This window comes from Rhineura floridana, chromosome 4 (assembly GCF_030035675.1).
Source record: "Rhineura floridana isolate rRhiFlo1 chromosome 4, rRhiFlo1.hap2, whole genome shotgun sequence".
Lineage (NCBI taxonomy): Eukaryota > Metazoa > Chordata > Lepidosauria > Squamata > Rhineuridae > Rhineura > Rhineura floridana.
In genome coordinates, this window is record NC_084483.1 from 26273779 (window position 1) to 26417957 (window position 144179).

General features: G+C 41.7%; 1 long non-coding RNA gene and 1 pseudogene across 1 annotated transcript; both read left to right on the forward strand.

The window, feature by feature from the left end:
- Positions 1-3478: 3478 nt before the first annotated feature.
- LOC133384292 (uncharacterized) lies at positions 3479-70898 on the forward strand. The gene is made up of 3 exons (XR_009762486.1): positions 3479-3593; positions 33341-33757; positions 70829-70898. It is a non-coding gene; the product is annotated as an uncharacterized LOC133384292 (long non-coding RNA).
- Positions 70899-81724: 10826 nt separating this feature from the next.
- Positions 81725-82481, forward strand: LOC133384291 (ER membrane protein complex subunit 8-like; annotated as a pseudogene).
- The last annotated feature ends 61698 nt before the right edge of the window (positions 82482-144179 follow it).

Below are 144179 nucleotides of genomic sequence, written 5' to 3' on the forward strand. Positions count from 1 at the left end.
CCATCTATGGACCAACAAATTACGGTACAAATCCCTTACGCTCAATGGATGGTACCAAACTTCTTAAGGATAAAGAGTATATTGCACTGCACTGGAAAGAGCATTACCATGATGTCCTTAATTGTAGCTCTATTGTGGCTGGTGAGGTCTTCTTGCAAATTCCACAACAACAAACTAGAGACAAGCTTGCAGTATCCCCTAATTTGGATGAAGTCAGTAAAGCCATAAATCAAATGAAGAACAACAAAGATAGTGGACCTGATGGGATTCCTGCTGAAGTCTTTAAAGAAGGTGGGCCTGAACTTAGACAACAACTTTATAAGGTCATCAGAAAAATCTGGATGAGGGAGGAGATCCCGGAAGTCTTTAGGGATGCCATAATTATCACCCTTTTAAAGAAGGGTGATAGAACAGATTCTGGGAACTATTGAGGTATCTCTCTTCTTTCTACCCCAGGTAAAATCCTTGCAAGGATCTTCGCAAATCTCCTTTTACCCATCTCAGAGGATGTCCTCCCTTAATCTCAGAATGGTTTCCGCCCTTCCAGGGGGACAGTGGACATGATCTTCACTGCACGACAGCTTCAAGAAAAATGCTGGGAGCAGAATCAACCTTCTGGATTGGAAAGCTTGGACTCTCAATATTAAAAAAACCAAAGTGCTACATCAACAGGTGCAAACTAGTCCCTCTGTAGCACTATCAATCCAGCTTAATGGTGTGACGCTGGAGAATGTTAATCACTTTCCCTATCTTGGCAGCCATCTCTCTGTAAAATCTGACATCGATGCTGAAATTCAGCATCTTCTGAGCTCTGTGAGTGCTGCATTCTCCCAAATGAAGCATAGAGTGTTCAAGGATTGGGATATTTGCAGGGAGACCAAAATGCTTATTTACAAAGCCATTGTACTACCAACCTACTGTACGCCTGTGAAACATGGACCATTTATAAGCGCCACTCCCAGCTTCTTGAAAGATTGCACCAACGTTGCTTCCAGAAAATTCTGCAAATTATTTTGGAAGACAGATGGACTAATGTTAGCGTTTTGGAAGAAGCAAAGACTACCAGTGTTGGAACAATGATCCTTCAACATCAACTTTGTTGGACTGGCCATGTTGTTCGAATGCCTGATCACCATCTTCCAATGCAGCTACTTTACTCCCAACTTAAGGATAGAAAATGGAATATCAGTAGGCAGCAAAAGAGGTTTAAAGATGTTCTTAAAGCGAATCTAAAAAAATGTAACATGAGTATCAAGAACTGGGAAGTCTTGGCCCATGAACGACCCAAATGGAGGTTGGCTATTATTAAAGGTGCTATGGATTTCAAAGAAGCATGAATACAGGGCAAATGGGACAAATGAGCTAAGTGGAAGGTACGTCAAATAATTCCTCATCGCGACCATCTTCCATCTGGAAACCTATGTCCTCACTGCGTGAGGCTGTGTGGATCCAGAATTGGCCTCCACAGTCACTTACAGACCCACTGTTAAAGACTTATCTTGGAAGACAATCTCACTCGGTCACGAGTGATCACCAATGAATGAATGAATGACGTAAGCAATGACTCTAGCTGTTGGAAAAAACTTGGCTTGCCCAAGATGCATGTTTTCAGCCTGCTGTGCTTAAACCACTCCACTTAAGGAAAGGTGGGCATGGTCAATTAAAAACAGAGCACACCTAGAATTTTGCTAGAATATATTTCACCTCCCACTGTTTTATCTTGTGCAAAATGAGACACTCCTCATGCCCATTGGAAACTATTCTGCAGAATAGTTAGTGCTATTATTCCACAATTATGTTTGGAGTTGTTTTTAGGGTTTTAAAAGTGTTGCTGTACTTCACATATTCACAGAAACAGAAGCAAAAGAAAATGATTTATTATAGGAAACTTCACTAAAATTGCAAAGTAAATCGACACATATCAACTGCCTTATTGTTGCTTCCTCCTTGCTAAAACAAGATCAGCACAGCAAATGTCTTGTTTCTGTTATTTGTGCTGATTGCAAATATTGCCACCACTCACCATATGGTCAGAGGCACGTTACCAAATTCTTTCAAGCTGCACAGGAAGTGCATTAGACTGTGAAAGACCAACCCAAATTGTGTTTGCATTGTTTCCAAATTCATAGGGCAGTACAATATCTCAGAGAGGAGGTCAGGTGTCCTCCCCTGGTGCATTCATTACAGCTTCACAATTTCCCTGTTTTTTAAAGTTTGATAGAAATATCTGTTGGCTATAGGTACGTTCTTAAAACGCAAGGTTTTTTTTACTTGTTAGTGATTTTCTCTGCTTTTTAATTCAGGAGGTAAGAAATTGGATCCTGTGCAAGTTTGCTGAGAATGTATTGATCATTTGCATCGTTATTGAGTTCAGTGGGATTTACTCCCCTGCAGTCATGCTTAGGATAGATGAAACTGACCACAGGGGATGGGGAGGAGAGGAGGAGGAAGGGCAGAGGGGATGAAGGCGAGCAGGCAGGAGGAGAGGGAAAGAGGAAGGCAGGTTTGATCAGTTGCATGTTGAGTAAAAATCGGCCAGGCATTTTTTAAACATTTAAACTGCAAAAGATGAAGATCAGAGTATGGGGCAAGGTCAGTGATAGGGTTACAAGTACTCTGTGAACATAGCTGATTTTTAATTTCAGCAAATTATGAGAACATTTGACAGAAAAAAGTCCAATGGGTTTGGGTTTTTTCCTCTCTTTTTACACTTTGAACTCTCTCTCCGACTGTTTTGTGTATCACCATGAAAATTTAGATGGTCATTAAGCAAGCGTTTCTGAGTTCAGGACTATAAGTTTTGTGAGGTTTTGTTTTGAAATGAGTTTATGGGAAGCATCAGAATGGCATGGGGGTATTTTCAATTTAACATTGCAGGATGTGAAAAATCCATGCTGGCTATTGTATACAGTCACTCTTGTGTCAAAATAATAAATGTAAATGTACTGCCTTCAAGTTGATTCAGACTTAGGGCGACCCTATGAATAGGGTTTTCATGAGGCTGAGAGGCAGTGACTGGCCTAAGGTCCCCCAGTGAGCTTTATGTCTATGTGGGGATTCGAACCCTGTTATCCCAGGTCATAGTCCAACACCGTAACCACTACAAGGGGTCAAAATATCAAGAAGCCCATGTTCGTAGGGGTTTTAATATACTATTTATTGTTTAGGTGTGAGATCAGTCATCTACTTCAATCATATGTAAATTGCAAGTATGTATTTGGATTTTGTTAGCCTCCAAAAGTTAGTCTTTTAAGTACAGATGCAGATCTTGCTATATACTTTCACTGCGCTAAGGTTAAGGTCATCATATATAGTGGACAGGTATCTTAAGATTGGGCTTTCAAACGATCAGAAAGAAAACATGAATTTAAAACTAAGTGTAGATATGGTATATAAATATTTCCAATGGGACAGAATAACTTTGACATACAAGAACATATATGTAAAATCTGCCTTTCATGTGATACCACAGGGAAGCAGTCCCCTTGCCCCCTGGTGATGAACATATAACGGGTGTTCCAACATCAAGAAGGGTGAAAGTGCAGAGATCCAACATGGAGAGGTGAGGCAGGGAAGAAACAACTAAAGTGAAGGTAGGATCCATTGACAGGAACCCTTTTATATTTTGTGTATTCATTTAAGTACATAATATCCTGCTTTTCTTTCACAGTGGAACTCAAGGCTGTGTACATCTTGACAAACCAGAAGGCAGTGAAGTAACATAATGAATTTTGAGTGGGGCCATCGTAATAATCACATGCCAAAGTAGTCACTATAAACTTTGACTTAAGATTATCATATTGTCCTTGCCTTAACTTGTCTCCTACAAAGGTTTGCCAACAGCTTTTCCAAGTTTTTCTGTAAGATCTTTAAGGAGGTGGTGAAAGTTCATGGAATGTCAAATGTGTCAGGCATGGGGAAATTCTTAACAGTCCACCTCCTAGTGCATGTAGTAGTCAAGGGATAGCCATCATGATGTCTTACAGGCTTTTTGGGCTCTCTTCAGCCCCAGCCAGCACAGCCAAAGGGGCAATAGTAGTTGCAATCCAACAAGATCTGGAGGGCCACAGGTTCCTACCCCTTATTAAGCCTGTATTTTACAAGTAATAAAGTCTGATTTCAGTGCTTTACGTATGTATATCTAAGTATGGATGTAGGATTTGAAAATGCTGCTTCTCTCACCCTCCCAAATTCTCATTAACCTCAGCAGGTCACTTGATTTCATGGCATTGTACTCTCAAAGCAGGCAAGCACCTTTATGCAGCTTGTCAGTGGATCTCTATAAAATGGCAGAGCTTTGTGTCAGAACTGTCTTGTTCTTGAACAGCAGATACCCAGAGACAATTACATTTCCACTCTGACAGCTTGATCTCTCCAATTTTCTCTTCCTCTCTCTCATGGTCCCTGGAAGGAAATGAGAAGATTTCACAAAGTTGCTAAAGATGCCAGTTGCCAGGGAAGCTGTGTTGTGTGAGCTTCATATTAAATCGGCCCCTCGTGTCGCAACGTGCAGGCTGGTGGCTCCTTAGTTGATAGTCAAGGGGAATATCTGCAGGACTGACTGCACAGTGACCTTAGGCTAAGAGCAGCAGAACAATGCCTCAGGGAAGCTCCAGAGATTTATTATAATATTCTTTGTTTACAGGAACTTTCAGGTATAACGGAGACTGACAGATACCCTGTTGCAAAGGTTATAGAGTAAAAACAACAACCCCTGAGGATGGTGATCTAGAGAGACAGGAAGTCCAATATGTACACTCATACTGTATACAAAATCCCTTTTAACTTGATAATGTTTAGTGTTCCCTAGAGCTATCCCTCTTGATAGACTGGCATAACGATTATCATGCTGTGCTGACTCTTCAGAGTCTCATGTCTTTGTTATCCCATTAGTCTAGTCAGATAATGTAGAGATGTCATCTTGCTTGGTTCATGTTTGCTCATCTTGTTCCTGGTGCCACCAAAGTTTAATCTATTTTATAAAACGATAAAGGTGCCAGTGAATATATGGTGCATGATGTAGAGACATTGCTTTCCTATAGGAAGCTGTTGTCAGCTGAGTATCCCGTTGAGTATCCTAGGAAGCAGCTCTGAAGCTGCTCCATAAATTCCAGACCTTCTTTCAGTGCTCCAGATTTTGCTTTGGAGGTCATTAACATACTGCAGTGAACCCAGGAGAGCTAATAGCCATCAAGCCTCAGAGAACCTTGTTCTTGGACATCTATCCAAACTTCTCTTTTCAACCCATCTGTTCTGCTCCAAACTTCCTTCTAACTAAAGAAGTTTGACTCTCTTAAGTTAGACTGCTGCTAAGCATTATGATGTCAGAATCTGTGATTTAGAAAGTTTGTTTTGCTTTACCAACTGAGCAAAAAACTCTGATTTCATCTTTAAAATATGGTGTATTGCTGTAGGACAATATAATTTGGATTCCATCAAAACTAATTTTGCATTGGTCCTGTCCCCCCACCCTGAAATAGTAAAATGCCAATCAAATATTCATGGAGTAGCAATGCTGAGAGTTGCTTAGCTTTGTATGCCCACATTTATCCCAGACCCGCTGTTTCCGGCATTTTAAGAATGGCAGTCTTTGCCTTTTTCCATAGCATGAGGTATGTTATTTGTTTAGTGTGAAAATAGGTTTGATGCAAGAGTAGGAATGGATGTGATGGCTACTGATGACCTAAAGGAACGGATATCTCTTTTGAGCAAGGCAAGCAGTGTGATTTATTTATGTAGATTCTAGAGGAACATTGCTGTGGTAGAGAAGGGCTGTCTCCCAGGTGTAAAGCTGCCTGTGTTCCCCACCTTCCAACCAAAGCATTTCAGAAGGATAAGTTAGAGAACAGGCACTTGCAAAAATATGGATGTTATTATGCAAACTTTATTATAGATATTTGTATAACACTCTTCAATAAAAACAAATCCTAGAGCAGTTTACATGTGAAGAAAATACAGATTTTCCTGTTATTCTGATGATCTGTGAAGCTATTAATTTGCACATTTTAATCCCATGTTGTTCAATAGATTTCTGTACCAGATAGAAGCCTTGTTGGAATAGAGATTTCAATAGATGGTCCATTTACACAATATTGTAGCTGTCTGTTTAGGTAGTGATGCTCTTCAAAGAAGGGACCCTCCAAATTTCTGTCCCACCTTCATGCTTCTCCATGATTAGTAGACCTATTAGTGAGATAGGAAAAGAACAGAAGATAGGACTTGGTGTTTATGCTGTATAAGTTAAGATTTTCTACATGTAGCAGTTAAGTGAGGTCAGGAATAGTCTGCTATCTCAAAAGTGCGGCTATTCCATTAAAGATTCTGATGGGAACTTCTCCAAGTTCCATGAATATGACCATAAATGGAGCTATTCATGATTAATTCCAGATTACCGGTATTAAATTTTGTAGATGCAATTTGAAAAAAAGAAATGGATGCTCATGTTATCTGTGGGTGGGTGTACCCTGTAGGGCTATTTACAGTTTGCTAAACAATGACTTTCCCTAGAAACTATTATTCTCCATTTTAGTTTCCCCCCATTATTGAATTATCAGATTTCCTTCTTTTAGGCTGGAATTTGAAATTACTTTTCCAATTTCAGTTTTATTTAAAATGTGTAGAGATGAAAAGTAATGTAAAAGAATAGGATTCAAGTCAATCTAGAGTAGAATGAAAAGGCTAGTGTTTGCTTCCCCCATGAGCAGAAGAGTTTGAGCTGTTGTAAAGTAGGACTATAGAGTAAGATCAGAGCCACCCCTAGGCATCGGGAAGCAGGGCAGTTGCTCTGGGCCCCACACTTGGTGATCTGCTCACCAGCCAGCTCCTCCCTCCCTGCCTGCTCGCCTTCGCCAGGCAGGGCGCAGCACTCGCTCGCTCTCTTTCCGCCCGGGACGGGGGCTCGCTTGCCTGCCTGCCTGCCCGCCCGCCATGCTGAAGCCACCACCGCTGCCGCCGCTCCTGCTGCAGTCAGCGAGCGGTAGCGGTAACCGCCTCAGGGACAGCGAGCTGGGCCTGCAGTTCCAGGACTGGTGCCTGCACACCTACAGCAGCGACTCGGCCAAGACTGTGACCCAGAGCAAATGTGGGGGGGCAACTTTGCTTTTGCCCCGGGCCCCGCACATGCTAAGGGAGGGCCTGAGTAAGATACATACTTATGAGAGAAACATGGCTTATAAAGGTTTAGAAAGAGAAGAAAAAACAATAGCCAATCTAATGATTAGCCATCCTGAAAATAACTGTGAAAAAAAGGGGGGGGACAGGAGAATGACATTGATAATAATATTCTCCCAAGGCAAAGAATAACTATCAGCTTTACACAAATTGGTGGTTACTAGAAGTCTAGACAGAAAACAGTGGTGGGTGGTGAAGATCTCAAATGTTGCAAGGAGATGAGCTCACATAGCTACTATGACAGATGTTGACAGAGATAAAAAACACACAAAGGATAAACAGAGCCAACAAGTAGGGGGGAGTTGCTGGTGAAGAGTCGGCACACTGTTATGTAGGTTCTTGTAAATGGCTGTTGCCCTGGCTGCCTGGATGGTCTACAAAAGAGAAAAGAATGTTACACAATAAAATGTAGGAGTCTGAAGAGCATGTGCATTGTAAACAAACAAAAAACTTGTATTTGACAGATTCTGCCCTTTGGGGGGAAAACTCTGAAGAAAATGTAATATAGTAGAAAGATTGCCGAGCATCTTCTGAAAAACGAATGAGGGGTTTAGGCATTGCGGTGAAAGGTGGGTGGGTGAAAACACAGGTACCCTTTCTGTGTGGAGCAGCAAACAAAAGAACTGCTGGTGAGAGGAAGGTGATGTCATTCTGCAATTGCCCAGAGAGAACGTTTTCTACATTAAAACCTGCTAAGTACTTGGAAACTTGTAAAACATATTAGCTTAGTAAGGGTGCTTTTGGCCTCTGATATATTCTGCATCTTTTTGGTTGAAAATGTGTCTCAAGAGCTAATTGACTCGGTCTTTAAGCACATTATAAGTAAAATAAAAAATCCAAATCTTTATTGCTTAGCCATAGGCCATCAGACATACAATACTACAATAAAAAGTGACTCACCACTCAAAGCATGACTGAAGCAAACTAATAGTATAATCCATGTTGTTGTTATGTGCCTTCAAGTCAATTACGACTTATGGCGACCCTATGAATCAGCACCCTCCAAGAGCATCTGTCATGGACCACCCTGTTCAGATCTTGTAAGTTCAAGTCTATGGATTCCTTTATGGAATCAATCCATCTGTTCTTTTCTTTTTTTCTACTCCCTTCTGTTTTCCCCAGCATTATGTCTTTTCTAGTGAATCATGTCTTCTCATGATGTGTTGTCCAAAGTATGATAACCTCAGTTTCATAATTTTAGCTGCTAGTGACAGTTCTGGTTTAATTTGTTCTAACACCCAATTATTTGTCTTTTTTGTGGTCCATGGTATGCACAGAGCTCTACTCTAACACCACATTTCAAATGAGTTGATTTTTCTCTTATCCACTTTTGTCACTGTCCAACTTTCACATCCATACATAGAGATCGGGAACACCATGGTCTGAATGATCCTGACTTTAGTGTTCAGTGATACATCTTTGCATTTGAGGACCTTTTCTAGTTCTCTCATAGCGGCCCTCCCCAGTCCTAGCCTTCTTCTGATTTCTTGACTATTGTCTCCATTTTGGTTAATGACTGTGCCGAGGTATTGATAATCCTTGACAAGTTCAATGTCCTCATTGTTAACTTTAAAGTTACATAAATCTTCTGTTGTCATTACTTTAGTTTTTTTGACGTTCAGCTGTAGTCCTGCTTTTGTGCTTTCCTCTTTAACTTTCATCAGCATTCGTTTCAAATCATTACTGGTTTCCGCTAGTATCCATAGCAATCAATAGCAATAATTTTTAAAAAAATGGGAAGAGGATTAATTTACAATTTTATGAAGCAATGTTTCAGTACACCAATAAAGTAGCATAAGGAGAATGACCGATAGGAAACTTTTTTACACTGTAAGATTTACTGCAATGAATTTATAAACATAATGTAAAGAAATTGATAAATATTCAAATAAGAAAATGATTATGATAACCCAAAATTAAGACAGAAGTTAATAGATATACATTTGCAAGTAACATTTCAATAACTGGAACTTAGTGCCTAACTTAAAATAAAATATTAAAGTACCGTATATTCCGGCGTATAAGACGACTGGGCATATAAGATGACCCCCAACTTTTCCAGTTAAAATATAGAGTTTGGGATATACTCGCCCTGTCGTTTTATACATAAATGTGTGCAACTCAGCTAAGGGAAAAATGCAGAAACAGAAAGTATTTCCCCCCTAAGCATAGAAGATAGGGTTTTATTTTTCCAAACATACAGTTCAAGCAACTATTATATGTAAACGGACAAAGAAAGGGGGGAGAGATCAACAAAGAAACATAGCTATGCCGATGCCTTGCTTGCAAGGTAAATCCTGAGGTCAAGAGAGATGTGCAAGGCAATCCTAAACAAATTTATTAGAGAGTATCCCCACACACTGAACTTAATGGGACTTACTTCTGAGTAAACATGCATAAGATTGCACTGTCAAGGGCCTGCCTAATTCTCCCATTACAATCAAAAGGACATAAAAGTGGATTGTGCCCATATTTTAAGATTATGGGTGCAATCTGAGAATAATTTACCCCCATTTCTTAGTAGGAAAGGACGGGCGGGGGGAGGCTGCTGTCCTTCAGGCGTGCATAAAGGAGTAGTCCGGTACTATGCATCCAAGGTAGGTCCAATAAATTCAGGGAGGTTTTCTCCTAGGTAAATGTCCTTAGGATAGCCGCGCGGGGGGAGGAGCAGCCTTGAGGATGAGCAAAGGGCGCCCTTGGGCGAGAGGACTACTCTGCGGCGGCAGGAGGAGGAGGGAGGCGGGCTGCCGCTGCCGCCGCTCCCTCCTCCAGTCTGGCGTCTTTCGGCAGCAGGATATGGACTGGGGGGGGCACAAAGAAAAGCGGAGCCTGGAAGCTGGCATCACTCTACACTTTCAGTGCCTCTGCGGCAAAAGACCCCGGAAGGAACGGAAGCTGGAAGCTGTTCTACCTTTCCCTCTGGGGAAGGAAGGTGCCGCTCGCCCCGCCCCTCCTGGCTTGAAGCTCCTATTGGGTAGCCCGCTGCCCCGGAAGTGCTGGCCTGCGCTCGCCCTCGCTTCCGGAGAAGAGGGATGTCTGCAGAGTACGAGGCCGTCCAGCGGGGTCCTCTGCGCCTGAAGGGCGACGCCGGAGTGGCGCCCGCGGGGAAGCGGTAAGGGGCGCGCGGTGGAGCCCCGATGTTCTATCGGTGACGCTGAGACGCCGTCTAGATAGTCCTAGAAGGGAAACTTCCTGTATGCGGAGGCAGGAGTTCCTGATACTCTTGATGCATTTGTCTTCCTTTGAGTGGCAGGCGGGTGTTCAGCGTTTATAAACGCTCATTCGGCCTCTCTGGACCGCGACGCTCTCTCTGGACGGTGGCTGCGACTGCTTCCACTCCCGCTGCAGCTTTTTTTTTTACTTAATTTTCCCGCTCTTTTTCAGCACCCGGCGTATAAGACGACCCCCGACTTTGGAGAAGATTTTCCGGGGTTAAAAAGTCGTCTTATACGCCGGAATATACGGTACATTTTGTCTTAGGTTGACCAGAACTAAAACAGGATATTAGAAATACTCAACTGTATTCAATTCCAAGGAGTTCCTCGTAGGAAAGAACAAACTAGGTGTTTCCCCCTTCATATTATTGGAAAATAAATAATTTGATTTGCAATGCAATCCTATACATGTCTACTCAGAAGTAAGCTCCATTGAATTCAGTTGAACTTTACTCCCAGTTAAGGCTGCAGTCCAGTGCACACTTACCTGGGAGTAAGTCCCATTGAACCCAATGGAATTTACTTCTGAGTAGACATGTATTGGATTGCAGCATTAATAACCGAAAAGTGCACATTTCAACTAAATAGGTAAGAATGCATCCAATCCTCCCAGTTGTTTTTTTTAAAACCTCTTATTTGTGTTCCTCAAAATTTTGTAGATGTTTTGCCCAGGCAAGAGCCTCCAAATCATTTCAGTTTAGCGTTAGGTAGAATTCAGTGGTAACTTTACCTCTTCCAGCTATCTCTATGGAAAAGCTCACAGAGACACCCAAGAGGTTTTAATACTATATGTCTGTTCAACTCAGGATCTCTTGAGCTGATTGGCAGCTAGCAACAAAGTTCCTCAGTCAGCTTGCAGAGAGATCTGGCAGAGGTATGCTGGTGGGAAGAGGGGACAAAGGGAGAGCAGAAGATTCTTTTCTCCGTCTCCCTTATAAAAGTCAACATCCTGTTCATTCTTTGGCATCTCTGAGAAGCCTTGGTGGGATGAGTCTTTTAAAATTTTGGTATCCAGTGGCTCTCTATAGTTTCACTGATGCAAGCTGAAATCCATGACTGACTGAGTTCCTCTCCAAAAAGGTAATGGACATTCTTAACCTCAGAATGTCTACTCCAATAGCTGGACTAAACCAGCTGAACATCTTCCAATTCAAATTATGTTTAGCTGAGTTTCAGGCCAAACTACATGTTATATTAATGACATGGTTTGGCCTTGACTTTATTTCACAAACAGCCACTGTGTGAGGGGTGTAGGGATGGGGGAGAAATTTGATTCAGCTTGGATTGAAAGCCGAATCAATCAAATTTGCACTTTCTGCAACAACATGAGAACCAGAACACAGCCATCTTTTGAAATACACACTTGTCTGAATTTTGCAATGCAGATCTCCAATTAAAGGATGTTTGCAAAAGTGTATATATTAGGGGAAAATGTGCACTAAAATGAATATATTGGTGAAAATAACATACAAAATTTATTATATTAGGAAAAATTGCTTGCAAGAATGTGTACATTAGTCAAAACTACATGCAAAAGTTTGTTTCTTAGAAAAAGAATTTTCATGAGGATTTTCTTAAAAAAAATTGCAAATTGCTGCAGAAATGCAGGGAACTGCATTTAAGATTGTACAAATGAGAAACTGAGAGAAATGAAATTGACAGATCCCTAGTAGGATGTGTGTATCCAGGTCATGATGCTGGTTTAGGGACAGTGGGACTTTAACGTTTTGCCCCTCATTATGGTCCTGATCTGGATCAAGTTGCCCATGACTAATATTTGCATGCTCCAAATGCTTTATTCCCCATGCAAATAGCAGGTGTAGGTGGCCCAATCAATCCAGACATATATCCAAACATATCATTTTGCCCTTAGTTTCAGCATGTAAAAGTAGAACCTTGTGCAGAGTTTCAGGATGGGAAATTGTATACTTACAGAATTTTTTTATTTGAGAAGTTCAACTGTTGGGAAGAATGATCACTGCACTTGAAGCCTACTGGAGTTGACCTTTTGTATGATGATAAGACAATGAGGAAACAATTTTGGGTGCTTCCTTACAGAGATGTACTGCAGTGTGTAGCTGGTATATTTGTATCCAAAAATAAACTGTCCGAATTGCTACAGCTCTCTGTTTATTGCTCATTTCCTTCCTAAATTGCTTCATTCCAAGCCTAGACTTCTGCAATCTAAATAAATATATTAAAACATGAGGTTCCAAATGAAGCCTTTCAGTTGCTCCAGAGAGCTGTTACAGGGGAAGGGAGTGGATGGAGAAGGTCTCTGCCATTTTAAAAGCAAGTGTCTCAGAGGTAATCATCATCATCAGCTCCCTTGGATTATTCCAGAACTCATCAGGATGATCGTGTGCTTCCATTAGCCCCCACAGCTGGTCTTACTGATGCCAAGATGACATACAAAAATGTTGTTAGATTGGATGCATTTGATGTGGCTGACAAAAAATGCCTCCCATTGACACATGTATTTTGATCCAGTTGTCTTAAATGGCTCCATGTAGGATGAGGTGATCACATATTATTAAACTAGAAAAGCAAAATCAATATCTGACCCATTACATTTTGATTTGCATCTGATAGATGTTGTTTTGTATCCTGGGGAGTGCCGTTGCAAAATTGGATCTATTGGATTTTACAGATTTTTTAAAACCATATTTCCCCATTTGTAGGCAGACTAAAGTGGTTAGCATAATTTTTACACACACACACACACACACACACACACACACACACACCTTTTAATATATGAATTAACCAGTAATACACTGCTCCACTTAAACGTTTGGGACATACACGGTTTACCAGTGAAAGAACTATGAAAAAATAGCTGCTATGAATATTTGATGATACGATCCACTTATATTTCCTTATTCTGGTTAACTGACCCACCTCTTAAATATTCTTCTGCCAGTATTTGGTTCCAGTTCTATTAGTAAAGTTGAGTGAGGTTGGATCTTTCTGACATTCAGTGTTTTCACTTTCCATTTATCCCTCTCTCATGCTGAGAGAAATAAAAAAATGGTTCCTAATCCTTGTAATTGTTTAATAGACCATAGGTTGTATTGAAAGTACTGCTGTGCCAAAATCCATCCTCCAATTTTTTGTATGTTTCCTTTTCGTGAACCAGACTTCTGTTTTTCTGTTTTATTCACAAGGGTCTTTAGAATTTAATGTTGCATTTAATGTTGGTAGCTATGCTTAGCTCTGTATGAGAAAGGATGGGTTAGAAGAAATAAAATAATAATGTCTGTTAAAGGTTTCTCCACCACTCTACAGACCTCCGCCTCCCTGTGCTTTCTCATCTGAAAAATCGTCTTGGGAAGAATTACCTCATGTTGACTTCCCAGGGCTTTAACTGAAGCATGGAACACTGTGGAGGTTGGCTGCCAAGCACCTGAGATTGGTGCACTTCCTGATTTTGTTTGTGAGGCAGGTGCAAGAGATGCCCCTGCCCCCTTCAGCAATAGGAATAAAACAGCTGACAATGGTTTATGGGTGAAAACAGGCCACACCCTTATTGATCAGATCAAGTAAGTGGAGTTGCCGTGGCAGTAGGGCAAGGATCTGCTTTCGCTCTGGCAGCCCTTGCTGAAGCAATGTTGAATCAGCCCAACAAGCAGTTGAGGAATCTCTCTTGGGAGTAGTCCAAAAGATCCGTTAAACGTCTTTGTCAACTAATTTTCATTAAAAGTAAAAATATTTTAAAAGTAACAACAAACAGAAGCCTCCTTGGTTTCTTCTGCTTACAGGAAAGTCCAGCTGAAGACATAATCGGCATTTCAGGAAGCATAGTCACCTGGGAAGGCTACACAATGCAGACTACCAGAGAGATTGTGTGTAGATTAAAAGAGAGGACCCTCAAAAAACCCCTGCCACTTTATACATTTATTATTACTACTACAATTACTACTACTATTTATTGCCTGCCCTTCACCAGCAGGATCAGTGGGTTACAGCAGTATAAAATTCAGTATTAAAAGCAATTAATATAAATTACATTCACAAGAATAGGGTGGGTCCTGAAAACATACATCTCAAGTGCCAAAGGGCAAGTTAAAGAGGTGCATGTTTAGCATTTGCCACAAAGTGTACAGCAAAGATGCCAAGCACTCCTCTATGGAGAGGGAATTCCACAACCTAGGGGCTGCCACAGTGAATGCCGTCTCCCACCCACCCCCAAACTTCTGAGGGTGGTGGAACTACCAAGAGGGCCCCTTCTGCTGATTTTAATACCTGACAAAGTCTGTAGGGAAGGAGGCAGTCTGCCTGATATTTGGGGCCTTAGTCATTTTATTGGTTCATGACAGATGTTATTGGAGGTCACTGATTCATAGGATCACCATAAGTCGTAATCGACTTGAAGGCACATAACAAGAAGTCATTTTATGCCCTTTATGCATAAGCGTAAGCACCTCGAATTGAGCCCGGAAATGAACTGACAACCAATGCAACTGTTTTAGAACAGGGGGTTATATGAATTCTAAAAGAAACCCCAGTCAATAATCTGGCTGCTGCATTTTGGACCAGTTGAAGTTTCAGAGTCGTTTTCAAGGGCAGTACTACATGGAGCAGATTGCAATAATCCAATCTGGAAGTTACCAGAGCAGGGTGTGCTGTGCTAAGTCACCTCAAAGAGGCCAAAGCTGGTGAACCAGTCAGAGCAGGGAAAAGGCACTCCTAGTCACCTGGGCCTCAAGTGACAATGTTGGATCCAGGAGTACCCCCAAGCTATGAATCTGGTCCTTCCAGGGGAGTGCAACCCCATCCAGAACAGGCCGTCTTCCCATGTCCTGGACTCAAGAACCTGGAATACGTAACACCTCTGTCTTTTCAGGAATCAGTTTCAGTTTATTGGCCCACATCCAGCCTATCACTGCCCCCAAACACCTGTCTAGCACCTCAATCACCTCTCCTTGTTCAGATGGAAGAGAGAGATTGAGCTGGGTGTTGTCCACATACGGATGACACTCCAAAAATCCTGATGACAGCTTCCAGTGGCTTCATGTTAAATAGCATGGGGGACAGACTGGAACCTTGTGGAACACAACAAGAAAGCTCCCATGGTGTTGAACAGTAGCCTCCTATAACTACTTTTTGGAAACGTCCCTGGAGGTAGGAGCAGAACCACTGAAGCACAGTGGCCCCAACCCCCAGTTCTCTGAGCCACTCCAGAAAGATATCATGGTCAGTAATATCAAAAGCTGCTGAGAGATACAGAAGAATGAGTAGGGTTGCACCCCCCTATATCTCTCCCAACAATTGTCATCAACCAGGGTAATCAAGGCAGTTTCAATGCCATGACTGAAATGGCTCCAGATATTCACTCTCCTGCAAGCATGCCTGAAGCTAGACTGCCAACCACCTTCTCAAACACCTTGTCTCAAAAGGGGATAGTTGCCACTGGGCAATAGTTGTTTAACACTTCTGGGTTCAAGGAGGTCTTAAGGATAATTAATTAATTAAATCAATGGAAGAAATTTTAGGACCAGTATTAGTTGAAAGTAGTTCCGGAGGCATTTACCTTTGTCATTAAATAAATTCCCAATCCAGTTAAAATAAAAGCAAATGTCAATTTTTAAATATTTTTAACCAGTGATGTCATAAGTGTGCCAGTACTGGTGTCGATGTCAAAACTTGTGTCATGGATAACCTGTGATGCCTGGGTCTGAGGGCAAAATATCTCAGTCTGGAAAATTAATCCCAATTGGTAGTCTTGGTTGGTTCCCTGAAAGGGTTCTTCTTCAGCAGGTAACCATCTTAGTTGTTATAGGGATTCTTCCTGAAATAGAAATGGACTGCCTTCGTTGATCCTGACCTATGGTGACCCTATGAATAGGGTTTTCATGGTAAGTGGTATTCAGAGGTGGTTTTACCATTGCCTTCCTCTGAGTCTGAGAGGCAATGACTGGTCCAAGGTCATCCAGTAAGCTTCATGGCTGTGTGGGGATTTGAACCCTGGTCTCCCAGGTTGTAGTCCAACATTAACCACTACACCACTACCCTTTAACTATTCTAGACAGCAATGGGGGCTTGAGGATAGGGATGGGCAAGGTTTCCACTAAATGCGAAGGTGATACTGGTTTCCCAATAGTTCACATGTGCTCTATCTCTGATGGACCAATCCTGAATGCTGCAAGCATCTGCGGATGAATCCTGGAACTAGATTTTTTTTACAAAAATAAATGCATAGAATATAACTTAGAATATAAAGGGAAACTGACGGGCCTGTCTTTCGGCCTCTCTTTGCTTCCCTGTTTGCTAACAGCCTGTGAAACTGACTAGTTTCCTCTTTGCTTTCTACCTGGGGTAGTGATGGGGAGGATCAATGGCAGAGGCAAAGGGGGATATTGGATCGGTGGGAGAAAGGAGGGGAGAGAGAGAATGGCAAACAAAAGAGAGGCTAGCAAAACATCGGGACTTAATCGTATTGCTCTTGTAAAGGCTGAATCCTCATATGTTTCTCTGTTTCCCACTTCTCTCTCTCTCCCCTCCCTCTGTGTGTGTGTGTGTGTGTGTGTGTGTGTGTGTGTGTGTGTGTGAATCAAAGGAGGAGAAGTGGATGGAAGAAATGAGAGAGAGGGAGAGAGAGAGAGAGAGAATGAATCCCCAGAGTATTTTACAGCCTGATCTTATACATGCCGTGCCTATTCAGAAGTAAACCCCACTGAGTTTACGGGCCCAATTCAAGGTGTTGGTGTTGACCTATAAAACCCTATATGGTTTCGGCCCAGTTTATCTGAAGGAACGCCTCCATAATCACCAATTATGCCGCCTGACGAGATCAGCCTCGCAAGACCTTCTCTCGGTCCCACCGGTGAAAATAGCTAGACTGGTGCGGACTAGAGAGAGGGCATTTTCGATTGTGGCCCCCTCCCTCTGGAACTCCCTCCCTCTTGACCTGCGACACACACCCTCCCTGATAGGTTTCCACCGAGCCTTAAAGACCTGGCTATTCAGGCAGGCCTACGGGATTGGGGTGGATTAGTTTTATGATGCAGTAACTGATGTTGGTTTTAGATTGATTATAAATGTTTTTGATATGTATATTGTATTTTATATTATTATTATTGTACGTCGCCTAGAGTGTCCGTTGACCCAGACAGATAGGCGACTAACAAATAAAAGTTTATTATTATTATTATGAGTTCAGTGGGATTAACTTCCAGTTGCTACAGTTGTGGCTGCTGCCATCTGGTTCAAGTGTTTGGACACCACATTATGATAAATGCCGTTGACGCTGGTGGCAGGCCTCCTTCCCAGGTTTTTATAGACAGCACCTGAAAACGTTTTTTAGCAAGTCTACCCAGATATATAAAGGGAGTCATCTATATTTGTTTTAAAACATTTTGCTGATTTTATCTGTTTTATTGATAATTATTTTAGGTATATTTGGCTTTATAAATTATTTTGTAAATTTTAGCTAAGTTTTATTGAAAATTTTATTATGTACACTACTTAGAACGTTTGTGATTAAGCTATCTATGCATTTTTCTAAATAAATAAAATATTTACAACTCTCACATTTGCTTCCTTGTAAGAGGCAATAATACTTGGGGCTGTTGCACTTTTTCTTCGTATGGGTATATATTGAAATAAAATGGTCAATGGGTGAAGCAGTTTCAAAATAATTTGCTAAACCAGTGCCCAGCTATCCTGATTTCTGGGTCTCACATCTGTGTACCAATGTTTATTTAGTGTCTGATTTGGAGTCTGACAATTGCCAGCTATATGTAGTTCCTTAGAATGAATGTGACAAATTTCTACAGACTAAATGGGAGGCCATTTCCCCATAGCAACCATCTCTGTGGATCAGCTGCTACAAAGGCATGTTTTTCTAGCTCTCTGCGTTAAGGAGCACACTGGCTCCGACCAATCACTGGTATTGAAAGTTAGCTTTGGGGCTGTATATAATTATTTGTACTTATGTAGGCCTTGAGATGCATTTTCGGCTCTGCTCGTTTGACAGGCCTGTAGTGAATGGAAACAACTACTATTGGTTCCACAGCCAAGCCTGCTATCCATTTTAGAATTGTTGCAAAATTGTATATAATTTTAGATAGGAATGTTAGTCACCAGAAAAGTTGGACAATCTCCATTTACACAAGTGCTAACCATTATTTGTGATATGCAGAAATGTGTCTTTTGTGTTCCTGGGAATCTTTCATGCACCATTATGCCAATTGCACCTGGAGGTGGAGATGAGATGAATCTTTAATTCCCTGTCTTGCATGAAGTTCTGGGGCTTTCCGCTAGAGAATGGATTTATATCTGCTCAAAAGCTATTTGGCATGGTGCCTGGGAAAGCCAAAGACCTCTGATGCTCCCTGTGATGTTGTTAGGGGGTGGCTTCCCAAGCTTGACTTGAATTAGTTTGGAAATTAACTTTGTTCTGAAAAGAAAAAAAATGGAAAAGCTGAGAGTATTTTTCAAAGTAATACAAGTGTTGACAAATGATAATACCCTATCCCTGCCAGCCCTCCCCATCCCTAGAAACTTCACTGCTAGCTGCTGCCCCCAAACAACCTCTCCATTATCTGACAAGCAATGGTGGGAGCAGCAGAGGCAGAATGGGGGGAAGGAGAAGTAGGAGGAAAGTCCCACTCTTTCTTACTGTTCCTCCTGGTGCCATTTGCCAGGATATGGAGGAGTGTTGGATGACTGTGAGAGTTGGCAGTGAAGGTTTTTGAGGATGGAAGCAGCATCTTCTGAAATTGCCTTTACTGCATTATACAGCCACGAGGGTGGCTGTATACTATAGCCAGCATGGATTCTTCACATTCCACAATGTTAAATTGAAAATACTCCCCCATGCCATTCTGATGCTTCCCATAAGCTCATTGCAAAATAAAACCTTACAAAACTTTTAGTCCTGATCTCAGAAACGCTGGTTTAACAACCCACTACATTTCGTGGCAATAAACAAAACAGTCAGAAAGAATCGAGAGTTCAAAGTCTAAAGAGACAGCATAAAAACCGGGACCCCTGCTGGATTTTTCTGTCAGAATTCTCATAGTCTGTTGAAATTCATTAAAAATCAGCCAAGTTCAAAGAGTACCTATAATCCTGTTACTGACCTTGCACCATACGCTGACCTTCATCTTCTGCTGTTTAAAAGTTAAAAAAATGCCTGGCTGATTTTTAATTAATTTAAGAAATTTTGCATTGAACTCAATGATAGTGTTGGGCATGCTCAGTAAGAACCAACTGTCAGTGTTCTAAAAGCCAGACTCACAGCTGCTTGGCTTGGCTAATCAGGGGGCCACACCCACACCAGACTTTGATTTCATGTGATACAGTCATGGCTTCCCCCAAAGAATCCTGGAAAGTGTAGTTTGTGAAGGGTGCTGAGAGAAGAATCCTATTCCCCTGACAGACCTCCAGTGATCAGAGTGGTTTAACAGTCAGCTGTTCTGATTGAAGGTCTGTGAGGGGAACAGGGCATCTCCTAGCCACTCTTAGCACCCTTCACTAACTACACTTACCAGGATTCTTTGAGAGAAGTCATGACTGTCCAAAGTGAAATAAGGGTCTGGTGTGGAAGTGGCCAGGGACAGCTTTGGTTTAAATTTGGGTGGGAGGCTACATGTGCCTGCTGTAGAATAAAAAGGTGAGGGAAACCCTGAAAAGCAATGATACTGTTCACAATGTTTTCCTTTTGGGAAGGAAAGGGGCTTCCCCTCTGTCCAGTGCCCACCCATCCAATCTCCTCCCCTCCCCAACTTTTACCTCCCTGCTCCTCCGCTGGGTCAGTGTTGGACTACGACTGGGAGACCAGGGTTCGAATCCCCACACAGCCATGAAGCTCACTGGGTGACCTTGGGCCAGTCAATGCCTCTTAACATCAGAGGAAGGCAATGGTAAAACCGCCTCTGAATACCTTTTACCATGAAAACCCTATTCATAGGGCACGATAAGTCGGTATCGACTTATAAGCACTCCATTTCCAGTTTCAAACATGATTACACAGAAATAAATTCCATTCAACTCAAAAGTATGCAAATGATCAAACCTACCGTCCCTTCTCCTCCCTCCTATCCCCTCCCTCTTGCTCTTCCCCTTCCTATCCTCACTCCCTCCTCCATCCTATGGTCAGTTTTACCTATCTTAAGCATGATTGCATGGGAGTAAATACCATTAAACTCAAGCATGCAAATGATCAAACCTGCCATCCCCAGCCCCTTCCTTTGCCCTCCCCCTCCAATCCCTTCCTTCCCCCTCCCCCAACTCCCCTCTCCCCTCCCTTTCTCCTTCCCTCTCTTCTCCCCTCCCCCTGCTTCTCCCCCATGCTCAGTTTTACCTATCCTAACCATGGTTACATTGGACTCATTGAACTCAATAAGCATGAAAATGATCAGACTTGGCTTTCCCCTCCTTCCCCTCTCCTCTCCCTTCCTCCTCCCCTCCCCTCTTCCTTCTTCCTCGTTCCCTGGCCACTCCAGCCATCCCTCCCTCCCTCTGTCAGTTTTACCTATCCTAAGCATGATTGTATGTGAATAAATCCCACTGAACTCAATAAGCATGCAAATGATCAAACTTGACCTTCTCCCCTCCCCCTCCTTCCTGCTCCCCTCCCCATCCTCCCCTCTGCCCTTCCCTCCTCCTCCCCTTCCCATCCCCTGTGGTCAGTTTCACCTATCCTAAGCATGATAGCAGGAGAGTAAATCTCACTGAACTCAATAAGCATGCAAATGATCAATCCATTCTCAGCAAGCTTGCACAGAATCCCATTTCTTACCTCCCAGATTAAATAGCAGAGAAATTTACTAACAGGCAAAAAACTCAAAAAACCTTGTGGTTTAAGAATGCACCAGGGGAGCAGGAGACCTAACCACCTCTCTGAGATATTGCACTGCCCTACAAATTTGTCAAAATGCCAACCCAATGCTCAGAGGCACATGTTACCAAATTCTTCCAAGCTACACAGGAAGTGGATTGGACTGTGAAAGACCAACCCAAATTGTGTTTGCATTTTGACCAATTTGTAGGGCAGTACAATATCTCAGAGAGGAGGTTAGGTCTTCTGCTCCCCTAGTGCATTCACTATAGCTGACCAATTTCCCTGCTTTTTAAAATTTGATAGAAATATTTGTTGGCTATAGGTACATTCTTAAACTGCAAGGTTTTTTGCTTATTAGTGAATAACTGTTAAAGGTACAGGAGCCCTGTCCCCTTTTGCATCTGTCCACCCTCATTGGATGCCTCTGTCCTTACTGCCTTCCTCAGTGTGGACCAAGGCTTCATGTTCAGTGCTAGAGCTTATCTCTGGAAGATATGAAATAATGGTAATAATAGAAAGCAGTGTATCCTTGCCCATTAACAGTAGCATTTCTGTACAGGGGTTAGCCAGCCAGCCTGCCACACCTTTCTCTATAAGCTGTAATACAATAACGTGTAAGGAGTTTCAGCAGGTCAGTTCAGCAGCATCACATTCCAATTTTCCATTTTTTTGTTTTCCAGCTGAAACACAACATTTGGTGGCTCCAAGAGGCAGCTGAACATGCTTGGGGTTTTTTTTTTAGTAACAGGAGGTTGCCCTCTTTGGGAGGGGGATATTTTCTATTTTTGTATATTATTATGCATGCCCCAATCTCCCAAGTGCTGAAAGATTTCAGGGGTACCAGCACATTCCTCAGGTTTGGTTTATTTACAATGATCACTGCAGATGGTGGCGTCTTTGTGATATATGGTTTTATTTACACATATATACAGGCTGAACATAAGATGGAAGGACTCGTAGCATCTCAACTGTCCGATAAATCTTAATTCCCCTTTAGGTTTCTGGAGTGCCCCTCAAAGCCATAGCTTTGGATTCAGCACAAGTTGCACCCCTGTGTCTCTTACCAACTCAGTTTAAGAGATTGGCCCCAGATCTACTGTATTTGTACATTCACTGATGACATCGTCCCCTCCAGGGAAGGGGAAAAGGCCTGCCCTCTGTAGCCCTCCTTCTGGAAGCATCTCCAGCTATATCATTTCTGTGACAACCAGTCACCTGTATGCTTTAGGCATTTAAAGAGATACTTAACAACTCAGGTAGAGCCGTTACCTTATAAAGAGAGTGGTCTGACCACTTTAATAGTATCTTTTACAGACTCCCATCTTACAGATACAAAACCACAGTCTTGGAGGAGATCCCAAAGATGACATCCAGAATAACTGCCCAAGCCTATAACAAGACCTTGAGATTCACTGAAGGAAGCTGATATCTCTCGTTTCTCGGTGGTCTCATTTTGGCCCCAATCCTGTCAGCACTCAACTACCAAAGTTCCCTGTTAGAAGAAATGGAGTGGCTCTGAGCACAGGGAGGAAACATTCCCGGAAGAATTAAATCCCTGCTCTCACGGGCACCAACAGTTTTATACTCCTGAATATGAATCTTCTGCTTTCCTTAGTCTGAATTTTGATTCATAGTTTACTAGTAGACTGAAGTTGCACATCTTTTAACATGATGACTAAACATGTTTTCCTGTCATTTTTAATTATATGATATAAAATGTGGTACAACAGCATGGACGTGAATTAGTTGAGGTCAGTAATGCTTAAATCCTGTTGATTGCAATTGAAGAGAGTAAAGCATATGATGTGTCTAACTCTTCTCATTGAAATCAATGGGGCTTACAAATGCATAAATTTGGCTGGATGGTGCCCTGTGCTTGGCAAGCTGTATAACAAAATTTAATAATTATTGTGCTCCTTTGCTCACTATCCTCAAAGCAATGATGCAAATGAGGTACCAGTTATTTAGTAAAACGTGACACTAATTGTGCATGTTGATTTCTCCCAGCCATTTCCAAACGAATTCTCATTATCTTCAAATAATTATTTTGCTGCTTAGTAAATGATGGAATGACAACCTGGCTATATAATGTGTTTACTAAAAGGATTCTGTTAACATTACCAAATATTAAAGGCTTTGCTCATTAATGGCTTTCATGCTGGTTAATATATTAGTACATACATTATATTTCAGAGATGTTTCTGCTGTCTTGGACTATGTATACAATATTGAACTACACAAAAGAGGTGTTTGCAGTTTAATTTTCCTGGGGTATTCCAGAATCTGCAACATCCCCCAAGTTATGTTCAAGTGACTCATTTCTTGGCTTGTCAAAGGAATAAATTTCAGTGCAAAAGTTGTGTCAAGAGTAGTACTTTAGTGTGTTTTAGCTAGAGATGGAAAAAGAAATATTAAAACTTATGGTTGATTTAAGACGATCCACAGCAAAAAATTAAATCAAAATCAAAATCCCAGATTGCAGATAAGGAAGGGGTGGGGAACATTTGGCTCTTCAGATGCTATTGAACTACAACTCCCATCGTCACTGGCCATTAGCCATGCTTATTGGGGCTGATGGGCCAAAGGTTCCCCACACGTGAGATAAGGTATCATATGTTTGTGTGCAACCCCGATTTAAAACAAAAAACAAAAATATCTGCCCTGTACATAAGTAGCATTTTTTATTTCCTTATTAGTGAAAGGTCTATGAAATTCCAGGAAAGAGTAACTTGGGCAAAAGGAGGACTTCAGGACTTTTCCCCACCATTCACCTGTCCTCCATCCCTTTGAAATTCCTAGAAAACCTACATAGCATCATAGTGGTATAGAGTGGGCACTTTGCATGCAAAGGTATAGTCCTCAGCACCTCCAGGTAAGGCTGGGAAAGAGACCTGTCTGAAACCCAGGAGAGCCACTGCCAGTTACTGTAGACCAGTGTGGCTAACCTGTGGTTGAATTCTTATTTCCACCAGTGACAGCCAGCATAACCAATGATCAGAGATTATGGGAGTTGTAGTCCAGCAATATATGAAGGGCCACAGGTTCCTCACCCCTGATGTAGCCATACTGAGCTAGATGCCCCCGTGATCTGACTTGGAATAAGGTGACTTCCTATGGTTCCCCTGTTCCATATTTTCCTCACTATTTTCTCCTCCCAACCCTCCTTGTTCTCATCTCTTTACTCCAGCTCATACCTCCCTGGCTGTTCTCCCCATTGCCCTGCCTTAAAGGCTTTCTCCCACAGTTCCACCACTTAGCTCAGCTGAATATCTCTGTGCTGAGCAAGGAAAAAGAGCATTAGAGGTAGGGCCATATCCCTAGAGAGCTTTGTTTGCTCTGTGATGGTGCCACTTTTTTCAAGAATTGCAAACATTTATTTTGAACAATTTCTAGAGGGTATCTGTGTTAGCCTGTTGCAACAACAACAACAAAAAGCCAGTCTTGTGGCAGCTTAATGACTAGTACATTTATTGTGGCAAAAGCTTTACTAGACTGTAGTTCGCTTCATCACATACATGAACTGTTATCTTGAGTTGCAAGGATAAAATTGAGGTTGGGGAATTCTAAACCTGAAGGTCCTTATTTATTTTGAAGCACCTTTTGATCAACATCTTCCTCATCAGCTCAAATATTATAGATTTTGATGTGAGGTATGGAAAGAATTTTCTGTGACCTGAAAATTCTGTGACCTGAAAATTGGCAACTGCCAATATCTTGGATTAAAAGCAGAAATCACCAATATGGAGCACATCAGGGATGGAGAACCTGTTGCACTGAAGTTCCCACCATCCCTGACCATTGACCCTGCTGGTGAGGCTGATTGGAGATGGTGTCTAACAACATATAGAAGAGCATAATTCCCCATCCTTTCAATATGGACTGCATGAATTTAATCTGGATGGGAGTTCTGGGAAGTTTAATAAGAAAGAGAGTAATCTAAGGGAGCACCCTTAGGGAGTCACATGTCTGGAGTTATGGGGTCCTAGGAGTGGGGAAGGCTCCTCTACTCATCTGAAAGGGCATAGGAGGAAGGGCACGATTACCTGCTGCCCTTCCTGCTATGCAGTGGCTTGCTTGCCCAACACAGGTGTAGATTAAGTCCACACACATCCCCATCCCCTGCATAACCCAATTGCAAATAATAAATGTGGCCCTAGCTCTACCCAATGTAACATCTCCTGCCTCTTTTCCCCCCATCTCTGTCTGCAATCACCAGAATGGATGTCTGAAGATTAGTCAGATAGTAGCATTTTTATTGAATTGAAACTATTGTTTTTTCATGTTAATGTTGTTATTATGCTGCTTTTCATGTATGAATTTCTTCCCATAAGGCATCTCAAAGCAATTTACAATATAATTCACTAATAGGGAAAAATGTTTAAGAATGTACCTATAGCCAACAAATATTTCTATCAAACTTTAAAAAGCAGGGAAATTGGGCAGCTATAGTGAATGCACCAGGGGAGCAGGAGACCCGATCTCTCTGAGATATTGTACTGTCCTGCAAATTTGTAAAAATGCCAACACAATTTGGGTTGGTCTTTCACAGTCCAATCTACTTCCTGTGTAGCTTGGAAGGATTTGATAACGTGCCTCTGAGCATATGGTGATTGGTGGCGACACCTACCATCTCCAAAGATGGAGAATTACATTTTTGTATGTTTGTTGGTGTTCTTCTTACTTTGTTTCTTTTCTGTTACTACTGTTTCTATGAGAATCTAACCTATATTTCTCTCATAATTCATCCTAGAAATCTGTGTCAAATTTATTTTTATTAATTTCAAAGTCTTTTTATTGGTCAATGTCATATGATGGTGAAGACAACCTTTTGCATTTCAAACTGGAGATTATGCTCTATTTCTATTTTGGGCAAAGTAACAGTTGAATCTGAAACTGCACTTTGAGGAAAAATCAAACTGATTACAATTTGTTGCTACTTAAGCAATGACTCTAGCTGTTGGAAAAAACAAACTTGGCCTGCCCAAGGTGCATGTTTTCAGCTTGCTATGCTTAAACTACTCCACTTTAGGAAAAGTGGACATGGTCAATTAAAAACATAGAGCACACCTAGAATTTTGCTAGAATATATTTCATCTCCCACTGTTTTTATTGTGCAAACTGAGACACTCCTCATGTCCATTGGAAACTATACTGCAGAACAGTCAGTACCATTATTCCACAATTGTTTTTGGAGCTTTTTTTTAATGTTGCAAAGTGTTGCTGTGCTTCACATATTCATAGTAACAGAAGCACAAGAAAATGATTTACCATAGGAAACTTCACTAAAATTGCAAAGTAAATCAAACATATTTAAAGGGACTATCTGAACTATGTTTGATTTACTTTGCAATTTTAGTGATGCTTCCTATGGTAAATCATTTTCTTGTGTTTCAGTTACTGTGAATATGTGAAGTACAGCAACACTATATATATTTTTTTCTATCCTCCAGGTTCAGGCCATGTGGTGCCAATGTGTCCAGAGAGTATATCCAAAAGTTCTCCCTTTTAGTCAATATAATATTTAAAGTGACTATCTGAACTGTCCCCCCCAGGATGCACACCTTAATGTTGTGAGGGGGTTTGAGAGTGTTGAAGAAGCTGAGAGCCATGCCATCAGGAGTCTAGACCAAGAAGCTAGACTCCTAGCAGGGGCACCCAAGGCAGAATGGTCAAAGCTGAGACATCAGACTAAGATGCATCCAAACTCAGAGAAAGGCAATGGTAAACCACCTCTGAATGCCTCTTACAATGAAAACCCTATGAACAGAGTATTCAAAATGCAACACGATATAGTGCTGGAAGATGAGACCCCCAGGTCAGAAGGCACTCACTGAGCTACTGGGGAAGAACAAATGACAAGTATGAGTAGCGCTGTGACTAATGACACAGCTGGGTCAAAGCTGAAAGGAGGCCCAGAGGCTGATGCACACAGATGCGAAAGGAGAGTCTGGAGTTGTACAACGCACACTATAGGAACATGGAATGTGAGAAGCATGAACCAGGGAAAGTTAGAAATTGTCAAGCAAGAAATGGAACGTATCAACATTACAATACTTGGCGTGAGTGAATTAAAATGGATGGGAATGGGACATTTTCAATCAGGCAACTACAAAATATTTTATGCAGGAAATGAGACATTTTGACAAAAATTTGTCAACAAATATGGAAAACTAAACAGTGGCCCACAGACTGAAAGAGTTCCATATACATACCAATTTCAGAAGAAAATCACCCTGTGCTTTATAGATTACAGCAAAGCCTTTGACTGTGTAGATCATGGAAAACTATGGAATGCTTTAAAAGAAATGGGGGTGCCACAGCATCTGATTGTCCTGATGCACAACCTATACTCTGGACAAAAGGCTACTGTAAGGACAGAATAGGGAGAAAACAATTGGTTTTAAGAAAGGGTGTGAGGGTGTGTATTTTATCACCCTATTTATTTAATCTATACGCAGAACATATCATATGGAAAGCAGCATTGGACCAAGATGAAGGAGGTGTGAAAATTGGAGGGAGAAATATCAATAATTTAAGATATGCAGACGATACCATACTCTTAGCAGAAACCAGTAATGATCTGAAACGAATGCTGATGAAAGTTAAAGAGGAAAGCACAAAAGTAGGACTACAGCTGAACGTCAAGAAGACTAAAGTAATGACAACAGAAGATTTATGTAACTTTAAAGTTGACAACGAGGACATTGAACTTGTCAAGTATTATCAATGCCTTGGCACAGTTACTAACCAAAATGGAGACAATAGTCAAGAAATCAGTAGAAGGCTAGGACTGGGGAGGGCAGCTGTAAGAGAACTAGAAAAGGTCCTCAAATGCAAAGATGTATCACTGAACATTAAAGTCAGGATCATTCAGATCATGGTATTCCCAATCTGTATGTATGGATGTGAAAGTTGGACAGTGAAAAAAATGGAAAAGAGAAAAATAAACTCATTTGAAATGTGGTGTTGGAGGAGAGCTTTGTGCATACCATGGACTGCGAAAAAGACAAATAATTGAGTGTTGGAACAAATTAAATCAGAACTATCACTAGAAGCTAAAATGATGAAACTGAGGTTATCATACTTTGGACACATAATGAGAAGACATGATTCACTAGAAAAGACAATAATGCTGGGAAAAACAGGGCTTAGAAAAAGAGGAAGGCCAAACAAGAGATGGATTGATTCCATAAAGGAAGCCACAGACTTGAACTTACAAGATATAACAGGATCGTTCACGGCAGATGGTATTGGAGGTCGCTGATTCATAGGGTCGCCATAAGTTGTAATCAACTTGAAGGCACATAACAACAAATCTGAACTGTATCAACTGTTTTAATATTGTTGCTTCCTGTATGCTAAAATAAGACCAGCACAGCACCTGTCTTGTTTCTGTTATTTGGGCTGATTGCAGGTGTTGCTGCCTGACTGATATGTAATGGGAGGGAGTTTATATTGTTTGGATATTAATTGTGTTTGCTTTTGTATGGTGTTGGCTTCTTTGGAAGGGACAGCAGGGTACAATGAATTGACTGAAGTAATGGGGAATAAAATTATAGTCAAATAAATGATCAGTACATAAGGGTTCTGATAGGAAATTTACTCATTTATGCAAAGAAATGGCCATGGGTTTCCTACTGGAATTGGGACTGGAATGACAATTTGGGACAATCCTGTTAAGCAGCATGTTACAAGTTAATAGTACAGGATTAGCTGATATTATACTTCTATATGTGTGTGTGTGTGTGTGTGTTACACATGCACATGCATACATACACTATGTGTATATGTACATATCACAGAGCTTGGTAAAGTTTATGTTGGGCTTCCCAAGAGACCAGGAGATTCACACCTGCTTAGCTTCAGCGGAACAACATGTCTTCATAGACCATTCACTGGGAACAACAAATGCTACCAAAACGGTCTTCATAGCAATTACATTTAAAAGGTGTCCTTGATTTTAACCTTGGAAGGACCCAGCTTTGTTCAATATTGATTTCATTTACCACAGACTGTTACCCCCCCAACTTTTAATAGCAGAGCTAAAGCTTTAGCAACCACAAATTACACTTCCCAAAGTCAAGCCAATTTCTTGTTTCTTTGAGATGCGAGATTAATAAGCTCTAACGTGTAGCTTATTATAGTGTACAAACATAGTGCCATCAGCCTTTTTACCTTCCTGTATTGTAGCCGATGGTCATCATTCACAGTGCAGCAGTTTAAGCTGTGAGGAAAGTTTCCTTTTTTGGATGTCTGAAAACTATGAAGGTCAGACTTAAATTTATTTATCTGTTTCATTGATGAATCACTTCCCACGAAACGTCCTAAAGTGAGTAACAATAAAATCGTATATGAAAATTTCAAGTCCAATACAAATATGGACTGAGATGAAATTTTCTACTTAAATGGCTTGTTGAAAAGGGAAGGTTTTCTTTTATCTGAAAAGATAACAGAAACAGCCCCTTTCTGATACATGCCCAGAGGGATTTGCAAAGGGTTGGTCTCATATTTTGTCTCCATTGAACTAAGTATGTGTGTATGTGAATATGTCAATGGTTTCCAAGAGAGGAAAAAAAGAAGTTAGGCCACCATGTTGCATAAATCCTTCACTCCATGCTCCTAAAAGAAGAATCCACAGAGCATTGATATTAGGGTTGCCAGGTGTCTGGTTTTTTCCCAGAGACTCTGGTTTTTGGAGGTCCTCTCCAGGTCTCTGGGTGACTCTCAGACCACTGGTGGTCCATGAACCACAGTTTGGGAACCCCTGATCTAGTGTTTGTTGGTTGCTGGGATCCTTGCAAAGAATGCTGATTAGATGGACCATAAACTGTTTGAGCAAAGCATTTCGTATATTTTTAAGCAAGATCACAGGTATTTAAATGTGCACTTTGCTTTGTTAACTTTAAAATATAATGATGGTTCTCAGGAATTTTGGTAAAAAATAAATAATTGAAATACAGCAGACCAGCTAGGATTGAATTCAGGCTGCCATGGGACTATACAAACAGGTGGGTAGAATGCCAGACCTATTTTGCTGTTGTAAGGAGAATCCCTGCCTGCATGTCCATTTTTCTGGAAGTTGACTGAGAAAAATGTGTCTGTGAGTGTAAGAATGAAGTGGGCCTCTAGTTTTAATCCAGGAAAACCAAAACCAAAACATTGCCTCAGATGTCAAAACTTTTGGACACATCTGTTTTCATAGATGAGAAAACCAGGAATATCTTTCTAATATATTTACAGTGATTCAGAGACACCTGCATGAACATAACATTATATGCTGGACACTGACAGCTGGATGCTGCCACTGGCAGAGCATGGGCTTAAGAGGAATGGTCATGTTATAGATGTTGCTTATAGTTTCTAAGTAAACCCGTTGTTCTTTTCAAGCAGTGCTCTTCACTTCTTTTTCTCCTGCCAATCTTTAGGGATGGAGGAGAATTGGGGGGGGGACAGGTTTAATTGGCAGCTAATTTGGGGGGCACATGTTAAATTGGCAGCTAATTTGCACCTCCTGGACTAGTACATGGAATGGAATGTAGCCATCCTCTGGATTTTGCACTTCCATGAATTCTCTTATACAGTTCTCAGCTCACAAAACATACCAAAATGCATAAGATTATTGCATATTTAATTATGGATGCTTATGTTTTAATGTTTTAATAGGATTTTAATTATGGATGTTTATATTTTAATGTTTGTGTGACTGTTTTTATACTTTGTAAATAGCCTAGAAGCCTATTTAGGCATTAAGCAGTGTATAAATTAATAAACAATAGTAATCATGCATATTTTAAGAAAAATATTAGAAATGTATACATTGAGATAAAACACGTAAAACTGACAGACAAGATCAGATTCTACAAGGAAATAGTAAAGTTATTCTTGTTAAAAACATTAATGTGCAGAGGTGTTGGTGCCAGAGGATGCAATCTACACTTTTTGCTTCTTGCCAGTCTTCCTGAAGGTTTGGCGTATTATGGCATATTAGGGAATATTGTTCCTCCCCCCCCCCCAGTCCATCACAAATCAATACATGCTATGAACACAGACCAGGATTGCTTTTGGGTCATAGTAATGTGAGACCAATCAGAGATAAATTCAGTTCCCAATGTTCTCTGTCTTGCCCATATTTGCCCAGGTAATACAATGTTGAGCTGGCCTCTTGTTGGGACAATCTATAGCCCCTCCTCTTGTTTGGCCACACATGGTAAAAAAAAAACCTGTTGCACTATAATGACTGCTTATTGGTAACAACTTTCTTCACCTGAAAAAAACACTAAAGAAAAATATATTTTCCAGGAATCTTACGAGTGGCGTTAAAACAATTATTACATATAAGCACAGAGCCATCCAACCTTAACAAAGAATACCCTAATGGTTTCATTACTTTTCTCATCTGAGTGCTTATTGTAATTCTGATAGGGAGACTGAGGATGAACATGGTTACAACTAATACATGCAAAGTCTGTTCTTATGCTATGAACATCAAACTCTTACGGTGAAATTTCATCTCTAAGCTTTTTTTTAAAAGGAAATGTAACATCTGAATGATTAAAATGACCTGTTTCCCACTTAGTGTGCACAGTGCCTTTTGTTCTGTTACACATCGTTATAAATGTCCAGTTTTTATTAAAGGAGTAAATGGAAGTGGGTGTTCTGTAAAATAGCATGGCAGATCAATGGCAGGTTTAAAAAATAAAACAGTAAGTATTATTATTATTATTATTTTATTTATATCCCACCTTTCCTCCAGCAGCAACCCAAGGCGGCAAACAAAAGCACTAAAAACACTATAAAACATCATAAAAACAGACTTTAAAACACATTAAAACAAAACATATTTAAAAACATTTTTTTAAAAAAGCTATCAAGACATCTTTTTTAAAAAAGGTTAAAAACATTGTTTTAAAAAAGGTTTAAAAACATATTAAAGAGATTCTAACACAGACGTAGACTAGGATAAGGTCTCAGCTTAAAAGGCTTGTTGAAAGAGGAAGGTCTTCAATAGGTGCCGAAAAGATAATAGAGATGGTGCATGTCTAATATTTAAAGGGAGGGAATTCCACAGGGTAGGTGCTGCCACGCTAAAGGTCCGTTTCCTATATTGTACAGAACGGACCTCCTGATAAGATGGTATCTGCAGGAGACCCTCACCTGCAGAGTGCAGTGATCAACTAGGTATGTAAGGGATAAGACGGTCTTTCAGGTATCCTGGTCTCAAGATGCATAGGGCTTTGTAGACCAAACCTAGAACCTTGAACTTGGCCCTGTAGCAAATGGGCAACCAGTGCAATTCTTTCAGCAGCGGGGTGACATGTTGGTGATGCCCTGCCCCAGTGAGCAGTCTCCCCGCCACATTTTGCACCAGCTGCAGCTTCCAGACCAACCTCAAGGGTAGCCCCACATAGAACACATTACAGTAATCCAGCCTGGAGGTTACCAATGCATGGACAACAGTGGTCAGGCTATCCCAGTCCAGAAATGGCCACAGCTGTCTTATCAGCTGAAGCTGGTGAAAGGCACTTGCAGCCACTGAGGTCACCTGGAGTTCAGGCAGTGGTCCAGGGCTTGCACAGCCTTTCCCAATTCAGATGTTACAGAGAAATAGAGCTGGGTATTATCAGTGTACTGCTGACACATTGCCCCGAATCTCCTGATGACCGCTCCCAACTTCATATAGATATTAAACAGCATGAGGGACAAGATGGCACCCCACAGCACAACTGCCAGGGGGTCAAAAGATAATCACCCAATGCTATTCTCTGAAAATGACCTTGGAGATAGGATCGGAACCACTGTAAAACAGTGCCTCCGATGCTCAGTTCACCAAGTCGGCCCAGAAGAATATCATGGTCCATGGTATCAAAAGCCGCTGAGAGATCAAGTAAGAGTAACAGGGTCGCCCTCCCCTGTCCTTATCCCAATAAAGGTCATCCATCAGGGCGACCAAGGCCGATTCAGTCCCATAACCAGGCCTGAACCCAGACTGGGATGGGTCAAGATAATCTGTTTCATCCAAGAATACTTACAATTGCTGCGCCATAACCGTCTCCATCACCAATGGGGTATTTGCAACTGGGCCATAGTTGTCACAAACAAATGGGTCCAGGGTTGGCTTTTTCAGGAGCAGTTGGATCACCACCTCTTTCACCTTTTCTTTCCATAGGGTGGCTGGAACCCCTCCCGCAACAATGCATTGACCACATCCTGAATCCACTTGGTCAAACCCCCTCAGCAAGCTTTAATAAGCCAAGAAGGGCAAGGGTTGAGAGGACACATTGCTGGCCACATCGTCACAAGCACCTTGTCTACATCATCAGGCGGCATCAACTGAAGCCGTTCCCAAGAAGTTGCAGCAGACATTGCACTGGACACCTCACTGGGGACTACAGTAGATGTGGCATCAAGGCTGCTGCGGAGGCAAGCAACTTTACCCTCAAAGTGCCTAGCAAACAATTCACAGTGGGCCTCCTGGAGTTGATGTCAACAGACCCCTGATATGGAAAAGCTTCACTGGACAGCTACTTGAGGATGCGATGGTGGCAAAGAAGTGGGCCTTCTCCGCTGCCCTCACCCCCATACAGTAAGCATGGTTATGATGTTTTACTCATGCCTGATCAGCCTCACAGCATATTTTTCACTACTTGCGCTCTAGCCATCATCCAGCCTGTTTCATTGCCCTTAGTTCAATGGTGCAAACCGGGCTCCACAGTGTTCCCCCTTTCAGCTCATCTGAATCACTTTAATTTAAAATCTAAAATGCAGTGCTGAGGTGCAGACCAGGCTCCACTATGCAGGAGAGAGCGCTCAAGGGCAACCGTGTCAAGAGCCCAAAGCGCCTTGCTGTTGCACAGCGTGACAAGGGCTTCAACAGGGTCACCTACTCTATCTACTAGGAACTCCCCCAGGGCATTCAGGAATCCTATGGATTCCATTAGTTTCCGGGGGCAGATTATCTTAATCTGTCCACTTCCTGCAGGGAAGGGTCGGAGCTATAAGTCTAAACTTCACCAGGAAGTGGTCTGACCATGACAATGGGGTGACATCCACTCCCCTATCTCCAGACCATCTCTTTCTCCATCTGGAACAAAAACCAAGTCGAGGGTGTGCCCTGCTCTATGTGTCGGGCCGGTGACAACTTGAGACAGCCCCATGGTCGTCATGGAGGCCATGAAGTTACGAGCCAGAACACTAGAGGCATCCTCAGCATGGACATTAAAATCACCCAGGATTATTGTTCTGGGCTCCTCCACTACCACAATTGAGACGGCCTCCACCAGGTCGGCCAGAAAGGCCCCTGGGCAGCAGGGTAGATGTTACAGCAACCCTAATTTACTGTCTCCTTGGCCCAACACCAGGTACAGGCCCTCACAGCCATTTCCAAGGCAGAGTGGTTTCCTGGTGACAAATGTGGAAGTTCTGTAGACCACAGCAACTCCTGTCCCCTGTCCCTGCAGCCTGTGGTGGTGATGCACTGAGTATCCAGGTGGGTAAAGCTGGGTCAGATCAACTCCTCCCAGCTCACCCACCCAGGACTCGGTAATGCACACCAAATCGGCACCTTCATCCACAATCAAATCATGGATGAGTGTACTGATCTGGAGTTAAACAACAACACACACAGGCAAGTGGGCACAGCAGATGAACAATGAGGAACCCATCCATGAGAGAAGTGGCAGCAAGGAACAAGGTGTAGATAGTCCTGCCCTCATCTTCTATGGTAATTCACCACTTCCCCATGGCTATACTTTCCTCTACCCATGATCGCTGAAATTGGGGTGGCATCACCCATGTCTCTTCTTACTAAGACTCCTCCTAAACACTTGATATGGACCCAACAAGAGCCCACCAACAAAACCTACCTGAGCCAGTAGGCCTCTACGAGAATTAGGAACAGTCAGACCAACTCAATATTTTTCACACAGAGCACATCTACTCCCCCTCCTGTCTCGCACCCAGGGAGGGCCAGCCTTCTGACAGTTACAGACTCTCACTCTGAAGGCATCTGGCAACTTTCTCCTATCATTCAGTTCACTGCACAGGCTCTCACCGTGCACAGGAACTACACATGAGCCATATGCCCTCCCCACTACCAACCTCCTCCACTGGTTAGAAGAAAGAAAGAAAGAAAGAAAGAAAGAAAGAAAGAAAAAGGGTAGCGCCCTCGCCCTCAGGACTCCCTAAGGGGCTTCCCAAGGGGCAACCTCTTTGGTGTTACTCCTTCGGTGGCGACCCCGCCGGCGGCAGACCCGCAGCCCAAGGCCAGCTGAGCTTTTATGCCTCCTGACCCAGCTAGGAGCTGATGCAAGAGGCTGCAAGATTAACTGCAGCTTCTCTAAGGAGCAAGGGTCAGGCAGGATGTCCCAGTCCTTGTAGCACTTACCAGGGACTTCAGCTGTCTCAAGAGACAGCAACCCAGAGGAGTGAGCAAGCAAGCACCCAGATGCTCAGATACTCACTCCCAGGGCAGGTCTTCTTCAGTCTCCCTAGTGCTGCAGCTGTTCCCCTGTAGTAATGCAATATGTTAAAAATTCTCCCGGTGCATTTTTTTATACAGCTATATTCATCTATCTTTTTAACAGACATAGTACAAAATTATAAATCTCTGTGATTGTTTGTTTAAAAGCAGCTCAAGAGAGAGTGAAGATCTTGGTTATTCTATAAAACCCTTTTCAGATATGCTGTAGCCCTAAACTAGATTGTAATTGTGTTGCTTAAACTTTTGTTGTTGCTGCTAGGATCTGGTGTGGCTGAGACCTAGTCTCAGAAGCAGAATGAGGTAGAAGAGTTCTGAGGTAATCATATTTTTGAATGCTCCCCTACATTAAAAATGCTCTGCAATAAAAAAAACTAGCACAGCAGTCAGTGAGCTTGAATAGGACTTCTCTGCCTGATGTGTGAGGGTTTTGTTTTCATGGAACCATAGAATCATAGAATTGGAATGGGCCTATAAGGCCATCAAGTCCAGCCCCTTGCTGAATGCAGGAATCCAAATTAAAGCATACCTGACAAGTGGCTGTCCAGCTGCCTCTTGAAGGACTCCAGTGTTGGAGAGCCCACCCTTTCCCCAGGTAATTGGTTCTATTGTTGTAAGGCTCTAACAGGAATTTTTTCCTGATGTTCAGTTGAAATCTGTCTTCTTGTAACTTGAGCCCATTATTCCATGTCCTGCATTCTGGGATGATCGAGAAGAGATCCTTGCCCTCTTCTGTGTGACAAGTGAACAGTGCTGTCGTATCTCCCCTCAGTCTTCTCAAGGCTAAACATGCCTAGTTCTTTCAATCTCTCCTCATAGGGCTTTGTTTCCAGTCCCCTGATCATCCTTGTTGCCCTCCTCTGAAGCCGTTCCAGTTGTCTGTATCCTTCTTAAAGTGTGGTGTCCAAACCTGGACTCAGTACTCAAGATGAGGCCTAACCAGTGCTGAACAGAAGGAAACTAATACTTCACGCAATTTGAATCTATACTTCTGTTAATGCAGCCTAAAATAGCACTGGCCTTTTGTTGTGTTTGTTTACTTGAGGCATGCATGACACATCGGGGAAATAAAAAAATCCCCTCACAATTAGATGTGGCATAGTCCACTCTAACATATCAAGACTGTATCAACTCGTTTTACTGCAAGCATAGACCAGGCCAGACTTGAGATCAATCAGTTTGAGGCAAGAGTAGGAGACACAACTCTTGTGATTTCTAAGCTAGTGTAGGTCATATTGGTGCTGAGCCTAGTACCACAGTCTGGGTAGTCAAGTGGTCTAGAATAAATTAAGTTGCCTTATACTGAGTCAGACCATTAGTCCATTTAGCTCAATAGTGTTGACAATGATGGGAAACAGCTTTCCAGGGTTTCAGACGGGGTCCCTCTCAACCTTACCTAGAGATGCTCAAGGTTGAACCTGAGATATTCTGTATGCAGAACAGATGCTCTGCCACTGAGCTATGGCCCTTCCCAATGTAAGCTCATCACTTTGCTGTCGTTCACAAATTTTAGTCCCTGGATTTCACAATGTGCTCTGGTGTTTTCAGGTGTTAGTCAGTTTTATGTTTGTAAAGGTGTTATCTCTGTGAAGGTTACGCAATAAATAAATGATTCCTGGGATTCAACAAGGGCATGATAGTTCAACAGCACAGAGGACTCTTCTATAAATTAGGGCTTCTTTTTCTGGAGCTGAAATGTATTTCACATGACCCTAGGCACCTTATAGTATTTCTCTCTCTTCCTCTCTCTCTCTCTCTCTCTGTTCCCCTCCCCCCAACATAAAAATGATTTGTGGCCTTTTCCATTTCAAGGATGTAATTAAGAATGCTAATTTAAATTGATATCATTCTGGATGATAAAGAGCAGAGGTAGGAATACTCAATTAGTTTTGCATAATTTTTTTGTCTCATCTATAAATAAAAGTAATTTACAATTTTGGCAAATACTTGAAGGATGAAGTCTTTCTCTTAGCAGGATGTATAATTATATGTGGCTGTATACTATAGCCAGTGTGGATTTTTCACATTCCTCAATGTTAAATTGAAAATACCCCCATCCCATTCTGATGTTTCCCATAAGCTTGTTTCAAAACAAAACCTTACAAAATTTATCGTCCTGAACTCAGAAACGCTTGCTTAACAACCCTCTCAATTTTCATGGTGATAAACAAAAGAGTCAGAAAGAATTGAGTTCAAAGTCTAAAGAGAGAGAAAAAAAACCCAGACCCCTTTCGCACTTTTTTCTGTGAGAGTTCTCATAATCTGTTGAAATTCATTAAAAATCAGCCTATGTTAACAGAGGATCTGTAATCCTATTACTGACCTTGCCCCATACTCTGACCTTCATCTTCTACAGTTTAAAAGTTAAAAAAAATGTCTGGCTGATTTTTAATTAATAAATGTTGGCTTGATCTCAATGATAATGTTGGGCATGCTCAGTAAGAACCAACTGTCAGTGTTCTAAAAGCCAGACTCACAGCTGCTTGGCTTGCCTAATCAGGGGGCCACACCCACACCAGACTTTGATTTCACGTGAGACAGTCATGGCTTCCCTCAGAGAATCCTGTGAAGTGTAGTTTGTGAAGCATGCTGAGAGGAGACTGCTATTCCACTTACAGAGGTCAAGTGGCCAGAGTGGTTTTAACAGTCATCCACTCTGATTGAAGGTCTGTGAGGGGAACAGGGCATCTCCTAGCAACTCTCAGCACTTTTCACTAACTACACTCCCCAGGATTCTTTGGGACAAGTCATGACTGTCTAAAGTGAAATAAAGGTCTGGTGTGGATGTGGCCAGGAACAGCTTTGGTTTAAATTTGGGTGGGAGGCTACATGTGCCTTCTGTAGAATAAAAAGGAAATGCTGAAAAGCAATGATACTGTTCACAATGTTTTCCTTTTGGAAAGGAATGGGGCTTCCCCTCTGTCCAGTGCCCACCCACCCAATCTCCCCTCTCCTTCCTCCTACCCTCCCTGCCCCTTCCCCAGGTCATTGTTGGACTACGACCTGGGAGACCAGGGTTTGAATCCCCACACAGCCATGAAGCTCACCGGGTGAGCCTGGGCCAGTCACTGCCTCTCAGCCTCAGAGGAAGGCAATGGTAAAACCACCACTGAAAACCTTTTACCATGAAAACTCTATTCATAGGGTCGCCATAAGTCGGGATTGACTCGAAGGATGTTCATTTCCATTTTCAAGCATGATTGAACAGAAATAAATCCCATTGAACTCAAAAAGCATGCAATTGATCAAACCCATCCTCCCTTCTCCTCCCTCCTATCCCCTCCCTCTTGCCCCTTCCCTCCCCTCCCCCTCCAATTTCCTCCTTCCCGCTCCCCTCCCCTTCCCCATGGTCAGTTTTACCTATCTTAAGCATGATTGCATGGGAGTAAATACCACTGAACTCAGCATGCAAATGATCAAACCTGCCCCCCTTCCTTTGCCCCCTCCAATCCCCTCCTTCCCCTCCCCCTCCTTCCCCTCCCCTCTACCCCCCTTTTTCCTTCCCTCTTCTCTCCCCTCCCCCTGCTCCTCCCCCATGGTCAGTTTTACCTATCCTAACCATGATTACATAGGAGTAAATCCCATTGAAATCAATAAGCATGCAAATAAGCAGACTTGGCTTTCCCCTCCTTCCCCCCTCCTCTCCCTTCCTCCTCCCATCTCCTCTTCTTTCTCCTTCCCTGCCCACTCCAGCCCTCCCTCCCTGCCATTTGTAGGGCAGTACAATATCTTAGAGAGGAGGTCAGGTCTGCTGCTGCCCTAGTGCATTCACTATAGCTGCCCAATTTCCCTGCTTTTTAAAGTTTGATAGAAATATCTGTTGGCTATAGGTACATTCTTAAACTGCAAGGTTTTTTGCCTATTAGTGAATAATCCTTCAGGTTCAATGAGAAAATATAGCCTAAAAAACTTTTCCTCACAAAAGACAACATATGCTTTTGACAAGGAATTGAACTGGAAGTTGTGCCAGGGCCATTAGTTTTTTACCCCAATTACACATTAATATCCTCTAAAAGTAAGTCATTGTCCTTGTTAATGCCTCTTATGAATTATTAGGATTCTCATCCCTTGGTTTGGTTGCAAGGTTCTTAATTAATTGCTGGCCTGCCTTTAAACAGATAACATATTTTATTTTGATTGCCAGCTGATAACCTAATACAAATGCCGATCCATAATTTCGCTTTTAATGAATGTGAAACCTTCGGTGTCGTTTGAAAGATAATTAGCATGTGCAAAGTGAATTAAAAAGTTTCCAAGTGCCTCTTGTAGGTGCTCAGTGCTACATATCAGAAGAGGTTGAAAAGGGTGTTTTTAACTTTAATTTTAATTAAATTAATTTGATATTTCAAAAGTGTGTATGACAGATTCTCAGCTTTGGCCAAGGAGTTACTTATCTTCATTACTGGGTAAGAATACTATAGAACACACTGCAGTGGATCATATGACTGACTCTTAAGTTCTAGACCCACCCCCTAAATTAAGCTGGATGCCAACATGGGTAGGGAAATTATGGCTGAGTAGATGTTTGAATCTTTGCCCAAGTCTAGCGATTTATCCAGTGCACCACACTGGCTCTTGAACTAAAAGTAGATAGGAATTTGCCTCATATTGTGTCAGCCGATTTGTCCATCCCCAAAGGGTTAGGTATATAGCTTGAGGGTACTCCTTGATACAAAGACATCACTAGAGGCCAGGTGGCTTCAATGACATGGAATGCCCCAGCTCCAGCTGGCTTCAGTAATCCATGCTCAAAATGGTAACACTCTACCCTTGGAGATGGTTCAGAAGCTGCAGCTGCCAGGCTGTTAAATGGGACAGGGCAGTGGGATTATATCACTGATCCTTAAAGCATTCCACTGACTGTGCGGTGCTTTGCTCAATTCTGAACCGTCTTGAATGGCAGCCCCACGTATACACATTGCCGTAATCTAACCTAGAGATTATCAGAGTGTAGACAACAGAAGTTAGGCCATCCCTGCCCGGATAGGGGTGCAGCAGGCCACCAGTTGAAGGTGATGGAAGGCATTCAACGTCACTGAAGCTGTTTATGCCTGAAACAGTAGCACTGGACCCAGAAATACCCCCAAGCTATGCATACTCCTTCAGAGAGAGTGTAGCCCATCCAAAGAAAGCCAAACCCCATCCATTTGGTTTAGTGTCTCAATCTTTTCTAGATTAAACTTCATTTTATTGGCTGTCATCTACTCCATTACCGAGGCCACAAACTAGTCTAGCGCATTCATGGCCACACCTACAAATGTTAAGAAGAAATAGACTATGTATCACCAGCATATTGCTGAGAATGTACTCCAAAGCTCTGTATGAGCCCACTCAACAGATATTGATCTTGGGTCAACCCATACTGAAGGCTCCATGGGGTCAAACAATATCTTCCCCCCCAGCACCATCCTCTGGAGCAGAGCCATTCAAGTAGGATAACCACAAACACCACAAGAAACACCACAAAATAGTATCACTATTTAGACAGTTGCTCCAGAAAAACTTGGATAGTTGCTCCAGAAAAAATACATTGATCAATGATATAGAACGGTGGTAGCCAAACTGTCACCCATGGGCGTCAAGGTGCCCATGAACATAAGAAGAGTCTGCTGGATTAGTCCAATTGCCTGTGTAGTCCAGCATCCTGTTCTCACAGTGGCCAACCATTTGCCCATGGGAAGCCCACAACCAGGACCTGAGGACAAAGAAGACTTTCCCCTCCTGTAGTTTTCAGCAACTGGTATTTGAAAGGCTTTCACTGGCACCTTCAGCAGGTAGCCCAGAATCTGAGCTCTCTTTTTTTAATGAAGTAAGTCTCTAGCCCTCCTAATAAGAAAGTTAGGGAGCAAAATGTGCAGGTACCTTCTAAGCAATTTATGTTAAATGAGCCAGCTTGGCTGCTCCTGCCTGTCAGTGTTATTCGACAATGAGTGAAGTCAGAGCTGTGCTTGATAAAAGGGTTGTTTGGACACCAAGCAATAGGAATCCCTAGGGTCCTAAAAAGCTGCTGTTTTCCCCTCCCTTTTAGTGCACTGTCCCTGATTCTGCCTTTTTCCCTCTTGTCCTTGGAATGTCCATAGTTTGCCCTTCCTTTTTCCCCAGCAGCCAGAATGCATCTTTCCTGTGAGGAGGAAATGTATTGGCTAGAAGTTATTTTCTGCAAATACTATTACACAATAAGTGTGGGTGAATGTTAAAGAATCCCCCTTCCCCCAAAGACAAATGTGAAAACTTTGCAAGGTTTCCTGCTTTTCAGGATCCAAAGACCAGAGACTCATTAAGAATTCACTGTATAGTTAACTTACAGTGCAGTGTACTGTCTACTCAATTCTCTTTGTATTTAATGAGGTTTGCCTCTAGGTAAGTGGGTATAGGATGGCAGTCTAGGCTTTGGTTTAGGGTTGACATTGAGGAAAAACAGTTCTTGTGCCTTTGAAAGCTATATGGAAGGCAACAATTCATAGGTGAAGCTTTTTCTAGTATGGAAGTACAATTGTGGGAAACCTTTCACCATTACTACTCTCTTTGTGTGTTATGCCACACCCCCATGGCAGCCATCTTGTGACTGGTGCCTCCAGCCCTTTCAAAATGTGAAATGTGCTGTCAGATCCAAAATGGTTGGTAATCTCTGGTATAGAAAGCTGGTAAGAGATCAAGGAGAATTAATAAGGACACACTCCCCCTGTCTTTCTCCCAGCAAAGGCTATTGTACAGGGTGACCAAAGCAGTTTCTGTGCCACAACTGGGCCTAGGCTCTTATTGAAATGGATTTTATGAGGCTGTGAACCACCCTGCTCTTCTCTGGGAGAAACAACAATACACTGACTGGCAGCCGCTTTCCAGTGTTTCAGACATGGGTCTTTCCCAATTGGAGCTAGAGATGCCAAAGACTGAACCTGGGACCAGCAAAAAGCATTCCATTGACTTACATCCCCTATGATATGATTGTATTATTATGTAGCCATGAGAGTGGCTGTATACCATAGCCAGCATGGATTTTTCACAATCCGTAATATTAAATTGAGCATATCCCCCATGCCATTCTGCTGCTTCCCATAAGCTCATTTCAAAACAAAACCTTACAGTCCTGAACTCAGAAAGGCTTGCTTAACAACCAATAGTGTAGTCACACATTCAGAACTGCAGGGTCCCTTCATGTTGATCACAGCCATGTCCCCTCTTCACTTTTTTTGCTGTGGGGTTGAGAAGGAGATCCTTATTAATGCCTTGGAACCAATAAGCATAAAAGAGGAGAGTGTTAACACTGAGAATAATAATATAATAAATTTTATTTCTAGGCCGCCTATCTGGCCGCACAAGCGGCCACTCTAGGCGGCGTACAAGATTAAGTAAAATACAACATACAAACTACATAAAAACCCAAGAACTATAATATAAAATGAAACCGAACCCACCCATAGCTAAAACCAATAAAATTAGGCTACCCCAGGGATCTTGTAGGCCTGCCTGAATAGCCAGGTTTTCAAGGCTTGGCGAAAACTTGGCAGGGAGGGGGCATGGGGAAGATCATAAGGGAGAGAGTTCCAGAGGGTGGGGGCCACGATTGAAAATGCCCTCTCTCTGGTCCGCACCAGTCTAGCTGTTTTGACTGGTGGGACCGAGAGAAGGTCTTGAGTGGCTGATCTAGTCAGGCGGCATATTTGTTGATGCTGGAGGCGTTCCTTCAGATAAGCTGGGCCGAGACCGTATAGGGCTTTAAAGGTTAGTACCAACACCTTGAATTGGGCCCGGTAAACAACTGGTAACCAGTGTAGATCTTGTAACACCGGAGTGATGTGATCGCGGCGACGGCTGTTCGTAATCAAACGTGCCGCCGCATTCTGTACCAGCTGCAGTTTCCGGACCGTTTTCAAGGGTAACCCAATGTAGAGCGCATTACAGTAGTCTAAGCGAGAGGAGACCAGGGCATGTACTACCCGTGGGAGAAGATGGACAGGCAGATAGGGTCGCAGCCTCTGTATTAGATGTAATTGAAACCAAGCTGCCTGGCTCACTGCCAAAACCTGAGCCTCCATGGACAGCTGGGAATCAAGGATGACCCCGAGGCTGCGGACCTGGTCCTTCAGGGGCAGTTTTACCCCATTGAGCACCAGGTCTAAAGCTCCTAATCTTTTCCTGTCTCCCACGAGCAGTACCTCGGCCTTGTCAGGGTTTAGCTTCAGCCTATTTCCTCCCATCCATTCACTTACTGACTCCAGGCACTTGGAAATGGTCTCCACAGCCAACTCTGGCGAGGACTTAAACGAGAGATAGAGCTGGGTGTCATCCGCATATTGGTGGCACCGCAGCCCAAATCTCCTGATGATGGCTCCCAGCGGTTTTACATAGATGTTGAATAGCATGGGGGCAAGGATAGAACCCTGTGGCACACCACAATTGAGAGGCCAAGGGTCCGAGACCTTATCCCCCAATGCCACCCGTTGATGTCTGTCTGAGAGATAAGAACGGAACCACCGTAGAACAGTGCCCCCTATTCCCATTCTCTCCAGACGATCTAAAAGGATACCATGGTCGATGGTATCGAAAGCCGCTGAGAAATCCAGGAGGACGAGGAATGCATGTTCTCCTTTATCCAACGCCCTCCTTAAATCATCCACCATAGCGACCAAAGCTGTTTCAGTTCCATGACCAGTCCTGAAGCCAGACTGGAATGGATCCAGATAATCTGCTTCATCCAAGTGTGTCTTTAACTGTTCGGCCACCACTTGCTCGATGACCTTGCCCAAGAATGGAAGATTAGAAACTGGGCGAAAGTTGTTTAAATCTTGGGGATCCAAGGAGGACTTTTTCAGAATGGGCTTTATTACCGCCTCCTTGAGGGCTAATGGCACCACACCTTCTTCTAAAGAAGCATTCACCACTGCCTTGATCCCTTCGCTCAGTTTCTCTTTACAGCCCAAAATGAGCCATGTAGGGCAAGGATCAAACAAGCAAGTGGTTGGCTTCACAGTAGAGAGCACCTTGTCCACTTCCTCAGAGGGAAGAGGCTGACTTCCCGGAAGTGAGTGCTCTGCTGGTGTTGCCTCTGAGTGAGCTCTGTCTCAGAGGAAGCTTTTTTCAGTTAAAAACCAGTGAAGAGGAATTTTTGACTGGCGTAAATGTTCTCCAAGACAAAGGTGAACCGAAGAGATTATCCATGGAACTTCGTTGAGCTGTAGATAGCTGGAATTGATCAGGAATCCCCTGAGATAAGAAGGCTTATCTAGCAGCGGAAGACGAAGTCAGGACTTCCAGCAAGCTGTGCTGAAAAAACAGCGATACTTTTTTCCCCTTAAAAACGTTCTATAACGAGCGAGCCTCCTTCTGTCTAAATCTTATCATTTGGTTTTAATTACTACAGTAAAAGAGACTTGTCTACGAATCAGCAATTGAGAAGCCTGGGTGAGTCACACTTTTTTCCTTTTATATAAAATTAAAGAAGAAAGAAAATTTAAAGAACTTAATTTTTAGCTTAATGACAAAAAGCTGGCTTGAATTTGGAATTATAAAGATTACAACGGATGAGAGGCAACTTATCCAATAAGATGATTTGATTATTTGAAGGAAATATATCTGGGACTATTTTTTTTCTTTTTTTTGGACTATTCTCTTTGGACGAATCTGCTGTTCGTGTATGTTACTGACGGCTGGACGCTGTGAACCAAACTTGTTTTGCATTCCTGGACGTGCAGGAGATAAGAACTGTTGCTGGCTAGATCATATTAACAGGCCTGGAATATTAACTCTTTTCTTGTTGGGGAAAAAAAAGAAACAGACTGCCTCTACGTTTGGGAACATTGGTTAATAGCAGAAACTAAAGGTTTTGTTTTCCAAAAATGACAACTAGGAAAGCAGCTAAGGCCCTGGAGCGAAGAGGTTCAACTGATGCACAGGAAGGGGCTGTCTCCCCAGACATGTTCCAGAAAATAATGGATGGGATTAATGATCTTAAACAAGATCTCAAACAAGAGATGAAACAGGATAGACAAGAAATAAAAGATGAATTTGATAAAATGAAGATGGAATTGAAAGATACAAAAGATTATATCAAAACAGAATTGGATGAGATTAAAGGCACAATTGGGCAAGTAACACGGGGTAAAAATGTTAAAGGAAAGGTGCAAATCTTGGAGAATAGAACAGATATATTAAATCTGGAATTGGAAAAAAACTTGGACCATATCGCTGTGATGGAATTGAGAGATAAAGAATATTGTTTGAGATTTTGTGCAATTCCTGAAGAAACAGGTGAAGATATCAGAGATAAAATGGTTAATGCTCTGGTAAAATTTTTGGATTGGAATGAAGATCTGATGGAATTTGAAATAGATAAAGTTTATAGAATTAATTCAAGATATGCAACAATGAAAAAAATCCCACGAGATGTGCTTGTGCATTTTGTAAAAAAGAGAACCAGAGACATGGTATTACAACAACACTTCAATAATATCTTTAAAATTGATGGCAAGGAAATACTGGTGATGAAAGAAATCCCTATTAGACTTTTACGCAAGAGAAAAGAATATGCTTTCCTTACAGAAAATATTAAACAATGTAAAATTCAATTTAGGTGGGATGTTCCAGAAGGAGTGATTTTTACATTCAGACAACAAAAATATCGATTGAATACTGTTCAAAAAGCAAGGGACTTTCTGAGAAAAGCATCAAAAGACATGGAAGAAGATAAATTCAAAGACATGGATATAATTCCTGAGAAACAAAGTCAACAGGAACATGAAGAGGAGGGAAAGGAAGATGATGGATTAAAGGGAGCATCAGGTACTTTTAAAAATATATGCTTAAAGATGGATTACAAATATCTAACTTGGAATATAAATGGAGCCAATACGTCGCAGAAAAGAAAGAAAGTGTTTCATTATTTGAAAAAATTAAAATTGGATATAATTTGTTTACAAGAAACTCGTATCAAGAAGAAAGATTCCAAATATTTGATTTGTAAAAATTTGGGTGAAGAATTTATTTCGGCTGGATCAAAAAAAAATGGTGTTGTTCTTTATATTAATCCACAGTTGTTTCCTAAATTGATATTATTGGACGATAGTGGTAGATTTGTGGGGGTTGAAATTACTTTACAGGGTACAAAAATTTTGATAGTGGGCATTTATGCCCCCAATGAAGATAAAACAAGGTTTTACACAAGACTTATGGAAAAATTGTCAGAGTTTTCATATGATCATTGGTGTGTTATGGGTGATTGGAATGGAGTAATTTTACCAAAAATGGACAGACTTTCTGAGAAAAAATATTAAAGAAACACAGGGTAAATTACCGAAGATTTGTTTTGAATTGATGGAAAATCTAGAATTGGTGGATGCTTGGAGATATATAAATGACAATGCAAAGGAATTTACTTATTTTTCAGAAAGACATAAAACATTCTCGAGGATTGATATGATTTGGATGTCTAAAAACCTAGTGAAAGACATTTCCAAAATGGATATATTACCAAAAACCTTTTCGGATCACAATCCAGTGATATTGACTTTCAAAAAAAAAAATCTTGGATTTAGATGGAGACTAAATGACTCTTTATTACAGAATGATAAAATAGTGCAAGAATGTAAGAAGAAATTAAAAGAGTTTTTTGAACACAATTTACATAAAGGAACAGATGAAAATATTGTTTGGGATACAAGTAAAGCATTTATGAGGGGATATTTTATTAAATGTAATTCTGAATTAAAAAAGAAGAAACAACAGAAAATGCAATTAATCTTGGAAGAAATAAAACAAAAAGAGGAAGAATTGAAAAAGAATCCAACTAAAGTTTCTATTGTAAATCAAATTAAAATGTTACAGAAACAAGTGTCAGTGTTGACAGTTAGAGAAATTGAAAGGAAATTAAATTTTGCTAAACAAAGGACTTTTGAATTTGCAAATAAACCGGGGAAATGGTTAGCATATAAATTAAGAAAAGAACGACAAAAAAATCTTATTTTAAAGATACAAGAAGGAGATGAGATGTTGACAATGTAAAAATCCAAAGGGTTTTTCATCAATATTATTCAACTTTGTACAAGCGTCAGGAAATTCCATCTGAAAAAATAGAAGAGTATATATTTAAACAGAATTTGCCTAAAATTACAGATTTTCAGAGACAAGCTATTAATGGTCCTATTACGTCAAGAGAAATATCTGAAGCTATAAGTAAAATTAAATTAGGAAAGGCGCCAGGACCGGATGGACTATCAGCAGTGTATTACAAATGTTTGGAGGAGGAACTCTTATTACCTTTACAGTATACAATGAATTCTATTTTGCAAGAGGGGAAGATACCGGACAGTTGGAAAAATGCCAATATAACATTAATACCTAAAGAGGAGCAGGACCTAACCAAAACAAAAAATTATCGGCTGATATCTTTATTGAATAATGACTATAAAATTTTTACAACGATTTTCGCAGAAAGAATGAAAATAATATTGCAACAATTTATTCAGGAAGATCAAGCGGGGTTTCTACCTAAAAGACAATTACGTGACAATGTCAGGAATGTTTTGAATGTGTTGGAATACTTAGAACAATGAAATGATAAACAAGCAGCTTTGATCTTTTTAGATGCTGAGAAAGCATTTGACAATTTGAATTGGAAATTTTTGTTTAAGGTCTTGGAACAAATGGATTTTGGAGATAATTTTATAAAATGGATTAGATCTATTTATACATCTCAGAAGGCACAGATAATTGTTAATGGGGGGTTAACGGACTCATGTGAAATACAAAAGGGTACAAGACAGGGATGTCCATTATCTCCTCTTTTATTTATCTTGGTCTTGGAAGTGCTGCTTGGAGATATAAGGCAAGATAAAAGGATCTCGGGAACAAAGATAAAAAAAGAGGAATACAAATTGAGAGCATTTGCTGATGATTTGATAATCGTATTAGAAAACCCTTTGGAAGGAATTAATGTATTGATGGACAAATTAAAAGAATTTGGACCGTTAGCAGGATTTAAGATCAACAATCAAAAAACAAAGATGTTGGTGAAAAATTTATCTTCAAGGGAACAAAAAGAGTTGATGGACAAGACAGATTTTAAAATAGAGGAAAAGTTGAAATGTTTAGGTATTACTATGACAAATAAAAATTCAAAGTTGTTTCATAACAATTATGAAAAACTATGGACAGAGATTAAGAAAGACTTGTTAAGATGGGATAAATTACAATTGTCATTAATGGGCAGAATATCCGTGATAAAAATGAATGTATTGCCGAGAATGATGTTTTTATTTCAAACAATACCTGTAATATCCTCTGATTTACCTTTTAAACAATGGCAAAAAGATATTTCTAAATTTGTTTGGCAGGGAAAAAAACCAAGAGTTAAATTTAAATTATTACAAGATGCCAAAGAAAGAGGAGGACTGGGATTACCAAATCTGAGACTTTATTATGCTGCCTGTTGTTTAGTCTGGATAAAGGAATGGTTATTATTGAGGAATAAAAGACTATTGGATTTGGAGGGCCATAATCTGAAGTGGGGATGGCATGGATATCTATGGTATGATAAAGTAAAAGTTAATGTGGATTATATGGAATAGATATAAACCAAGGTTTTATTCGAAAATACCACTATGTGTCTCAAGTCAAGAAGCATTTTATAGAAGAGAAATGGCTGGAAAAGAGAAATGGTTAACTTATCAAGAACTTTTAGAAAATGTACATGGAGAATATATAATGAAACAGAGAGAACAACTGATAAAGGAAGGATATAGTTCTCAATGGTTTGCCTATTTACAATTGTTAGAGAGATATAAAATGGATAAGAAAATGTATGGGTTTGAAATAAGTAAATCTGATTTTGAAATAGGTTTGTGTACAAATGATGAAAATATAATTGCGAAAAGGTATAAACTCTTGCTGAAAATGGATATGGAAGAAGAACAAGTAAAAGAGTGTATGGTAAAGTGGGCAAAAAACTTTAGTTATAATATACAAATAGATCAATGGGAAAATATGTGGAAAAAAGGCTTGAGATTTACATTATGCTATAATCTTAAAGAAAATTTCTATAAAATGATGAATCGTTGGTACATGACTCCAGAAAAGTTGTCAAAAATGTATAGTAATGTTTCTAATGTTTGTTGGAAATGTAAACAACAAGAAGGATCATTTTATCATATGTGGTGGTTGTGTAAACAGGCAAAATTATTTTGGGCACAGATAGGTAGGATGATGCAAAAAATTCTAAAGATAAATATACAGTCAAAACCAGAATTTTTTTTATTGGGTTTATGGATAAACAATTAGAAAAGAAATATGGAAGAATAATATTATATATGATTACGGCAGCAAGATTACTATTTGCACAAAAGTGGAAAATGGAATCAACACCAACAACGGAAGAATGGCTATTGAAATTAATGGACTTAGTAGAGATGGATAAATTGACATGTTTACTTAGAGAAAAATCGACAGATACATTTCTTAAGGAATGGAAGCCTCTCTTAGACTTTTTGTTGAAAGATAAAAATGAAATGATGATAATGGGATTTGACGATTAATTAAGATAGACTATGGAGAAAAGTGATTTTGTATGTATTAAGGGACAGGTTTGATATATATTATATATTTATAGCTGATCTGTGACAAGTCGGAAGTCAAGTTTTTTTTATTTTTATTTTTATTGTATTATGTTTTTGATTTTGTTTTGTTTGTTTTATGAAAATTTGAATAAAAAATTATTGAAAAAAAAAAAGAGGGAAGAGGCTGAAACCGATCCCACCAGACCGGAATGTAACTGGCCGACTCTGGAGCACTTCCTGTATCCACGGCATACGGAATCGCACTCTTTAGGCGCTCAATTTTATCAGCAAAGTGTTTAGCAAATATGTCACAGGAGGCTTTAGAAAGTTCCATGGGTTCCTGCACAACTGGACCGACCAGGCTTCGGACCACTTGGAACAACCTCCTGGGACAACACTCTGCAGATGCAATGGAGGCAGCAAAGAAATCCCTCTTTGCTGCCTTCGTTGTCACTTGGTAGGCTGCAATTGCTGCTCTAACCATTGAGAATAAGAGTCTTCTCAATGGCTGACTTGCCTCCTTTCATTCAGATTGGCTGCAATCAGCAGGAAAGAATCATAGAATCAGTTGGAAGGGGTCTTGTAGGCCATCGAGTCCAACCCCCTGCTCACAGCAGGAAATCCACAGCTAGAGCATCTCCCGCAGATAGCTGTACAGCCTCTGCTTGAAGACATCCAGCGAAGGGGATCCCACCACCTCCCTAGGCAGTCGGTTCCATTGCCGAACTGCCCTTATTGTCAAGAAGTTCCTTCTAATGTCCAATCTGAATCTACACTCCTGCAACTTAAAACCATTAGACCTAGTCCTACCCTCTGGGGCAGCAGAGAACAAATCTGTACCCTCCTCTATGTGACAGTCCTTCAGATACTTAAAGAGTGCAATCATGTCACCCCTCAGCCATCTCTTCACCAGACTGAACATGCCAAGTTCCTTCAACCTTTCCTTATAACACTTGTTCTCTATACCGGCTATCATCCTCGTCGCCCTCTTCTGAACCCGCTCCAACTTGTCTATATCTTTCTTAAAATGAGGCGCCCAGAACTGAACGCAGTATTCCAGATGAGGCCTGACTAATGCAGAATATAGTGGGACTATTACTTCCCTCGACCTGGAAACTATAGCTCTGTTTATGCAGCCCAAAACCGCGTTTGCCTTTTTTGCCTCAGCATCACACTGCTGGGTCATGTTCAACTTGCGATCCACTACAATTCCAAGGTCCTTCTCACATGCACTACTGCTAAGCCGGGTATTTCCCATCCTGTACCCGTGCATTTTGTTTTTGTGGCCTAAATGCAGAATCTGGCATTTGTCTTTATTGAATTTCATTTTATTAATTTCAGCCCAATTTTCTAGTCTACCCAGGTCCTGTCTTCCATTGTGATAGCTATCCCTCCCAGTTTCGTATCATCCGCAAACTTCGTAAGGCTTCCCTCCACCCTGTCACTGATAAAAATGTTGAAGAGTATCGGCCCCAGGACAGAACCCTGTGGCACTCCACTCGAGACCTCCTTTCAGTCCGAAGCAGAGCCACCGACGACCACTCTTCGAGTACGGTTTTCCAACCAGTTGTGAATCCACCTGACAGTATTTCCATGTAGTCCGCATTTGACGAGTTTGCTAATCGAAAGGTCGTGGGGGACTTTGTCAAACGCTTTGCTGAAATCTAGATAGATGACATCTACAGCATTTCCACCATCTACTAAGCTAGTGACCCGATCAAAAAAAGAGATGAGATTAGTTTGACAGGATTTTTTCTTGACAAACCCATGCTGGCTCCTACTAATCACAGCATTGTCATCTAGATAGTTGCCAATGGACTCTTTTATTATCTGTTCTAATATCTTTCCCGGTATTGAAGTCAGACTGACCGGCCTGTAATTACCCAGATCTTCTTTTTTACCCTTTTTAAAGAGCGGGACGATGTTTGCCCGTCTCCAATCCTCTGGCACCTCTCCCATTCTCCAGGATTTCTCAAAGATGATGGCAAGAGGTTCCGAGAGTACATCAGCAAGTTCCTTCAATACTCTGGGATGCAGTTCATCAGGCCCTGGAGATTTGAACTCATTTAGGTTAACTAGGTATTTCCTGACTATCTCCTTATCAATCTCGAACTGCAATCCCGACCCCTGACTGAGATTGCTACCGATGCAAGGTTGCACACTGTTCCCTTTTTGGGAGAAAACGGAGGCAAAATAGGCATTGAGCAATTCTGCCTTTTCCTTGTTATCTGTCAACATTTTGCCATCCTCATTGAGCAGCAGTCCCACCGTTTCCTTGGTCTTTCTCTTGCTTCGAACATATCTGAAAAACCCCTTTTTGTTGTTCCTCGCTTCCCTCGCCAGCGTCAGCTCATTCTGGGTTTTAGCTTTCCTTACGCTATTCCTGCAAGCCCGAGCCACTCGTCGGTACTCTTCCTTGGTGATGCGTCCTTCCTTCCATTCTTTATACATGCTCTTTTTTAATTTTACCTCCTCCACCAGTCTTCCGTGTAGCCACATTGGCTTTTTCCGATGTCTTCCGTTTTTCTTCCTCTTTGGAATTGTTTGCGATTGCGCTTTTTGTAATACGTTCTTCATGAACTCCCACGCTTCTTGGGCTCCTTTTTTCTTTAGTCTATCTAGCCACGGGATCCTACCCATCATTTCCCTGAGCTTGCTAAAATCGGCTTTCCTGAAATCCAAGGTCCATATTTGACTATCTTCTTCTTTGGCTTTCCCCAGAATCACGAATTCCAGCATTACGTGGTCACTTTCCCACAAGGTACTGACCGCTTTAATTCCCATGACCAATTTGTCCCTGTTAATTAAGATCAGGTCCTGGATTGCCGATCCCCTTGTTCATTCTTCTACTTTTTGCAAGAGGAAATTATCAGCAAGGCCCATCAGGAATTTGTTGGAGGTTTTGTGCTTCGCAGAGTTTGTCTCCCAGCAGATATCCAGGTAGTTGAAGTCCCCCATCACTACTACTTCTTGCCTCCTTGAGATTTCAGAGATTTGTTTGAGAAAGGCCTCATCCACCACCTCTTCTTGGCCAGGGGGTCTGTAGTAGACACCTACTACCATGTCGGTTTTATTTGTTTCTCCATTTATTTTTACCCAAATGGTCTCTACCGGACCACTTTGTTCGCTCTTTTGGATATCCATAGAGGTGTATTTGTCTTTGACGTATAATGCTACTCCGCCTCCTTTTCTGTTGCTTCTATTCTTTCTGTAGAGTTTATATCCTTGAATGGCTATATTCCAATCACGGGAGTCATCCCACCAAGTCTCTGTTATCCCTATGAAGTCATATTTGCCTTGATGCACTAAGACTTCAAGCTCCTCTTGCTTGTTTCCCAAGCTCCGTGCGTTGGTATATAGACACCAGAAGTCTCTTTTGTCCTGATTGGATTCCTCCGTTAATATACCGTGAGCTTTGCCGTGCATCCCTTTCTCTCTCCCAGTGTCTCCTGTACCCTTCAAATCCTTGCGTTTACAACCCGCTGTCTTTGGATCGGTATTTAAGCTATCATCTCCATCCCCCATAGGCTTTAGTTTAAAGCCCTCTTGATGAGTTTTGCCATACTTCTGCCAAAGAGATTCTTCCCAGTCCTCGTGAGGTGAAGCCCATCTCTTGCCAACAGTCCCCCCTCCAAGAAGCTTAGACCATGGTCCCAGAATCCAAACCTCTCCCATCGACACCATCTGCGTAACCAGTCGTTGACCTGCAGTATCTTCCTTTTCCTTTGTAGTCCTCTATGCTTCACGGGAAGAATTGATGAGAAGACCACCTGCGCCCCAAAATCCTTGACCTTCCTACCCAGAGACTCATAGTCCGAGGTGATCTGTTCCAAGGTGTTTCTGGCCGTGTCATTTGTGCCCACATGGATGAGGAGAAAGGGGTACCTATCTTGTTTCCCAATAAGCCTCTGCAGGTTGTCAGCGACATCCCGGATGCGCGCCCCAGGGAGACAACAGACTTCCCGATTCATTTTGTCCGGCTGGCATACCGGTACCTCTACCCCCCCTGAGCAACGAGTCTCCAACCATCAGCACCCTCCTCTTTTTGCCGCAAGCCGTGGTTGCATTAGCTTCCTTCTTCTGGGGTGTGGAGTCTTCTTTTGCAGCCAGTGGCTCTTGATGGAGGTGAGTTTGTTGAGGCTCTTCAGAGGTGCTGTCTGCCGAGAGATGCTGAAAGCAATTTGTTAGTTGCAGCAGTTCTGAATCCCTCCTGTTTTTCCTTGCCCTTACAGTGACAGTCCTCTATGGGGATTTGTTGCTGTTGCAGTCCTCTTCTTCCTTGTCGCTTTCTTCCTGTACTTTGTGTCGTTCCCTTAATTCCTCTTGTGTTCTATCGAGGAAGTCCTTCTCTGACAAGTTGCAGGGTGTCGATGCGTTGCTGCAGCCCCCTGACCTTTTCTTCTAGGAGCGCCACCAATGTGCACTTGCTGCAAGTGTAATCACGGATGTTTTCCGTCAAGAAGATGAACATAGCGCACACCTTGCAGGTGACAACAACTGATTGATCCCCCTCCATGTTAGAAGCATGTTAGAAGACCCTTCTCAGTGGCTCACATACTCCCCTTTCATGCTGATTGACTTGTAGGATGCTGGAGACATAGGGACCCTGCTTCCAAAAAGTAAAGGGTGTAAGACACCCGAGACCCCACATGACTACAACCCTGTTAACAACCCTCTACATTTTCATGGCAATACACAAACATTCAGAGAGAATCAAGAGTTCAAAGTATAAAACGAGAAAAAAATCCAGACCCCTGTTAGACTTTTTTCTGTCAGTGGTCTCATAATTTGTTGAAATTATTTAAAAATCAGCCATGTTGACAGAGTACCTGTAATCACTGACCTTTCCCATTCATCTTCTGCAGTTTAAAAGTTAAAAAAATGCCTGGCTGATTTTTAATTAATTTAAGAAATGTAATATAGGAGTCAATGAGAAGCATGGGCATGCTCACTAAGAACCAACTGTCAGAGTTCTAAAAGTCAGACTCACTGCTGTTTGGCTTGGCTAATCAGGAGGCCACACCCACACCAGATGTTTATTTCACTTTAGACAGTCATGGCTTCCCCCCAAAAGTCCTGGGCAGTGTAGTTTTGGAAGGGTGTTGAGCGTTGTTAGGAGACTTCTATTCCCCTAACAGAGCTTCAGTAGTGAGAGTGGTTTAAGAGTCAGCCCCTTTTTCTGGATATTGACTATCTAAAGTGAAATAAAGGTCTGGTGTGGATGTGGCTAGTGACAGCTTTGGTTTAAATTGGGTGGGAGATTGCATGTGCCTGCTGTAGAATAAAAAGTGGGGGAAACACTGAAAAACAATGATACAATGTTTTCCTTTTGGAAAGGGGCTTTCTCTCTGCCCAGTGCCCACCCACCCAATCTCCTCCCTCCCCCTGCCCCTCCCCCTGCCCCTCCCCCTGCCCCTCCCCCTGCCCCTCCTCTCCTCTTTCCCCCCTTAAGAACATACCTATAGCCCACAGGTATTTCTATCAAACTTTAAAAAGCAGGAAAATTGTACCAGGGACCTGTCCTCCTCTCTGAGATACTGTACTGCCCTACAAATCTGTCAAAATGCCAACACAATTTGGGTTGGTCTTTCACAGTCCAATCCACTTCTTGTGTTACTTGGAAGAATTTGGTAACAAATGAGCATATGGTGAGTGATGGCAACACCTGCAATCAGCCTTAATAACAGAAACATATGCTGTGCTGATCTTGTTTTAGCAGGGAGGAAGCAACTATATTAAGACAGTAGTTCAGATAATCTCCTTAAATATGTTTGATTTACTTTGCAATTTTAATGAAGTTTCCTATAGGAAATTATTTTATTTTGTTTCTGTTTCTGTGAATATGTGAAATGCAGCAACAAATTTGCACTAAAAAAACCTCCAAAAACAATTGTGGAATAATGGCACTGACCATTCTGCAGAATAGTCTCCAGTGGACATGAGGAGTGTCTCAGTTTGCACAAGATAAAACAGTGGGAGGTAAAATATATTCTAACAAATTTCTAGGTGTGTTCTATGTTTTTAATTGACCATGTCCACCTTTCCTTAAGTGAAGTGGTTTAGGCATAGCAGACTGAAATCATGCATCTTGCCTGAGACCCAGTGCCTGCAAGAGAAAGGGGACCACCACAGTCCAGGGAAGGAGAGCCGTTGCTGCCTGCCTGCCTGTCTGCCTGCCTGCCTGCTTGCTTGCTTGCTGCTGCTGCTGCTGTTCGGCTACCACTACCACCACCCTCTCCCTGTTGGGCTCCTTTGCTGCAGGTTGCCACGCCTTGCAGGACCAGGCCCCAGGTATTCAGCCAGCTGTGGCTGATTCCTTCCACCTGTCCCTTCTTTGGAGGGGATACATAAGCTGGCTGGCTGAGGCAGCTCCTGTTTTGTCTGCCTTTTTGTGGGCCTTGAGTCATGTGCCTGGGAGAGAGGACTCAGAGCCAAGTGGGGGAGATTTGAGGGGCCCCCAATTAGCATAGTGACGGGTAGAGGGAGATATGGCGTTGTGAGGAGGACTTGCCAGGTAAGGGGAACGCAACCCAGGCAGTTAACGACTGTGCCTTGTTCTGGTCCTCCCCACACCCGCAGGTTTGTTGGTTGCCCTATCAGCCAGCTCTCAGGCCTCCGGATGCTGCTCCTAAATGCCAGATGGATGCATAATAAGATCTCCCTCATTCATGATTTAATTGTGGATGAGGCAGCCGATCTGGTATGTATAACCGAGACCTGGGTGGGTGAGCAGGGAGGAGTCAGTCTCTCCCAGCTATGGCCGCCAGGGTACCTGGTCCAGCATCAGGGTAGACCTGAGGGTCGGGGAGGGGGGGTTGCTGTGGTCTATAGGAGTTCCATCTCCCTCTGCAAGCACGCTGTTCATGTGACTACTGGTCTGGAGTGTTTGCACCTTATGTTGGGTCAGCGGGACAGACTGGGGATTCTGTTGGTGTACCGCCCACCCTGCTGCCCAACAGACTCCCTAGCTAAGCTGACGGAGGTGGTCTTGGGTGTACTGTTGAGATCCCCCAGACTGTTGGTTCTGGGGGATGTCAACATCCATGCTGAGGCCACCTTACCCGGGGCGGCTCAGGATTTCATGGCCTCCATGACAACCATGGGACTGTCCCAATATGCCATTGGCCCAACACATGTAGCAGGGCATACTCTAGATTTGGTTTTTGCAACTGGACATGGAGTTGGTGATCTGAATGTGGGGGGGCTTACATCAGTCCCTCTGTCATGGACAGATCACTGCTTGCTGAAGTTTAGACTTACAGCAGCTTTTCCCCTCTGCAAGGGTGGGGGACCTATTAAGTTGGTCTGCCCCCAGAGACTAATGGATCCAGATGGTTTCCAAAGGGCTCTGGGGAGTTTTCCGGCTGATAGGGCTGGCGCTCCTGTCGAAACCCTGGTTGAACTGTGAAATACAGAAATGACCCGGGCGGTTGACATGATTGCTCCTGAGCGCCCTCTCCTGTGTAGAGCTCGTACGGCTCCATGGTATACCCCAGAGTTGAGAGCAATGAAACAATATCGGAGACGGCTTGAGTGCAGATGGAGACAAACTCCTAGTGGATGCAATTATACACTGGTAAGTGCCTATGGTAAGCTGTATTTAGGGGCAGTAAGGGCAGCAAAAAAAAATATTTTGCTGCCACTATCAAATCATCAATCTGCTGCCCAGCGGAGCTCTTCAGAATTGTCCAGGGGCTATTACACTCTGGCCCCAGGGACATGGTAGAACCATCTGAGGCCCGCTGTAATGAATTTGCTAGGCACTTCCAGGATAAAATCTTTAGCATCTGCCAGGACTTAAGACTCCATTGTTATAGCAGGTGAATCAAGCGAGGTACCCAGAGCACAGCCTTGTCCCGATTTCTTGGATGAGTTTCAGTTGGTGCAGCTTGAGGACGTTGACAAGGTGATTGGACAGGTTCGTGCAACCACTTCTGTGCTGGATCCTTGCCCTTCTTGGCTAATGAAAGCTAGCAGGGATGGAACAGCTGGCTGTGACAGGGAGATGATTAATGCCTCTCTGCAAGAGGGGGTGGTCCCTGGCTGCCTGAAAGAGGCGGTAGTGAGACTACTCCTGAAGAAACCCTCCCTGGACCCAGAAAATCTTAATAACTATAGGCTGGTAGCAAATGTTCCATTCCTGGGCAAGGTCCTTGAACGAGTGGTTGCGGGCCAGCTCCAGACCCTCTTGGATGAGACCGATTATCTGGATCCATTTCAGTCGGTTTCAGGCCTGGTTTTGGCACAGAAACAGCCTTGGTCGCCCTGTATGATGACCTTTGTCGGGAGAGAGACAGGGGGAGTGTGACTCTGTTGATTCTCCTTGATCTCTCAGCGGCTTTCAATACCATCGACCTTGGTATCCTTCTGGGGAGACTGGCTGAGTTGGGAGTGGGAGGTACTGCATTGCAGTGGTTCCGCTCCTACTTGGCAGGTCGGCTCCAGAAGGTGGTGCTTGGGGAACATTGCTCAGCACCCTGGACTCTCCAGTATGGGGTTCCGCAGGGGTCAATTCTGTCCCCCATGCTGTTCAACATCTACATGAAACCGTTGGGTGCGGTCATCCGGAGCTTTGGAGTGTGTTGCCATCAGTATGCTGATGACACGCAGCTCTATTTCTCCTTTTCATCTTCTTCAGGTGAGGCTGTCAATGTGCTGAACCGGTGCCTGGCTGCGACTATGGACTGGATGAGGGCTAATAAACTGAAGCTCAATCCAGACAAGACTGAGATGCTGCTAGTGGGTGGTTCTTCTGACCAGATGGTGGATGTACAACCTGTCCTGCATGGGGTTGCACTCCCCCTGAAGGAGCCAGTCAGTCAGTCAATCTTTATTGCGGTCATTGACCAAAACACAAATAAATACAAAAAATATCTCTAAGAACAAGAAATAAAATATTAAAATATTAAAAGCTTGTCAGATGATATTAGTTTTCTGAAGTTCATAATTTCCTTAAGTTTATAGTAATGGCACAAAATTTGGCAACCATTTCGGTTATGTATGGTGAGTTGTCCGCAAGTAAGTAATTTGCGTAGAAATCTTCGCTTCTTCCCGGTAGGTGAGTGATTAAAGGTGTAATTAACTGGTGCCTAGGTTCACAATAGTATGGGCAATAGAAAAGTACGTGGGTTAATGTCTCTACCACCCCCTCATCACAAGGGCCCTTTCTGTCAGAGTAAGGTATTTTATTAAATCTGCCTTCTAGTATTGCAGATGGTAGGCAGTTGAATCTTGCCATTGTGAATGCCTTGCGATGTTTGGGTAGGGATAAATTTGTTAAATATGGCATGGCAAGTTGAGGGTTAGTATTATAGATGTGTTTTTTAACAAGCATCCAGTGCTGTTGGAGATCTCTATCATTAATATGTAGGATGATGTGCTCCTTGGCTTTTATATGACCTATTTTCAGAATTTCCAGGATTGAGAAGCCTAGGTGGTTCAGCTTATTAGTAATCATCTTATTCCATGGAGAGTGAAATTTGTCATGTAGTGTCTGGGGTGCTAGACCAATTGGGTTGAACGTCAGTTTAAGCCATGTATTAATCCTGAGTATCCATACACGTGACTCTATAGAAGGAAGTCCAGCTTCTAGTCTTAACATGAAGCTGGGAACACATGTGGGTACTGCGAGTATGGATCTAAGAAAGATATTTTGAACTACTTCTAAAGACCTAAATTTTTCACTAGTTAATAACTGGGAGCCATACAATAGCTGTGGGATTATTTTCGCTTTGAAAATTTTTATGGCTGCGATGGGGATTTGGCCTCCTTTGTTATAATAAAAAGATAATGAAGCCTTCATGGTTCTTTTGGCATTAGAAACTACTTATTTCACATGTAAAGACCACGAACCTGAGGCTTGGAAGGTCATTCCAAGGTATTTGTACGCATTTACTTGTTCAATTTGATAGCCATTTATACGCCAAGTATGTTTTATTCTTTTATTAGTGAAGATCAGGGCCTTTGATTTTTCGTAGTTAATCGAAAGGGCTTCTTGTTTACAAAATAGGGCTACTGAGGACAGTAGTCGCCTAAGACCAACCTGGGTTCTTGAGATCAGGACAATATCGTCCGCGTATAACAAAATAGGTCTAGCAGTCTCCATTAGACTGGGCGGGTGGGATGATATTTGCGATAATCTTTGAACTATTGGGTTGATATATATATTAAATAGTAATGGAGCAAGGATACATCCCTGTTTGACCCCTTTATAAGTGGGGATTGGGTTCGTTAGCTGCCCGTTATTACTGCATCTGACTCTAAGGGATGTATTTTTATATAGGGCTCGTATAAGAGTCAGTAGGCGTGTATCGATGTTAGATTTAGCAAGCTTGTTCCAAAGCCTCTCTCTAGAGATAGAATCAAATGCTGTTTTTAGATCTATAAAGGCATACAGCTCTCTCCTAGATTCACTTTTGTATTTATTAACAAAGTGTTGGAGAATCAATCCGTGGTCTATAGTTGAGCGGCCTGTCCTAAATCCAGCTTGTTCTAGGGCCAGTATTTCATTTTGCTCCGTCCATGAGATTAGCTTATCATAGAGATGTGCTGAGTATAATTTACTAACGATGTTTAGAAGGAGCAGGTTTGTAGCTTGGGTGTTCTCCTAGAATCATCTCTGTCACTTGAGGCTCAGGTAGTCTCAGTGGCACGGAGTGCCTTCTACCAACTTCGGTTGGTGGCCCAACTACATCTCTATTTGGACAGGGTGGGGCCAACTATGTCCCTATCTGGACAGGGATAACCTGGCTTCAGTTGTCCATGCTCTGGTAACCTCCAAATTAGATTACTGCAATGCACTCTACGTGGGGCTGCCTTTGAAGACGGTTCGGAAACTGCAGCTTGTGCAAAATGCAGCAGCCAGATTGCTAACAGGGACCAGACAGTCCGAACGTATAAAACCAATTCTGGCCCGCTTGCACTGGCTGCCTTTATGTTTCCGAGCTCGATTCAAGGTGCTGGTTTTGACCTATAAAGCCTTACACGGCTTAGGACCACAATACCTGATGGAACGCCTCTCCCGATACGAACCCACCCGTACACTATATTCAAGATCAAAGGCCCTCTTCCGGGTGCCTACTTTGAGGGAAGCTCAGAGAATGGCAACAAGGGAGAGAGCCTTCTCAGTGGTGGCCCCCAAATTATGGAATGATCTCCCTGACGAGGTGCACCTGGCACCAACACTGTTATCTTTTCAGCGCCAGGTCAAGACTTTCCTCTTCTCCCAGGCATTTTAGCATGTGTTTTATATTGTTTTAAATTTTTAAATTGTGTTTTAAATTGTTTTTTAAAAGATGTATCTTAAATTGTATTTGTTTTTAGTTACTGTAAACCGCCCAGAGAGCTTCGGCTATGGGGCGGTATACAAGTATAATAAATGAATAAATGAATAAATAAATAAATCTTGGGCAGGCCAAGGTTGTTTTTCCCAACAGCTAGATTCATAGCTTAAGTAGCAACATATTGTAATGAGTTTGATTTTACATCAAATGCAGTTTTAGATTCAACTGTTAATGCACCCAAAATAGAAATAGAGCATAACCTCCAGTTTGAAACAGAAAGGCTGTCTTCACCGTCTTATTACATTGATTGATACAAGGGCTTTAAAATTAATGAAAATAAATAAATAAATAAATAATCATTTGTGGAAGCATGTGAGGCCAGTGGCAGGGATCATTTGCCCATAGATGTATTAGTTAAATGAATTAGCATCTCCATGTGAGACCTTCCATATGGAAATCTTTGGAATACCCAAAAAGCGCTCTAGGAATTGTCAGAGTATTGACAAGTGCATTTATAGTCCTCATATATAAGCACTAGCTTACATGAGGAGTACTGTGTTATAAGACCACTGGCAATCCAGAATGCTCACACAGGCAATCATGTGGGCTATTGTGCACTTGAAACTAGGCCTAAATCTCATTTGCCATGCAAAACAGCATGGATTCTGGACACAAAGAAGGTAGTCAAAAAGGTGTTTTTTTTTCCTTTATGCAGAAAAAACACTGGTTTCTAGATATCTTCTCAACAGGATGACATTGTTTTACTAGTTGTGAATACCTTACAACATAAGTTAACTAACAGCCATTGATAAACAAATTGATGGAGGATTCTTGCATTTCAAACTCTGTAAGAGTCCCCTACCCTTGACCAATTTACCATATGTTAACAGCTGATGTGTGGTTAAAATGACTGTTATTTTCTATCCTTACACCTCTGTAGGATGATACAAATGGTCTAGTTGCCTGGGATACTTATTTTCCATATGGCTTGGAGTTTGTGGCCATCACTTCAGCTTTGGTAGTGAATTCCACTTGTTGTTGAGTGTTGTTGTTTGCCAGTTCTAGGCATTTTAATCTAAGTTATTTATGTAAATGTTGTAATTGGTATTTTAGATGATGTACTTTTATATTTGTTATATTGATCTTGTAATTTTATTATTGTATATGTTTCTATGTTTGCCGCCCAGAGAGCTGTTTGCTAGTCAGGCGGGATATAAGCTGAATAAAATAAATAAATAAATAAAGTTCTGAACCAACTAGCCATGATGTTTTCTTTTGTAGCCATGCATTCTAATATATAAGAAGCAGAAAATTTTCTCCCTAACATTCACTCAACACTATTCATAATTACATATCCCCCTTTAGAAGACCCCAGACAGAGAATGATTATAAGAGGATGAAGAAATGTTGACATTTTCCTGAATCTCTTACATATTATTACCATTATTTTCTCCTCTAAGAAAAATGTTAGAAACCTGCCATATATAATCACTTGGAGATGCTTCAGTTCAAAAAGCTCATTAAGGAACTACACATAATTCTGGTTTTAATAACTTTACAGAAGCTTGAGCAGATGCAAGTTTAAATTTCTTTTTAAAATTTATAGGAGAAATCCTAAGATTTGTTGTACAAAGACATACATTTCTCAGGATACCCATGCATTCAGCTACAGTAGCTGTGTGTACTGTGATGTTAGGCCTGCATTGCAGACAGGTACCGATGTTAAATAAAGGGATGGACAGTCCTGCAACGCACTTGACCTTTAAAAGTTTTTCACTGTGTTGAAATATTGGCAAGCAGCTTAAGTTATTCTACATTGATTTTTGTTGATCTGCTTCATGGTTTACATTAACATTTATTATACAGCCACAAGAGTGGCTATATACTATAGCCAGTGTGGATTTTTCACATTCCACAATGTTAAATTGAAAATACCCCCATGCCATTCTGATGCTTCCCATAAGCTCGTGTTTTTTTATAAAAACCGTATAGTCCTGAACTCAACTCAGAAGCGCTTGCTTAACAACCATCTCAATTTTCATGGTGATATACAAAACAGTCAGAGAGAATCGACAGTTCAAAGTCTAAAATGAGAGACAAAAAACCCAGGCTCCTTTTGGACTCTTTTTCTGCCAGAGTTCTCATAATCTGTTGAAATTCATTACAAATCAGCCATGTTCACAGAGGACCTGTAATCCTATTACTAACCTTGCCCCATACTCTGACCTTCATCTTCTGCAGTTTAAAAGTTACAACAATGCCTAGCTGATTTTTAATTAATTTAACAAATTTTGCATTGAACTGAGTGATAGTGTCGGGCATGCTAAGTAAGAATCAACTGTCAGTGTTCTAAAAGCCAGACTCACAGCTGCTTGGCTTGCTTAATCAGGGGGCCACACCCACACTGCAAATCAGAAAAGGTACCACCAGGGCCAAGAAGATGCCAGCGTGGTTAACAAGCAAAGTCAAGGAAGCTCTTAGAGGCAAAAAGTCTTCCTTCAAAAAATGGAAGTCTTGTCCGAATGAAGAAAATAAAAAGGAACACAAACTCTGGCAAAAGAAATACAAGAAGACAATAAGGGATGCTAAAAAAGAATTTGAGGAGCACATTGCCAAGAACATAAAAACCAACAAAAAAAATCTATAAATACATTCAAAGCAGGAGACCATCTAGGGAGGCAATTGGACCCTTGGATGATAAGGAAGTCAAAGGTGTACTAAAGAACGATAAGGAGATTGCAGAGAAGCTAAATGAATTTTTTGCATCTGTCTTCACAGTGGAAGATATAGGGCAGATCCCTGGACCTGAACTAACATTTGCAGGAAGGGATTCTGAGGAACTGAGACAAACAGTGGTAACGAGAGAGGAAGTTCTAGGCTTAATATACAATATAGAAACTGACAAATCACCGGGCCCGGATGGCATCCACCCGAGAGTTCTCAAAGAACTCAAATGTGAAATTGCTGATCTGCTAACTAAAATATGTAACTTGTCCCTCAGGTCCTCCTCCGTGCCTGAGGACTAGAAAGTGGCAAATGTAACGCCAATCTTCAAAAAGGGATCCAGAGGGGATCCCGGAAATTACAGGCCAGTTAGCTTAACTTCTGTCCCTGGAAAACTGGTAGAAAGTATTATTAAAGCTAGATTAAGTAAGCACATTGAAGAACAAGCCTTGCTGAAGTAGAGCCAGCATGGCTTCTGCAAGGGAAAGTCCTGTCTCAGTAACCTATTAGAATTCTTTGAGAGTGTCAACAAGCATATAGATAGGGGTGATCCAGTGGACATAGTGTACTTAGACTTTCAAAAAGCATTTGACAAGGTACCTCACCAAAGACTTCTGAGGAAGCTTAGCAGTCATGGAATAAGAGGAGAGGTCCTCTTGTGGATAAGGAATTGGTTAAGAAGCAGAAAGCAGAGAGTAGGAATAAACGGACAGTTCTCCCAATGAAGGGCTGTAGAAAGTGGAGTCCCTCAAGGATCGGTATTGGGACCTGTACTTTTCAACTTGCTCATTAATGACCTAGAATTAGGAGTGAGCAGTGAAGTGGCCAAGTTTGCTGATAAAACTAAATTGTTCAGGGTTGTTTAAAAAAAAGGATTGCGAAGAGCTCCAAAAAGACCTCTCCAAACTGAGTGAATGGGCAGAAAAATGGCAAATGCAATTCAATATAAACAAGTGTAAAATTATGCATATTGGAGCAAAAAATCTTAATTTCACATATACGCTCATGGGGTCTGAACCGAGGGTGACCGACCAGGAGAGAGACCTCGGGGTTGTAGTGGACAGCATGATGAAAATGTCGACCCAGTGTGCGGCAGCTGTAAAAAGGCAAATTCCATGCTAGGGATAATTAAGAAAGGTATTGAAAATAAAAGAGCCGATATCATAATGCTGCTGTGTAAATCTATGGTGCGGCCGCATTTGGAATACTATGTATAGTTCTGGTCGCCTCATCTCAAAAAGGATATTATAGAGTTGGAAAAGGTTCAGAAGAGGGCAACTAGAAGGATACAGGGGATGGAGCGACTCCCTTATGAGGAAAGGTTGCAGTATTTGGGGCTTTTTAGTTTAGAGAAAAGGCGGGTCAGAGGAGACATGATAGAAGTGTATAAAATTATGCATGGCATTGAGAAAGTGGATAGAGAAAAGTTCTTCTCCCTCTCTCATAATACTAGAACTTGTGGACATTCAAAGAAGCTGAATGTTGGAAGATTCAGGACAGACAAAAGGAAGTACTTCTTTATTCAGCGCATAGTTAAACTATGGAATTTGCTCCTACAAGACACAGTAATGGCCACCAGCTTGGATGGCTTTAAAAGAAGATTAGACAAATTCATGGAGGACAGGACTATCAATGGCTACTAGCCATGATGGCTGTGCTCTGCCACCCTAGTCAGAGGCAGTATGCTTCTGAAAACCAGTTGCCGGAAGCCTCAGGAGGGGAGAGTGTTCTTGCACTCAGGTCCTGCTTGCGGGCTTCCCCCAGACACCTGGTTGGCCACTGTGAGAACAGGATGCTGGACTAGATGGGCCACTGGCCTGATCCAGCAGGCTCTTCTTATGTTCTTATGATTTCACGTGAGACAGTCATGGCTTCCCCCAAAGAATCCGGGGAAGTGTAATTTATGAAGGGTGCTGAGAGGTGACTCCTATTCCACTGACAGAGGTCCAGTGGCCAGACTGGTTTAACAGTCAGCCACTCGGATTGAAGCTCTGTGAGAGGAACAGGGCGTCTTCTAGCAATTCTGAGCACCTTTCCCTAATTACACTTCCAAGGATTCTTTGAGAGAAGCCATGACTGTCCAAAGTGTCATAAAGGCCTGGTGTGGATGTGGCCAGGGACATGATTGCATAGGAGTAAATCCCACTGAACTCAATAAGCATGCAAATGATCAAACCTGCCCTCCCCTCCCCCTGTCTTTGCCCCCTCCAATCCACTTTTCCCCTTCCCCTCCTCCTCCTCTTCCCCCACGGTCAGTTTTTATCTATCCTAACCATGATTGCATAGGAGTAATCCCATTGAACTCAATAAGCATGCAAATGATCAGACCTGCCTTTTCCCTCCTTCCCCTCTCTCTCCCTTCCTCCTCCTCCCCTGCCCACTCCAGCCCTCCTTTCCCCCTGGTCAGTTTTACCTATCGTCAACATGATTGTAAGGAGTAAATCACACTGACCTCAATAAACATGCAGATGATCAAACCTGTCCTCCTCCCCTCCCCCTCCTGCCTGTTCCCATCACCCTTCGCCCCTCTGCCCTTCCTCCCCTCTTTCCTCCTCCTCCCCTCCCCATCCCCTGTGGTCAGTTTCTTTTTTTTTTCAATTAATTTTTATTCAAATTTTCAAAACCAAAACAATACAAAAAGAAAAAAAACACATATCAATAACTAATACAATAAAAAAGAAAAAAAATATTAAAATATTGACTTCCGATTTGTCGTAGTTCAGCTATAAGTCTATAATATATAACAAGCCTGTCTCTTAATAGATTATAAAATCACCTTCCTCCAGCGGTTATCTTCATTGGTATCAAATCTCATTAACATCATATCATTTTATTCTTCCACAAAAAGTCAAAGAGAAGTTTCCAATCCTTGAGATATATGTCCATCAATTTTTTTTCTAGATAAACATGTCAATTAATCCAACTGATCAAGTCTACTAAGTCCAGTAATTTCAAATCGCTCTTCCATTATCCGTGTTGGTTCCATCTTCCATCTTTACGCACCCAATAATCTTGCTGTCATAGTCATATAATAAGAGTCTGATAGGAATTTCCTTTATCACAGATATTTCCTTGCCATCAATTCCGAACATATCACTGAAGTATTGTTGCAAAGCCGCATCTCTGTTCCTCTTTTTTACAGAATACACTAGCACATCTCTTGGAGATTTTTCCATTGACACAAAACAGGGATTAATTCTGTTAACCTTCTCCATTTCAAGTTCCATCAAATCCTTCCAGTCCAGGATTTTTTTCGAACCGATAATATCTTTATCTCCAATCTCTTCATCAATTCCTTCAGGGACAGCGCTGAGTTCCAAACCGTAATATTTGTCTCCAGGATCCATCACAGCCAGGAAATCCAAATCTTTTTCCATGTCCATATTTAATCCAATCTCCATAGTTTGAACCTTGCCTTTAATTTTTCTTTCATCCTTTTTTGGTTTTCCAGATCTATCTTTATTCTCCTTTCTCATAGAATCCTGAATTTCTTTCAGCTCCTGTCTCATTTCGTCAAATTCAATTCTCAACGCTTGACTATTATTTCTCAGTTCTTGTTTTATTTAATTAATCCCATTCATTATTTTCTGAAACATGTCTAAAGATAAAGTCCCTTCTTGTACATCCATAATCTTCTTAATTGTCATTCTTAAAACCAAAGGAACAAAACTCCTTCAATTTTCAGTGTCCCAAGCAAAGAGCAGTTTATTTCTTTATCCAGTTACAAAGGAGTTAATCTTTCAAACCAACTGACGTCACACTCTAGACAGCCCTTATCTCTTATATGCCCAGAAGTGCAAAAACAGCTTTAGTTCACAGCGTCCAAATAACTAGTAGCAGAAAGAATGAGCAGATTCGTCAAAAAAAAAAGTAAACCAGAAAAAATAGTCCCAGACATATATTACATAAAAGTCTTATAAATCAAAAAGATTTATGAAATGCTGATAATTTATTATACTGAACTTGTATCTAATGTTTTGACTATATCTTATTTATTGTATTTTATCATATTTTACTGTAAGCCGCCTAGAGTGGCCATTGGCCAGATAGGCGGCCTATAAATTAAAGTTTATTATTTTATTATTATTTTTCTTTTCTCTTCCAATCAGAAACCCCTCATCCATTGTAATCTTTATAATGCTAATTTCCATGTCAGCCTTTTGCAATAAAAAAAAGATAGGCTATTTTTATTTTCTTCCCCCTTAGTTCCGTGAGTAAAAGAGAAAGTTTTGGCTCACCCAGGTTTTCTTAATTGCTGGTTCTTTGACAAATCTCTTGAGCTGTATAGATATCAAAATAATGAGCGTAGACAGGAGGATGCTTGCCTGTTAGTCCGTTTTTCTTTAAAGAAAAAAAATGGGTCACTTATTCAGCTGAGCTAGCTAGAAATCCTCGCTCCGTCCGAGCTGCTGGAAGACATTCTTTCACAGACAATTCTGACGAATTCCAGTCTCCAACAAACACAACAAAGCTGTGTGGGAGATCTCACGTTTCTTCCTTATCCGGAAGAAATTATCCCCAGTCAAAAAAACCCCTTCTGACTGGATTTAAAACTGAAAAAGTTTCATCCAAGACGGGAGCCCGTCTCAGAGGCTGCACAGGCGGATGGATCCTTCTGGAAAGTCCCCACTGTGGTCAGTTTCACTTATCATAACCATGATTGCAGGGTAGTAATTCCCACTGAACTCAATAAGCATGCAAATGATCAATCCGTTCTCAGCAAACTTGCACAGGATCCCATTTCTTACCTCCCGGATTAAACAGCAGAGAAATTCACTAATAGGCAAAAAACCTTGCGGTTTAAGAATGTATCTATAGCCCACAGATATTTTTATCAAATTTTAAAAAGCAGGGAAATTGGGCAGGTATAATGAATGCACCAGGGTAGCAGGAGAACTGACCTCCTCTCTGAGATACTGTACTGCCCTACAAATTTGTCAAAATGCAAACACAATTTGGGTTGGTCTTTCACAGTCCAATCCACTTGCTGCATAGCTTGGAAGAATTTGGTAACGTGCCTCTGAGCATATGGTGAGTGGTGGCAACACCTGCAATCAGCCCAAATAATAGAAAGAAGACATGTACTGTGCTGATCTTGTTTTAGCAGGAAGGAAGCAATATTATTAAGACAGTTGATATTGTTCAGATGGTCACTTTAAATATGTCTTACTTTGCAATTTTAGTGAAGTTTCCTATAGGAAATCATTTTCTTTTGTTTCTGTTTCTTTGAATATGTGAAGTACAGCAATACTTTGCAAAATTCACACTAAAAAAACTCCAAAAATCATTGTGGAATAATGGCACTGACTATTCTGCAGAATAGTCTCCCGTGGACATCAGGAGTGTCCCAGTTTGCACAAGATAAAACAGTGGGAGGTGAAATATATTCTAGCAAAATTCTAGGCGTGCTCTATTATTTTAATTGACTGTGCCCACCTTGCCTTAAATGAAGTGGTTTAAACATAGCAGGCTGGAAACATGCATCCTCTTTTTTCCAACAGCTAGAGTCATTGCTGAGTAGCAACATATTGCAATCCGTCTGATTTTACATCAAACTGCAGTTTCAGATTCAAAATAGAAATAGAACATAACCTCCAGTTTGAAACACAAAAGGCTGCCTTCACCATCATATGACATTGACCAATAAAAAGGCTTTGAAATTAATAAAAATAAATTTGACACAGATTAGCCAAGCAAAGCAGCTGTGAGTCTGGGTTTTAGAACACTGATAGTTGGTTCTTACTGAGCATGCCCGACAGTTCAAGCCAAAATTTTTTAAATTAATTAACGATCAGCCAGGCATTTTTTTTTAACTTTTAAACTGCAAAAGATGAAGGTCAGAGTATGGGGTAAGGTCAGTAATAGGATTACAGGTACTCTCTGAGCATGGCTGATTTTTAATGAATTTCAACAGATTATGAGAACTCTGACAGAAAAAAGTCCAAAAGGGCTCTGGGGTTTTTTCTCTCTCTTTTTAGACTTTGAACTCTCTCTCTGACTGTTTTGTGTATCGCCATGAAAATTGACAGGGTTGTTAAGCAAGTGTTTCTGAGTTCAGGACTATAAGTTTTGTAAGGTTTTGTTTTGAAATGAGCTTATGGGAAGCATCAGAATGGCATGGGGAGTATTTTCAATTTAACATTGCAGGATGTGAAAAATCCATGCCAATAATTTTGAGACAGATTTCTAGGATGAGTAATGAGGGAAATAAAAGTTTCTAGATTAGATTCTCTGTAGAAACATTATTAACACAAGAAAGAAGCAAAGTAAGAAGAACACCAATAAACATACAAAAATATAATTCTCCATCTTTGGAGATGGCAGGTGTCGCCACCACTCACCATATTTTCAGAGGCACATGTTACCAAATCCTTCCAAGCTACACAGCAAGTGGATTGGACTGTGAAAGACCAACCCAAATTGTGTTTGCATTTTGACAAATTTGTAGGGCAGTACAATGTCTCAGAGAGGAGGGCAGGTCTGCTGCTCCCCTGGTACATTCACTATAGCTGCCCAATTTCCCTGCTTTTTAAAGTTTGATAGAAATATCTGTGTGCCATAGGTACGTTCTTAAACTGCAAGGTTTTTTGCCTATTAGTGAATTTTCTTTCTCTTTCTTTGTTTAGAATCTTTACATCCCACTTTATAAACCTGAGAGATTCTCCAATTGACTCACAAAAATTTTTCACAATGATAAAACGATATCCAAGAAATTTCCCTATGGTGACAGGATTACTCAGGTGGCATTTCCTGCGTTCAACCTTGATCTTCCTTGGTGTCCTCTGAGGCAAGGGAGGAGGGCTGAGCAGCTAAGGATCTCATTCAGCCCATGATGGAGGCAAGACTCCCATCGCTGGCATTTGCCAATTACCAGACACAAGCTCTCATCTGAGGACATCTGAGGTAAGGCAGTGGGCCTCTAATAATAATTTATTACATTTATATTCTACCTTTCCATAAAGAAGCTCATGGCAGCATATATTCCCCCTGCCCTCCCTTTATCCTTGCAACAACTGTGAAATAGGTAAGGCTGAGAGAAGATGAATGACACAATGAACTTTCTGCTTGAGTTGGGACTTGAACCTAGGCCTCCTCAGTTGTAATTCAACAGTCTAAGCCAGGCCCTCCAGATGTGTGGACTCTAGTTCCCTTCAGCCCTAGACAGCATGGCCATTGGTCAGGGGTGGTGTGTGAAAAGTATCATGAAGGAAGAGGCCACACAGAGGATCTAAACAATAACAAGAACTTTACTAGGGACAGAGATGGCTTTGGTCGCCTTGGTGGATGACCTACGCAGAGAACTGGACAGGGGGAGTGTGTCTCTGCTGGTTCTACTGGACCTCTCAGCGGCTTTCGATACCATCGATCATGGTATCCTTCTGGGCCGCCTTGCCAAGATGGGACTTGGGGGCACTGTGTTACAGTGGCTCCAATCCTTCCTGGAGGACCGAACCCAGAAGGTGGTACTGGGGGACTCCTGCTCGACCCGTTGGCCATTGACCTATGGGGTCCCTCAGGGTTCCGTTTTGTCCCCCATGTTATTCAACATCTACATGAAACCACTGGGAGAGGTTGTCCGGGGTTTTGGGGTTCGGTGCCATCAGTATGCTGATGACACTCAACTCTATTTCTCTTTTCCACCTGAAGCCAAGGAAGCTGTACAGGTCCTAAATCAGTGTCTGGCATCAGTGATGGACTGGATGAGGGCAAACAAGTTGAGATTAAATCCTGACAAAACAGAGGTACTCCTGGTCAGTCGGAGGGCAGATCAGGGAATAGGGATTCAGCCGGTGCTGGATGGGGTCGTACTCCCCCTGAAGTCTCAGGTTTGCAGTTTGGGTGTACTCCTGGACTCAGCTTTGAATTTGGAGGCCCAGATTGCTGCTGTATCCAGGAGCACATTTGCCCAATTAAAACTGGTGCGCCAGCTGCGCCCGTTCCTGGAGCTACCTGATCTGACTAGGGGGATTGCATGCCTTGGTTATATCCCGCTTAGACTACTGTAACGTGCTCCACGTGGGGCTGCCTTTGAAGACTGTTTGGAAACTTAAATTGGTACAAAGAGCTGCAGCCAGAGTGCTAACCGGGGCTGGTTACAGGGACCATACAACTCCCCTGTTACAACAGCTCCACTGGCTGCCAATTTGTTTCCGGTCACAATTCAAAGTGCTGGTTTTGACCTACAAAGCCCTATACGGCTCAGGTCCAGACTATTTGACAGATCGTATCTCCCTACATGAACCTGTCTGGGATTTGAGATCTTCAGGTGAGGCCCTTCTTGTGTTCCCCACACCTTCGCAAGCACATATGACGCAGACACGAGATAGGGCCTTTTCGGTGGCCGCCCCTAGGCTGTGGAACTCCCTTCCGAGTGAGGTGCGATCAGCTCCCTCCTTGCCATCTTTCCGGCGACAAGTAAAGACTGTTTTATTTCAACGGGCATTTGGGATAGAGAACGACCAGGATTAAGTGTCATAGGTTTGGTGATTACATTATATGATTTTATTATTTTAAATTGTCCGCTGTTTTTAACCTATATTTTATGGTTTTAATTTTTCTCATAGTTTAATTCTTTTTTAATAATATACTCTGTATGTTTTAATGGTGTTGTTTTTAGTTGTAAGCCGCTCTGAGTCCTATTGGAAAAAGGGCGGGGTAGAAATAAAGTTTATTATTATTATTGTTATTATTATTATTATTACTATTATTATACTATAACTAATTATATACAGAGAACAAGGCCCACAGCATTGTAAGGCAGGCCTGGAACTGCAACTGCCACAGCCTGGGGCTGACCCATCAGTTCCTGGTATGGCAAGCCTGGAGGGCCAATACACTACACCCCCCCCCCTAATTCTCATAGTCCTGAAGATACTTGGGACGAGCCCTGGTGTGGGTCGATTGATGACAATTTTGCATTGAAGATGATGGTACAACATGACTCTGGTTCATGCTGGTCTACTTCAGGGTCCAGGCGCAACTGCTCTTGTCCGGCATCAGGAGCAGCCACTGGCTGATTTTCTCTTTCCGCTTGAGTATTTCCAGCACCCTCAGAGAGAACTGATGGAGCTGGACTTCATCCTCTCATCTGGTCCACATGTAGACATAACACATGGCCGTCTGGTGTTTGAGCCCTGTAGGACAATGGGCCTGTGGCTTGGGTTACAGTGGTAGGAATCCACGTTTCACCAGCACTGTAGTTCCTGACATACACCAGGTCACCTGGTGTGAACACCCATGTAGGTTCTTCAACTGCAACGGACTCTCTTGGTCAGTCCTCTGTCAAGTGAGGATGCAACCGATCAAGCAGAGTCGTTAGTCATCTGTTCATTAATAGCTCAGCTGGGCTCCTTCCAGTTGTGGCACAAGGTGTGATGTGTTGTGTTAGGAGAAAACTTGCAAGGCATCGGTCCCACTCACCTTCTACAGTCCATTTCAATGCATCCTTTGTTGTCCTCATCATCCTCTCAGCCTGGACATTGGTTGCTGGATGAAAAGGTGCTGAAGTGACATGCCAAATTAGTCCATTATCCAGGAATGTGTGGAATTCCACAGATGTGAACTGGGCCCCATTATCTGAGACAATGGTGTTGGGCAACCCATGTGTTGTGAAAGCCTGGGTAAGGACTTGATAACAATACGAGATGTCATTGATGATACCGGAACCACTTCTAACCATTTGGAGTATGAATCAACAACAATCAAGAAAGTTTGTTCCTGGAAGGGGCCTGCAAAGTCGATATGAAGCCATGACCATGACATTTTTGTCGATTCCCATTTGTGCACTGGGGCATGTGGTGGAGCTGGTCTTGAAACCTGATACTTTTGACATCTCTTGATGCACTCTTCAATCTCGCTGTCCATCTTGGGCCACCATACATAGCTGCACCCCAGAGCCTTCATTCGCACTATACCAGGGTGTCCGGCATGTAGGGCCTCCAACACCCGATGTCTCAACACAGCAGGAATAACAACTCTATTTCCCCACAGGAGGCATCCCTTGTGCACTGATAGTTCATGTTGTTTGGATACAAATGGTCTGAATTTCTTCTCAAGCTTCCCTAATGGCCGTCGCCTCCACACCCAGTTGAGAACACGGGCAAGAACTGGGTCCTTGGATGATGCAGTGGCAATATTCCCAGCATGGAAGGGTGGTTCCAGTAATGACTGTAACAACAGCACATTCAGCGGAGGGGTTTCATCAACCCCAGCAGAAGAGACAGGAAGCATTTTGTTACTGTTTGATTATTTATTGTTGGTTTGATTCTATTGTTTTATTGTATTTATATATTCCTGATTGCTTTATTTTATGTACACCGCCCAGAGAGCCCTTGGGCTTAGGGCGGTATATAAATGAAATAAAATAAATAAATAAATAAATGTTGCAATGTGTAATCATACACGTACAGGAAAATCATCCACTGCAACATGCGTGGAGATAATATTTGAGGCGTCTGCTGGTTAGGGGCAAACAATCCCAATAACAGCTTGTGGTCAGTACCAAGAGTGAATGGTCGACCATAGGCATAGTCATGGAATTTTTTTATGCTAGCCACAATAGTCAGGGCCTCCTTATCAATTTTTGCATAATTCCATTCTGTTGAAGACATTGTTCTGGAGTAGAAAGCAATAGGCACCTCACGAGAGTTCTCAAGGTGGTGTTGGAGGCCCTGGATGGTGACTGTCACCTTCACCTTCCTCACATTGGCAGAGTACTGCAAGCCTGGCTTGATGTGGTTAATCATCTCCTCTGCATTGTCATATGTGGAGAACTTCTGTACAGTGTGTGTGGTACTGCTTTATGTCCTTGATGGAACTGCAACTGCCACAGCCTGGGGCAGACTCAGCAGTTCCTGGTATGGCAAGCCTGGAGGGCCAATACACGACCGTGTGAGTTGTAGTCCAAGAACATCTGGAGGGTCTCCCCTGCTCTAAATATTCACCATCTGTTATTTTACTGAAGCACATGCTCTCTTAGACTCAAACTGGATTGGCTTGGGATAAATTGAACTATCCCCCCCCGCCACAACAAACAATAGAAGAGATCAGCTTAGCACTAAACCAATCTGAACAATTTGAGACCTCACCGCCATTGCCTAAACCCACCCACGATCGTCCCAATCTTTTCCCATCTGCTTACCTGTTTGCTGCTGGATGCTATAGTTTTTTATTCTCAGTGTTATGTTTGCATCGTTCTGTGTGAGAGACTGTAAAATTTACACCCATTCACAGAAGTTGGAATGTCATAATGTTATGTGTAGTTAGGCCCTCAGACTTTGGATAAACAAGACTAGATCCAGATGTCAGTTGCATGCAGTCTTAATCTGAATGTACTCTAGAATCTTCATGATGAGGAAGATCCATCCCAACATCCAAATTTAAGGCATCAATAGTCGAACATCAACAATCCATATGAATTCACAGTAATGCTGCGGTGAGCAGGATGCAATGGTTCATAAGATAAACGAGCAAAGTCTTGTTGTTGATAATTAAGATAAGGTGGCACATTCATTACAGGAAACAGCAGTTAACAAATTTGTGGTGATGGTGATGAATAACTTGTTACTGGGGAAAATAAATGTTCCAGTTGTTGGGGTTTATCATTTTTATTTTGACAATTTATTAAACTGAACATAGTTCCTTTGTGTGTGAGAACCGCTGTGTTCAGGTGTCACCAACTATTTTATCACCAATAGAAGGCAAAAGATCTTTGCCATTTTGCTAAAGCTATTGCAATAAATTAATCCCTTTTGAAAATTTGCCTCATCTTAAAATCTAGCATAGTTGCAGCTCTTTTTCTCATTATTGTATTGTCTAACTCCCTGGACTGTTATGCATCACAATTATTGTCTATTTTCAGTGGTGGGCCGTAATTTCTGTTCAGTACCTTAGCTATCTCTTTCCACCCTCTCAGCTTTTTTTAAAGCTTTGCTGTTGGTCAGATTGAAAAACCATCTCCAATTGTAACTGAAATCAACCAGGAAATGGCTTTATTTTACTTTAAACTGCAAGTGAAACCAAGCAGGACTGCATCATTTTATAAGAAAATAGCACTTCTCTGTGGGCTTGTTTGCCACATTGATACCATGTCTCGTTGACTTTCATCTGTTTTTGCCTCAAGAATATTACTTTGAAAAATAGCATATAGTTCCATAGTGGTTTCCATCCTTCAGACAGAAAGAAAATGTGGTATGTGGGGCATAAAAGGATTTTGAGGGTCCTGATGTTACACATAGGGAAAGTAATTGTAATTGGAGGCCATTTAAATAGATCTACCTCAGGCATGGGAAATGTCTGGCCCTCCAGATGTTGTTGGACTCCAACTCCTATCATCCCCAGCTGGCATAGTCAGTGGGTGGGGTGAGGAGAGTTGTAGTCCAAGAACATGTGGAAGGCCATATGTCACATTCTGATTTGTTTGCAGGTAGGTTAGATGACATTGCATCAAAGCAACTATTATACCATACTGTCCAGTTCATTTTCCCATACCTTTCCCTCTCGCAAAAAGTCCAGTCTTTCAGGTGAGCAGGCTTGTTGTGCAAGATCTTACAATTAACTATAATTGTACAATTATATTTGCCAGTATGTGATTGATTCCTATCCTTAAACAGCAACAGCCTGGAAGTGCCCCCAAATCAGGTCGACACTGCCAAATTCTGTGTAGAAATCCACTTAAAATGGATTCCTCCTCCATGTTCACTTAACATAATATATAGCGTGCCTCTTTGGATAACCTTCGCAGCCCTCCTGAGATTGTTCAGTTATGTTGGATGATATTCAGACAACTCATTCCATCAGTGTAGAATTTCTGCTTGTACAGTGGAACTTTCCCACTCTCTTCTCCCCATGCATGTCCCTCATCCTCCCCAAATCTGCTCTGGAGGGTTGGGTGAGCCCCCAGAACAGATTTAGGGAGCACACAGAAGGAGGAGAGGTGGGGAAGTTCCCGACTGCACAAGCACAAATCATTGCCCTGATGGAACAAGTTCCATGGATGCTGCAGGAATAAAATATTAGTGTGTGTAAATGATGCATGCCTCTTTTGCTCAACTACCAAAGCATTGCCCCTATTTTTGGCTCCACCTACAAAATGAATAGGACCGGTATACATACCTGATCTTTTTTATTAGCCAGGGAAACAATGAATGTGTTTTTTGTTATATGCTTGAAGAATGGTTGGTCTGCTCAGTCTTTTTCTGCAATGTGCTAACACCCTGTAGCTGTGTATTAGGACTGTGAATCTAAAATTTAATAGAGTGGCAGTGTGCCACAAGGTTACCACAGGCTGATGGATGGTTGTGCATGAGACTGCTTATAGTCTCTAATATTTCAAGTGAGAGGGGGGGAAGTTAGAAAAAAGATGCAAGAATTAGGTGCCTTGTATTCTTAATATTTTATTTGCTTTTAAAAAAAAGCAGTAATAAGGCCAGCATGATAGTGACTGGGTGGTTTATTCAATGATTTATAACTGAATCCATCCTTTCCTGCAGAGAAATCAGAGCAAAGTAAAGGAGATGATGGTTCTGGTTTGCATATAAAGGTGAAATGGCCACATTGTCAAGGTGAGACTGAGTGATTTGAGAGCTGTTCTGTCAATATCTGTTCATGTCAGCTAGGAATCATCACAGCAAGTGTAAAAAAATGAGTAGAACTTTTGAGTTTTAGTGTTTGTGGTGGGGAAAGATTCTCTAAAAAGGAATTAACTGGAGTGAAACAAGCTGATAACAAGAGCTGAGTAAGAAAACACAACAGACAGCACATATACTCCATAGAATGGCCAATTGCCATAGCCTGTAGGTTCTCAGTGGGCAGATCTCTTCAATGGCATCACACAATCTTTTTCCTGCTTTGTTAATCTTCTCAAACCTGTAGGTGAATTGCTCCTCCTTAGCAACTTTTGCATCCAGCATTCTGGATCATAAGAACGCCATTCCTGTAGAAAGAGTCCGGTCATTCTTCCTCCCCGTTGGAGCCCCTCTGCCCCCCCTGTTCTGGAGGTTACATTCAACCATTTGAATTTTGTATGTAACATGTAACACAAATGTATACAGTATATTTGTAGGAATTGCTATGACTGATCATATGTGCTCCATAACAAGAAGGTCTTTGCAGTTAGATGGTTTCAACTTTATTATGGGGAAGGAAAAGTTATTTACCACATTTATATGCTAACCTACTAACAATGTTCTTTGTGTGGTCTTAAAGTATCACTAATATATTAAAATACAAAAATCTACCATAAAACTATAAAAGAGTAGGTCTAAACAAAATTTTTCAAAGATTAAAAGATTCAAGAGACCTTAAACAGCCTGGAAAAATAAAAAGGTATTTTGCCTGGTGCCAAAATGACCTCCACAGCAGGCATGAGGAAAGCCCTCTTACCTGGCATCAAAACAGGTACCAGGTAAGGCCAGGAAAGGTCCTCTCCATGGTAGCCAGCTACTTGCCACACTTCACTTGACGGAGAGCATCCAGAGATGTCAAAGTCAGAGGAGGCATATAGGGGAGGAAGTGATCCTACAGATAACCTGGTCGCAAACCATGAAAGGCTTTAAAAGAGGGAAGTCATCAAATGCAGGAGAACAAAGAAGGGTTCCATAATAAGTAATAAATGTGTTGGGCTGAAGAGTTTTAAAGATCTATCATAATTTGGTTGGCTTGTAATCCTTGGCTGTGTGGGGTGTGTTTTAAAGGGATCAATAACTATACTACCAGAATATGGAATTTTATTTTCATTTTCCTTGATGAAATAGTTCCTCATACTTTTCTAACATTGCAGTCTTTAATTGGTTTTTATGCTTATTTGAAGTCCCCTCTCATAAAAAGTTCCCTCCTGAAATGTACAGAGGTTTTATTTAATGCATTAATTCATGTGCCTTTCAATTCTAGAAATAATGAAAATAGCATATGTTGGTTTGTTTCCAGCAGCTACAGCATGGCCCATGGGATCCTGAGCAGCATTATGTCGAGGAAAACAAATGTGAATAAAAACTCAGGCAATAAGCTAGGAGCTAAGCTCCGTCCAAGGTCACAAATTATTTATGAACGTAACATTTCATATTAGAATCATTTTCCCAACAAGAGTTACTCAGGCTGCTTCTCTGTCTGTTCCCACTAGATGGCGCTGTGGTATATAAAGTTCCCTAAGGCTATAGGCTGAAATGACCTGTACAGCTATGTATTTATTTCCTAACTGGAAAAGAAACCGCCTATGCTAGAGGAAAATGTTGGTGCCCATGCTTTTGAAGTTTAACTCTTGGGTCTTACCTGCTTTGTTCCAAACATTGGCTTCAGTTCTGTAAAAAAAACTCCAGCAACCAGATTTCATCCAGTGTTGTAATCTGTAAATAAAGGAGGATGAAGGAGAACAGGCAAAATCCCAAAGCTGGTGCCCTCCAGATGTTTTGGACTCCAGCCATTCCTGACCTTTGGCCAAGCTGGCTGGTTGGGGCTGATGGGAGCTAGAATCCAACAACAATTGGAAGGCACCAGGTTGAGGAAGGCTGAGCAAAATACTCAATGGCAAACATAGGTCATGGTCAGGGATGGGAAAGCAATTATATTCAGTTGGCACATAAAGGTGAATCTACCAACTTCATACTCCATCCTTTGAAATTCACACTTATCCAAATTTTACAAAGCAGTTCTCCAACCAATGTTTACAAAAATGCATATATTGGGGAGAAGCGTGCATAAAAATGAATATATGAGTAAAAATATACAAAAATGCATTATAGGAGAAATTACTTGCAAAAATGTGTTTATTAGGAGAAATTTGTATTAAAATGCATTTTTAAATGCAAATTGTTCCAGAAATGTGGAGACTGGAAAAATGAGTACCAAAATTGACAGATCCAGAATTCACAGATCCTTCCACACTATTCATGACAAACACTCCTTTATTGCCATTGTCAGGTGTATGTGTGTGTTGTGTACGTCTGACAGAGCTTGGAAAAGTTACTTTTTTTGAACTACAACTCCCATCAGCCCCAGCCAGCATGGCCACTGGATTGGGCTGATGGGAATTGTAGTTCAAAAAAGTAACTTTTCCAAGCTCTGATGTCTGATGGGAGGGAAACATAAGTATATGCTTCGGTCTACATATTATGGAGTGGGGGAAAGGTTGTTTAAAAATCCACCAGGCTCAATTTCCAACTGGAGATGGCCATTGTTCTGGAGAAGACAATTATCGCAAACCTTCCTTGTGTGTTTGATTCAACCATATTTAATTTCTATAAGAAAATAAAAGGCACCTGGATAAGCCAATCCAGCTAATTACATTATTTATTATAATTGTCCAATGATGGGCGATACATGGCATATAATAAAAGCAATAAAAGCCTGAAATACAAAAATCAGTTCTAAAAAAAGTACAAACAAAATAACATAAAACAGAGAAAAAACTAAATCCATACCAACCACACATACTGACAGCCTAAAATATTCCATCAGTAAAAGGATCGGATTTAAAAGGCCTGCAAGAATAAAGAAGGTATTTGTCTGGCACCAGCATGACATTAAAGTAGGTCCCAGGAAAGCCTCTTTGGGAAGCTGAGTAGAGCAGGGGGGAAAACATAGGAGCATAGGAACCCTTATACTGAGTCAGTCCCTTGGTCCATCTAGCTCAGTATTGACTACACTGACTAGCAGAATCTTTTCAGGGTTTCAGGCAGGAACCTCTCTCAGCTCCACCTGGAGATGCTGTGGATTGAACCTGGGACCTTCTGCATGCAAGACAGATGCTCCACCACTGAGCTACAGCCCTTCCCCAAGGCGATGAATATGTATCAGAAGGTCCATCAGCACAAAGTGTTTGTTTGTTTGTTTTCATTTCCCTTCTTTCCACAGGGGTGGCCAACAACAGATGATACAATACAAAATAAAACAATCATTTAAAATAGGCTTATAGTGTATATAAATATGACTGTATATAAAAATGGTGTCTCTCAGCACGGCATTATTTGAAACGAGATGCACATTCCACTATGCCAGTGATAGCCAAAGGGGTGGTCTCCAGATGTTGTGGTGTGGACGATAACTCCCACCATCCCAGATCATTAGCTATGCTAGTTGGACAGATGAGAGTTGTAGTCCTAAACATTTGGAGGACACCATGTTGGCTACCCTCTGCATTATCCATTCCCATCTACCACTGGTATAGCAACTAATCTATAACTATGAGGTGCTAGAGCTGGATCAGGCTATGTTTGTTAAACAGGAATGTCGTCCAATTACTCCTGAAAGTCAATAGTGATAGAAATAGACACACCTCACCGAGCAGAGCATTACACAAAAAATGGGGAGACACCACTGAAAAGGCGCTGTCACTGGTCAGCTCCAACCGGGTAGCCCATGCAGGTAGTGTTTACTAACACTAGTAAAGAGACCAGCTTGTTTTTTGTGCCGCTTCTCCTCACCTCCTCTCTGCTTTACGGGCAGTGCTTGGTGGCAGGCCCGAGGAGTCGGAAGCGGTGGTGATGAGGGAGGCCGGAGCTGTGGCTGCTGATCAGGGCCTCATGAGGAAGAGGAAGCGGCGGCTGTGCTGACTGAGGAGGAGCCTTGGCCAGGATGAAGCTGAGCACGCAGGCAAGATGCAGTAGCAAGATGGTACTCCAATGCGCCAAGTACCCGCACTGCACCATCAATGGGCTCCTGGTGGCTGAGAAGCAGCAGCCGCAGCACCACCAGAACTGAGGCCGGGAGCGGGAGCCGACACCTCAACCTTCGGCCGCCCACACGCTCTTCGTGGATTGCATCCCGCTTTTCCACGGCAGCCTCACCTTGGCGCCCATGTTGGAGGTGGCATTCACACTGATTGATTCGAGGTGCAAAGAGAACAGCTATGTAATAGCCTGATACTATCAAGCTAATGAATGTGTGAAAGATGCCAGTCCAAACCAGGTCGCTGAAAAGGTCGCCTCCCGGATTGCAGAAGGCTTCAGTGATCCCGCACTCATAATGGTGGATAATACTAAATTTAAAATGGAGTGCATAGAACCGACAGCTCATGCATACAAACATCATGAAAACAAATGGAGATGCAAAGACCAGCACTTTGATTACTGTGAAGACTGGTCAGAAGCCCAGAGGATCTCCGCCTCACTTCTGGACAGCCAGTCCTATGAAACGCTAGTGGATTTTGATAATCGTTTGGACGACATCCAGAATGATTGGACAAATCCAGAGATTAATAAAGCTGTCCTGCACCTCTGCTAGGAAGTCTCCCACTGACTTGATTTGTTGGCATTTCTACTGTGCTGAAGAAGAAAAAGGGAGGGAGAGAAAGAAATACTGAATGTAAATAAAATACTAACGGTCCCTTCAAGTGATGTGGGACACCAGTGAGTGAGACGCATCACTTGCAAAAAGGATGTGTCACTATGCAGTCACATCTTTTTAATGAGAATCCTTGAGATTCCAGCCGTAGTTTGCAGCTTGTTCAGTGTTATCAACTATTAGAGTAGGGTCTGTATCTTTAGCATGAGAATTCCATCCTCTTATTTGCAATAGATGTATTCATTTCTGCATTCATTTCTGGTTCATCTTTGTAGTTAAATGGATGAATCCTTTCAAAATATCCATAGAAAAACTGTACAGTTCTGGATGCAACCCTAAAATGATAAATAGGAAAAAAGAAAGTACTTTAAAAACCAATGTAGATGTTTATTTTCATTTGACCTTGCAATTTAGATGCTTATTTTCATTTCATTTGACCTTGCAGTTTAGATGCTTATTTTCATTTGGCCTTGCTGTTTAGATGTTTATTTTCATTTGGCCTTGCGGTCCCCAACATATTCAGCTTTGTCCATCTCTTGTCAGATTCTTCCTCTGAATAATCATCAAAATGGCCAAGTGCTCTTAGTCATTTCTATAGACAGAATGTTTGGGTAAATAATGACTGGAACATTTCTGAGGACATGTTGACTTTGACTGCTGAATGCAGCAGTTCTTTCCCACTGCATCTCTCTGCTTAGCTTCTGTCTTTGTCTTTCACCTCTGAGAAAATAGCATATATATACCACAAGATCATAATATTTGCTTTGGAATATCAACCAAGGTAGTAAATGGTGACTTCAGGGTTATTATTGAGCAACACTGTTATATTGAGTAATGACCTGACAAATAATTAATGTGCATGTTACTGATATTTATGTCTCATTTATTTTGGGGATTTATACCCTGCTTCCTAGCTACACTCTCAGTGGTGAATGTTGATAGTACAGAGCATGCTGGATCCACATTTGGAGACAGATGGTTTTATGACAATTGTCCTTACTAGTGGGACAGCCTCCCCCAACCTGATGCCCTCTGGATGATGTTGAACTACCAGTTCCCAACAGCACCAGCCGGCATGCCAGAGCTTTCTTTCTTTTTAGGAAAATTTAGAATTGCCCAGTAGTATGTGATTATAATTTGGGCGCCACGTGTGCACCACATATGTGCCACTATAATACACCTGTGCATTTTCCTTGTGTGTGTATACCTGCTTTCCATGACATTCAGAAGCCTACACAGAGTGAGTGAAAATCCTCAGAACTTGGAAATTGACAGCACAAGATGAGTCACAAATTACAACAAATGCTTGCTTTGGAGCGACAGATATTTAAAACGAAAAAGTGCCATGATGATACTTTCAGACACAAGTATTTCATGTGGCTCTTCTCCAATAAGGTCCTTGTTATGAATATCATATTGGATGTGGAATGACAACTTCACAGGACTTGCCAGGGAAGGGCTTTCTATGTTCTAGAATTATTTCCTTCATGTCAGAAACAGTAGTGAATACTCTGTGGAGAGTAGCAGTGGAGTCTGTGGTGAGTGTCTTTGGCAGGGGGAGGAGAAATGGGTATGCTTGATCAGGGTTTGGGATTCTAGGGAAATTTGAAGTACTTAATTTACCCTTTACACTGTTATCAGCCCATTTTATGTCACCTAACATAGTACAACATTTCCACGACTTTAATTTTTGTACGGCCCAAATGTTGTTGTTGAACTGTTCATTTTTTCCTTGTAACTGCCTGTTTTGGGTCTGTTTGTTTAAAAGTGCCCTGTTGTATGGCCACACCTACAGGGGCTGCTGTAGTAGTTGTCGTCCAACAACATCCAGAGGGCACCAAGATGGAGAAGGCTGCTGTAGAGGATGAAGAAATAGCTTGGAGGATCTAAAGTTACTATTTGATCGCTGTGCTCTGCAGTTCTCTGATACATGACAACAAACAGAAGATAAAAGTATTGAAGCTCTGTAACTGACGTACTAATACACAAAATTATTTCTACCTTTGCTGGAGTGAAAAATGCCTTGATTAATTAAAATCATTTTTAGTCCCTGTTCTCAAAGCCTTTTAATAAACCACAAGATTTCTAGAAAGAAACTGCTACCAAAATGTATTGCTTAATCCATTCATGAATCACTTTCAGAACAACTATCCTGGTTGATGGGATTGGTAGGTTTCTATGAAAGAGAGAAAAAATTACCTGTAAATTTCCTTAAATACAAATGTCAGGCAAGTGAGTTTTTACAATGAAGAGCAAGATGGTATTTTTATTTTATTTTATTCATTTATTAAATTTGTTAGTCACTTTTCTATACAAATATGTGCACTCAAAGTGACTTAGTTAATAAAAGATTAAAATTAAAAATTAAATTAAATTAATATGGGCACTCATAGTGATTTATAGTGTTTGTGTGTGTATATATATAAACAATACATAAGGCGGTAGAGCAACCCTTCTAAGGAAGGCTACGCAACAGAAGCCCTCTAAAAGCCTTCCAAAATTAAGAAACAAATACCTGGGAGAAGAGAAATGTTTTTTTCTGGCACCTAAAGATGGATAATGATGGTGCTAGGCATACCTCCCTGGGGAGAGTGTTCCACAAATGGGGGCTGCCACTGAAAAGGCCCTTTCTTGTGTTGCCACTCTCTGCATCTCCTTCAAAGGGGACACACGAAGATGGGCCTCCAATGCCGAGTGCAGGGTCTAGGTTGGTACATATACGGAGAGGTGGTCCTTGAGGTATCAGGGTCCTGAGCCATATAACCTCCAAGTTAGATTACTGCAATGCGCTCTACGTGGGGCTGCCTTTGAAGATGGTTCGGAAACTGCAGCTTGTGCAAAATGCAGCGGCCAGATTGGTAACAGGGACCAGACGGTTTGAACATATAAAACCGATTCTGGCCCGCTTGCATTGGCTGCCTGTAAGTTTCCGAGCTCGATTCAAAGTGCTGGCTTTAACCTATAAAGCCTTACATGGCTTAGGACCACAATACCTAATGGAACGCCTCTCCCAACACAAATCCACCCATACACTATGCTCAACATCGAAGGCCCTCCTGTGGGTGCCTACTCCAAGAACTGGGAGTCTAGCAACGAGAGACAGGGCCTTCTCAGTGGTGGCCCCCAAATTATGGAATGATGTTTTTGACAAGGTGCGCCTGGCACCAACACTGTTATCTTTTTGGCACCAGGTCAAGACTTTCCTCTTTTCCCAGGCATTTTAGCATATGTTTTTAAATTGCTTTTTAAAAATATGTTTTTAAATTTGTATATTTGTTTTTAATGTTTTTAATTGTTGTAAACTGCCCAGAGAGCTTCGGCTATGGGGCGGTATACAAATGCAATAAAGAGAGAAAAGAAAGAAAGAGAAAAAGAAAGAAAGAAAAAGAAAAAGCTTTGTAGGTCAAAACCAGCACTTTGAATTGGCCCCGGAAACTAATTTTGTGATTAGTGACTCTACAACAATCCAGATTACATCCAGCTACTTGCTCATAGTCTAAAATCAAGAATTTTAGAATATTTTATTTGGAGTAGACTCCAGTTTTGGCACATAATATGTGGAAGTTACCTAGAATGGCTTCTAGGTTACCAAGTATACATTCTTGGGCTTCTACTCAGATCCTGAAAGTGCTATCAACAAGAAGGGTTAGGATATACACACTACAGAGATAAACTAGCTTATGGCAGCAATCCTATAACACTTATGGGAGTTAGTCCCCTGGAAGGGAGTGAGGCTTATTTTTCTGTAGATTATAGCCACGAGAATGGCTGTATACTATAGTCAGCATGGATTTTTCACACTCTGCAATGTTAAATTGAAAATACCCCCAATGCCATTCTGATTCTTCCCATAAGATCACTTCAAAACAAAACCTTACAAAACTTGAAGTCCTGAACTCAGAAATGCTTGCTTAACAACCCTGTACATTTTCATGGCGATACACAAAACAGTAAGAGAAAATCGAGAGTTCAAAGTGTAAAAACAGAGAGAGAGAAACCAGACCCCGTTTGGATTTTTTTCTGTCAGAGTTCTCATAATCTGTTGAAATTAATTAAAAATCAGCCATGTTCACAGAGGACCTGTAATCCTATTACTGACCTTGCCTCATACTCTGACCTTCATCTTCTGCAGTTTAAAAGTTTTAAAAAAGGCCTGGTTGATTTTTAATTAATTCACTAATAGGCAAAAAACCTTGTGGGTTAAGAATGTACCGATAGCCAAACAGATATTTTTTATCAAACTTTAAAACAGGGAATAGTGAATGCACCAGGGGAGCAGGAGACCTGACCTCTCTGAGATATTGTACTACCCTACAAATTTGTAAAAATGCCAACACAATTTGGGTTGGTCTTTCACAGTCCAATCCACTTCCTGTGTAGCTTGGAAGAATTTGGTAACATGTGCCTTTGAGAATATGGTGAGTGGTGGCAACACCTGCCATCTCCAAAGATGGAGAATTACATTTTTGAATGTTTGATGGTGTTCTTACTTTGCTTCTTTTCCATGTTGCTACTGTTTCTACAGAGAATCTAACCTAGAAAATTATATTTCTCTCATTATTCATCCTAGAAATCTGTGTCAAATTTATTTTTATTAATTCCAAAGCCTTTTTATTGGTCAATGTCATATGATGGTGAAGATAGTCTTTTTTGTTTCAAACTGGAGGTTACATTCTATTTCCATTTTGGGCTCATTAACAGTTGAATCTGACAATGCGGTTTGATGTAAAATCAGACTGATTACAATACGTTGCTACTTGAAATTTGATAGAAATATTTTATTTATTTATTTATTTGAAATATTTCTATCGTGCCCTTCTATCCTACAATAGGGCACTCAGGGCGGCTACAATAAAATTGCGCACATATATATTAAAATATACACAGTAAAAACACAAACATTACAGTAAATTAAAATGCACAAAATACAATTAAAATACATAAAAAGCATTATGCATACACATACACACACATACAAAGATACATTTCTGTTGGCTATAGGTACCTTCTTGAACCGCAAGGTTTTTTCCTATTAGTGAATACATACAGGATTGCACTATTAAGTCAAGTTTCCCAAGGTACTATCAGAACTATCAGGTGGCCTCGGTGGCACGGAATGCTTTTTACCATCTTCGATTGGTAGCCCAGCTACGTCCCTATCTGGACAGTGACGACCTCGCTTCAGTTGTTCATGCTCTGGTAACTTCTAGATTGGACTACTGCAACGCGCTTTACGTGGGGCTGCCCTTGAAGACTGTTCGGAAACTACAGCTAGTCCAGAATGCAGCGGCCAGATTGTTGACGTGGACCAGAAGGTCCGCTCATATAACACCTGTTCTGGCCCATCTGCACTGGCTTCCTATTTGTTTCCGGGCTAGATTCAAAGTGCTGGTTTTGACCTATAAAGCCCTACACAGCATGGGACCGCAATACCTGGTGGAACGCCTCTCCCAATATGAACCTACCCGTACACTATGCTCAACATCTAAGGCCCTCCTCCGAGTACCATCCCATCGAGAGGCTCGGAGGGTGATGACTAGAACCAGGGCCTTTTCAGTAGTGGCCCCCGACCTGTGGAACAGTCTCCCTGATGAGGTGCGCCTGGCACCGACCCTACTATCTTTTCGGTGCCAGGTGAAAACCTTTTTATACTCCCAGGCATTTTAAAGTGTATTTTAAACAGCATTTCTGTATTTTGGATGTTGTTTGGTTCGTTATTTGTTTGTTTTGTTTTTTGATTTATTGTATTTATTGTATTTATATATTGTGCTTGTTTTTATCTTTTTGTACACCGCCCAGAGAGCCTCCGGGCTTAGGGCGGTATATAAATTAAACTAAATAAAATAAATAAACTGAAGTTCTGTAAAGAGAGACTAGAGATCTTTAAGGGAAAAGAAAGCAGGATCTTACCAAAATACCCTAGATTCTTTGAGGGAATCCATGACTATTAAAGCAATATAAATCTGATATAAGTTTGTATTGTAGAAAGGGCTTAAATTGTTACCTCAATATAAACTACCATTACTTCTTAAGGATATAAACTGAGCTACATTAAGGTTGCAATTCTATACTCACTTCCTTGGGAGTAAGCGCCACTGAACTCAGTGGGATTTACTTCTGAATAGACATGATTCTGCTGTTACCCAGCCAAACAAATCAAGTAAATAAATTATATTGCTCTACTGAAATTACTGGGACATAAACAAAGTGGAGATGTTCTTCTATTAACTATTACCATAATTATTAACATTCATTTGGGTATTTGAGGATTGGCATTCCATTCTATTCCATTCCATTCTAGTGATAATGCAAGGATTGTGTCAGATAGTGGAGGGGAAAAAATGAACACATAATTGGTTTTCATTGTCAATAAGACTTAAAATTCCATTAGCCACAAAAAAATCTGTATTGTTTTTCTAATTATTTACATAATTGGATTATCAGATTCTTTTCTCCTGCGCTCGTTCTCATATGAAAAAACCCTTGTAGTTCATTAAAGCCATGTTTTTCATGAATCTCTTCTTTACCTTTTCACTTCTATGTCTGTTGTTCCAAAAGGTCATGGGCTTGGGATGAAATATCAACATCTAGTGCAGCACTTTTTATCTTTTCTTCCATGGTTTTAGCACTTACTCACAAAAGGTTAAGTAGTTTTAAAATCATTTTTGAAGGGTGTATGCATCCGCATCAGTCCATTCAAGTGCTTTTGGTGTGTTTTGATATTTTGTATAATATGCATTCTATTTCAAAAAGCATAAATATAGCACACTTGTCCCATTCAGAAATGGATTTAGATGATCCTTTTCCCCACAGCCAGGCAGTTTTTGTATTACATACAGAGGCAGACAGAAGGAACAGGGAATTCTAGAACAAAGCACATCAGTCTCTAGGTATTTATTTATTACATTTATAGCCCACCCTTCTTTTCATGAAACCCAAGGTGGCTTACATATGGTTCCCAGGCAGTCTCCCATCCAGGTGCTGACCAGATCTGACCAGGGAGCTGCCATATGCGCCTTCAGACCATAGCCTGGGACTAGGTAGCAGAAAGCAACGAAGCAGCTCTAAAAGAAATATTTTTTCTTAGAAACATAATAAGCAGAGCCTGAATCCCAGTTCTTATTTCTAAGAGTCCCGGGCTTCTGAACACAATACCAATGTGAACTAGCTATTAGGTCTCATTGTTCATGTCTCTTGCAGCCTGAAATGGCCACATGGTGTGAGAAGTGGCCTTCTCAACCCACAGATATTTTGCAATTTCGCATTTTGCTAAATTCGTGCAGTCTTGGCCTGTTATGGTGATTTGCAAAAATAATGTTAATGTTTTCAATTCTCCTGAGGGTGGGTTGATCACCTCTTATATAATAGATATAGAGATCTTCTGTATCTTTAAAAGTTGTGGAGGGGGGAGGGAGAATTCCACCTTGTGGTTTTTCCCATTACTGTGTTGCAGGAACACCTGCACTTGGCTGACTTTCTCTTCTCCTGAAGATACAGGATCAGTCTCAGGCCCTGAACCTGGCAACCCTAGTTCTGTAACCTGAGAAGCTCAGAGAATCATTCTTTTAAAATATATTTGCTTACGTATTTATAAAGCTACTACTACCATTACGCTTACAACCTTAACTCCTTCCCCCCAAACACACACAGTCATGTAATGGAGAGCTGCATAGGTAGGGAGGCAGGGTAAGAAACATAACCATGACTGTTAATGGATGCCACCATCACCTCAGTCAGCAGGGTAACTCCAAAACAATGACAACAGAGTATCGTTAGTTCAATATATATGCTGGGTTCGAAAATAGTGTTGTCACGCTCATCATGATTTTCTTAAAAAAATGATTAAAGATCATGAGCACTCGCATGGAAAGCAATCGGCTCACTCAGTTGGCAAACAAGCAAACAGCTGCAGAACATCCATTAGCAGTTGAATATTGCAAAATTCTCCACCATCTCTATACCGTCCACCCCAGCTGAAGTTTAGACAAGCAGCTGTTCTTGGTCACTTCAGGTTTCTGCAAAGAAAGCAGACTCCCCTGATACTCACCTTTTTATAATTTTCATCTTTACAAATAAATGAGTGGATCCAGAATAGTCCTATGTTTTGACCGATCCAACATTCCAGCTGTAGAAAAATGCAATTAGTTATGTTCTTCCTTAATTTCCAGCCCCTTATTCTTTCCTAATAACTCCTACAATACCTACCCACAGTTTTGCTTTCAAAGTACGTAGGCTTCTGCAACCACCCTCATATCAGGTACCAATGTATTGTTACTTAAGTTCCCTTATAGCTTCAGTGCTGTTCCCAGTTTGGCTTTCTTTGGAAAGAAGCTTATGGCAATATTTATATATTTATTTATTTATATTTATTTATATTTATATGTAAATTTATATCCCAGCTTTCCTCCAAGGAGCTCAGGGTGGCTCCATCTTATTCTCTCAACAACCCTGTGGGGTAGGTTAAGCTGAGAGGCAGTGGCTGCCCAAGGGCACCTAGAGAGCTTCATGGCTGAGTGGGAATTTGTGATGTTTCAGTTTATTTATACATATACAGGTTGAACATAGGTGGAGATATACCTTAAACAGTCCAACAGCCAAATTCATTGTCCCAGAGAGAGAGAGAGGCTGTTTGAATGTTCTGCCTTAATCACCAAGATTCCATGGGTTATCTCTTCTTGGACTTCACTGGAAATGGTTGAGACAAAGTTTAAGTATCTGATTAAGCAGAAAGGCCTGTTTCTTTCAGTTTGCTTCAAGTGCCTGAGCTGGAAGTTAAAATGAAGCCTAATAGGACTTGCTTGTCAAACCAGTTGCACTCTTCCAGAAACATCTGTCTTGGGGGGAACAGATCTGATTTGTTTACATGATTGGCTTGGCAATCTGCATTGTTAACATTTCTTAATCTAAATTCACTTCTTTTTCAATCTTTTGATACCAGATCACCACACTTCACTAGCCTTTAAACCTAGGAGAAAATGCTGTTCAGTTATTATAAATCAAACCACTGGTTGCACGCTATCATTTCTTAAAGGCAGCAAATCATCATTACTAAGCCTAGCTATTGCAGTAGTGCCAAGGGAGCACCCAGAATCATACAGTTTTGCTATAGGTGCTAAAAATGATGCTATTATCTGAACTGACTAATCTAGAAATTAAGTAGATGAGAAACACACATGGCTATACCCACTCACAATCAAATGCAAATCCCCCACATTTCTTTTCTGTTCGGATGAAAATGAGAGACTCCCATCTAACACTTTGTGTGTGTGTGTAAAACTGGCCTGCCTTCAAAGGAGCCAATCTTCTCTGTGTGAGTTTTTTGACCATGCCTCCTAATTTGAAGGAGCAGTAACTTACGTAGGTTGCAGTCCTGAATGCACTTTCCTGGGAATAAGCCCCATTGAACTCAGTAAAGCTTACTTTTGAGTAGATGATTGCGCTGGTAGAGGTGAGGACTAGTAATTTTGCAACATCTCTGCATCAGGAATGTTGGGATGATTCTTTCACACACTACATGGAGACTTAAGAAAATCATGTCCCTCCTGTGGTGCAGATATAGAGGCCGGGTCAGAGAAGAGAATTGTGCAGAGAGGCAGCAGAGAGCTTCCTCTGTAGATACTCTGAACTTACAGGAGCCGTTGTATAACTATGCTCCCCCTCCCCTAGCACAGTGGTGTAGTGGATTCAATCCACTACATCTTCATTTAAAACAAAGAAAGAGAAACAAAAGGACCAAACAGCAGGTGATAGGAAAGGCTTTTGCCTGAGACCCTGGAGAGCCTTTGGCAGTCAAAACAGATCTCCAGATGTTGTTGAACTACACTGATGGGCTGAGAGACAAAACAAGACGGGCTAGATGTCCCTAGGGTACCTTAGCTTACAGTTTGGGAATTTGTGAACTAATGGAAAGCCATGAGAGGTGCCTAATCTCTTTCTTTAACTCCAAAAGACTCAATGGATGTTTGGTCTGATCCAGCAGAGCTCTTTTTATGTTCTCATCATAATGACTCTCTCTAATATCAGACTTGGGTGGTGATTGCTGACCCTTGCACAAACAATATGTAGGTATCTCTGCTTGGTCAGGGGAACCCTGAAGTACAAAAAAGGGGTAATCCCCCCCAAATAAACCACAGCCATACAGACTGTGCATGTCTACTAAGGATGGAAAGATGTGCCCATTTTTGGTCTCTCGGTTTCTCATTTTTCCAGAAATAAATTCACTTCTCCATATTTCTGCAGCAATTTTTGATTTTTTTTAAAAAATCCTCATGAAAATTCAGGATTTTAGGGTGAATTTATCCTAATAAACACATTTTTGCAAGCAATTTCTCATGACAGAATGCATTTTTGTATATTATTTTCACTAGTATATTCACATTTTATGCACATTTTTATAAACATTGTTTGGTTGGAGAACTGCATCGCAATATTTGGATAAGTGTGAATTTCAAAGGATGGCTGTAGTTCTCATATTGTTTCAGAAAGTGTGAGTTTGATAAATTCAGCTTTAAATGCAAACTAAATAAAATTTATCCCCATTCCTAATGTCTACATTGACATGTCATGGAGGTGGTGGTGGGGATAAATGAATGTGCACACAGCACAGCACATCAGTTTATGAAACCACCGTTGTTCCATTCCCTCAGCTGCTCCAAAGACTCTCATAGCTGGCAGGTAGAACAGAAAGGGGACCTCTGAAACTACAGGGCTGGTCGAGCCCTTTCTGAAGCAGCATATTTTCCTTTGTCCTCCAAGCAGGAGCACAAAGGAGGTAGATAGCCAGTAGGGAAAAAAAATCTGATGGAATGCTAGCAGGATTACAGCCAAAACTGGGACACTATAGAGGTATCAGAATGCTGTGGTAAACCCTGGAGTGTGCGATACAATATATATATATTAAAAAAACAAAGCAGGCAAATTTTGCTCCCCTCCCCCACACCACAGATATAGCCCAATGAGATGATTGAGCATGCTCAATGTCCTACAGGAGCAGTGGCATCTTGAGTACCAATTGGAAAAGAAAAAAACAAAAAAGGCTAGGGGACAGAATGACCAAGCTTGCTTTAATACAACAGCTTATAATATTCCAGGAGAAGCCATAGTTATGTGTTCGGCTAGAACCCTGTGAGGGAGTGAGGAAATGCTGCCACATTTTTGTTGCAGGTTCTACTTACAGAATTAGAGTCCAGTATCTGTGTTGCATGACACGGACTGAAAAAGGTGGACATTTTGTCCAATGTTTCTTACCATCTTTTTATTTCATCTATTGGTGACTGGCATGTATAAACAGTTACGAACAGACTGAACAGTTCTGATGTATTTTGGAACATTCAGTGCAGTCCTATGCATCTTTAACCAGAAGTAAGTTCCACTGTACTGAGTAGGGGTTATGTGTAGGTAAGTTTACATAGGATTGCATCCTTAATAGAGTTAAGAATAATGAAAGTCTATTGACTTTATCACACTCATACATACATCTGGCAGATAATCTCCATAAGAAGAGGCACTGTGTTCTGGTCATGTGTATCACTTTTCTTGTTGCTTGCTGGTTGACAAAATCTGAAGAGCATTTAATAAACTGTACTTTTTCAAAAATACCAAACTGCATTAGAAAATAGCATACCTTTACTACTGAACTAGGACTCAAATTTCTCAGTGTGACCTTGTATGTGTGAGGGCTCCTAAAAAAGACTTCCATGGTACCATTTTGAGCAACTGCTTTCTCTGGGTGCTGTCTGGCATGTAGCTTAGTGTCTTGTATAAACTGTCACAACAACTTTACTATGTTGGAATTGCTTTTTAAGATGTTTTTAAAGCTTTTTTAAAATATGTTTTTAAAGAGGTTTTGTTTTAATATATTTTAACATCTGTTTTTAAGATGTTTTAAAGTGTTTTTAGTGTTTTCTTTGCTGCCCTGGGCTCCTTTTGGGAGGTAGGGCAGGATATAAATTTAATAAATAAAAAAATACATAAATAAATAAAATGCTGATCCCTGCCCTGGCTTCTGAAGTTTGTGATATGCATCCTCATTGTGTTAGCATTTTGTCAAGCAGGTCCCTTGATGCCTTTGTGGAGAGAACTTAGGGACTTTCTTGATAACTTAATTCCAGAAGAGTAGACTTTGGTAGTCTCTTATGACACATACCCCCCCCCCCAAAAGTCTCATGGTACCTTAAAGATTCAGAGCTCTTAGAGATGTTTTGTATGGGATGGGTGATCGTCATGCATTAAACGGTTTTTTTGGTTTTTGTTTTGACAGCATTCACACAACATCATTGGCATCAAGATGCCAGCCTGTATTTCCCCTCCCCTCCAGTTTTACCCTTCCAGGGAAAAATAAAATATATTTTAAAACCCCACAAAAATTATTGCCAGTAGGGTTGCCAGGTTCATGGCCTGAAAATGATTCTGTATCTTTAAGAGAAGAGAAAATTCAGCCAAGTGCAGGTTTTCTTGCAACACTGTAATGAGAAAAACCACAAGGTGAAATTCTCCCTTTCCCCTGCACAACTTTTAAAGATACAGAAGACCTCTTGGTTGCCAGGCCCAGCCTCCAAGAGGTCTTCCGTATCTTTAAAAGTTGTGCAGGGGGAAGGGAGAATTCCACCTTGTGTTTTTTCCCATTACAGAGTTGCAAGAACACCTGCACTTGGCTGACTTTCTCTTCTCCTAAAGATACAGGATCAGTCTCAGGCCCTGAACCTGGCAACCCTAGTTGCCATTGTTCCATTTTGCAGTATCCAAATCACCTCTTTACAATATTAAGCCCCATCAAGATGTCCCCTAAAAGATTTATTCTGGCATAGGTTTTCATGGATGAGAATCCAAGTTATTAGACACATCTGATATAATGGGCTCTAGTCCACAAAAGCTTATTCCACAGTAAATCATTTAGTCTTTAAGGTGCAAGAAGACTCTGTTCCTTGTCTTTGACACTTTAAGACCCACTCCATCTCTTTCTCTGTTTGCCTTCACAAAATCTATTCATATGTCATTTCTTACTTTCTCTCACACACTGCTTTGAACTGTGTGATTTTAAATATTATTTGACGTTTTGTATTTAAACTCTGTAGTGCACTGTTCTTCAGCTTTGGGTCCCCAGATGTTGTTGGACTACAACTCCCATCAACCCCAGCCAGCTTAGCCATAGCCAAGGACAGTCCAATGACATCTGGGGACCCAAAGTTGAACAGTGCTGTAATGCAAGCGTTTGGAGACATTTGAATCCTAATGTAAAATGTAATTGCCTTCAAGTCGATTCTGACTTATGGCGACCCTATGAATAGGGTTATTATGGTAAGTGGTATTATTTTTCTGGATTAAAATGGGAGGCACACATCATATGTAGTAATAGCAGTAGTATAGTGGCATATTCAGAAGTACCCCTTCATGAGAGCCACACCACGCCCCCCTCAGAGCGATGTCCCCTTTTCGCTTTTCCCTTTTCTCCCTTGTTTTCCATGTCATCTCTGAGTCCACACTCCACTACAATAGACATCCCTAGGATTTAATCAGCATGAAAGGAGAGGCTGTATGTTAGCTACTGGGAAGAGTCTTCTCAGTGGCTGCCTCACCTCATTTCACTCTGACTGGCTCCAATCAGCAGGAAAGGACTCTTCTCAGTGGCTTCCATGCTGATTGCCTTATACATATGGACCTGGCTGGGACCGTCTCCCAAAAAAGTAATGGCTCCATGACCCCTCCCCATGACCCTGGATGACTACTGACTAATAGTGACCTCTCTTCTCTGAGTGCTAGTCTTTACATTGTCAAAATGGCACAATCCACACACAAGAAGTAGAGGTTAGAAGACTTGCGTTTGTAGAAAAAATCACCCTAAGAGAGGAACCCCCTTGAAGACATGGCAATGAAAACTGAGCATGCTCAGTGACCATGGAATGCTGTTTGCCTATTTGTGGGGGAGAAAACAGAAAGCCAGATGGGAGGGAGAACAGGTTGGATTATCCTGAACAGGAGCATCCCCACAGCAGCATTTTGTTGCAGGTCCTAGTTGTCCTATTCATTCTCTTTTCGTGTGTGGAACAGCCCAGTTAATATTTCTCCTGGCAATCTAAGAGAATGCTGACACATATTCCTTACTTCTCTGAATATTTCCACACACCTCTCAGTTACTGTGAACTCTTACAATGATTCAGCTTCACCTTTACTACTTGTCTTAGAAACGTAGCCAAGGGATATGGTCCCTGACGTCCTGCACAGAGCCTCTACATCTAAAGACAATGGTTCAAACCTAGGGATGTTATTCATACTTGAATAATCTCAACGAACATAAATCCTATTCTTGTTAGCTTGGATCCTAAGATACGTTAACTTAAGAGAGTCCGTGGAAGGACTCCTAGCCCTTGGAGCCTCCTACAACCCCCCCCGCCTCTTTGGAGGGTTGAGGGCTTCTCCTGAATGCTGTGGAATGGAGGAGATGGAAATTTTCCTTCCATGAGCTTCCTTAAGCTAGTTTATTTCAAATCCAGTTTTGGGCAATTCCTTCCTCCTCCAGCAGCCCCATACATCATTATTCAGGAAGACCCTCAAACTTTCCAGGGAGGCTTTTGGTGGGTGCAGGGGGAGGAAGGGAAACAAAACATTCCTTCCATGAACTTTTGTAAGTTAACTAATCTTAGAATCGATGCTGATGGGACTTACTATAAATTGCCACTCTGGGCTCCTGCTGGAAGGAAAGGCGGGATATCAATCAATCAATCAACGTGACTTACTTTTGCTGGACTGGGACTCATGCTGGAGTGTGTAACCTCAGACCTGGAGTGCCACCCTCCAGACCTCTCTACCCTAATCCTTGGGCCTCTCCCCAGGCAATGCCCCCTTCCTAAACCACACCCCTCACTGTCCGTGGTCTGTGCTCTCCTTGACTACTTTTTGCCTGGCTGGAATGTGTCCTTGAATGGTTATGGTGGTCATGCCTCTTGTTTGCCTGGATGGACAGGCTTATGGATAGAAGGTAGCCTGCTGTACAAAGATAAGCATCACATGCAGTATATTGCTCCATCCACTTTTTGCCTCAGCCCCCCCCCCCCGGCATGCAGTCACCAGAAGGTTACCCATGAGGGAGTGTAGCCCTCAGGCAGAAAACATTTTCCCATCCCTGGAAACAAGTCTTCCTGGTCAAAGATTATAAAACTTGGAAGGATTGATTATGGACAGAGTAGTTACTCAGCAGTGATACTTACTTACCTACTTAAATATTTATTTATATTTTACAGCTTTATAAACTGCTTCACAGCCTGAGATCACTGAGGTAGATTTCTCTTTCTTTCCTTTTGGAACTGCTGTAAAATATTTCTGCATTAACCAGACTTCCTAAAACATGAAGATGTTGTTGATATGTGAACTCTTGTGATAAGGGATAAGGGGCTGAAGCCTCTGCCGCCATCTTAGTTGATGGCAGCAATGCGTGCGTGTAGCATGCATGGGTGCCATCAACCAAGATGGTGGCAGAGGCTTCAGCCCCTTAGGGAAACCTCAGCCGCCATCTTGATTGATGGCAAACCACAAAAAGCAGCAGAGAGAAAGGTAGGTGAACCAGGGGGATGGCGGGCGGCTCAGAAGCTCCTGTCCGGCGAGCGGAGGGGTCCTGTAGCTCCAGGGGCCCTTGGGCCAGTGCCCCACCTGGCCACCCTTTAGAACCGGCCCTGCTCACCACACAGTAGGCACAGTTATGATGTCTTACTCGCGCCCAATCAGCCTCACAGCATATCTTTCACTACTTGCGCTCTAGCCATCATCCAGCCTGTTTCATTGCCCTTAGTTCAATGGTGCAAACCGGGCTCCACAGTGTTCCCCCTTTCAGCTCAGCTGAATCACTTTAATTTAAAATCTAAAATGCAATGCTGAGTTGTGAACTCTATTAAGTTAATAGGAGGTTTGTCATTTACTTCAGTGCTTTCAGATTTTCAGCTTTATGAGTTTATTTTCTCCACCATTATCTGCTATAATCATTATAATATAACATAGGTCACGTTAATTAGCAAAGCAAATTTTTCTGTTCACATTTGGATTAATCAGGTTTTGATCACAGGACAAGAGCTACAGTTTGGTAATGTAATTCTTAATGTCAGAAGTAGTCAGGTAAGGAAACATAATTCAAGAGAGTTTATGATGTTTTTCAAAATATGGATTAAATAAGGAGGTGTTGGGTATTTATTTATTGCATTTGTATACCGCCCCATAGCCAAAGCTCTCTGGCAGAAGACCAGATAAAGGAGGTAGTTTCAACATCAAATTTGTCACCATGAAAATTAAAAATGTTCATTTGCAGTAACTAACCAAGCAATAAAGAAATAATTCATGGGATTGTATGATGGGCTTCTTTCATCCTTCCCCGCTGCCACTGTTGTTGTTTGCTGCTGTAAATTCCAATATTTGTCATTAATTTGCACCTCACTGACATTCTGCCTCAATAACCGCAGGAATCATACAGATGACAATTCCCTTTCTGCTCTTATTGAAAAAGGCTTAAAATCTCTTCTAATTTCCTGTGGAAAGTTCTTGTGATGCTATCTGAAAACTAAAGTTGCATTTTGGGGGGCGGGGGACTATTAACACACTTTCTCTTCCTCGAATAGCCTTCTGCTCCGAGCAATCTGTTGTGTGCCACTGACTTCTAAGGACCCAGCATGGTTGAGCCACTTACTGTGGCTGTCTTCCATGGCTGATTTGATATTAGAACCATCATTTTTCAGTGTTCTTTCTTTATATATCAAGTGGACCTACAGCAAAATGTTAACAGTGTGTCTTCACCTGGTAGCAGAGGTGACTTGTCCATGTTTAGGGTTCCAGCCAGCCAACTAACTAGAACCTGCTCCAGCACTATAATCTGTAAGGAGCTCAAGCCGAACATTTCACTCGCCCACTTTCCCATTTTTTCTTTTCTTATTTATTTATTTATTTTATTATACTTGTATACCGCCCCATAGCCGAACCTCTCTGGGCGGTTTACAGTAACTAAAAACATTAAAACAAATACAATTTAAAACAGATCTTATAAAAACAATTTAAAAGACAATTTAAAAATTTAAACAGTATAAAACACATGCTAAAATGCCTGGGAGAAGAGGAAAGTCTTGACCTGGTGCTGAAAAGATAACAGTGTTGGCGCCAGGCGCACCTCCTCATGCTCATCATTCCATAATTTGGGGGCCACCACTGAGAAGGCCCTCTCCCTTGTTGTCATCCTCCGAGCTTCCCTTGGAGTAGGCACCTGCAGGAGGGCCTTTGATCCTGAATGTAGTGTACGGGTGGGTTTGTATCAGGAGAGGAGTTCCATCAGGTATTGTGGACCCAAGCCGTGTAAGGCTTTATAAGTTAAAACCAGCATCTTGAATCGAGCTCGGAAACATATAGGCAGCCAATGCAAGCGGGCCAGAATCATTTTTATATGTTCGGACCATCTGGTCCCTGTTACCAATCCAGCCACTGCATTTTGCACAAGCTGCAGTTTCCGAACCATCTTCAAAGGCAGCCCCACGTAGAGTGCATTGCAGTAATCTAATTTGGAGGTTACCAGAGCATGGACAACTGAAGCCAGGTTATCCCTGTCCAGATAGCGGCATAGCTGGGCCACCAACCGAAAATGGTAGAAGCACTCCCTGCCACTGAGGCTACCTGAGCCTCAAGTGACAGAGATGGTTCTAGGAGAACCCCCAAGCTACGAACCTTTCAGGGGGAGTGCAACCCCATCCAGGACAGGTTGGACATCCACCATCCGGTCAGAAGAACCACCCACTAGCAGCATCTCAGTCTTGTCTGGATTGAATCTCAGTGTATTAGCCCTCATCCAGTCCATTGTCGCAGCCAGGCACCGGTTCAGCACATTGACAGCCTCACCTGAAGAAGATGAAAAGGAGAAATAGAGCTGCGTGTCATCAGCATACTGATGGCAACACACTCCAAAGCTCCGGATGACCGCACCCAACGGTTTCATGTAGATGTTGAACAGCATGGGGGACAGAATTGACCCCTGCGAAACCCCATACTGGAGAGTCCAGGGTGCCGAGCAATGTTCCCCAAGCACCACCTTCTGGAGGTGACCTGCCAAGTAGGAGCGGAACCACTGCAATGCAGTCCCTCCCACTCCCAACTGAGCCAGTCTCCCCAGAAGGATACCATGGTCGATGGTATCGAAAGCCGCTGAGAGATCAAGGAGAATCAACAGAGTCACACTCCCCCTGTCTCTGTCCCGACAAAGGTCATCGTACAGGGTGACCAAGGCTGTTTCTGTGCCAAAACCAGGCCTGAAACCGACTGAAATGGATCCAGATAATCGGTCTCATCCAAGAGGGTCTGGAGCTGGCCCGCAACCACTCATTCAAGGACCTTGCCCAGGAATGGAACATTTGCTACCAGCCTATAGTTATTAAGATTTTCTGGGTCCAGGGAGGATCTCTTCAGGAGTGGTCTCACTATTGCCTCTTTCAGGCAGCCAGGGACCACCCCCTCTCGCAGAGAGGCATTAACACTTCCCTGGCCCAGCCGGCTGTTCCATCCCTGCTAGCTTTTATTAGCCAAGAAGGGCAAGGATCCAGCACAGAAGTGGTTGCACGAACCTGTCCAAGCACCTTGTCAATGTCCTCAAGCTGCACCAACTGAAACTCATCCAAGAAATCAGGACAAGGCTGTGCTCTTGATACCTCGCTTGATTCATCTGCTATAACAATGGAGTCTAAGTCCTGGCGGATGCTAAAGATTTTATCCTGGAAGTGCCTAGCAAATTCATTACAGCGGGCCTCAGATGGTTCTACCATGTCCCTGGGGCCAGAGTGTAATAGCCCCTGGACAATTCTGAAGAGCTCCACTGGGCAGCAGATTGATGATTCGATAGTGTCAGCAAAATATTGTTTTTTTGCTGTCCTTGCTGCCCCTAAATACAGCTTACCATAGGCACTTACCAGTGTATAATTGCATCCACCAGGAGTTCGTCTCCATCTGCACTCAAGCTGTCTCCTATATTGTTTCATCGCTCTCAGCTCTGGGGCATACTATGGAGCCGTACGAGCTCTACACAGGAGAGGACGTACAGGAGCAATCGTGTCAACCAGCCGGGTCATTTCTGTATTCCACAGTTCAACCCGGGTTTCAACAGGAGCACCAGCCCTATCAGCCGGAAAACTCCCCAGAGCCCTTTGGAAACCATCTGGATCCATTAGTCTCTGGGGGCGGACCAACTTAATAGGTCCCCCACCCTTGCAGAGGGGAAAAGCCGCTGTAAGTCTAAACTTCAGCAAGCAGTGATCTGTCCGTGACAGAGGGACTGATGTAAGGCTTTTTACTTATTTCATTTATTTCTTTATTAAATTTCTATCCCTCCTTTCCTCCCAGAAGGAGCCCATTCTGTGGCTACTCAACATACCACTCTCATTTCTCAGTTGCCCCATTTTGGTTCAATTTCTATCAGCTCTCATCCCGAGTTTGCTATTAAAGGGAGTGATACAAATATAAATGGTTACATTTTGAGTAGTCTGTCTGTCATCCAGAAGTCACACAGCAGTGATCCCTTCAGTATGGAAAGCTGTTTGTACGTGTCTATTGTAGCATGATCTGTCATGTTGGCAACATCTAAAATGACTGATTGTGAAATGGTTTTTTACTTGAAATATTAACGTTTAAGACTTCTTGGGAAAAAACTGGTTACACAATCAATAGGATTTAGACCTGCATGCTAGAAGATAAGAACTTAGTGGGACGTAGCTTCTGAGGATTGCACAGCACCTCTCCCTCTCAGGGCCAAACTACATGCTACATTAATGATGTGATGATTAGCAAAAATTAAATACCAAGGAAAGGGGGCAATTGTGATCAGCACCACAGCATGAAGGGAAGGGTGGTTTAAGTCTTCCCTTTCCAGAGCCGTTCCCCATGTGGCAAATGGCACCAAAGGGTTTTCCTTTCTAAGGGTGATTGCCATATGGGGCAGGGATTTCTATCTAGATTGCAGCTGGGAAGGAAATGCTTAAAGCTCCGCTCACCATGTGGTGCTATACCAATCACAACCCCCACCTTTCCCACTGTGCCTGGTATTTATTTGTCCAAAAACCATTACTAATCATATACTTAACGTCATGTTTAGCTGGGGCCTAGATGAATGATACCAGAGAAACTGGAAGAAAGATTGTAAATTGGGAAATTTGGGGGCTAATGGATTAACTACATCTTTGACAATAGATCAACAGGGTTTCAGAAATGTTGGTAATGAAGTGTTTTATTATGATTTTTGACAGCTCTGACTAGAGCTACACTGCTTCATAGATGGCTGACAGATTTAAAAACATGGCTCCCATCTTGAGTTTCTGGTAAGACCTATCTCCTGTTGCCTGATTACCATGATAATGAAATCTCAAATTCTGTGTCCTTGTTTGAACCCAGCCTGTTGGTCTCCACATCATAGAATTTATGTCTGGTGATAACACTTTGGAGAACAAGTCATTCAAGGGCTTTCAAAAAGACAGATTGCAGTAAATTAATCTCTCAGCATTGCTGCTTTATATGCTTTCTTCTTGTATTGGCAAAGTAGTAATGTAGGATGGAAACCAACATTTGGGAGCTTGCCTTTTTCTTAAAATCTAACTTTGAAACTGCATTTCTCAGAAACAGGCATAAGAACCAGATTGCTTCAAGAACTTTAAATCTGAACCATGTCTGCCTTACTGGCCATATTCAGAGCACTGATAGTCATAACCAGTGCTTTTTGTGGTGAAAAATGAGGTGCTGGTGCTCATATCTTCAGAAAAGTGTTGTGGGTGCCAACATAAAATGGTTTCCATGGATAGCAAAAAAAAAGAGATCCGGTACTCTGTACTGGTGGGTACTGTCGCAAAAAACGCATTGGCTGCGACATCTCCTATAAAATAAAGGATAAGGCAGCAGTGAATCTAAATTATGAGCAAGAAATGAAGATAAGGCAAGAATTAAGTGAAATATTAAATCCAGGTAGGGCTGAGAAGAGACTCCCTCTCTGAAACCCCAGAGAGCTGGTGACAAACAGTGCAGGCAATATGGAGTTAGATGGAAGGCAGCTTCTTATGTAAGATTCAGTTCTTGTTAAACAGTGGAAAGTAATCTTTCTAGGAGCCTAGGAGATTTCTCTGAATCTATGCACTAGAAGCCACTACCCATTTCTTTATAGTAGAGTAGAGGTGGGGAACCTGCTGTCCAAGGGGCTAATTTCATGCAGGTGGGGAGAGCCCAGAGTGAGAGGGGAGAGTGGGAGGGCAAAAACAGGGGTGAAGCCAAAATGGATGGATTGATACAAAGTGGGGGAAGAGAAGCCCTCTACAAATGACCAGATCTTTGGGAAGAGGTCTGTCCCATACCTGGTAGCCTGCTGGGTGGGGAGGAAGAGAGAGATGGGATTCACAGAAACAGAGAAAGGGGATGGCAGGAAGAGAGAAATAAGAGGTATGTCCCCACTCATCAGGAAATTCTTTTATTGTTCCATAGGTTTACCCTGAGCAGCGCAGGCACAAGGCTGCAGAGAGCCCTTGGGCATCAGGCCGCAGCTGCTCCCTGCTCCCTGCTCCCCTGCACACACTTAAAAATACCCAGTTGTGCCACTCTTGTGTTGCCATCTCAGTGCTGTGAGCTGTATTCCTGCCATCACCCAAGATGGCGGTGGGGCTCTGTTGATGCCCCTGCCACCATCTTGGGAGATGGGAGGCTTGCACGCACAGTGTGCTAATGCAGCAACACAACATGTGGCATAACTGAGCATATATAAACACCCACTGGCTGCTGTTGCCTGGGAAAGTGGAGCTCCTGCTCCATGCCACTGTCCAGTTGTGATTTGTAATCAAGCCCAGTTACTCTATGCTGGTGGGGAGCTCCACCCTCCCAGCCCCAGCTGTATAGGTCCTCGACCAGCTGCAGGGGCCCTCAGCCAGCTGCTGGGGCCCTTGGCCAGTGCCTAACCTTGCCACCTGCTGGCACCACGCTTGGCCCTGAGTTCCAGTTCTTATGAATTCTATTTTAGCCAGGAGAATTTCTAAAATGAATTCGAAGTGTCTTAATTGACATCATTTGTGGGGCAGAAAAAGTGGCAGCAGTGCAAGAACACATGGCTAGGGATGTAACATAGCATTGGTTTCCATTATGACCCATGTTTGCCACATGCAGCACTGTTTCTGTTCCACTTCAACTTGGCTTTGGACTGTGGTGCTATTTATGTAATGAATTATGTAATTATGTGTTATTCTAGACCATTCATTTCAATTTCATTCTACTACAAAGGAAACAATGCAAATGAGGGGATAAATAATCAGTTCCATATCATTTGCGGACTGAAAATGACAGCAACACTGAATACTGATCGTCTTCCCTGGATTGATTTCTCTTCCAGACATGGGATGAATAAGCAAACATTGGCAATTTCCGCTCCCATTTCCATCTAAATTGTTCAACATCCCTACACATGGGAGCCTTCGATGGTTCCTCTGCAAACTGGGCTTGCATTCAGACCCTTTTGAATTTGACAAACTGCTGGGATTGGTTCCACTCAGGAACTCCTGACTGACGCTCCCAAGTGTAGCTGTGAAACATGGGGGTTCACAGAGGCATCCAGCTAATTAACAGATAAGGCCAGACCATAAATCTGCCAGGCAGGAGGAACCAGGGGACCAGCCAGCATGTTTACCATTTGGGAAGTGCCAAAGGAGGAGGCAGAAAAGTCCTTAAGTGAGTCCAAATGTTCAGAAACCAAGCGATCCGATCAGGCAGGGCAGGGTTCAAGGCACAGTTTTAACAGGAGCGCTGGAGTAATGTCTGCAGCAAGATTGGATGTTGACTCTAGCAAGGAGTCTCCCTTTCCTTCCAGCCGTTTGTACTGCATGCTGGCCCAGGTGCTTCCAATCAGCCTGTGTTCTTGCGAGCTCTCCTGCTCCTTAATTGTGCTGATTGCCTTCATTGCTGCAACACCTATGGATGTCTTCTCTCTGCTGGGGAAGGATAAGCCTCCTGGTCACTTCCTGATTCTGACAGGCAGGCTCTCTCAGGGGCTTGTCTCTGGTCTGGTGAAGGGTCCTGGGCTGTCTCCCTGCTTGTTCCCTCTCCCGGGTCTGTGGTCTCCCATTTCTCTTCCTCCTCAGATGAGTCCTCTGAGGGGGGCATGACAGTAGCCAATGCCTGCTGAATGTGGGGCTTGCAAATGAAGAAAGGATGAATTCAGAGTGCACTTAGAGCCTACTCCCAATTCTTCTTCTGAAATTGAATCACTGATGTAATATGACATCATGTGATTGACGGGTAGGCAAACCCACCCACTTGTCAAAAGTGACCTGTGGAGAATGGAGGAGTTCTGGATTTGGCCCACTAGCCAGATCCAATTCCCGATCTCTGATTATTTTCTCTCTCTCTTTACATTTCATCATGCATGTGTTCATTGATAAGATGCTGCAAAAAAGCTATCTTGATGTGATCATATATATAAGGATTGCATCAACATTATTTTTGTGTGATTTTTTTCTGATGTTCACTGACGCTTCTGCCTATTGGGAGAACACCATGCAAACCAAATTGTGATGCAGTTACACACACAAATACATCAATTTCATTTTTGCAGTGTTTTATCAATGCACATGTCCCCATTAGAAGTGGGAAGAGAGGGGGAGAGAGACCACAAAGGAACAGAAAACCTACCACATATTTCACATGTACGATGCTCTGTACAAACTTCTGAAATAAAACATGGAGCAATAGAAGATTTCTCCTTTTTTGGTTCCACTTTGTAAACCAGACCAGGTAATCTGAAACTCTAAAGTCTGGAAAGAGAAACAGATTATGATAATTTGATAATAATGTCCCAGGCTATGATCTGAAGGCACATGAGGCCAGCACCTTGTTGAAGCTAAGCAGGGTCAGGTGTGGTCAGTGCCTGGATGGGAGATGGCCTGGGAACCATATGTAAGCCGCCTTGGGTTTGTATCATGAAAAGAAAGGCGGGGTATAAATGTAATAAATAAATAATTTCAGAAGCATCTCAAACCAAGGATGTATGTTTCATTGAGGGATGTGCTAGAATTCTGCCCAATTTATTTATTTATTTATTTAATTAAGCTTATATACCGCCCGACTAGCAACAGCTCTCTGGGCGGTGAACATTAAAAATACAATAAAAATAACACAAAACTGTACACAAAACTGTACAGTCTAAAATCAAAATATAATAATTTAGAATTAACAGGAATTAAAATGCCTCAGAGAATTCAGATTTGGTACCTTATTTTCCATTAATCCAATTGTTCTCAATAGTTGAGGATTGGATTTTAATGTAGTGAATTTCTGCAGCTAATTTTGAAAATGGAATTAAAAAAAATCAGTCTCTGAAATATTGATTTAAAGAATGATAATTTATTGATATTTCCTTTTAAAATATCAATATTTCATTCAAAATATCAATATTTTAGGAAATGTCAATATTTCCTTCAAAATATAGCTCTCCTTTAAAATATTATATTAATATCAATATTTTTGAGCCAAAAACCCCACACATCAGTAAATACAGCAGTTGGGAGATAAAGAATGAACTCGAATCAGTGCCAGCCTATTAAGTGAATGCAATGCTTTTGAACTGGCATCGGCCAATGGATCACATCCCTAGTTTCATTATCTTTGCTTCTCACCATTCATACCTGAGCAGCCTTCATGTTGCTGAGGAGCAACCAAGCCATGTGGCTACTGTCTGGGCAGTTGGTGCTTGTGGGAGTTCAATACATCACTTTTCTTCTTTGTTGTAACACATAGTAATGAGACTATTTCCTAATTGCAGATTTATTCTGGTAGTTTACTTCTGATGTGTGCATTTTTGTTTACCTCCAAGTTATATGTCTCAAATTCTACCTCTGACAATATATAGTGCAATCCTATATGCATGCCTACTCAGAAGGATGATCCAATATGTTCAATGGGACTTACTCACAGGTAAGTTTGTATAGGATTGCAGGTAAGCTTATACCTCTAAGTTATGCTGTTGACAATTTCTTTTAAAGGCAATTAGTGACACACTAAATTTTGTGTTTTTATTAGACAATTCAGGGTTGCCATATTGGTCAAAATTGTTTTAGGTTAAAGGGGGGGGGCCAAGAGGGATAGATGTGGTTTAAGGTGGAAAGGTCCCAGGGGACCACTGATACCCTATACTTAAGGGACCCAGAAACCTGGAGCCAGCCCTGTGTGTTATTGCCCACATTATATGTTTTTGGGCTGCTCCCATTTTTATGGTATTTTATCCCCACAGGCCCTCAATTGTAAGGATACCTACTATTATGTAGGGATTATTATGATGCTAGCCAGTGTTAAAACCCTAGAATAAAAGCCTTGGGCATGTCTCCCCCCCTCTGTTGCTCGACGTGGAGGTCAATTTTCAGGCATTCTGCCAAGCTTCTTGTAATCTTGTGGACTGCCTTCAATCCTGACTTATGGCGACCCTATGAATAGGGTTTTCATGGTAAGCGGTATTCAGAGGGGGTTTACCATTGCCTTCCTCTGAGGCTAAGAGGCAGTGACTGGCCGAAGGTCACCCAGTGAGCTTCATGGCTGTGTGGGGATTTGAACCCTGGTCTCCCAGGTGGTAAGCTTAGTAGTAAATAAAAGATAAGACAGCTGAGACTAAAGTCACTGGTGTAGGATTTAACTAGTTCTACTAGTTGAATTTCTTTTAGAAACCGTATTGGGAATACAAATTAATGTCTCTCTGAGGCATGCAGTTGGTGATCCCCTGTCACTTGCAAAGATGATGCCTGTAGAGAACCCAGAGTGTTATAAATATGAGAGAAATGGAAAGATTTTTACAAGTGCTTTTAAACGTGGTCGAAGATGCTTCAGCTCCTGCCAAAAGTCTGACTCCCATATTGGGTGTGATAATTATTCATTTTCTTTCTGGATAAGAAGTAGAGGTATTGATAAAGGTAATAGAACACTTGAGGATAGCCTTAACATATATTGTAAAGAAATTTGTTTGATACTGACTTATTGGTTGTGGCCAACTAGATGCATTCATGTAAAACATTAAGATGATAAGGGTTAAGATGTTTAAGAAATAAATGTTGTAAAGATATTCCGGAGCTGAACTCCAGTTTATTTTCCTGATATTTCCCAAGTCCCAAGAATTCTTGCGAGGGATCTCGAACCATTAGCTTGCCTATTCAGACAACTGCTGTTGGTAAACATGCAAGCTTAGGCAAGCACACCTGACATATAAGGAATCTGAATAGCCTCAGGACAAAGAGGAGAATGTGAGAACCCTCAATCCTGTGCGTTCACAAGTTAGAGATCATCCTGGTTGTTAGAAACTGATTCTAACAAACACAGGAACTGTATTTCCCAAAAGAATGTGTTGAGTGTTAATCCAAACCATGGGGGAGGGGAGAGTACCATTTTCCACAAGCTGCTGGCTGCATACGTTTGTTTTGGTGACCAGACTAATCAGGTAACAGATGAGGTGGGTCTTAAGCATTGCTTACTTAAGACCTTAATTAATCAGAACTATTTATTTCTGTATTTATTTATTACATTTATATCCCACCTTTCTTCCAAGGAACTCAATGTGGCATACAAGGTTCTCCCCAGAACTAGTTAAAAAAAACCTGATGTATGATTATACTAGATCACACTCCCTCTATATGTGGTGATAAGGATGCAGGATTATCCCTAAAAAAAATCTTAATCAGAATTATAGTGTATCCTGGGGTAGCCAACATGGTGCCTTCCATGGTGCTGCTCTGGGGTTCTTTTGGGAGGAACAGCAGAATATAAAGTTGAATGAATGAATGAATGATGTTACTGGACCCCAATCTCATCAGCCCCAGCCAGCATGACCAAGGGCCAGGGTTGTAGTCCAACAATATATGGAAGGCACCATGTTGGCTACCCCGGTGTATCCTTTTGGATATCACAGTTCCTTGGTGTGTTATTGTATCCTTTCTTACATACAAGCTTCTGATATGTGTGTTTTCTGTTTACCTCTAACATCCATTTTCTGTCCTATGAATCAATGTCATTTTACTCCTTTCTCTCTTGCTTTGCCTTTTTCTTTCTTTGTTTTCTTCCCAAAATTGGACTAGGAGAAATAACCAGAAATTCACTTTTGGCTTTGCTTGCTCAATTTCTTCCATCCCCTGCTGCAATGGATCCATAACAGGCATTTGTGTTTGTTATTTTAAATGGCAGCTTAAAAGAACATTTTGGATGGAGATTGTACAGACAGACTTGTTTCTTTTTATGGCTGCTGGAAGCACTGAATATGTTTTCAAACAGGCATGTGCTCTGACTAACATTGAGGCTTGGGATGCCAGCTATTGTCTTGGAAGGGAGAGTCAGAATGGGTATGTGTGTTGGAAGAGGGGGGAGAGAGGGCAAAATAAGATAAGGCTTATAAAGTGGACAGATAAAAAAGATAAGACTGAGGGAAGAGTTGCTGTTATAAATCAGTATACAAGTCGAGACTGTTGCATTCTACTTGCAGAAAAGTTTAAACTCCTTTTATTCAGAAATGTTCAATGTTCAATAAGCAGTGCCTTCAAGTCCTTCTGCCCCCCCCTTTATTCTATTTTCCCAGTACATTTCAAATAATAGTTGACAGGGAAATCTTTTGACTTTCCCCCAAGATGAAATAACAATTAGACAGAGGGAGAAATTCCTGCCAAGGTGCTCTCCTGCCACAGATCATGTACTCCTATGTAATGTCAAATGAAAGTGCATAGATGCAAAGAACTGCATCCTTTGGTTTTCCATTTCTTATGCAAGTGCTGCGGAAATTAATGCACTGCTTAAAGGCACAGGATGGGATTATTGCCTCATTGAAAGTCAATGAGGCACTTGCATCAGTTCCTAAAGAGTATTTTTGTCATGTTCTCCTCAAACCCTACTTTCTTATTCCCAGCTTTCTTATTTTGGTTGCCACATCCTGCCTTCCTCTTCTCCGTTATTAGCATCTCTCATTCTCTCTTCTTTTACTGCATCCGTTCCATGAAGCAAACAGCTGTTCATTTGTTTTGTCAGTAATGGGGAAAAGACTCGAACAGCTGATGACAGGTAATTTGGGCTGATGTCGAAATTCTTATAATAGAACCAGCGTTGAAAGCTATTACTTCATCTTATGCTGACTGTATATGTGTGATGAGACTTTCCAAATAGAAAACAACAACAGACCTGCATTTTTCATGGCATAAATAATAAAAATGGGAAACCTAGGAAGTAGGAAACTTTAAAAACTTAGCAGTTTTGTTCTTGTCTTGGCACATTTGCCTTTTAAAAGTTGTGAATTACACACAGTTTTGTCTAGATGCTAGCAAGCCTTCTGTGTTCCCTGGCTTTCTTCTGTCCCTTGTCAAACACTAGAAGTACAATCCATTATAAAGTATGGATGTTCAGCAAGTGCATTGTAATGCAGTGTACATAAGATATGATATAAGTGACATAGACAGTAGGTGTGTGTGACATGTGTGGACAGGAGCAGGGGGGCTTTGTGGGCTTGGCTTTAGCATACAGTAAGGTTTGATCCCACCTGCCTTTCCAGTTCAATAATCAGAAACAATATGGGGGCTGTTTATTAGCTTACACTTAAGTGGCACAAGCCTGTCTACTGGACTTACATCATATATGCCCAGAAGGCCTATAATGATACTACAAAGAACAGCATACACTCCTCATCTATTCCTAAATCTTTGTGTTGACTTTTTTATCAACATCTGCAGATTGTCAAGTCCCCTGTTTGTCACAGAGGGTGAGATAAGAAATGGAAAAAGTGTTTTTTGATTGGTGCCTGCAAAGTGGTACATCAGGAAGGGAAATGTTGTCTCAAAGGTCATGTCTAATGCTGATCCCTCAGCCCAAGATGTTGGAGGGGAGACAGCTATCTTGATGCAGTTGCAGTTTGGGAGATTCAGTTTTCATCTGCTGAGACCTCTTTCTGCTCAAACAATCACCACCCTTCATGTGTTAATTGTATGAAGGGACACCAGGAAGTGCGCCTGCAGGTTGGCCTCGCTTCCCCAGAATTGTGCGAAGCCCCCTTTACATGATAAATGCACCAAGAAAGCTATATTCTGTCCAGACCTCTTCTTTCCAATGCTATTGCCATAATATATGTCACACAAGTATATAGTTCATATCACAAACAGGTATGATTTCTCACACAAATAATATGGAACAGTGTTTCCTAAAGTGATAATAGCTGAGACAGCCTTTTTTTTGGGGGGGAGATTAATTAAAAAATATAAATTAAAATTAAAAATGAGATTTGGGGGGGAGGTAATTAAAATTAGAAGTGCACATAGAGCCCTAAAGGCTTATTTCTCATGCACACACTGCTTTCATTTGTAAGCTCGGACACACAGTTTGGGAATTAGGGTTATAAACTCTGGTACACACTCTGCCTCATGGCCCTATTTGGTCATGTAACACATAAAAATGTACATTTACATGCTTATTTTAAAACTTTATTTCACCCCAAAAATGGATTTCTAAAGCTCCTTTCTCTCAAAATAATACACATTTTTCTCAATTATTATTTATTTCATTTATGAATTGCTTCCTGTAAAGCATCTCGGAATGATTTCACCAAACAGAAAAAGCATGTATAAAACAATTGTACACATAAAACAGTTAAAGTAGTTGCAGATATAAAAACAATTCACACACACATTTTAAACAATTGCATATTTAGAAACAATTACATATATAAAAACCATTTCAATTAATTCAGCTACCAACTGGGATACAATTCTCTACTTAGAAGTATGTTTTATGGTTTTTAATTTTCCTCATAGTTTAATTCTATTTTAATTGTATATTTCTGTATGTTTTAATGGTGTTGTTTTTAGTTGTAAGCCGCTCTGAGTCCTATTTGGAAAAAGGGCGGGGTAGAAATAAAGTTTATTATTATTATTATTGTTGACAGAGGAAAATCTTCAACAGGTGCCAAAAAGACAGTAAAGATGGCACCTGTCTGATGTGTAACGGGAGGGAGTTCCAAAGGGTCGGTGACGCCACACTAAAGGTCTGGTTCCAATGGACCTCCTGATAAGATGATAAATAAGCTGCGGCTATGGGGCGGTATATAAATTGAATTAATAAATAATAAAATAAATAAATGCACACTGCCCTGTTCTACAGAACTCTGTGATCAGTTGCATGTGTAAGAGATGAGACAATATTTTATGTATCCTGATCCCAAGTTGTATAGGGCTTTGTACATCAGTACTAGCACCTTGCTTAGCCTGGTAGTTCCTTGGCAGCCAGTGCAATTCTTTCAGCAGCAGTGTCATATGATGGCAATATCCTGCCCCAGTGAGGAATCATACCACCACATTTTGCACTAGCTGCTGCCTCCAGCTCATCCTCAAGGGCAACCCCACACAGTGCATTAATCCAATCTGGAAGTTACCAGCACATGGACAACAGTGGTCAGGCTAACCTAATCAAGAAACTGAAGTAGGTGTTTTACCAGCTAGAGCTGGTAAAAGGGACTCCTAGCCACAGAGATTATCTGGACCTCTAGTTACAGAGATAGATCCAGGAGCACTTGCTATCAAAATATGCATTTTAAAAATGTTTTTTGATATGTTTTTTGAGCCAAGAACTGTATCAGAAAACTTGGAAGCATGAAAGCTGGTGAACAAATTTCCTGTCTGCATGTTACTCCACAAGGTGTTGATCAAGTCAGCTCGTATCAGAATTTGCAAAAAAATTAAATTCCCCAAGCATCCCTACCTCTTTGTAGTCACTCATGTCATCACTTTAGGCAACTAAGAATCTGCTCCAGAGACAAAAAAGATTGTGAACTGGGAGTATGTGTATAGCTGGTTCTTTGTGGCACATTAAATGAAATGGATTGCTTTCAAGTCGATCCCGACTTATGGCAACCCTATGAATAGGGTTTTCATGGTAAGCAGTTTCAGAGGGGGTTTACCATTGCCTTCCTCTGAGGCTGAGAGGCAGTGACTGGCCCAAGGTCACCCAGTGAGCTTCATGGCTGTGTGGGGATTCAAACCCTGATCTCCCAGGTTGTAGTCCAACACCTTAACCACTACACCACACTGGCTCTCTTGTGGCACATAAATGACCTTAAATGACTAAAACAGACAGGTGCATTTGTAAAACAGAAGTGGGCTAGTAAGATTTGTGGGATTAATTGCACGGCTGCTTTATTTTATTTGCCGCTAACATATACACATTTGTATACCAACTAAGTCATACTCAGAGTAGTCTCACCGAAATGAATGAACCTCAGTTTGTTATGCCTATTAACTTCAATTGGTCCACCCACTGATAGCATGCATTGTTCTGTAACACTGTAATGTTATTTCACATCTTTCATGCTATTCAACTCCCTCTCATTAAGGTTCTCCTCCACCCTCATTTATAAAGTACAAAAAATTATATAATTGCAAAGACACTCGCTCAAACAGTGTTTGAAGGAAGGCGGCAGGATCGTGCTCCAGCAACTGCTATGGAAGACTGTGGTTCTGAATGCTGCCTTGCATGCTCTTAGCAGCAGTGACTAGGAATGCTGGGAAGCATAGGAAAAAAAGTAGTTCCCTTGGTTCCCAATGTCACTGTATGCTGTTGTATCTAATGTCAGTTCCAGAGTCCAGGAAAGAACTCTCCATGCCCCCCTTCACCTCAGTGAGCCTGCCTCTGCATTGCAGCAGGTTTATGGGGCTCTTATCCGTGGGTCCCTGCTTGGATGTAGCCCTCAACAGATGCCTGACCATGCCAAACCATCATACTAGTTAGGGCCTCAGTTCCTGTCATGACATTTACTGGAAAATGACCTTGCTACCCTCCCTCACTTTGGAGGATTGAAATTCAGGGCAGCAAGGAGGCACTGTCTATCTCTTCTTTAGGCTGGGAGTCACCAACCTGTTGCTCACGGGTGCCATTACTCCCGCAAAGGCTTTCAGTGGTAGCTAGAATCTGAGCTTTCCTTTTTTTTAAAGTACATCTCTATCACTCCTAGAAAGGAAGTTGTGGAGCAAACTGTGCAGGTACCCATCTAAGCAATTTCTGTGAAATGAGCTAGCCTGGCTGCTCCTGCCTGTCAGTGTTATTAGCCAATGAGTGAAGTCAGTGCTGTGATTGATAAGTGTGTTGTTTGGATACCAGACAATAGGAATCCCTGGAGTCCTAAAGAGCTGCTGTTTGGTTCTCCCTTTTAGTGCACTTTTCCTGCTTATGTTTACCCCACCCCACCCCAGTCCTTGGAATCTCCATAGTTTGCCCTTCCTTTTCCCCTAGCATTTTTCCTCTGCTGGATTTACCTGAAATCGGGTAGTATCCAGAAGTTGTTTTCTGCAAATACTACTATACAAGACCTTTGGGTGAATGTTAAAGAATCCCCACCACTCAAACAGCTGCAGCTGGGGAACAGCTGCAGCTGGGGAACAGCTGCATCACTGGGGGAACTGAAGAAGACCTGCCCTGGGAGTGAGTATCTGAGCATCTGGGTGCTTGCTGCTTGCTCCTCTGGGTTTCTGACTTTTGAGACAGCTGAAGTCCCTGGTAAGTGCTGCAAGGACTGGAACCCCTTGCCTGACCATTGCTTCAGTCACAAATATTAAGGAAAAGAGAAGAGTAGTAACTTGAGCTTTGCGGAACAATGGGTTTCTGCTTCCCTTTGTCTTGTGGCCCCTTGTTAAAACAATCCTATGTACCATTCCTTCATTTTAACTCCAATTCTTCCTCTCCAATAATAATAATAATAATATTTTATTTATTGGTCGCCTATCTGTCCAGGTTAGTGGACACTCTAGGCGACTTACAATAACAAAAAGCTATACATAATATACATATACAAAAACAAGCCACAGTCCTAAACAATTTAAAACCAATTTCCAATTAAAACATCATAAAATTAATCCTCCTTAATCCCACGAAAAAAAAAAAAAAGCAGCACACAAAAGACAAACACCCAGGCCACCCCAGCCAGCCGGCTTATGTATCCCTCCAAAGAGGGACAGGTGGTAGCAATCAGTTCCAGCTGGCTGGGTACCTGGGGCCTGGTCCTGCAGGATGCAGGTCTGCCAGGCAGAAGTCCCACAGGGAAGGGTGGTGGAAGTGGTGATCCCACAGCAGCAGCAGCAGCAGCAGACTCTCCTTCCCTGGGCGGCGATGTTCTCTTCCTGCAGGCCCTGGGTCTGTATGGATATTCTCGTGTCTGATCAGAGTTGAGGCATGACTGAAGCTTTTCCCACAATCTGAACATTTATATGGTCTCTCTCCTGTATGGGTAATTCCATGTCTAATGAGGTCCGATCGAAAGCTGAAACTTTTCCCACAATCAACACATTTATATGGTCTCTCTCCTGAATGGGTCCTCTGATGCCTGTTACGGTTTGACCATTCGGTGAAACTGTTCCCACAGTGTACACATTTATATGGCTTCTCGCCTGTGTGGATTCACTTCTTCCACAACCTTTCATTTGCCATGTCATGTGTTTACTGTCTCACTTTTTAGACTCCCTGGAGTTTGACTTGTATTTTAACTATATTCGAAGCCCAAATTATAGACTCATTGATAGCCATGCATTTTACTGTACAGAAATCTTGCTCTTTCTTTGCCAGTGCCTTCTTTCAAATGACTCATAGGTTCACCTGGTAAAATAATAATTATCTCCAAAATAATTAAAATAAGAAAGAATCTACATCGGTTCTTCCTGCTATACAAGACTGTTGGATAACAGGTTAAGCACAAAGCATTTTTAGCCTCCTTCTGCCTTTCTGATTTAGAACTAAAATTACATTTCTCTGGATCTCTGCTTCTCTGGCTTAGGAAATCTTGACATTTGTGTCTGCCTTCTGTGCTATCACCCACCCTTCTGTCCTGTGCCTAACCATGTAAAGTCTTCATGCCTAAATGAATATAATTAGAATATCAATGAGCAGAAATATGGAGAAAAGCTTGTGGCTCCTCAAACTGTGTCTGCAGCATGGAGAAAGGATAAAGATGGCTCTTTGGCAGAAAGCCTGGCACCCCAGTAGTAAGGCTGGTAGTCCTGAGCAGGAGACGCCAGAAGTGCAAGCAAAGAAGACATCAGGTTTCATGAAATGCTATTTGGCTTTTACACTATGAATCTATTTTTACGATGGAGGAAAATAAATGAATCACAAGACATTCAGATGCCAAACAGCAAGGGTAGGGAACATTTTTCAGACTGAAGGCCATATTCCTATCTGGGCAGCCTTCTGGAGCCCACCCGGTGGTGGTAGACGGAGCCAGATGAAAAAATGGGAGAAGCAACAAATGGGAATGGTACAGTAGCCTAGTTTCTATACATGCTCACACATCCCTCTCTCTCCTCCATCCAGGCAACTAAGGGGCATTAGCAGAGTCTCTGAACACAATCCAGTGAGGCAAGAACACTCAAATAGGACTGCTGAGGGATGTGGCTAAGGAGTGGGTGTGGCTTCGGGAGTGTCCTATGGCCTGGAGTGTTGGGAGTGTCCTATGGCTTGGAGGGCTGCATTTTGCCTTTGGGTCCCAACTCTGGCATAGAGTTTTAGATTGTTTGTATAGGCTAGAGCAGCCTTTCCCAACCAGTGTGCCTCCAGATGTTGTTGGACCACATTTCCCATCTTTCCTGACCATTGGCAAATCTGGCTGAGGCTGATGCGATTTGTGGTCCAACAACATCTGGAGGCACACTGGTTGGGAAAGGCTGGGCTAGATAAAGTGTGTGTGTGTGTGTGTGTGTGTGTGTGTGTGTGTGTGATGGGATCCATTGGCCAATGCCAGTTTGGAAACATTCTGTCAACCTAACAGACCAGTATCAATTTGAGTTCGTTCTTTGTTTGCTAGCTGCTGCTTCCATCCGTCCTTTTTTTTCCTTTGCAAAAATATGGATATTAATTTTGAAAGGAAATATCAATATTTGGAAAGGAATGTTGATAAATGAAAGGTATTGATATTTTAGAGACGGTTCTTTTTTTTAAAAAAAACACCATTTTTTAAAATAGTGGAATATTGCTCTATTGCAATGATGGAGAAAAAGCGAATTCATGGAAAATTTGGTATCAGATCTGAATTGGGCGGAATTCTAGGACATCCATAGTGTGTATTTGTGTGTGAGTGTGTGTTTAAAGAGGGTGGCATCTCATTCCTGTCATTTCCTGCTGCAGCTACTTAATGAGTCTGCTGCTTATCCAACACTAGCAGTGCTATTTAGTTATTTAGTTACAAAATCCTCTTCTGTTATTTATTAAAATATTTGCACCCCAAGGCACCACAGAAATCTCCAAGGTGACCTGACAACAATTAAAACAAACAACAGTAGAATACAAAAAATGTTAACAACAACAAACCAAGATAACAGCAGTCACAAAACCATGAAACTGAAACCAGAAAGGGGGGGGCACACCAGCTGAGCAGCAAAACCCAACTGAGCCAAAAAAAGGGGGGGAAGGGGGGGAAGAAAGAACAGTTGATCAACAACACAATCAAAGGGCTTCAAAGGTCTCCAAAGCACTTTTGTCTTTGCTGGGTGTATAAAAACTATGGGGGCCTGTGGTGCAGCTAGGGGAATTTAGAATGTGAATTTAATGTCCATATGGGGAGTCCCATTTAGGCAGTCGTCTGCATTTTTTCAGTTTTGAAGCATGCAATTAACATTTCTCTCCTCTCCACCTTCATTCCATGTTTCTACTATGTTATGCATATTTACTTGGAAATAAGTCTCACTGTGTTGAATCCTCTGCATATTTGCCAGGAAGCAAGTCACAACAAACTCGGTGGGACATACATCTGAGTAGACATGTATGAGATTTTTTATTTGTATTTATAGGGTGTCTTTGTAAAATGTATCAGAAAAATAAAACATAATAAAACAATAAAAATCTGCAATAAGCTTAAAAGTCTAGCCAGCATAAAAGCTACAACTCAAAAGAATAAAACTAAAAGCAGAACATCTACGATCACAGGCTAAAACCCACCAGCCTAAAAGAACAAGATATTTAAAGACCAGGGAGAAAAGAAAAGTCTTCGATTGTCACCAAAAAGATATCTGGCAAGCTTTCCTAAGGAGAACATTCCAGGACCAGGGAACCACCAGCAAAAAGGCCCTTTCTCTCATCGCTACCATCCAAATTTCAGATTTGAGGGGGCTCACAGAAACTGGCCTCCATAGATTGCATAGTTAACTATTCATCAGCAGCACAGATTGTCTGTATTGGGCTATATGGCTGTTTTCCATCCCTGGACAAATATCACAAAATAAGTACAAAATAATGGGTGATACCCACCTAAATCATACTCTTAAGTCCTTTGGGTCAACTCTGAATATGACTAACATTGGCTATCACCCTATATCAGGGGTGGGAAACCTGTGGCCCTCCAGATGTTGTTGGACTCCAACTCTCAAAAGCCCCAGCCAGCATGGGCAATGATCAGGGTTGATGGAAGTTCTAGTCCAACTATATCTGGAGGTCTACAGAGTCCCCACCCCTGCCCTATATGTTTGTACTAATCGCCTGAGAAGAAATTGCTTTCTGTTTGTTTTTATGCTAAGCAAATCAAATTCAGAGCAACCAGGGAGTATGAGGTTAATTATAATTATTTTTGTTATCTGTAGGGAGAGAGGAGGGATTCTGTTTTGTGTTTTCTGTATTATTGATCAATTTTAAAAAGGGACAACAAATGTCTTTGTAATTCATTTATTTAGTATTATGTTAAAAGTACAATCTTACTCTGCCACAATCATTATTAGGACCTATTTAAATGTAATAGAGGCTACACAGAAGCAGTCCAAAAGCACTTAATACATGTGGAATTCTATGTGGCCAGTGTTATGTTTAAAATGCTCTTGCTGCATGCACCAGCCTGTTAGGTCCAAACCCAACACGCAAGTCGCCCTGTCAACCCCAACTCGCTTATTACACCCGGGAAAAGTGTGGAGTTGAGTGCAAATGAACCCACTATCAGAGATCAAGTAACACGAGACAAAAACCTTTGCAAAGGGGACCCAATACTTACAAGCCAAAGCAGGCCAGCATGGGAACCTCGTTTATTGGTGTTTTAAGGTTTATATAGGCTCACCCCGAAGTTTACAATATCGGGTTTACGTCATAAAATACAAAAGAAGCAATTGCTAAATGTTATAGCTTTGGGGCATATGTGAGGAGGTGAAGGGGTACAGGAGGAAGGACAAAAGTGGAAACATTAAGACTATCTCTCAGACTCTGTCTGCATACTTCGCATGTCCTTGAGATAAGCATTATGCAGGAGCAGACAAAGGCAACTATTGAGGGGAGGCCCAGCTGCAACTGGGCGCCCCCTAAACTGGAGACAGGCATGATATTACTTTGCTTACATATCAAAGGGTTTTACAAGTCAAGGTTTGTGGGGCATCGGAACAGCTTTTAACATTTCTATGCAAGGCACATTTATAACAATAAGCAAGGTTATAGGCATAGATGTGATACAGAAATGCATAGTAGGGAAGTTTCCAGCTTAAACCGGCTTTTATTATTCGAGCCACTGAAATGTAGGTAAGGGTCAGGTCACCAGGAAATAAACCGACATTTTATATCAAAAGTCAAATAAAGGCCACTTTGGTTCTACTTCCCATGATGCTCAAGCTGGTTTAGGTAAGACAAGTGAACTTATAGATTTTACTGGCACTGGGGGTTTAAATTCAATCCTAACAGTCCCCCCTTTCAGCCCTGAGAGACTAACTAGTCTCTCAGGTAGCTGTATTACCTTGCTTAGGTTGCCAAATCGGTCTCAAAGCCATTTCCATGTAAGTTGGTTGCGGTTTTCGGAAAAATGACAGTGTGAGCTTGTTTATACAGACTGAGGCCAATTGCATCAAATTTGGAATAGCAGATTGAGACTTTTGGGAAAATGAAGAAATCAGCCTATGCAGGCAGGCGGAAGCAAGCTGGATTAAATTTGGGATGCATTGTATACAGCAACAAACAGCTATTAATAATACTATAACTATTACAACATAAAACACAATCTTGCGTCAGTCTGCTCAACTCCCTTTTCAGTACATCGACCAAGGAACTGTCAAGTATGACTGGACCTTTTGATACTACTAGAATGGCCCGTTTGCTTGGTTTTGGTCCCTAAAACTAAACTCAGAGACCTATAGACATTAACTGAATAACATTAGAAATACATTGCAAGTAACAACATCCAGTAATAATAATAATAATAAAACTATTACTATAATCACATAAAACAATATCTTCTGCCAGCTAGACCAAAATTCACAGAGCCACCAAGGGCCAGCAGGCATTTGGCGACCCGTTAAGCCCAATAGGAAAAGAACAAGTCAGTGACCAAAGGAAAATCAAATGCAACAAATGCTACCATCTCAACAGTAATATTACCTTACCCACTGTTTTATGTCCCATTCTTCAAAGTCCAATTGCCATTTTCAAGTGGGTATATCACATGTATTGGTCACACAGACCTCACCTCTTACTAAACCGCTTATCACCAAGCCCTCCTCTACCTCCTTTAAGCTGTAGCAGGAAGCAAAGGAGACTGTACTCCTTAAGTAACAAAGGGGACTCCCACTTATCCATGTGGTGAAGTGTGTGTTCCTTGTTTTGGTTGTCCCTGTCTCCTGTAAAGTCCAGGCCAGTGGGGGGGTCTCAATATAAGAAGACCCCCTATGTCTGTATATATTGTCCCATATGTGTGCTTCTAGTCAAGAAAAAAGGAAAACTAATGCTATTTCTAATGAGCAATGGGATTCCCTGTGGATGGGGGTGTATCCGCCAAGGATTAAGATAACATTTATGCGACAGCGTTTAACTCTGCCCTTGTTTTTCTATGCACAAAACCTCTGGAACGCATTACCAGCCGTGGGGGTATGTGTGAGTTGGGGTGGAAGTTATAGCTCTTGGCTTTTGCACCTCCTAGATTCCACTGGAACCAAAACGGGGTTAGCCAAGCCGTACCACTCCCTCCTTTTATGTGAAAGGCAGATGTACACAGATGACCTTTCACATATTAGCAAGCACCATTCTGCCCCCTGGCTCCAATACTGACTTCCAGGGTGTGACTGTGCCATATGAGATGGATACACATTACAAGGGCTAATTAGACAAAGATCAGAATTCAAAATCACCACAATGGGGTGCATTATAAGGGTTAAACCTTCTTTGGCATCCTTATCCCAGCCAAACAGGGAATTTCCAAATACATCCATGTTCCTATATCTGTGAGTGCTTATCTATAATGTAAATGACTGTATGGCAATCATGTGCTATCTAGAGTGTACTTGCTCCCCCATTTGTTTAACTGCTTCTAATTGTTTCTGTACATAGGATGAGAAAGTAGTGTCTGAAGATCAGCTAGGTCATAACCTAATGTGATGGGTTTGAGGTGTTGAAACAAATCTGGATTAACTAATATTCTCTGGATGATCCATACAGGGACTTTAAATGGAAAATCACATCCTACCATTTCCTTAATACCACAAAGGCATCTATTGAAATGTTAGCATAGGTTGTGTATAGTACTTATCAATAACATCATAATCACAAAATGTTCTAAGGCACATGCACCCATGTCCAGAATATACAATAGTTGACCTTAATTCATTTCTTAGCATGAAAAAGCCATAAGACACATTAATCATTTTGAGAGAAAAGCAATTTTGATGGAATTCCAAACTATCATCTTCCTAGATTCTTATGGTGTTGACATCCATTCACATTAATTGTTACCTATTCCTAGCCATTGTAATGACAGAGTGAGAAAGTAAACAAATGGGTCAAAACTTCACATTGATGAACCTCACATCTGAAGTAGCCAAATTCAGTAAACCCCTATTACAGAATCACTCAGAAGGATTTGAAAAGTAAAAACATCTAAAGAACAAAACAGCCATAACATATAAATTATGAAGGGCAAACAATAACAACAACACATTCTTAAAGGACAATGCATAAACAGTTACATTCAATATTACAATGGAAATATTACAAAGAAAACAAGTAAATAAAACAAATAAACACACTGTGGGATGGCTTGCACAAAGTTCATCCTGTTCCTGTTCATGTTCAGTTACAGCTTCCACTGAACATGTGTGTCTTTTGCTGATGCTAGGCAGAGAAACTGGAATAATGAAAGAATCTTCATTCCCCCCCCTCCCCCCGAGTGACTGTATGAAAAGATTGCAAACTTGCACAAGGTGCCCGTTTCAGGTTGCTGGCCAAAATAGGCCCGAAAATGGTTCTGTGGTTAGGTAGAATGAAGCAGGCCTCTATGCTGTTATTGCAGCAATACAGGAAAATAGCATGCCAGTTGCATATCGTGTTCTGGTCCTAGAGCAATTCAAAGATCGAGTCCAAAATGTCTCAAAATAAAAATCTTCTGTGATACACACGCAAAAGGAAAATGTTCCTTGGGGAGAAAACACTTCAGTGCAGGAAAGAAAATATAAAAATAAAACATCCATGGCCACAGATGAGACTTCTGATCAAAGTGGACAAAACCAAAATATTGTTTTTGCAACAGACAGACAAAACACACAACAGTACAACATATTCTAAACTTCTGAGTTTCCCCATCCTCTGGCTATGTAGAGCCTTGCTCATGAAAAGTAGCCACGGAAAGCAGAGAAAAAGGATTTATACCTCTTGCTATGAATGCAAAACAAAGAGATGTTAGTGGCACAAATAGATTAAGTTCTGTTCCAAATCAGCAGGGAGTTCCAATGGTGCTCATCCTGTATGTAGAGCAGTTGTTCTAAGTGCCTGTCAAGGAATAAATGCACTAACATGCGTTAGAATTGTGCACATCATTTTAAAAGAAAAAAGTTCATTAGTAATAGTGTGATTTATATGCACAAGGTATGACAATGAGGAAAGCATTTTCCTGTTGAAAGTCCTGGTCCATCTTCAGTCAAAGAGCAACTGGGGATGAGTTTCTGTTTTGGAAGCAAAGTAATATTGATTCCCAATGTGAATTCTAATATGAGGTAGACAATTACTGTGGCTGGAAGCTCTGCATTTTGGTCCCCTTTTGATAATGAATTTACCTAGTCACAAGAGGGCATCACATTAGGTTTAAACAGCAAGGTGGCCTCAGTTTTGCCTATCTAGGAAATGGGCAAATCATACATTTCACAGACAAATTTAAAACAATTACCTGGGATCGAGTACCTCAAGAAGAGGTTTTATTTTCCTTATGGAAGAAAGAACCTTCAAGAAGTTTTGTTGTTGACTTCCAAATATATATATATATATATTACCCAAGTTCAAAAGTTTAAACAGGTATAGGTTCTAATCCACAATCTAGCAACAATGATGAAGAAGAGAGAAAAAAACCCCACATACAACATTTTATTTCCTGTCATTTTTCCCTTTTCCTGTCATTTTTCCCTTTTCTTATTACCATCAATAAATATTTCTCAAACTATCCTTCCTCTACCATCAAAATAACTTATTTCCTAGAATCCTTCATTTTACTTACAACCTTTCTAATTCATGGGTATCTTTTCCCTGTCAAAGTGTATGGGGGGAGGAAAACATTTCTACCCACAAGGCACTACATACAAATTTAGTTGGCACTTACAATTGCCTCCCTTTATATACAGGTAAATGGGTAGAGTAGTTTCAAAAGTAATTTTGTTATTTTTGCCCCTTTGGCCACTGACAGAAAAACTAACTGTGCCAGGCTTTTATCTACAAGCAACAGCCAAAGGTTCAGGTCTAATCTAAATAAAAGGAACTCTAGTATCTTCTCCTGATTTCAAGATGTATGCTTAATATGTTTGTGCTAGATCTAGAGAACAAGGGGGGAGAAACCAATCTCTTTCCCTTTTCTGTAATTCTGGCTCAACATGCAGTAACAAAACAAACAAACAAAAAACAGAACCACGTCAAAAGAAACGTAACATTTACAAGATAAGAAATAACTGACAAATAATGAAAAGCAAAACTTATTCTAGACAAATATCCCCCCCTCTGTGAACATCTGCTATTGGGATTAATGTCAAACGGCAAGGGCTGAAATAAGAAATTATATTTAATAAGTTACAATCACATAACAGACAGCACAATAATTAGGAAAACACAGCCAATCCGTCTTTATATAAAACACAGTAAACCATAGGGATCACGTTAGACTTAAAGCATAAAACTGCTGCAGAGAAAACAATCATCCCACTGTTTAAACAGACTGGAGAAAACAATTGTAAGAAACTTGAAATGGAAGGGAGCTCCAAAGAAATAAAACGTTCCTCAATGGCAAGGACTGAGATAAGGAGGATATAAAACATTACATCAGGAAGGAAGATGCACACAAGTAATTTGTAGCAAGCAAGACAGACAAACACACAAAAAAACCCTTAATAATCTAAATTCATATCAAATAAGGGGGAAGGGAAGAAGGAGTTTGTACAGGAACAAAAGAAAAAGAAACCCTGACATTCTAAAAGGAATCGCTTAGTTCAAATCCTATACTTTAAAAAAAATGCTAAGAACTACTAAGAGAACAGGTGGGCAGCGCAGCTGATCCAAGCAGTTAAAAGAGGAAAAGGTAAAATCAGCATGATTTATGAACGACAGTAATGGAAGGAAAGTTCCCTTGAAAACAAACCCACAGAAAAACTTTCATACATAAACTCAAAAAAAAAGCTATACGCATACAACCTCTCACTTGGGTACCCAACTCATACACATTTATTTTATGCAAATCCTTCCTATTACCATTCTTACGTTCTTACTTCCCGGGAAAACACAAGCCTTACACACCTAGGAGTCTGACCCGTCCCTGGGCGTCCAGGTACGGCTGGTCTCGCACAATCAATGGTGTTTCCTTAGTCAATAACCGTTTCTCTTTTTCTCTTTTTCTCCTTTTTCGCAAGCGCGTGACCGTTCCCCCCTGAGGGCCCCTCTCCTGGATCCTTCTCTTCCGTCTCAGCACTTGAATCGGAAGAGACTTGTTTCCGCGCCGGCCGAGGAGCCCCGCCTTCGGGGCTGGAAGGCGGCGCTGGCGCGGAAAGCATAATAGAACGACTTAAAATCATTCTTCTATCTGAGTCATCCTCAGAAAAATAACTTGGAGGGGGGGCCTCACCGGTCAAAGATCTGTCTTTCAGCATTGTAAAAACCCTGCAATCTCTGCACTCCCATCTGTCATAGGAGCCAGAAATGCAATTAATCTGAATGTTTTACCTCAATCCGCTCCCCTACTCCTCTTAAAGGAACGGGTTTAAAGGAGTCACTCTTTGGCTACCGTTCACCCGGTGCCAATACTGCAGTTACCCGCGGTCTCGCTACCGCACAGAGCTCAATCATCTTTCTCTTTTTCAGGCCTCTCTTACGCACAGGCAAGTCCTCCTCTTGCCACAGCATACACATTATTCCCAAAGGGCTGTCCTTTACCGGCACACTCCCTTTATTTCCCATGACGTCTGATAGCGGGTTTTCCTCAACTGTGCTTTATCCCCAAAGTGTCAAAGCCGCCCGCTTTTATTGATAACTGAGAAAATTCTCTCGTGGCGCCTGTTATCAAATTAAGGGGTGCAATGGCAAAAAGGGGGTCCGCACAAGGGATCCCGGATGAGCCCCCAATTGTTAGGTCCAAACCCAACACGCAAGTCGCCCTGTCAACCCCAACTTGCTTATTACACCCGGGAAGAGTGCGGAGTTGAGTGCAAATGAACCCACTATCAGAGATCAAGTAACACGAGACAAAAACCTTTGCAAAGGGGACCCAATACTTACAAGCCGAAGCAGGCCAGCATGGGAACCTCGTTTATTGGTGTTTTAAGGTTTATGTAGGCTCACCCCGAAGTTTACAATATCGGGTTTACGTCATAAAATACAAAAGAAGCAATTGCTAAATGTTATAGCTTTGGGGCATATGTGAGGAGGTGAAGGGGTACAGGAGGAAGGACAAAAGTGGAAACATTAAGACTATCTCTCAGACTCTATGTCTGCATACTTCACATGTCCTTGAGATAAGCATTATGCAGGAGCAGACAAAGGCAACTATTGAGGGGAGGCCCAGCTGCAACCGGGCGCCCCCTAAACTGGAGACAGGCATGATATTACTTTGCTTACATATCAAAGGGTTTTACAAGTCAAGGTTTGTGGGGCATCGGAACAGCTTTTAACATTTCTATGCAAGGCACATTTATAACAATAAGCAAGGTTATAGGCATAGATGTGATACAGAAATGCATAGTAGGGAAGTTTCCAGCTTAAACCGGCTTTTATTATTCGAGCCACTGGAATGTAGGTAAGGGTCAGGTCACCAGGAAATAAACCGACATTTTATATCAAAAGTCAAATAAAGGCCACTTTGGTTCTACTTCCCATGATGCTCAAGGTGGTTTAGGTAAGACAAGTGAACTTATAGATTTTACTGGCACTGGGGGTTTAAGTTCAATCCTAACAAGCCCATATAAGTGTTTGAATGTCGATGCTGTGTTGTCCTGATGAGGACTATTCTGGTGTGCAGACACTCCAGTATAAGGGCAAGCATATGGGGTGAATGTCACACCGTGTGGTGTTATCAACATGAGTAAGAGATTTCCCATTGTTTCTTGTAGCCACTATCACATCTAAATTGTCCCTTGAATTGTAGAGAATCGGTGCAGGGATTCTGTGACAGTACAATATACCTTGACAAACAGCACAATCATGTTGCTGAATGAAACTGTAAGTAGAAAATGTTTCCTAAATGCTGGTGTCTTATTTAAATTTAAATCATCCCAACAACGTGCTGTGACCTCATCTAAAGACATGTACCCTAACCCTTGAAACCTGACACTGGAATAGTTCAAAAACATTCCCCCTCCTTTTTTTTCCTTGAGCGACTTTGGATGTTTGAAATCAATTATGAAATTGTTGGCTTTGAGAGAGAAAAGCTGTTCTGCTGATGGGCTGGATTTAGACATGACATTTGAGACAACCTTTCATCTCCTGATGTACTAAACATTGTCACAAGTGACACATTAGCGGGAGGGCATCCAATTGCTTAATAGGCAAATGACTAAGTAATAGCCAGATGGTTTCTTTGAATTTTTAATTGTCCCTGGAGGATCAGAACAGGGATTTATTTATTATGCTAAGAAGTTATTTGCATTAAATGCTGCTTTGGTAATGGTTTGACATGTACATGAATTCTCTTTGTCACACTGATCCTTATTTATTTAAATTATTTATTGCCCACTCTCTGTTGCTCACACAATTCCAGACTGAGAGACAATACAATAAAACTTACAATAAAATACAATACAATTAGGGATGGGATCCATTGGCTGGTGGCAGTTCAAAAGCATTCCGTCGACCTAACAGGCAAGTATTCATTTTCATTCATCATTGGTGATCACTTGTGGATGAGTAAGATTGTCTTCCAAGATAAGGTCTTTAACAGTGGGTCCATAAGTGACTGTGGAGCCCAATTCTGGATCCACACAGCCTCACACAGTAAGGACATAGGTTTCCAGATGGAAGATGGTTGAGATGAGGATTTGTTTGACGTGCCTTCCACTTAGCTCATTTGTCCATTCACCCTTTATTCATGCTTCTTCGAAGTCCATAGCTCCTTTGTTAATAGCCAACCTCCATTTGGGTCATTCATGGGCCAAGACTTCCCAGTTCTCGATGCTCATGTTACATTTTTTTAGATTCGCTTTAAGAACATCTTTAAACCTCTTTTGCTGTCCACCGATATTCCATTTTGCATCCTTAATTTGGGAGTAAAGTAACTGCTTTGGAAGACAGTGATCAGGCACTTGAACAACATGGCCAGTCCAGCAAAGTTAATGTTGAAAGATCATTGTTTCAACACTGGTAGTCTTTGCTTCTTCGAAAATGCTAACATTAGTCCATCTGTCTTCCCAAGTAATTTGCAGAATTTTCCGGAGGTAGCGTTGGTGAAATCTTTCAAGATGTTGGGAGTGGCGTTTATAAATGGTCCATGTTTCACAGGCATACAGTAAGGTCGGTAGTACAATGGCTTTGTAAATAAGCATTTTGGTCTCCCTACGAATATCCCGATCCTTGAACACTCAACGCTTCATTTGGGAGAATGCGGCACTGCAACGCTCAGAAGATGTTGAATTTCAGCATCGATGTCAGATTTTACAGAGAGATGGCTGCCAAGATAGGGGAAGTGATCAACATTCTCCAGCGTCACACCATTAAGCTGGATTTATGGAGCTACAGACAGACTAATTCACACCTGTAGATGACGCACTTAGCAAATAAGGTAGGAGCAATGACACATCCCTGTTTTATGCCTGATCCGACTCTGAATGGATTTCTCAGAAAGCCATTGTTATCCACAATTGTTGCTGTGATGGTGTCATGAAGGAGTCGCAAAATATTCACAAATTTATCAGGGCATCCAGTTTTCGGAAGGATGGTCCAGAGAGTAGTTCGATTCACAGTATCAAAGGTCTTAGTCAGATCAATAAACGCCATATATAAAGGTTGATTCTGCTCCCAGCATTTTTCTTGAAGCTGTCGTGCAGTGAAGATCATATCCACTGTCCCCCTGGAAGGGCAGAAACCATTCTGAGATTCGGGAGGACATCCTCTGAGATCGGTAGGAGGCAATTTACGAGGATCCTTGCAAGGATTTTACCTGCAGTAGCAAGAAAAGAGAGATACCTTGATAGTTCCCAGAATCTGTTCTATCACCCTTCTTTAAAAGGGTGATAATTATGGCATCCCTAAAGTCTTCTGGGATCCCCTCCCTCATCCAGATTTTTCTGATGAGCTTATGAAGTTGTTGTCTAAGTTTAGGCCCACCTTCTTTAAAGACTTCAGCAGGAATCCCATCAAGTCCACTATCTTTGTTGTTCTTCATTTGATTTATGGCTTTACTGACTTCATCCAAATTAGAGGATACTGCAAGCTTGTCTCTAGTATGTTGTTGTGGAATTTGCGAGAAAACCTCACCAGCCACGATGGAGTTACGGTTAAGGAGGTCGTAGTAATGCTCTTTCCAGCACAGTATAATAGACTCTTTATCCTTAAGAAGTTTGGTACCATCCATTGAAATATGGGATTTGTACTGTAATTTGTTGGTCCATAGATGGCCTTTGTGGCATTCAAAAAGCCCGTTGCCTCATGAGCATCTGCAAAGGGCTGGATTTCTTGAGCTTTCTTTATCCACCAGGCATTTTTCTCTAGTTCTTCTTTGGACCTCAGCCTTTGCACTGGCATAGATATTTTTCTTAGCAGCACAGTTAATGTCTTTCTGCCATATCTGGGAGGCATTCCTTTTCTTGTTCAATCTTACTATCATTCTCATCAAACCAATCCTGATGTTTCTTAGTTTGGTATCGAATAGTTTGTTCACATGCTATGATAATGGATGTTTTCAGTTTAATCCAGTGTTCCTCAACATTTTCAGGGAGTTCCATCAGTAGATGTTTCTTGAGAGATGTTTGAAAGCAGGCTTGCTTAATAGGATTTTGAAGGGCATAGATGTTCATTTTACACCTTGGTTTTCTTCCTTGGACCTATGTTGAGGAACAGTATTAATGACCATAGTGGATCGAATTGATCGGTGATCTGGCCAGCGGTCATCAGCAATCGTCATGGCCCTAGTGAGGAGTACATCATGACGATCTCTGGCATGGACAATTACATAATTCAGGAGATGTCAGTGTATTACTTTGAGTTGGTTCTTTGGCCACTAGCTGCTGCTTTTACTAAGTCACATTTTTCCCCTCGCAATAATATTGAAGTTACCATTGATAATTTTAAAGGAAATTTCTATATTTTGAAAGGAAATATTACTAAATGAAAGGAAATATTAATAAAATTAAAGTTCTTGATATTGATATTTTAGAAATTGAGGAGTTTTTTTAAAAAAAAACAATTTTGAAAATAGCCATGGAAAATTGCTACACAAACACTGATCCGCAACAATAGACAATAAGCAAATTAATGCAAAATTTAGTCCCAAATCCAAATTGGGCAGAATTCTAGCACATACTTAGGTGGAATCCAAGTTATTGTGTGACCAGATGAACTTCTACTTGTGCAACAGAAGTTACTCTCCATCTCCTGTCCCTATATGCCCCCTGGACACCCAGAAGTCTGCTCTGGATGTTGGGGTAATACCCAGGACAGATCTGAGGACGGGGGTATGTGAAAGGAGAGGAAGGAGAGTTTTTCTTACATGAACTCATTCCAGTATGACTTTATTGGAAACAACCCAATATTTGTAAGGAATATCACTTCATCAGACTGCTTTGGTGAATATTTATTTATTTATTTATTATTTATTTATTCGATTTATTAGTCGCTCATCTGGCTGGTACCCAGCCACTCTGAGCGACGTACAAAGCAAAAACATATAAAACATCAAGAACATCAAAAACTCAGCAATAAAACTAAACAAAAACATAGAAACAACTCAGTTACAATATGTTGAAGATGCCTTGGCCTTTGACACTTGAGATATGTGTTTTGAGGGCCCTTCCTATTCCTGTGATCGTAATTTGTTTTAAACGGTTTTGAATATTGAATTTTTAATCTGTTGTAACCTGCCCTGGGTCTCTGAGTGGGTGAGAAGTCACATAATTCATCATTATCGGCAACAGCAACAGAGGCGGAGAACATAGTCATGTACCTGATACTGAAACTCTATCAGTGTTGCCCACACCTGAGAGGAGGTGCATTTCAAATTTCCAAAGGTTTTCTGCAGAAGGGGTGCTGCTGAACAACCCTTATATTAAGGCAAATGCCGCACTGCCAACAACTAAGGCAGCCTTTCCCAACCAGTGTGCCTTCAGATGTTGTTGGACCACAACTCCCATCTTTCCTGACCATTGGTCCAACAACATCTGGAGGCACACTGGTTGGGAAAGGCTGAACTAAGGGATACTCACCCACGCAAACATTTTCCCCTGAGATACAAAAAAGTTAAAATACTGCAAATGCGGCACAGTAGCCAGAGAGGGTGGTGGAATCCACTTTGTGTGCCAAGTGCAAACACAGTATTCACATACACACACACATCATCTTTCACCTCCACAGTCCTTTATCTCCATTCTGTTGCTGCCTCCTCCTCCTCCTTTATCCATGTTCTTGCCCTCCGGCTCCTTTTTCCCTCCATTCTTCTCCACCCCATCCATTTTTTTAAACAATTGTTTTCTCCACTCCACCCCGTCTCACTCTCCACCTCCTCCCTCGTCACTTCCTAAACACCCACACAGCACGAGGGAAGAGCGATGCTGCACAGAAGCCCAGTTTGAGGCACATGATTTTCATCCACAAATCAGAGGAGCAGAAGACTTCCCCTGCTTCCCCCTCTCCAAGTAATGCCCACATGTAATGCTGGAAACATTACAATTACTCCACAAAAGTAATACAATTACTCCTAGTTCTATTACAGTCAAAATGTAAAGGAATTACCCACTCGTTCCTCAAAAAAGTAATGAATTACAAGTAATTTGTTACTTGTAACAACTAAATTTTCAAGCTCTGAGGTCACCCCCCCCCGGATATTGAATTGTGCCCAGAAAGTAATGGGAAACCTGTGTAGACATGGGAGCATTGGCCTAATGCCTTCTCTACTACATGCCTCTGCTCTTATCTCCCAGTAGCTTTAAAGATTAGTCAGTCTGTGCAAATGGCCTAGAAATTATCTGAGATTACTCAGACTGATGAGTGTGTAGAGATCAATCAGAAACCCATAGAAGAGCTCTTTGTGGCTCTTTGAAATATAGTCAAACAGTTGTTTTCAGTCAGTTAAAAAAAGTGAAATTAAAAAGATTATGCTCACCACGTACACTCTGAGTGCTGATAAAGCTTTGTGAGCTGAACGCAGGGAGCTTAAAGGATAAACAGCTTTGAAATAAATAAATAAATCCAGAGCTATTCCCTCCTTTCGATTAAGGTTTTCTTTCCTCAAACACAAACCTAAAACCAGTGTCCAAAGACGTAAACAACTGTTTTAGAGGCTTTGTCGTCATCGTGCACTTTATCAGCAGCAAAGTTTGTCCAAGGATTGCTTGCTCTGAATAAAAAAGAAGTTCCCTTCAAAACAAGACAAAACAAAACCCCAACCCTGCATACAGACTATTTTGGGAATGTGACCCTTTTTCATGAGTAAATGACACGGTGGCATTTACAGATTATTGAACTGCTACGACAGACGGTGACAAATGTCAGGGTGTCACTAATGATCTGTGAATAGGATAGTTTCTCACCAGAACTCTGAACAGATACCTAATGGAACTGTTGCCTGCTAATGCTGCTAGTACACACGGGGGTAGTGGGTGGGGGGAACCCCACATAATCCAAAGCGGTGTGAGCAAGATAATAAAATGCTCCAGAATTCCACACTGCTGTCTGGTTGGCAAATGGGTTTCTACAGCTCTTATTTTTTTTCCAAAACAAAAATTACTCAGGTTACAGTCTAGAGTTTTATATTTCACCTTGGCTTTGGTAAATAGATGTTCTTACAATAAATGCAAGCAATTTGTTCTTTTTTTATTATTCGTAGGACATGTCTCCTCCCCGCCCCCCATTTTTGGTTAATATTGGAGAAACATCTCACTTAGACGGTACAAAAGATATGTGCCTCTTTTCCTGCCCAGCTTCAACAAATATGGGAAGACATCCTCCTGGCGCCTATGGGTTATCCTAGGGCTCCTCCAGATGACCTGTTTATTGAGCATTCAACCTGAATTGCTTGCACAAAACTTATGCAGAGGTTAGACTACGTCTGGTCTTTACTGATAATTCATTCTGATTAGTTTGCGGGGAGGTTATGTGACAATGAATATTTATCATGATTTGAACATTTATGAACATTTATCCTAATTTGCTTGTGCAGCGTTTATATGTCCTCTCAATCAGTGGTTCATCCCACACTTTTCAATGCATGTCCCCATCACTTTCCTCACCACAAAGTCTAAAAAAAAAAGGAGGGAAGAAAGAAAAAGGAAAAAAGATTTGCTGTGTTAGGGCGACAGAGCACATTATGCAAAACTAAGTTTCCTGTTGAGAGCCAGTGTGGTGTAGTGGTTAAGGTGAGACCAGGGTTCGAATCCCCACACAGCCATGAAGTTCACTGGGTGACCTTGGGCCAGTCACTGCTTCTCAGCCTCGGAGGAAGGCAATGGTAAACCACCTCTGAATACAGCTTACCATGAAAACACTGTTCATAGGGTCGCCGTAAGATAGAATCGACTTGAAGGCACAGTGGCGTCACTAGCAGGGTGCGGGGAGTGTGGACCGCACCCGGGTGACACCATAAGGGGGGTGACACCCAGAGCCGCCCCATCGTGGGGCAGGGTGCCCGCGCAGTTGCCCGGCAAAGGAGCCGAGAAGCGCTCTGGGTTGGCGTCGGAGCAGCCAACTCCTCCTCAGAGGCAAGCGGGCGGGCGGGCGAGACTGGGAGCAGCGGCGGCAGGGCAAGGGAGGTGTGCCAGCATTCCCAGGCCTGTTCCTCCGGCTGGGTGCCCCTCCGGCGCATGCCCTCCCAGGGGCATGGGTGATTGGCCATGTGCGTGCACGCGTGTGCACGCTCAGCAGGACATTTGGGGGCTCACCAAGGAGTTACCGCACCGGGTGACACCAACCCTAGTGACACCACTGTGAAGGCAGTCTATAGATAGATAGAAGTTTCCTGTTATGTACTTGCATCCCTCCTGCAAAATATTGATAGACTCGAGACAATCTCATGTAATATTGCATCTTGATAGGTCTGTCTCAAGATATTTTGCTGCCTGAGATGAAGTTGCCTTTCCCCATTCCATGTGCAGAAAGCCAATCAGACTGTTGAATCCTCCTTCACTGCTGCTGATGAGACAGCATCTCTGGCCTGGACCTTCAAGCAGCAAGCTAGCTTAGGCATTCAGGGCTGGATACATGCACATAGCTCTGCTTTCCTACACATTGCCCACACTTCCCACCCCCACAAGGTCATGGAAGGGCAGAGCATTGGCTTTGCATCAAGGTAGGGCTTGAGAAAGACCCCTCTCTGAAACCCCAGAGAGCCATTGCCAGTCAGTGTAGACAATACTTTGCTAGATGGACCAATGACCTATCTTGATAGAAGGCAGCTTCCTAGTGTCTGCTATCTGAGGAAGTTACCTCACTTTACCTAATGGTAGAGTTGGCATTGCAGGATCCTAATCTCCCTTTGTCCAGTCAGTGATAGCTTAGATAAGGCCATCAGGGATTCCCCAGCACCTGTTATTGTGTCTTGTGGTATATCAGGGAAACTTGGTACATCCTTATTCTTTTTCTTGGCTTAATGTCATAGTACGTATTTACTGGCAGAAAGGGGAAAGGAGGCTGAGAGGCAGTGACTGGCCCAAGGTCACCCAGTGAGCTTCATGGCTGTGTGGGGATTCGAACCCTGGTCTCCCAGGTTGTAGTCCAACACTCTAACCACTACACCACACTGGCTCTCCTTTGGCCAATATATATGCATTTTTGTATATTTTGTAGTCTACCACAGAAGGACTGTATCTCAATGACAGAAGATTTGCTTTGAATACAGGTTCAACCCCTAGCATCTCCAGGTAGGTCTGGCATGTTCCCTGTCTGGAGCAACTGTCAGTCAGTTTGTGTACACAGTACTGACCTAGATGGACCAATGATCCAATAGAAGGCAGCTTCCTCAGTTCCTCATTTTTGTCCATGTGTATCTAAAACATAGTTATTCTTCTGTAGACCTTTGCTTTTCAGAATTTTTCAGTTTTGGCATGACTACCATATCCTATACCTTACAGCACAATCCTATACAGTCTACTTTAAATATAACATACTCAGCTACCACCCTATGAAATCTGGAAATAATTTGGCATATGAATTTTTGAAAAGAAAAGAAAAGAAAAGAAAAATAGAACAACATACAAAACTCTTTTGGCTTAAAATAAACCATTGATTTTCTCTGTTGGATCCAGGCTTAGTTGCACTTAATTCCCACTGAAAATAAGGGGACTAACAAAGTTTGTCATGGCTAACTTTCCACGTTGATTCCATTGGGACCTAAGTGTCACTAATGTTAGTCTAGATCCAACCCAATGCTTACAATAACCTTGCCAATGAGAAAAAAAATGTGTTATGAACATAGGCATTCATTGAGTTGCATCCTAAGTTTCCTCTGATGGAAGGAGCGTGCTCCAGGTGAAAGGAAACTTTGGATGCAATCCATTAGGCTTGCATGTCATTCTCATTATTTAGATTTGCTTCATTTTGATTTTCTTTTCAGAAAATCTTTTCTTTTCACCACAGAACTGAGAGAGGAGCCTAAAGATTGAGTGTGTCTGTCTTATTTACTTACTAACAAAGTGTCAACTGTTGTCTGGGGAGGGGGGGAAAGAGCTGCATTGAGTTATTTCAGGAACTGAGTAGGACAATGGAAGGGAGTGCTGAGTTAAAATAAGCATATCATTTCAGGAGAACATGTTTCTTACAAAAGCACATTGTTTTAAATGTCGACCTCTGACAATCAGTAGATTCTTTCTGTACTGCAGATGTTGAATAGGAAGATATGTTCTTCCTATTCTTCCTATTCTTTCTGTTCTTCTAGCAAGAAGTATGTTATATGGCTTATCTAGTTCATTGGCAAGTTCCAAATTATCCTTTAATTTTTACCCTGTGTCATGCAAAGGTCCTCAAATGCAAAGATGTATCACTGAACACTAAAGTCAGGATAATTCAGACCATGGTATTCCCGATCTCTATGTATGGATGTGAAAGTTGGACAGTGAAAAAAGCAGATAAGAGAAAATCAACTCATTTGAAATGTGGTGTTGGAGGAGAGCTTTGCGGGTACCATGGACTGCAAAAAAGACAAATAATTGGGTGTTAGAACAAATGAAACCAGAACTATCACTAGAAGCTAAAATGATGAAACTGAGGTTATCATACTTTGCACACATCATGAGAAGACACGATTCACTAGAAAAGACAATAATGCTGAGAAAAACAGAAGGGAGTAGAAAAAGAAGAAGGCCAAACAAGAGATGGATTGATTCCATAAAGGAAGCCACAGACCTGAACTTACAAGATCTGAACAGGGTGGTTCATGACAGATGCTCTTGGAGGGTGCTGATTCATAGTGTCGCCATAAGTCAAAATTGACTTGAAGGCACATAACAGCAACAATGCACATTGACTGAATAGCCTCTTTTATGACTTGCAAGTTATTATCATTAAGATTGCATGTGGGGAATTTACTCTTAGCCATGTATTGTGGTAATAATTTTTGCCTTCCTGTCTGCCCCCCTTTCAGCTATAAAACTGCATTCTGACTAGATCAACTGCAAACCCATAACTTGAAACTGCTACTATAGCATCAGTTCCTCATTATACAACACCACACCTTAAGAGTCAAAAACAATTTGAACTGAAATTGTCAGTTAAAGATGCTCTGCAGGTTTTATTGTCCTAACCTTGCTGGCGGTCTGTTGGATGAAGTGAATTACGTGGTTGCCAAAAAATGTATGTAATTTACGGGAAAGACACAACTGGAATGTACAATTTCTCCCTCCTTCCACTTTTATATTCCCCAAACAGCTCCATTTCTTTAGCACCCAGGCATTCTGCAAAATTGGCTGACATCTGAGCTGATCAATCACATTCAAAACCTTCTAGCCCTGCAAATGATCAGACTTAAGTGTCCTTTGTGCCTACTATTTGGGAAATGCACTCCGTCGCAAATAAAATCATGCCCCAACAACCAAAGCACCAGAGGCAGGGAAAAAAGAGCTCTGTCTGATCTATTGTGGTCTGCCTATTAGCACTGTTGGAAACTCTTTAAGGGTAAATTAAGGCGAGATTCAAGACGCTTGTAAGGCTTGGATCAAAGTTTGAAGTATTTAGGCTACACCTATACCCACTTACTTGGAAGCAGGTCTGTCCCTACAATTAGGCAGAGTGAGGCACCAGCAGCCCCTCCCAAGCCATTCCCAAGCCATTCCCCTGTTGGAGATCAGAGCTATGACTGCCACAAGCCTGTCATATACCGCATAAACTAGCCTGCTGCCCTCAGGTTCACTAGATGATGCCATCCCATCGCTGGCGCCAAAGAATGATTCAAAGGGCACTCCAGTCTGTTTTTGTACATGGAACGCCATGCGGGGTGGGGTGGGGAATGTCATCTTGTTCCTTTCCCTCAGGCAGCAACACATCTTGAATGTGCCCTGCTTGTAAGTAAGCCCCACTGAAATACGGATATGTGATTTGAAGGGCAGAGGATTAATCTTAATAATAAAATAAGAGAGCCAGTGTGGTGTAGTGGTCAAGGTGTTGGACTACAACCTGGGGGACCAGGGTTTGAATCCCCACATAGCCATGAAGTTCACTGGGTGACCTTGGGCCAGTCACTGCCTCTCAGCCTCATGAAAACCCTATTCATAGGGTCGCCATAAGTCGGAATCGACTTGAAGGCAGTACGTACAATAATAACTTAAATCAGAAACAGTGGGTAAGATTACACACCAACAGTATTAGGTTATGAACAAATCTGCAGCTGTGTCACACCACTGGGATTTATACATTTGATGGTGACACGTGAGTGGGCCCTCTCTGTGGTGGCCCCTGCACTGGAATTCCCTTCCCCTTGAAATGCAGGTGGCACAGTCATTTCATCACCTACTGAAAACATGGCACTTTTTTTTTACAGACCTTTGGGAGTTACCACTCCCACTTAAGGAGCTAACCCATAGGCTGGTAGATATTTTATAGATATTGATATTGTTATTTTATTGAAATTGTCATTATCCACCATGAGATTTTAAGGGCAGGATATACATAGTCTAAATAAATTAACTGAGAAAGATAAATATTTTGTCTAGAGAAAAATTGCAGGTACCTCTTCTAGTTTGCGATGAAATATCCAAACGCAAGAGTAACCGAATATATTTTATTGGAATGAACTGACACATCACAAAGGAGTTTAGGATTGGGCTTTACAAGGCTTGTTTTATTGTTTTATATTATTATTTGTATTATTTTAAATTGTTTTTAGATTTTTAAGTGCCTTTTAAGGTTTTAAGGTTGTGCATAGTTTAATTGTATTTTAACTGTATGTTTTTAACTACATGTAGTTTTATTTGTAAGCCACCCTGAGTTCCAGTTTGGAAAAAGGGCGGGGTAAAAATAAAGTTTCAATCAATCAATCAAAGGAGTGAGCAAGCTTCTGAAATCCTTGAAATGCTTCTTTGGTCTGTTCCTCCATACAAAACTAGGGGGGAAATGGGGAAGGGAGAAAAAGGTATTTCATCAAGGCAAGGCATGATGGAAAAATCCTACAGTCTGTGGCCTGTAGAATTATCAAGACAAGCGTTCAGAAGACTTAAATTGTAATCCTGTATACATTTACCTGGAAATAAGTAATGTTGATTGATTGCAGTGCTGATTTTGTTAAATTGTTTTAAACGGTATCAAAAGCTACTAGAATAGACAAGGAATGGCAGTTGTTTCTTTAGTTATTTATTATACTGCCACAAGACTGGCTGTATAGCATAGCCAGCAAAGATTTTTCACATTCCACAATGTTAAATTGAAAATACCCCATGCCATTTTGTTGTTCCCCATAAGCTCATTTCAAAACAAAATCTTGCAAAATTTATAGTCCTGAATTCAGAAATGCTTGCTTAACAGCCCTCTAAGTTTTCATGGCAATACACAAAACATTCAGAGAGAATCGAGAGTTCAACAGAGTAAAATAATCCAGACCCTTTTGGTTTTTCTGTCAGTGGTCTCATAAATTGTTGAAATTAATTACAAATCAGCCATGTTCACAGAGTACATGTAATCCTTATTACTGACCTTGCCCCATACTCTGACTTTCATCACCTGCAGTTTAAAAATTTAAAAAATGCCTGGCTGATTTTTAATTAATTTAAGAAATTTAACAATGGAGTCAATGATAAGCATGGGCATGCTCAGTAAGAACCAACTGTTAGTGTTCTAAAAGCTGGACTCACAGCTGTTTGGCTTGGCTAATCAGGGGGCCACATCCACATCAGACCTTTATTTCACTTTAGACAGTCATGATTTACCCCTAAGAATCCTGGGAAGTGTAGTTTATGAAGGGTGCTGAGAGTTGTTAGGAGACTCCTGTTCCCCTGACAGAGCTCCAGTGGCCAGTGTGGTTTAACAGCTAGCCCCTCCTCTGGAGATTGTAGCTCTGTAAGCGGAATAGGGCATCACCTAGCAACTCTCAGCACCCTTCACAAACTACACTTCTCAGGATTCTTTGGGGGAAGCCATGACTGTCTAAAGTGAAATAAAGGCCTGGTGTGGATGTGGCCAGGGACAGCTTTGGTTTAAATTTGGGTGTGAGGCTACATGGGTCTGCTGTAGAGGAAAAAGCAATTTTTTCCTTTTGGAAAGGAAATGGGCTTTCCCTCTGCCCAGTGCCCACCCACCCAATCTCCTCCACTCCCTCCCCCCTCCTCCCCCCTCCTCCCCCCTCCCCATCTCCCCTCCCCTTTCCTCCCCCCTTCCTCCCCTTCTCTGCAAATTTGACAGACTTGGCTTTAAATTCAAACTGAATCGAATTTCTCATCCATCCCTAAATGTAGGGTACATGGATTGTACAATATATAACTTCAAGACATTAAAAATGTTAAAACAAATGAAATGCAGCTAATTAGCCTGGGCAGGGTAAAAATCACAGACAGCTCACTAGATTGAAGCCTGGGAGCATATGTATGTTTTTAATAAGTGCTAAAATGCCAGTAATGTTGGCACTTGCCTAAGCTCAGTGGAGAGGTTCCATATAATATGGAAAATTGAAAATATGAATGCCAGCAGTAATCTTGACCTGCCTAGTACTCACAGAAACAGTGCCTTGCAGGGCAGAGAAGGCAGGTGAAAAGAAAGCATAGCAGTTCTTCTGTTAGCAAATCTGGAGATTAATTTTAGTGCATGCATGAGCTTGCACTCATGGCAACAAACTGCTGTGTGGAAGTGCCCCCATTCCAGCGGTGGCTGGTGCCCACTGAGAGTGATAGGGTGGAAGGCAGGGAGACCAACAGCAAGTGAAGCCAGAGCCAATGACAGGCAGAGACAGAAGCAACAATAGGCAGAGCCAACTCATGCTAGTTTTGCTCCCATCCTCCTCACTGCTGAGTTCTACCAGTGGCAACACTGAGACTAAGGAGGAGGAAGCTGACAGCCAGTGCCACTATGGCATTGCTGTGCCTCTGGGATTACCACCTCCTGGTACCCAAATGCCTGGATCAGGAAATCCCCAGGAAGTCTGCCTCAGCATGGATACCCTTTGAATGGCAAGCTTCAGCCCCACCACCTTTTCCCCAAAAGGTGACCACTGGTGTGATCTGTCTGTAATTTTGTTTTATCAGTATAGGTATAGAATAGGACCTTAGTATGGTAGCACCCTTGACCAAGCTGACATGTGGGATTTTAAATAAAATCAACTTTATTATATACAAGATGTTAAATGTGATAGTAAATGAATATGTTTTTGTCCCTAGCCTACCTACCTATCTTACCTTATTAGACCCAATGAAATCCTCCCCCCAAACCACAGCCCTTCTAACCAGATGTTGTTATCTTGATCCCTAATCCTTTCTACCTCTAACTGTCAAACCCCCAAACTCCCCTTGGAATTCTCACTCACTCCCCCTCCTATCTGTCAGTAGTACCTCCTCTGCACCTAATAACAGTCTTTCTAACACTTTCTTACCTGAACACAATTTCAAAACAGTTTTAAACTTATAAATAATTCTGATTTTGCTACAGCCACCCTCTAGGCTGTTTGTAAGTAAGAAGGCAGGCAAGGGAGGGCTAGCTGAGGGCAGACTGAGATGGGTGGAGCAAGGCCCCATTTGCCCCAATGGACTAGCCTCCACCACTCTATTCTAAATAACAGCTCTAATAATGTTATCAACACAATGGTGCTACAGGTTTACGTTAGCATAGTGTTGTTCCTTGTGTTGTTGCACAAGCAACAACCTATCCTGAGCTGTTATGTTCTGCTTCAGCAAGGATGGATGGGGAAGCTTCTTCAGCTAAGGGCTGCATTCCCTTCTTCTGGGCCATCTTTTCAGGCCACATACCAGTGGTAGGCAGGGCCAGAGGCAAGCATGGATGGAGTCATGAATATAAATTTTCCTTTAATACAGTAGGTGAGTTTCTGCACACACTCACACACTCCTCTCCGTCTTCCATCAAGGCAAGCAAGGGGCATTGCCAACATTCAAGGGCACATTCCACCCATGCAAAAACAGGGTGCAAAGCAAGGTTAGAGAGGGGTGCAGAGGGGGTGTGACTGTGGAAGGTGTATGGCCTTGGGAGAGTCCCAAGGGCAAGATAGAAAGGCTGGAGGGCTGCATTTCACCCCCAGGCCTAAGATTTCCCACCACTATGCTCCAGTACATACACACATCACTTCACAGCTAATAATTTGTGCCCATTCATCTGCCTAAAACAATGGCAGAACTTCATTGCCACCCTGGGATGACCCTGGGATAACATCCTGTTTGTGACTGAGGCTGCAATCCCAGCCATGCCTGCTCAGAAGTAAACGGGGCTTACCAAATCCTAAGACTTAACATGTTCTGATGAAACAAAGGTTAAGATTGGGCTCTTAGGCAATTAAAAGACTATGTTCTTACGCAGTTAAAGAGTGGATGAAAGTCTAGTCATGCAGCTGGAATATTTGCACAGGTCGGGTAGTTAAAGATGAGGAATGTGTGGACCTCCAGATATCTGGCCGTTTATAAAAATATTTTTAAAAGCCAACTCATAAAAATACCATTAAAACATCATAAAATTATCAATTCACAAAATGACCAACCTGAAACATATGTTGTTGGACTCTTCTCCCATCAGCTCAAGCCAGCGTGGTCAATTGTCAGAGATGATGGGAGCTGTAGTCCAACAACAGTTGGAGGGCCACAGGTTTCCCATCTCTGACTTAGATCAATACATAGTAACAGAAGCTAGAAAGAGGTGTGGGCACAGCTTAGTGATAAATGCAGCTATAGGATTCTAGAAAGGCTTCTCCTTTTGCCTAACTCTCCCACTGCACAGCATCCCTCAGAGCTGGCCATGCAGAGAAGGACTGTGCATGTGATTGGGATCCTAGCGGCAGGTACCAGGACTGGGGCCCCAACAGAAAAATCCCTTTATGTCTGAGTCTCAACTAATACGTGATGTATCTTCCTTTCACTTTTCCTGCTCCAAAATACTGCATTGATTTTTAATATGCTATATCTTGCTCCTTGATTTGCTCATTTTTGAAGGCCTTGACAATATTTGAAAGCCACCAAGCCATAATATGCACCCAAAAACACATGGTTAATTCCTTCCCCTGCCCCACACTCACACGTGTAGGATTTAGAACTATTGTGTTTGGAAAGCCATCCTCAATTCTGTCAAATGCACTGTTTTCGCCATGCAGCTTTTTAAATGTTAAACTCAGTATCTTTTAATGTGATCCTGCGGTTTCCTAGGAGATGCCCTAAATGGCCATGCTTCAATACTTTGGTGTTGCTGTTGGATAATATCTGTGTGCTCTAAACATCTATTCTGTCATTCAGGCCTGCTCTGCCCTTTTTCTGCTGGTCATTATGTTCCCTCTGTGGGTTCCTAATGGCTACTAATGAGATAAGGGGGGGAGATAAAAACTTTGCATGCACAGTTCCATCTTGCTTCAACGCTTTGCAGTCAGGAGCCACATACTCTGCTAGAAGGAATAGCTTGAGAATCATGGTATAGTATTTCTTTGTATTGCAGTTGGAATGCAAATGTTGCACTTTAGGATTAAAGTGCCTTTTTCAAAATCTGCAAAAAGCAATTAAAAAAGAGGAAGATTGCTGCATTAGAGCTGAAACTTCCATTTGTGGAAGGGAAGGCTGACTCTTGATTCATGCCGTTCAGATGGCATCATACAGGTTGCATCATTAATAGAAGATTAAGATGCCAAATGGGAAATTTTTACCTTCTGTTTCTTAGGCTCTCGCTGTCGGAAATGCACCAGCTTTGTTAGAAGTTGATTTTACAAAACATGACGAGCAGACAGAATGATCCTTAAGTTTAACAGTGCCTGCTGTTATGGCAGGAAGAGGGGCTGACAACTTGGGTGGTATCCATACAAAGCTATAATTTCTAATCTGTCAAAATCACTTCCCTTTAGAAACCCTGATTACATTAGCATGTGCTCTTCCTGATATGATTTTCTCTCTTAGCAGCAACTTTCTCGTTTCAGCTGCCACAAAAGCCAATCAGATTATACTGAGGGCAGGGAAATAAATAAATCTTTTCTTTTTCTCCTCCATGCTGTAAATGAATGTAGGCAAGAATAAATCACACAACGCTAGAGTTAGTTCCTGTTTTATGAACTTCGATATTCTAGCGAGGTGACTGATGAAAGCTCAAAGAAATTAAAGGATCATTATCAGCAGGGAGAACAGGTCTCTGTGTTACTATCAGAAGTGCTTATGATGGAGCAGGGATGTGCTAGAATTCTGTCCAGTTTGGATTTGGTACCGAATTTTCTATTAATTCACTTAGTAGCTATAGTTAAGGAGAGGATTTTTATGTAGCAATTTTTTGCAGCTATTTTTGGAAACGGATTCTTTTTTTAAAAAAACTGCATCTAAAATATTGATATTTCATTTAATTTGTTGACATTTCATTCAATTTATTGACATTTCCTTTAAAATATAGGCATTTCCTTCAAAATATTCATATTCATATTAGTATCAATATTATTTCCAAGGGGGGAAAAACGGATCAGACAAAGAATGAATTCAA